This window comes from Salvelinus fontinalis, chromosome 7 (genome assembly GCF_029448725.1).
Source record: "Salvelinus fontinalis isolate EN_2023a chromosome 7, ASM2944872v1, whole genome shotgun sequence".
Classification (NCBI taxonomy): domain Eukaryota; kingdom Metazoa; phylum Chordata; class Actinopteri; order Salmoniformes; family Salmonidae; genus Salvelinus; species Salvelinus fontinalis.
In genome coordinates, this window is record NC_074671.1 from 67,838,478 (window position 1) to 67,965,977 (window position 127,500).

The 127,500-nt window shown below is 46.0% G+C and overlaps 1 protein-coding gene across 3 annotated transcripts; it reads left to right on the forward strand.

Annotated features, from left to right (window-relative positions):
* Positions 1-28,294: 28,294 nt before the first annotated feature.
* LOC129860025 (LIM domain only protein 7-like) lies at positions 28,295-93,506 on the forward strand. 3 transcript variants are annotated; one of them, XM_055930350.1, is made up of 29 exons: positions 28,295-28,492; positions 28,640-28,743; positions 35,033-35,103; positions 35,289-35,358; positions 38,014-38,120; positions 39,401-39,431; positions 41,491-41,604; positions 42,103-42,325; positions 43,697-43,859; positions 61,374-61,403; positions 62,876-63,035; positions 64,364-64,503; positions 64,634-65,444; positions 67,823-68,128; positions 72,580-72,691; positions 73,387-73,548; positions 76,583-76,644; positions 76,786-76,849; positions 78,288-78,347; positions 79,937-79,962; positions 80,081-80,188; positions 80,689-81,062; positions 81,573-81,617; positions 82,241-82,296; positions 82,798-82,981; positions 84,354-84,617; positions 86,477-86,585; positions 92,992-93,094; positions 93,389-93,506. In XM_055930350.1, exons 2-29 carry the CDS (start codon positions 28,675-28,677, stop codon positions 93,409-93,411), a joined length of 4,047 nt encoding a protein of 1,348 aa, XP_055786325.1. In that variant the 5' UTR covers positions 28,295-28,492; positions 28,640-28,674; the 3' UTR covers positions 93,412-93,506. The 3 variants fall into 3 exon arrangements, with proteins under 3 accessions (XP_055786325.1, XP_055786327.1, XP_055786326.1); XM_055930352.1 differs by lacking the exon at positions 81,573-81,617 and having other exon boundaries at positions 76,583-76,650; XM_055930351.1 differs by lacking the exon at positions 61,374-61,403 and having other exon boundaries at positions 76,583-76,650.
* Positions 93,507-127,500: the final 33,994 nt, after the last annotated feature.

Below are 127,500 nucleotides of genomic sequence, written 5' to 3' on the forward strand. Positions count from 1 at the left end.
CCTCTCCTCTGTTCAGTGTTATACTGATCACATGAAGGAAGCTCTTTATCAACAACATAAAGGAAGCTCTTTAAATATCACATAAAGGAAGCTCTTTATATATCACATAAAGGCCGCTCTTTATCAACAACATAAAGGAAGCTCTTTATATATCACATCAAGGAAGCTCTTTATATATCACATCAAGGAAGCTCTTTATAGATCACATGAAGGAAGCTCTTTATAGATCACATGAAGGAAGCTCTTTAAATATCACATAAAGGAAGCTCTTTATATATCACATAAGGTAAGCTCTTTATATACCACATAAAGGAAGCTCTTTATAGATCCACATAAAGGAAGCTCTTTAAATATCACACAAAGGAAGCTCTTTATAGATCACATGAAGGAAGCTCTTTAAATATCACATAAAGGAAGCTCTTTATATACCACATAAAGGAAGCTCTTTATAGATCACATAAAGGAAGCTCTTTATAGATCACATAAAGGAAGCTCTTTATCGATCACATAAAGGAAGCTCTTTATCAACAACATAAAGGAAGCTCTTTATATATCACATAAAGGAAGCTCTTTATAGATCACATAAAGGAAGCTCTTTATCGATCACATAAAGGAAGCTTTTTATCAACAACATAAAGGAAGCTCTTTATCGACAACATAAAGGAAGCTCTTTATCGATCACATAAAGGAAGCTCTTTATCGATCACATAAAGGAAGCTCTTTATCAACAACATAAAGGAAGCTCTTTATAGATCACATAAAGGAAGCTCTTTATATATCACAAAGGAAGCTCTTTATATATCACATAAAGGAAGCTCTTGCTATAAGATTTCCTTTCTTTTTATTTCCTTTATTATGAGGACTGTTCTTCTCCATGGTCTCCACATGCCCATCCTGTCAGGCGCTGTCACCGCCTGGTACGGCAACTGCACCGCCTGCAACCGCAGGGCTCTCCAGAGGGTGGTGCGATCAGCCCAACACCGGGGGCACACTGCCTGCCCTCCGGGACATCTACAGCATCTGGGTGTCAAAGGAAGGCCAAGAAGATCATCAAGGACCTCAGTCATCCGAGCCACGGCCTGTTCACCCCGCTACCATCTAGCAGGTGAAGACAGTACAGGTGCATCAGAGCTGGGACCGACAGACTGTTCAACAGCTTCTATCTCCAGACCATCAGACTGATAAGCAGCTTCTATCTCCAGACCAATCAGACTGATAAACAGCTTCTATCTCCAGACCATCAGACTGATAAACAGCTTCTATCTCCAGACCATCAGACTGATAAACAGCTTCTATCTCCAGACCATCAGACTGATAAACAGCTTCTATCTCCAGACCATCAGACTGATAACAGCTTCTATCTCCAGACCAATCAGACTGGTAAACAGCTTCTATCTCCAGACCATCAGACTGATAAACAGCTTCTATCTCCAGACCAATCAGACTGGTAAACAGCTTCTATCTCCAGACCATCAGACTGATAAACAGCTTCTATCTCCAGACCATCAGACTGATAAACAGCTTCTATCTCCAGACCATCAGACTGATAAACAGCTTCTATCTCCAGACCATCAGACTGATAAACAGCTTCTATCTCCAGACCATCAGACTGATAACAGCTTCTATCTCCAGACCAATCAGACTGGTAAACAGCTTCTATCTCCAGACATTCAGACTGATAAACAGCTTCTATCTCCAGACCATCAGACTGATAAACAGCTTCTATCTCCAGACCATCAGACTGATAAACAGCTTCTATCTCCAGACCATCAGACTGATAAACAGCTTCTATCTCCAGACCAATCAGACTGGTAAACAGCTTCTATCTCCAGACCAATCAGACTGATAAACAGCTTCTATCTCCAGACCATCAGACTGATAAACAGCTTCTATCTCCAGACCAATCAGACTGGTAAACAGCTTCTATCTCCAGACCAATCAGACTGATAAACAGCTTCTATCTCCAGACCAATCAGACTGGTAAACAGCTTCTATCTCCAGGCCATCAGACTGATAAACAGCTTCTATCTCCAGACCAATCAGACTGGTAAACAGCTTCTATCTCCAGACCATCAGACCGATAAACAATCACCACTAGCCAACCTCTACCCTGAACCTTAGTCACTGTTACTAGTCGACTACCACCCGGTACTCTACCCTGAACCTTAGTCACTGTCACTAGTCGACTACCACCCGGTACTCTACCCTGAACCTTAGTCACTGTTACTAGTTGACTACCACCCAGTACTCTACCCTGAACCTTAGTCACTGTTACTAGTCGACTACCACCCGGTACTCTACCCTGAACCTTAGTCACTGTTACTAGTCGACTACCACCCGGTACTCTACCCTGAACCTTAGTCACTGTTACTAGCCGGCTACCACCCGGTACTCTACCCTGAACCTTAGTCACTGTTACTATTCGACTACCACCCGGTACTCTACCCTGAACCTTAGTCAATGTTACTAGTCGACTACCACCCGGTACTCTACCCTGAACCTTAGTCAATGTTACTAGTCGACTACCACCCGGTACTCTACCCTGAACCTTAGTCACTGTTACTAGTCGACTACCACCCGGTAATCTACCCTGAACCTTAGTCACTATCACTAGTCGACTACCACCCGGTACTCTACCCTGAACCTTAGTCACTGTTACTAGTCGACTACCACCCGGTACTCTACCCTGAACCTTAGTCACTGTTACTATTCGACTACCACCCGGTACTCTACCCTGAACCTTAGTCAATGTTACTAGTCGACTACCACCCGGTACTCTACCCTGAACCTTAGTCAATGTTACTAGTCGACTACCACCCGGTACTCTACCCTGAACCTTAGTCACTGTTACTAGTCGACTACCATCCGGTAATCTACCCTGAACCTTAGTCACTATCACTAGTCGACTACCACCCGGTACTCTACCCTGAACCTTAGTCACTGTTACTAGTCGACTACCACCCGGTACTCTACCCTGAACCTTAGTCACTGTTACTAGTCGACTACCACCCGGTACTCTACCCTGAACCTTAGTCACTGTTACTAGTCGACTACCACCCTGTACTCTACCCTGAACCTTAGTCACTATCACTAGTCGACTACCACCCGGTACTCTACCCTGAACCTTAGTCACTGTTACTAGTCGACTACCACCCTGTACTCTACCCTGAACCTTAGTCACTGTCACTAGTCGACTACCACCCGGTACTCTACCCTGAACCTTAGTCACTGTTACTAGTCGACTACCATCCGGTACTCTACCCTGAACCTTAGTCACTGTTACTAGTCGACTACCACCCGGTACTCTACCCTGAACCTTAGTCACTGTTACTAGTCGACTACCACCCGGTACTCTACCCTGAACCTTAGTCACTGTTACTAGCCGGCTACCACCCGGTACTCTACCCTGAACCTTAGTCACTGTCACTAGTCGACAACCACCCGGTACTCTACCCTGAACCTTAGTCACTGTTACTAGTCGACTATCACCCGGTACTCTACCCTGAACCTTAGTCACTGTTACTAGTCGACTACCACCCGGTACTCTACCCTGAACCTTAGTCACTGTTACTAGTCGACTACCACCCGGTACTCTACCCTGCATCTTAGAAACACCAGAGTCTAGCTCTGACAAGCGAGTAATGTGATTTCCCCTTTTGTTTTGCAGATAGCATGGCTCAGTGTTTGATTGGTTGGTTTTAATAAGTCATTGTTGCTCATCTTTATCGAGGCTGTCAGTCATTGCGGACCCCACTGTGTATAGAGACGTTAAACACTGTTAGGAGCTAGTAACATAAACATGTTTCTAGGAGTTAGTAACATAAACATGTTTCTACCCTGTTAGGAGTTAGTAACATAAACATGTTTCTAGGAGTTAGTAACATAAACATGTTTCTACCCTGTTAGGAGTTAGTAACATAAACATGTTTCTAGGAGTTAGTAACATAAACATGTTTCTAGGAGTTAGTAACATAAACATGTTTCTAGGAGCTAGTAACATAAACATGTTTCTACCCTGTTAGGAGTTAGTAACATAAACATGTTTCTAGGAGTTAGTAACATAAACATGTTTCTACCCTGTTAGGAGCTAGTAACATAAACATGTTTCTACCATGTTAGGAGCTAGTAACATAAACATGTTTCTAGGAGTTAGTAACATAAACATGTTTCTAGGAGTTAGTAACATAAACATGTTTCTACCCTGTTAGGAGTTAGTAACATAAACATGTTTCTAGGAGCTAGTAACATAAACATGTTTCTAGGAGTTAGTAACATAAACATGTTTCTACCCTGTTAGGAGTTAGTAACATAAACATGTTTCTAGGAGTTAGTAACATAAACATGTTTCTACCCTGTTAGGAGCTAGTAACATAAACATGTTTCTACCCTGTTAGGAGTTAGTAACATAAACATGTTTCTACCCTGTTAGGAGCTAGTAACATAAACATGTTTCTACCCTGTTAGGAGTTAGTAACATAAACATGTTTCTACCCTGTTAGGAGCTAGTAACATAAACATGTTTCTACCCTGTTAGGAGTTAGTAACATAAACATGTTTCTACCCTGTTAGGAGTTAGTAACATAAACATGTTTCTAGGAGTTAGTAACATAAACATGTTTCTAGGAGCTAGTAACATAAACATGTTTCTACCCTGTTAGGAGTTAGTAACATAAACATGTTTCTACCCTGTTAGGAGTTAGTAACATAAACATGTTTCTAGGAGTCAGTAACATAAACATGTTTCTACCCTGTTAGGAGCTAGTAACATAAACATGTTTCTACCATGTTAGGAGTTAGTAACATAAACATGTTTCTACCCTGTTAGGAGTTAGTAACATAAACATGTTTCTAGGAGTTAGTAACATAAACATGTTTCTAGGAGTTAGTAACATAAACATGTTTCTACTCTGTTAGGAGTTAGTAACATAAACATGTTTCTACCCTGTTAGGAGTTAGTAACATAAACATGTTTCTAGGAGTTAGTAACATAAACATGTTTCTACCCTGTTAGGAGTTAGTAACATAAACATGTTTCTACCCTGTTAGGAGTTAGTAACATAAACATGTTTCTAGGAGTTAGTAACATAAACATGTTTCTACTCTGTTAGGAGTTAGTAACATAAACATGTTTCTACCCTGTTAGGAGCTAGTAACATAAACATGTTTCTACCCTGTTAGGAGTTAGTAACATAAACATGTTTCTACCCTGTTAGGAGCTAGTAACATAAACATGTTTCTAGGAGTTAGTAACATAAACATGTTTCTACCCTGTTAGGAGCTAGTAACATAAACATGTTTCTACCCTGTTAGGAGTTAGTACATAAACATGTTTCTACCCTGTTAGGAGCTAGTAACATAAACATGTTTCTAGGAGTTAGTAACATAAACATGTTTCTACCCTGTTAGGAGTTAGTAACATAAACATGTTTCTACCCTGTTAGGAGTTAGTAACATAAACATGTTTCTAGGAGCTGGTAACATAAACATGTTTCTAGGAGCTAGTAACATAAACATGTTTCTACTCTGTTAGGAGTTAGTAACATAAACATGTTTCTAGGAGTTAGTAACATAAACATGTTTCTAGGAGCTAGTAACATAAACATGTTTCTACTCTGTTAGGAGTTAGTAACATAAACATGTTTCTACCCTGTTAGGAGCTGGTAACATTAAACATGTTTCTAGGAGCTAGTAACATAAACATGTTTCTACCCTGTTAGGAGTTAGTAACATTAACATGTTTCTACCCTGTTAGGAGTTAGTAACATAAACATGTTTCTACTCTGTTAGGAGTTAGTAACATCAACATGTTTCTAGGAGTTAGTAACATAAACATGTTTCTACCCTGTTAGGAGTTAGTAACATAAACATGTTTCTACCATGTTAGGAGTTAGTAACATAAATATGTTTCTACCCTGTTAGGAGTTAGTAACAGAAACATGTTTCTAGGAGTTAGTAACATAAACATGTTTCTAGGAGTTAGTAACATAAACATGTTTCTACCCTGTTAGGAGTTAGTAACATAAACATGTTTCTACCATGTTAGGAGTTAGTAACATTAACATGTTTCTACCCTGTTAGGAGTTAGTAACATAAACATGTTTCTACTCTGTTAGGAGTTAGTAACATAAACATGTTTCTACCCTGTTAGGAGTTAGTAACATAAACATGTTTCTACCATGTTAGGAGTTAGTAACATTAACATGTTTCTACCCTGTTAGGAGTTAGTAACATAAACATGTTTCTACTCTGTTAGGAGTTAGTAACATAAACATGTTTCTACCCTGTTAGGAGTTAGTAACATCAACATGTTTCTAGGAGTTAGTAACATAAACATGTTTCTACCATGTTAGGAGTTAGTAACATAAACATGTTTCTACCCTGTTAGGAGTTAGTAACATAAACATGTTTCTACCATGTTAGGAGTTAGTAACATAAACATGTTTCTACCCTGTTAGGAGTTAGTAACATAAACATGTTTCTAGGAGTTAGTAACATAAACATGTTTCTAGGAGTTAGTAACATAAACATGTTTCTACCCTGTTAGGAGTTAGTAACATAAACATGTTTCTACTCTGTTAGGAGTTAGTAACATAAACATGTTTCTACCCTGTTAGGAGCTAGTAACATAAACATGTTTCTAGGAGTTAGTAACATAAACATGTTTCTACCCTGTTAGGAGTTAGTAACATAAACATGTTTCTAGGAGTTAGTAACATAAACATGTTTCTACCCTGTTAGGAGCTAGTAACATAAACATGTTTCTACCCTGTTAGGAGCTAGTAACATAAACATGTTTCTACCCTGTCAGGAGTTAGTAACATAAACATGTTTCTACCCTGTTAGGAGCTAGTAACATAAACATGTTTCTAGGAGTTAGTAACATAAACATGTTTCTAGGAGCTAGTAACATAAACATGTTTCTAGGAGTTAGTAACATAAACATGTTTCTACCCTGTTAGGAGTTAGTAACATAAACATGTTTCTAGGAGTTAGTAACATAAACATGTTTCTACTCTGTTAGGAGTTAGTAACATAAACATGTTTCTACCCTGTTAGGAGTTAGTAACATCAACATGTTTCTAGGAGTTAGTAACATAAACATGTTTCTACCATGTTAGGAGTTAGTAACATAAACATGTTTCTACCCTGTTAGGAGTTAGTAACATAAACATGTTTCTACCATGTTAGGAGTTAGTAACATAAACATGTTTCTACCCTGTTAGGAGTTAGTAACATAAACATGTTTCTAGGAGTTAGTAACATAAACATGTTTCTAGGAGTTAGTAACATAAACATGTTTCTACCCTGTTAGGAGTTAGTAACATAAACATGTTTCTACTCTGTTAGGAGTTAGTAACATAAACATGTTTCTACCCTGTTAGGAGTTAGTAACATAAACATGTTTCTAGGAGTTAGTAACATAAACATGTTTCTAGGAGTTAGTAACATAAACATGTTTCTACCCTGTTAGGAGCTAGTAACATAAACATGTTTCTAGGAGTTAGTAACATAAACATGTTTCTACCCTGTTAGGAGCTAGTAACATAAACATGTTTCTAGGAGTTAGTAACATAAACATGTTTCTACCCTGTTAGGAGCTAGTAACATAAACATGTTTCTACCCTGTTAGGAGCTAGTAACATAAACATGTTTCTACCCTGTCAGGAGTTAGTAACATAAACATGTTTCTACCCTGTTAGGAGCTAGTAACATAAACATGTTTCTAGGAGTTAGTAACATAAACATGTTTCTAGGAGCTAGTAACATAAACATGTTTCTAGGAGTTAGTAACATAAACATGTTTCTACCCTGTTAGGAGTTAGTAACATAAACATGTTTCTAGGAGTTAGTAACATAAACATGTTTCTACCCTGTTAGGAGTTAGTAACATAAACATGTTTCTACTCTGTTAGGAGTTAGTAACATAAACATGTTTCTACCCTGTTAGGAGCTAGTAACATAAACATGTTTCTAGGAGTTAGTAACATAAACATGTTTCTAGGAGTTAGTAACATAAACATGTTTCTACCCTGTTAGGAGTTAGTAACATAAACATGTTTCTACCCTGTTAGGAGCTAGTAACATAAACATGTTTCTAGGAGTTAGTAACATAAACATGTTTCTAGGAGTTAGTAACATAAACATGTTCCTACCCTGTTAGGAGTTAGTAACATAAACATGTTTCTACCCTGTTAGGAGTTAGTAACATAAACATGTTTCTACCCTGTTAGGAGTTAGTAACATAAACATGGTTCTACCCTGTTAGGAGCTAGTAACATAAACATGTGTCTACCCTGTTAGGAGCTAGTAACATAAACATGTTTCTACCCTGTTAGGAGCTAGTAACATAAACATGTTTCTAGGAGTTAGTAACATAAACATGTTTCTACCCTGTTAGGAGTTAGTAACATAAACATGTTTCTAGGAGTTAGTAACATAAACATGTTTCTACCCTGTTAGGAGTTAGTAACATAAACATGTGTCTACCCTGTTAGGAGCTAGTAACATAAACATGTTTCTAGGAGTTAGTAACATAAACATGTTTCTACCCTGTTAGGAGCTAGTAACATAAACATGTTTCTACCCTGTTAGGAGTTAGTAGCATAAACATGTTTCTACCCTGTCAGGAGTTAGTAACATAAACATGTTTCTACCCTGTTAGGAGCTAGTAACATAAACATGTTTCTAGGAGTTAGTAACATAAACATGTTTCTACCCTGTTAGGAGTTAGTAACATAAACATGTTCCTACCCTGTTAGGAGTTAGTAACATAAACATGTTTCTAGGAGTTAGTAACATAAACATGTTTCTAGGAGTTAGTAACATAAACATGTTTCTACCCTGTTAGGAGTTAGTAACATAAACATGTTTCTACCCTGTTAGGAGTTAGTAACATAAACATGTTTCTACCCTGTTAGGAGCTAGTAACATAAACATGTTTCTACCCTGTTAGGAGTTAGTAACATAAACATGTTTCTACCCTGTTAGGAGCTAGTAACATAAACATGTTTCTACCCTGTTAGGAGTTAGTAACATAAACATGTTTCTACCCTGTTAGGAGTTAGTAACATAAACATGTTTCTACCCTGTTAGGAGTTAGTAACATAAACATGTTTCTACCCTGTTAGGAGCTAGTAACATAAACATGTTTCTACCCTGTTAGGAGTTAGTAACATAAACATGTTTCTACCCTGTTTGGAGTTAGTAACATAAACATGTTTCTACCCTGTTAGGAGCTAGTAACATAAACATGTTTCTAGGAGTTAGTAACATAAACATGTTTCTAGGAGTCAGTAACATAAACATGTTTCTACCCTGTTAGGAGTTAGTAACATAAACATGTTTCTAGGAGTTAGTAACATAAACATGTTTCTAGGAGCTAGTAACATAAACATGTTTCTACCCTGTTAGGAGTTAGTAACATAAACATGTTTCTAGGAGTTAGTAACATAAACATGTTTCTAGGAGTTAGTAACATAAACATGTTTCTAGGAGTTAGTAACATAAACATGTTTCTACCCTGTTAGGAGTTAGTAACATAAACATGTTTCTACTCTGTTAGGAGCTAGTAACATTAACATGTTTCTACCCTGTTAGGAGCTAGTAACATAAACATGTTTCTAGGAGTTAGTAACATAAACATGTTTCTAGGAGTTAGTAACATAAACATGTTTCTAGGAGTTAGTAACATAAACATGTTTCTACCCTGTTAGGAGTTAGTAACATAAACATGTTCTACCCTGTTAGGAGTTAGTAACATAAACATGTTTCTACCCTGTTAGGAGTTAGTAACATAAACATGTTTCTACCCTGTTAGGAGCTAGTAACATAAACATGTTTCTAGGAGTTAGTAACATAAACATGTTTCTACCCTGTTAGGAGTTAGTAACATAAACATGTTTCTAGGAGTTAGTAACATAAACATGTTTCTACCCTGTTAGGAGTTAGTAACATAAACATGTTTCTACCCTGTTAGGAGTTAGTAACATAAACATGTTTCTAGGAGTTAGTAACATAAACATGTTTCTACCCTGTTAGGAGTTAGTAACATAAACATGTTTCTACCCTGTTAGGAGTTAGTAACATTAACATGTTTCTAGGAGTTAGTAACATAAACATGTTTCTAGGAGTTAATAACATAAACATGTTTCTACCCTGTTAGGAGTTAGTAACATAAACATGTTTCTAGGAGTTAGTAACATAAACATGTTTCTAGGAGTTAGTAACATAAACATGTTTCTACCCTGTTAGGAGCTAGTAACATAAACATGTTTCTAGGAGTTAGTAACATAAACATGTTTCTACCCTGTTAGGAGTTAGTAACATAAACATGTTTCTACCCTGTTAGGAGCTAGTAACATAAACATGTTTCTACTCTGTTAGGAGTTAGTAACATAAACATGTTTCTACCTTGTTAGGAGTTAGTAACATAAACATGTTTCTACTCTGTTAGGAGTTAGTAACATAAACATGTTTCTAGGAGTTAGTAACATAAACATGTTTCTACCCTGTTAGGAGTTAGTAACATAAACATGTTTCTACCCTGTTAGGAGTTAGTAACATAAACATGTTTCTACTATGTTAGGAGTTAGTAACATAAACATGTTTCTACCCTGTTAGGAGTTAGTAGCATAAACATGTTTCTACCCTGTTAGGAGTTAGTAACATAAACATGTTTCTAGGAGTTAGTAACATAAACATGTTTCTACCCTGTTAGGACTTAGTAACATAAACATGTTTCTACTCTGTTAGGAGTTAGTAACATAAACATGTTTCTAGGAGTTAGTAACATAAACATGTTTCTACCCTGTTAGGAGTTAGTAACATAAACATGTTTCTAGGAGTTAGTAACATAAAGATGTTTCTAGGAGTTAGTAACATAAACATGTTTCTAGGAGTTAGTAACATAAACATGTTTCTAGGAGCTAGTAACATAAACATGTTTCTAGGAGTTAGTAACATAAACATGTTTCTAGGAGCTAGTAACATAAACATGTTTCTACCCTGTTAGGAGCTAGTAACATAAACATGGTTCTACCCTGTTAGGAGCTAGTAACATAAACATGTTTCTACCCTGTTAGGAGTTAGTAACATAAACATGTTTCTACCCTGTTAGGAGCTAGTAACATAAACATGTTTCTACCCTGTTAGGAGTTAGTAACATAAACATGTTTCTAGGAGCTAGTAACATAAACATGTTTCTACCCTGTTAGGAGTTAGTAACATAAACATGTTTCTACCCTGTTAGGAGTTAGTAACATTAACATGTTTCTAGGAGTTAGTAACATAAACATGTTTCTAGGAGTTAGTAACATAAACATGTTTCTAGGAGCTAGTAACATAAACATGTTTCTACCCTGTTAGGAGCTAGTAACATAAACATGTTTCTACCCTGTTAGGAGTTAGTAACATAAACATGTTTCTAGGAGCTAGTAACATAAACATGTTTCTAGGAGCTAGTAACATAAACATGTTTCTACCCTGTTAGGAGTTAGTAACATAAACATGTTTCTACCATGTTAGGAGCTAGTAACATAAACATGTTTCTAGGAGTTAGTAACATAAACATGTTTCTAGGAGTTAGTAACATAAACATGTTTCTACCCTGTTAGGAGTTAGTAACATAAACATGTTTCTACCCTGTTAGGAGCTAGTAACATAAACATGTTTCTAGGAGTTAGTAACATAAACATGTTTCTACCCTGTTAGGAGTTAGTAACATAAACATGTTTCTACCCTGTTAGGAGCTAGTAACATAAACATGTTTCTACCCTGTTAGGAGTTAGTAACATAAACATGTTTCTAGGAGCTGGTAACATAAACATGTTTCTAGGAGCTAGTAACATAAACATGTTTCTACCCTGTTAGGAGCTAGTAACATAAACATGTTTCTACCCTGTTAGGAGTTAGTAACATAAACATGTTTCTACCCTGTTAGGAGTTAGTAACATAAACATGTTTCTACCCTGTTAGGAGTTAGTAACATAAACATGTTTCTACCCTGTTAGGAGTTAGTAACATAAACATGTTTCTACCCTGTTAGGAGCTAGTAACATAAACATGTTTCTACCCTGTTAGGAGTTAGTAACATAAACATGTTTCTACCCTGTTAGGAGTTAGTAACATAAACATGTTTCTACCCTGTTAGGAGCTAGTAACATAAACATGTTTCTAGGAGTTAGTAACATAAACATGTTTCTAGGAGTCAGTAACATAAACATGTTTCTACCCTGTTAGGAGTTAGTAACATAAACATGTTTCTAGGAGTTAGTAACATAAACATGTTTCTAGGAGCTAGTAACATAAACATGTTTCTACCCTGTTAGGAGTTAGTAACATAAACATGTTTCTAGGAGTTAGTAACATAAACATGTTTCTAGGAGTTAGTAACATAAACATGTTTCTACCCTGTTAGGAGTTAGTAACATAAACATGTTTCTACCCTGTTAGGGGCTAGTACCATAAACATGTTTCTACCCTGTTAGGAGCTAGTAACATAAACATGTTTCTACCCTGTTAGGAGTTAGTAACATAAACATGTTTCTAGGAGTTAGTAACATAAACATGTTTCTACCCTGTTAGGAGTTAGTAACATAAACATGTGTCTACCCTGTCAGGAGTTAGTAACATAAACATGTTTCTACCCTGTTAGGGGCTAGTAACATAAACATGTTTCTACCCTGTTAGGAGTTAGTAACATAAACATGTTTCTACCCTGTTAGGAGTTAGTAACATAAACATGTTTCTACCCTGTTAGGAGTTAGTAACATAAACATGTTTCTACCCTGTTAGGAGTTAGTAACATAAACATGTTTCTACCCTGTTAGGAGTTAGTAACATAAACATGTTTCTACCCTGTTAGGAGCTAGTAACATAAACATGTTTCTACCCTGTTAGGAGTTAGTAACATAAACATGTTTCTACCCTGTTAGGAGTTAGTAACATAAACATGTTTCTACCCTGTTAGGAGCTAGTAACATAAACATGTTTCTAGGAGTTAGTAACATAAACATGTTTCTAGGAGTCAGTAACATAAACATGTTTCTACCCTGTTAGGAGTTAGTAACATAAACATGTTTCTAGGAGTTAGTAACATAAACATGTTTCTAGGAGCTAGTAACATAAACATGTTTCTTCCCTGTTAGGAGTTAGTAACATAAACATGTTTCTAGGAGTTAGTAACATAAACATGTTTCTAGGAGTTAGTAACATAAACATGTTTCTACCCTGTTAGGAGTTAGTAACATAAACATGTTTCTACCCTGTTAGGAGCTAGTAACATAAACATGTTTCTACCCTGTTAGGAGTTAGTAACATAAACATGTTTCTAGGAGTTAGTAACATAAACATGTTTCTAGGAGTTAGTAACATAAACATGTTTCTAGGAGTTAGTAACATAAACATGTTTCTACCCTGTTAGGAGTTAGTAACATAAACATGTTTCTACCCTGTTAGGAGCTAGTAACATTAACATGTTTCTACCCTGTTAGGAGTTAGTAACATAAACATGTTCTACCCTGTTAGGAGTTAGTAACATAAACATGTTTCTACCCTGTTAGGAGTTAGTAACATAAACATGTTTCTACCCTGTTAGGAGCTAGTAACATAAACATGTTTCTAGGAGCTAGTAACATAAACATGTTTCTAGGAGTTAGTAACATAAACATGTTTCTAGGAGTTAGTAACATAAACATGTTTCTAGGAGTTAGTAACATAAACATGTTTCTACCCTGTTAGGAGTTAGTAACATAAACATGTTTCTAGGAGTTAGTAACATAAACATGTTTCTACCCTGTTAGGAGTTAGTAACATAAACATGTTTCTACTCTGTTAGGAGTTAGTAACATTAACATGTTTCTAGGAGTTAGTAACATAAACATGTTTCTAGGAGTTAATAACATAAACATGTTTCTAGGAGTTAATAACATAAACATGTTTCTACCCTGTTAGGAGCTAGTAACATAAACATGTTTCTACCCTGTTAGGAGTTAGTAACATAAACATGTTTCTACTCTGTTAGGAGTTAGTAACATAAACATGTTTCTACCCTGTTAGGAGTTAGTAACATAAACATGTTTCTAGGAGTTAGTAACATAAACATGTTTCTAGGAGTTAGTAACATAAACATGTTTCTACCCTGTTAGGAGCTAGTAACATAAACATGTTTCTAGGAGTTAGTAACATAAACATGTTTCTACCCTGTTAGGAGCTAGTAACATAAACATGTTTCTAGGAGTTAGTAACATAAACATGTTTCTAGGAGTTAGTAACATAAACATGTTTCTAGGAGCTAGTAACATAAACATGTTTCTACCCTGTTAGGAGCTAGTAACATAAACATGTTTCTACCCTGTTAGGAGCTAGTAACATAAACATGTTTCTACCCTGTTAGGAGCTAGTAACATAAACATGTTTCTACCATGTTAGGAGCTAGTAACATAAACATGTTTCTAGGAGTTAGTAACATAAACATGTTTCTAGGAGTTAGTAACATAAACATGTTTCTAGGAGTTAGTAACATAAACATGTTTCTACCCTGTTAGGAGCTAGTAACATAAACATGTTTCTACCCTGTTAGGAGCTAGTAACATAAACATGTTTCTACCCTGTTAGGAGTTAGTAACATAAACATGTTTCTAGGAGCTAGTAACATAAACATGTTTCTAGGAGTTAGTAACATAAACATGTTTCTACCCTGTTAGGAGTTAGTAACATAAACATGTTTCTAGGAGTTAGTAACATAAACATGTTTCTACCCTGTTAGGAGCTAGTAACATAAACATGTTTCTACCCTGTTACTAGCTAGTAACATAAACATGTTTCTACCCTGTTAGGAGTTAGTAACATAAACATGTTTCTACCCTGTTAGGAGCTAGTAACATAAACATGTTTCTACCCTGTTAGGAGTTAGTAACATAAACATGTTTCTACCCTGTTAGGAGCTAGTAACATAAACATGTTTCTAGGAGTTAGTAACATAAACATGTTTCTACCCTGTTAGGAGCTAGTAACATAAACATGTTTCTACCATGTTAGGAGTTAGTAACATAAACATGTTTCTACCCTGTTAGGAGTTAGTAACATAAACATGTTTCTAGGAGTTAGTAACATAAACATGTTTCTAGGAGTTAGTAACATAAACATGTTTCTACTCTGTTAGGAGTTAGTAACATAAACATGTTTCTACCCTGTTAGGAGTTAGTAACATAAACATGTTTCTAGGAGTTAGTAACATAAACATGTTTCTACCCTGTTAGGAGTTAGTAACATAAACATGTTTCTACCCTGTTAGGAGTTAGTAACATAAACATGTTTCTAGGAGTTAGTAACATAAACATGTTTCTACTCTGTTAGGAGTTAGTAACATAAACATGTTTCTACCCTGTTAGGAGCTAGTAACATAAACATGTTTCTACCCTGTTAGGAGTTAGTAACATAAACATGTTTCTACCCTGTTAGGAGCTAGTAACATAAACATGTTTCTAGGAGTTAGTAACATAAACATGTTTCTACCCTGTTAGGAGCTAGTAACATAAACATGTTTCTACCCTGTTAGGAGTTAGTACATAAACATGTTTCTACCCTGTTAGGAGCTAGTAACATTAACATGTTTCTAGGAGTTAGGAGTTAGTAACATAAACATGTTTCTAGGAGTTAGTAACATAAACATGTTTCTACCCTGTTAGGAGTTAGTAACATAAACATGTTTCTACCCTGTTAGGAGTTAGTAACATAAACATGTTTCTACCCTGTTAGGAGTTAGTAACATAAACATGTTTCTAGGAGCTAGTAACATAAACATGTTTCTAGGAGTTAGTAACATAAACATGTTTCTAGCCTGTTAGGAGCTAGTAACATAAACATGTTTCTAGGAGTTAGTAACATAAACATGTTTCTACTCTGTTAGGAGTTAGTAACATAAACATGTTTCTACCCTGTTAGGAGCTGGTAACATAAACATGTTTCTAGGAGCTAGTAACATAAACATGTTTCTACTCTGTTAGGAGTTAGTAACATAAACATGTTTCTACCCTGTTAGGAGCTGGTAACATAAACATGTTTCTAGGAGCTAGTAACATAAACATGTTTCTACCCTGTTAGGAGTTAGTAACATTAACATGTTTCTACCCTGTTAGGAGTTAGTAACATAAACATGTTTCTACTCTGTTAGGAGTTAGTAACATCAACATGTTTCTAGGAGTTAGTAACATAAACATGTTTCTACCATGTTAGGAGTTAGTAACATAAACATGTTTCTACCATGTTAGGAGTTAGTAACATAAACATGTTTCTACCATGTTAGGAGTTAGTAACATAAACATGTTTCTACCCTGTTAGGAGCTAGTAACATAAACATGTTTCTACCCTGTTAGGAGTTAGTAACATAAACATGTTTCTACCCTGTTAGGAGTTAGTAACAGAAACATGTTTCTAGGAGTTAGTAACATAAACATGTTTCTAGGAGTTAGTAACATAAACATGTTTCTACCCTGTTAGGAGTTAGTAACATAAACATGTTTCTACCATGTTAGGAGTTAGTAACATTAACATGTTTCTACCCTGTTAGGAGTTAGTAACATAAACATGTTTCTACTCTGTTAGGAGTTAGTAACATAAACATGTTTCTACCCTGTTAGGAGTTAGTAACATCAACATGTTTCTAGGAGTTAGTAACATAAACATGTTTCTACCATGTTAGGAGTTAGTAACATAAACATGTTTCTACCCTGTTAGGAGTTAGTAACATAAACATGTTTCTACCCTGTTAGGAGTTAGTAACATAAACATGTTTCTACCATGTTAGGAGTTAGTAACATAAACATGTTTCTACCCTGTTAGGAGTTAGTAACATAAACATGTTTCTAGGAGTTAGTAACATAAACATGTTTCTAGGAGTTAGTAACATAAACATGTTTCTACCCTGTTAGGAGTTAGTAACATAAACATGTTTCTACTCTGTTAGGAGTTAGTAACATAAACATGTTTCTACCCTGTTAGGAGTTAGTAACATAAACATGTTTCTAGGAGTTAGTAACATAAACATGTTTCTAGGAGTTAGTAACATAAACATGTTTCTACCCTGTTAGGAGCTAGTAACATAAACATGTTTCTAGGAGTTAGTAACATAAACATGTTTCTACCCTGTTAGGAGCTAGTAACATAAACATGTTTCTAGGAGTTAGTAACATAAACATGTTTCTACCCTGTTAGGAGCTAGTAACATAAACATGTTTCTACCCTGTTAGGAGCTAGTAACATAAACATGTTTCTACCCTGTCAGGAGTTAGTAACATAAACATGTTTCTACCCTGTTAGGAGCTAGTAACATAAACATGTTTCTAGGAGTTAGTAACATAAACATGTTTCTAGGAGCTAGTAACATAAACATGTTTCTAGGAGTTAGTAACATAAACATGTTTCTACCCTGTTAGGAGTTAGTAACATAAACATGTTTCTAGGAGTTAGTAACATAAACATGTTTCTACCCTGTTAGGAGTTAGTAACATAAACATGTTTCTAGGAGTTAGTAACATAAACATGTTTCTACCCTGTTAGGAGTTAGTAACATAAACATGTTTCTACCCTGTTAGGAGTTAGTAACATAAACATGTTTCTACTCTGTTAGGAGTTAGTAACATAAACATGTTTCTACCCTGTTAGGAGCTAGTAACATAAACATGTTTCTAGGAGTTAGTAACATAAACATGTTTCTAGGAGTTAGTAACATAAACATGTTTCTACCCTGTTAGGAGTTAGTAACATAAACATGTTTCTACCCTGTTAGGAGCTAGTAACATAAACATGTTTCTAGGAGTTAGTAACATAAACATGTTTCTAGGAGTTAGTAACATAAACATGTTTCTACCCTGTTAGGAGTTAGTAACATAAACATGTTTCTACCCTGTTAGGAGTTAGTAACATAAACATGTTTCTACCCTGTTAGGAGCTAGTAACATAAACATGTTTCTACCCTGTTAGGAGCTAGTAACATAAACATGTTTCTAGGAGCTAGTAACATAAACATGTTTCTAGGAGCTAGTAACATAAACATGTTTCTAGGAGTTAGTAACATAAACATGTTTCTACCCTGTTAGGAGCTAGTAACATAAACATGTTTCTACCCTGTTAGGAGCTAGTAACATAAACATGTTTCTACCCTGTTAGGAGTTAGTAACATAAACATGTTTCTACCCTGTTAGGAGTTAGTAACATAAACATGGTTCTACCCTGTTAGGAGCTAGTAACATAAACATGTGTCTACCCTGTTAGGAGCTAGTAACATAAACATGTGTCTACCCTTTTAGGAGCTAGTAACATAAACATGTGTCTACCCTGTTAGGAGCTAGTAACATAAACATGTTTCTAGGAGTTAGTAACATAAACATGTTTCTACCCTGTTAGGAGCTAGTAACATAAACATGTTTCTACCCTGTTAGGAGTTAGTAGCATAAACATGTTTCTACCCTGTCAGGAGTTAGTAACATAAACATGTTTCTACCCTGTTAGGAGCTAGTAACATAAACATGTTTCTAGGAGTTAGTAACATAAACATGTTTCTACCCTGTTAGGAGTTAGTAACATAAACATGTTCCTACCCTGTTAGGAGTTAGTAACATAAACATGTTTCTAGGAGTTAGTAACATAAACATGTTTCTAGGAGTTAGTAACATAAACATGTTTCTACCCTGTTAGGAGTTAGTAACATAAACATGTTTCTACCCTGTTAGGAGTTAGTAACATAAACATGTTTCTACCCTGTTAGGAGCTAGTAACATAAACATGTTTCTACCCTGTTAGGAGTTAGTAACATAAACATGTTTCTACCCTGTTAGGAGCTAGTAACATAAACATGTTTCTACCCTGTTAGGAGTTAGTAACATAAACATGTTTCTACCCTGTTAGGAGTTAGTAACATAAACATGTTTCTACCCTGTTAGGAGTTAGTAACATAAACATGTTTCTACCCTGTTAGGAGCTAGTAACATAAACATGTTTCTACCCTGTTAGGAGTTAGTAACATAAACATGTTTCTACCCTGTTTGGAGTTAGTAACATAAACATGTTTCTACCCTGTTAGGAGTTAGTAACATAAACATGTTTCTAGGAGTTAGTAACATAAACATGTTTCTAGGAGCTAGTAACATAAACATGTTTCTACCCTGTTAGGAGTTAGTAACATAAACATGTTTCTAGGAGTTAGTAACATAAACATGTTTCTAGGAGTTAGTAACATAAACATGTTTCTACCCTGTTAGGAGTTAGTAACATAAACATGTTTCTACCCTGTTAGGAGCTAGTAACATAAACATGTTTCTACCCTGTTAGGAGTTAGTAACATAAACATGTTTCTAGGAGTTAGTAACATAAACATGTTTCTAGGAGTTAGTAACATAAACATGTTTCTAGGAGTTAGTAACATAAACATGTTTCTACCCTGTTAGGAGTTAGTAACATAAACATGTTTCTACCCTGTTAGGAGCTAGTAACATTAACATGTTTCTACCCTGTTAGGAGTTAGTAACATAAACATGTTCTACCCTGTTAGGAGTTAGTAACATAAACATGTTTCTACCCTGTTAGGAGTTAGTAACATAAACATGTTTCTACCCTGTTAGGAGCTAGTAACATAAACATGTTTCTAGGAGTTAGTAACATAAACATGTTTCTACCCTGTTAGGAGTTAGTAACATAAACATGTTTCTAGGAGTTAGTAACATAAACATGTTTCTACCCTGTTAGGAGTTAGTAACATAAACATGTTTCTACTCTGTTAGGAGTTAGTAACATTAACATCTTTCTAGGAGTTAGTAACATAAACATGTTTCTAGGAGTTAATAACATAAACATGTTTCTACCCTGTTAGGAGTTAGTAACATAAACATGTTTCTAGGAGTTAGTAACATAAACATGTTTCTAGGAGTTAGTAACATAAACATGTTTCTACCCTGTTAGGAGCTAGTAACATAAACATGTTTCTAGGAGTTAGTAACATAAACATGTTTCTAGGAGTTAGTAACATAAACATGTTTCTAGGAGTTAGTAACATAAACATGTTTCTACCCTGTTAGGAGTTAGTAACATAAACATGTTTCTACCCTGTTAGGAGCTAGGAACATAAACATGTTTCTAGGAGTTAGTAACATAAACATGTTTCTACCCTGTTAGGAGTTAGTAACATAAACATGTTTCTACCCTGTTAGGAGCTAGTAACATAAACATGTTTCTACTCTGTTAGGAGTTAGTAACATAAACATGTTTCTACCTTGTTAGGAGTTAGTAACATAAACATGTTTCTACTCTGTTAGGAGTTAGTAACATAAACATGTTTCTAGGAGTTAGTAACATAAACATGTTTCTACCCTGTTAGGAGTTAGTAACATAAACATGTTTCTACCCTGTTAGGAGTTAGTAACATAAACATGTTTCTACTATGTTAGGAGTTAGTAACATAAACATGTTTCTACCCTGTTAGGAGTTAGTAACATAAACATGTTTCTACCCTGTTAGGAGTTAGTAACATAAACATGTTTCTAGGAGTTAGTAACATAAACATGTTTCTACCCTGTTAGGAGTTAGTAACATAAACATGTTTCTAGGAGTTAGTAACATAAACATGTTTCTAGGAGCTAGTAACATAAACATGTTTCTAGGAGTTAGTAACATAAACATGTTTCTAGGAGCTAGTAACATAAACATGTTTCTACCCTGTTAGGAGCTAGTAACATAAACATGGTTCTACCCTGTTAGGAGCTAGTAACATAAACATGTTTCTACCCTGTTAGGAGTTAGTAACATAAACATGTTTCTACCCTGTTAGGAGCTAGTAACATAAACATGTTTCTACCCTGTTAGGAGTTAGTAACATAAACATGTTTCTAGGAGCTAGTAACATAAACATGTTTCTACCCTGTTAGGAGTTAGTAACATTAACATGTTTCTAGGAGTTAGTAACATAAACATGTTTCTAGCCTGTTAGGAGCTAGTAACATAAACATGTTTCTAGGAGTTAGTAACATAAACATGTTTCTACCCTGTTAGGAGTTAGTAACATAAACATGTTTCTAGGAGCTAGTAACATAAACATGTTTCTAGGAGCTAGTAACATAAACATGTTTCTAGGAGTTAGTAACATAAACATGTTTCTACCCTGTTAGGAGTTAGTAACATAAACATGTTTCTACCCTGTTAGGAGTTAGTAACATAAACATGTTTCTACCCTGTTAGGAGCTAGTAACATAAACATGTTTCTAGGAGTTAGTAACATAAACATGTTTCTACCCTGTTAGGAGTTAGTAACATAAACATGTTTCTACCCTGTTAGGAGCTAGTAACATAAACATGTTTCTACCCTGTTAGGAGTTAGTAACATAAACATGTTTCTAGGAGCTGGTAACATAAACATGTTTCTAGGAGCTAGTAACATAAACATGTTTCTACCCTGTTAGGAGTTAGTAACATAAACATGTTTCTACCCTGTTAGGAGTTAGTAACATAAACATGTTTCTACCCTGTTAGGAGTTAGTAACATAAACATGTTTCTACCCTGTTAGGAGTTAGTAACATAAACATGTTTCTACCCTGTTAGGAGCTAGTAACATAAACATGTTTCTACCCTGTTACTAGCTAGTAACATAAACATGTTTCTACCCTGTTAGGAGTTAGTAACATAAACATGTTTCTACCCTGTTAGGAGTTAGTAACATAAACATGTTTCTACCCTGTTAGGAGCTAGTAACATAAACATGTTTCTAGGAGTTAGTAACATAAACATGTTTCTAGGAGTCAGTAACATAAACATGTTTCTACCCTGTTAGGAGTTAGTAACATAAACATGTTTCTAGGAGTTAGTAACATAAACATGTTTCTAGGAGCTAGTAACATAAACATGTTTCTACCCTGTTAGGAGTTAGTAACATAAACATGTTTCTAGGAGTTAGTAACATAAACATGTTTCTAGGAGTTAGTAACATAAACATGTTTCTACCCTGTTAGGAGTTAGTAACATAAACATGTTTCTACCCTGTTAGGGGCTAGTACCATAAACATGTTTCTACCCTGTTAGGAGCTAGTAACATAAACATGTTTCTACCCTGTTAGGAGTTAGTAACATAAACATGTTTCTAGGAGTTAGTAACATAAACATGTTTCTACCCTGTTAGGAGTTAGTAACATAAACATGTTTCTACCCTGTTAGGGGCTAGTAACATAAACATGTTTCTACCCTGTTAGGAGTTAGTAACATAAACATGTTTCTACCCTGTTAGGAGTTAGTAACATAAACATGTTTCTACCCTGTTAGGAGTTAGTAACATAAACATGTTTCTACCCTGTTAGGAGTTAGTAACATAAACATGTTTCTACCCTGTTAGGAGTTAGTAACATAAACATGTTTCTACCCTGTTAGGAGCTAGTAACATAAACATGTTTCTACCCTGTTAGGAGTTAGTAACATAAACATGTTTCTACCCTGTTAGGAGTTAGTAACATAAACATGTTTCTACCCTGTTAGGAGCTAGTAACATAAACATGTTTCTAGGAGTTAGTAACATAAACATGTTTCTAGGAGTCAGTAACATAAACATGTTTCTACCCTGTTAGGAGTTAGTAACATAAACATGTTTCTAGGAGTTAGTAACATAAACATGTTTCTAGGAGCTAGTAACATAAACATGTTTCTTCCCTGTTAGGAGTTAGTAACATAAACATGTTTCTAGGAGTTAGTAACATAAACATGTTTCTAGGAGTTAGTAACATAAACATGTTTCTACCCTGTTAGGAGTTAGTAACATAAACATGTTTCTACCCTGTTAGGAGCTAGTAACATAAACATGTTTCTACCCTGTTAGGAGTTAGTAACATAAACATGTTTCTAGGAGCTAGTAACATAAACATGTTTCTACCCTGTTAGGAGTTAGTAACATAAACATGTTTCTAGGAGTTAGTAACATAAACATGTTTCTAGGAGTTAGTAACATAAACATGTTTCTAGGAGTTAGTAACATAAACATGTTTCTACCCTGTTAGGAGTTAGTAACATAAACATGTTTCTACCCTGTTAGGAGCTAGTAACATTAACATGTTTCTACCCTGTTAGGAGTTAGTAACATAAACATGTTCTACCCTGTTAGGAGTTAGTAACATAAACATGTTTCTACCCTGTTAGGAGTTAGTAACATAAACATGTTTCTACCCTGTTAGGAGCTAGTAACATAAACATGTTTCTAGGAGTTAGTAACATAAACATGTTTCTACCCTGTTAGGAGTTAGTAACATAAACATGTTTCTAGGAGTTAGTAACATAAACATGTTTCTACCCTGTTAGGAGTTAGTAACATAAACATGTTTCTACTCTGTTAGGAGCTAGTAACATAAACATGTTTCTAGGAGTTAGTAACATTAACATGTTTCTAGGAGTTAGTAACATAAACATGTTTCTAGGAGTTAATAACATAAACATGTTTCTACCCTGTTAGGAGTTAGTAACATAAACATGTTTCTAGGAGTTAATAACATAAACATGTTTCTACTCTGTTAGGAGTTAGTAACATAAACATGTTTCTAGGAGTTAATAACATAAACATGTTTCTACTCTGTTAGGAGTTAGTAACATAAACATGTTTCTAGGAGTTAGTAACATAAACATGTTTCTAGGAGTTAGTAACATAAACATGTTTCTACCCTGTTAGGAGCTAGTAACATAAACATGTTTCTAGGAGTTAGTAACATAAACATGTTTCTACCCTGTTAGGAGCTAGTAACATAAACATGTTTCTAGGAGTTAGTAACATAAACATGTTTCTACCCTGTTAGGAGTTAGTAACATAAACATGTTTCTACCCTGTTAGGAGCTAGTAACATAAACATGTTTCTACTCTGTTAGGAGTTAGTAACATAAACATGTTTCTACCTTGTTAGGAGTTAGTAACATAAACATGTTTCTACTCTGTTAGGAGTTAGTAACATAAACATGTTTCTAGGAGTTAGTAACATAAACATGTTTCTACCCTGTTAGGAGTTAGTAACATAAACATGTTTCTACCCTGTTAGGAGTTAGTAACATAAACATGTTTCTACTATGTTATGAGTTAGTAACATAAACATGTTTCTACCCTGTTAGGAGTTAGTAACATAAACATGTTTCTACCCTGTTAGGAGTTAGTAACATAAACATGTTTCTAGGAGTTAGTAACATAAACATGTTTCTACCCTGTTAGGAGTTAGTAACATAAACATGTTTCTAGGAGTTAGTAACATAAACATGTTTCTAGGAGCTAGTAACATAAACATGTTTCTAGGAGTTAGTAACATAAACATGTTTCTAGGAGCTAGTAACATAAACATGTTTCTACCCTGTTAGGAGCTAGTAACATAAACATGGTTCTACCCTGTTAGGAGCTAGTAACATAAACATGTTTCTACCCTGTTAGGAGTTAGTAACATAAACATGTTTCTACCCTGTTAGGAGTTAGTAACATAAACATGTTTCTACCCTGTTAGGAGTTAGTAACATAAACATGTTTCTAGGAGTTAGTAACATAAACATGTTTCTACCCTGTTAGGAGTTAGTAACATAAACATGTTTCTAGGAGCTAGTAACATAAACATGTTTCTACCATGTTAGGAGTTAGTAACATAAACATGTTTCTAGGAGTTAGTAACATAAACATGTTTCTAGGAGTTAGTAACATAAACATGTTTCTAGCCTGTTAGGAGCTAGTAACATAAACATGTTTCTACCCTGTTAGGAGTTAGTAACATAAACATGTTTCTAGGAGCTAGTAACATAAACATGTTTCTAGGAGCTAGTAACATAAACATGTTTCTAGGAGTTAGTAACATAAACATGTTTCTAGGAGTTAGTAACATAAACATGTTTCTACCCTGTTAGGAGTTAGTAACATAAACATGTTTCTAGGAGCTAGTAACATAAACATGTTTCTAGGAGTTAGTAACATAAACATGTTTCTAGGAGTTAGTAACATAAACATGTTTCTAGCCTGTTAGGAGCTAGTAACATAAACATGTTTCTAGGAGTTAGTAACATAAACATGTTTCTAGGAGTTAGTAACATAAACATGTTTCTAGGAGTTAGTAACATAAACATGTTTCTAGCCTGTTAGGAGCTAGTAACATAAACATGTTTCTACCCTGTTAGGAGTTAGTAACATAAACATGTTTCTAGGAGCTAGTAACATAAACATGTTTCTAGGAGTTAGTAACATAAACATGTTTCTAGCCTGTTAGGAGTTAGTAACATAAACATGTTTCTACCCTGTTAGGAGTTAGTAACATAAACATGTTTCTACCCTGTTAGGAGTTAGTAACATTAACATGTTTCTAGGAGTTAGTAACATAAACATGTTTCTAGCCTGTTAGGAGCTAGTAACATAAACATGTTTCTACCCTGTTAGGAGTTAGTAACATAAACATGTTTCTAGGAGCTAGTAACATAAACATGTTTCTAGGAGCTAGTAACATAAACATGTTTCTAGCCTGTTAGGAGCTAGTAACATAAACATGTTTCTACCCTGTTAGGAGCTAGTAACATAAACATGTTTCTACCCTGTTAGGAGCTAGTAACATAAACATGTTTCTAGGAGTTAGTAACATAAACATGTTTCTAGGAGTTAGTAACATAAACATGTTTCTACCCTGTTAGGAGTTAGTAACATAAACATGTTTCTAGGAGTTAGTAACATAAACATGTTTCTACCCTGTTAGGAGTTAGTAACATAAACATGTTTCTACCCTGTTAGGAGCTAGTAACATAAACATGTTTCTAGGAGCTAGTAACATAAACATGTTTCTAGGAGCTAGTAACATAAACATGTTTCTACCCTGTTAGGAGCTAGTAACATAAACATGTTTCTAGGAGTTAGTAACATAAACATGCTTCTACCCTGTTAGGAGTTAGTAACATAAACATGTTTCTACCCTGTTAGGAGTTAGTAACATAAACATGTTTCTAGCCTGTTAGGAGCTAGTAACATAAACATGTTTCTACCCTGTTAGGAGTTAGTAACATAAACATGTTTCTAGGAGCTAGTAACATAAACATGTTTCTAGGAGCTAGTAACATAAACATGTTTCTAGCCTGTTAGGAGCTAGTAACATAAACATGTTTCTACCCTGTTAGGAGCTAGTAACATAAACATGTTTCTACCCTGTTAGGAGCTAGTAACATAAACATGTTTCTAGGAGTTAGTAACATAAACATGTTTCTAGGAGTTAGTAACATAAACATGTTTCTACCCTGTTAGGAGTTAGTAACATAAACATGTTTCTAGGAGTTAGTAACATAAACATGTTTCTACCCTGTTAGGAGTTAGTAACATAAACATGTTTCTACCCTGTTAGGAGCTAGTAACATAAACATGTTTCTAGGAGCTAGTAACATAAACATGTTTCTAGGAGCTAGTAACATAAACATGTTTCTACCCTGTTAGGAGCTAGTAACATAAACATGTTTCTAGGAGCTAGTAACATAAACATGTTTCTAGCCTGTTAGGAGCTAGTAACATAAACATGTTTCTACCCTGTTAGGAGCTAGTAACATAAACATGTTTCTACCCTGTTAGGAGCTAGTAACATAAACATGTTTCTACCCTGTTAGGAGTTAGTAACATAAACATGTTTCTAGGAGTTAGTAACATAAACATGTTTCTACCCTGTTAGGAGTTAGTAACATAAACATGTTTCTACCCTGTTAGGAGTTAGTAACATAAACATGTTTCTAGGAGTTAGTAACATAAACATGTTTCTAGGAGTTAGTAACATAAACATGTTTCTAGGAGTTAGTAACATAAACATGTTTCTACCCTGTTAGGAGTTAGTAACAGAAACATGTTTCTACCCTGTTAGGAGCTAGTTAAATAAACATGTTTCTACCCTGTTAGGAGCTAGTAACATAAACATGTTTCTACCCTGTTAGGAGCTAGTAACATAAACATGTTTCTAGGAGTTAGTAACATAAACATGTTTCTACCCTGTTAGGAGTTAGTAACATAAACATGTTTCTACCCTGTTAGGAGTTAGTAACATAAACATGTTTCTACCCTGTTAGGAGCTAGTAACATAAACATGTTTCTACTCTGTTAGGAGTTAGTAACATAAACATGTTTCTACCCTGTTAGGAGTTAGTAACATAAACATGTTTCTAGGAGTTAGTAACATAAACATGTTTCTACCCTGTTAGGAGTTAGTAACATAAACATGTTTCTACCCTGTTAGGAGCTAGTAACATAAACATGTTTCTAGGAGTTAGTAACATAAACATGTTTCTAGGAGTTAGTAACATAAACATGTTTCTACCCTGTTAGGAGTTAGTAACATAAACATGTGTCTAGGAGTTAGTAACATAAACATGTGTCTAGGAGTTAGTAACATAAACATGTTTCTACCCTGTTAGGAGCTAGTAACACAAGCATTCAGCTCCACCGTTATAACATCTGCTATACTGTTTACGCGACTAGTAAACATGGACATCCTGCAGTAACCCTAAATGCTGTTGTTGATTTTGAATATATTACTAATAAAGCCAAACAGAGAGACCATGATGAAGAAGTAGCTTCCAGACCTGGACTGAGATTGAAGTTGTAGCGTAGACTGGAGTGGTGAAACAGTTGACAGTTATTTTAACCCCCCCCCCCCTCTCTCTGTCTCTCTCTCTGTCTCCCTCTTCCTCTCTCTGTCTGTCTCTCTCTCTGTCTCTCTGTCTCTCTCTCTCCCTCTCTCTCTCTCTCTGACTCTCCCTCTTCCTCTCTCTCTGACTGTCCCTCTTCCTCTCTCTCTCTGACTGTCCCTCTCCCTCTCTCTCTCTCTCTCTCTCTCTGACTGTCCCGCTCCCTCTCTCTCTCTCTCTCTCTCTCTCTCTCTCTGTCTCTCCCTCTCTCTCTGTCTGTCTGTCTGTCTGTCTGTCTGTCTGTCTGTCTGTCTGTCTGTCTGTCTGTCTGTCTGTCTGTCTGTCTGTCTGTCTGTCTGTCTGTGTCTCTCTCTCTTTCTCTCTCTCTTTCTCTCTTTCTCTCTCTCTTTCTCTCTCTCTTTCTCTCTCTCTTTCTGACATTTTCTCTTCTTTAAAGCAGATTTTAAACCTACCCCTAACCTAACCACACTGCTTACTTTATGACAAACCCAAAGCTCAGATGAAGTAAAAAAAGCACATTTTTGTAGCCATATTTTGACTTTGTGGCTGTGGAATCTGACTTTGTGGCTTTGTTATTTAGTGGATCTCCTGCTCCTTCACCGAAGACAGGGACGTGACCAGCGAATGCCGCGTTATGACTCAGTGGCGCCCCCTGGTGTTCAGTAAAGAGAAACACCACCAGCTGCAGGACAGGATGCCGTATCAAACAACAGGAAACGCCCACTTTAGTTATTGCACGTGTCAATAATGTTTGGTAACAAGTGTCCCCTTGGGAGGCAATTAACGGGAATCGTTCACCGGTGAGCAGAGTTTAGACTTTTCAAGTTTGGCAGCTGAAGTTTGACGCAGGTAACACATTTTCTACAATACCGTTATCGCTGGATAATTGTGTTTCTGTCGACAGGGAAATGCTTTGAGTGAAGCTGTTTGTTTGTGTATAGGGGAGTCATAACGATATCAATAAGGACCGACTTTGCCTTGTTCTCTTTCAACTAGAACGTTCCTTGTCTGTTTGAGGCCTGTGTGGGAAGATGGAGTGGCGAGAACAGACCAGTGTGACCTGTGAAGATGCCTTCACCGAGGCTCAACGGTGGATGGAGGTAGGTTTGGAGCTAATTAATGTATAACCACGTCTAAAACATCTCGTTTGATCCGTGATCGGGTTGATATAACGAACTAAATATAACCAGGGTCATGCTTTGATGGACTACAACAGCCTACAGACTTCAAAGGTGTCCTAAACTTTTAAGAGGAAAGTTAATTGTTCCCGCTAGTACAAACTTAGACCTGTCTTATTCAATATTTAATTTACGTTTGGGCAATTGTTCCACATGGTACATTTTACAGACTTGAGGCTCACTTATTAAATCTACTGGTTTATGATGACTGTAACACCTAATGACACGAAAAAAAAAAGGTGATATAATCCTGTCATGCAAATAATTGGTGACGATGTTGACAGTGGAAGCCACTGTCTAACTGAGTGTGAATGTGTTCCGTTTTTAAAGTGTGGTCATATGGTTTATAGCACACAGATAAATACACATATAAAAACACAGAGATTACTTCTCTGCAAATAGGCTCTTGAACGTTGTCTGTGCTGTTGGAGTGGATGACGTCTCTCGGTTTAATGCTTGTCTTTGTGCTTTTTGAGATGTGTTGTTTTGCATATGAATCATCATCATATATATATATATATATATATCTCTTTACACTGCTCATATGATGCCCTCATAAAGTTTTCCTCATCGGACAGGGGCAGTGGTGACCTCCAGAGAGGTGGCAGGCTGCATTCTGTTCCCCCTCAGAGGTAGAGGAGAGGGGCATGAGATGATGGGGGTGAAGGGTAGGGGACTGGGAGGGGGTTAGGGGACAGGGGAGGGGTGAAGGACAGGGGACAGGGGAGGTTGTTAGGGGACAGGGAGGGGGTAGGCTGCATTCCAGTCTGTTCCCTCTCAGAAGTAGAGGAGAGGGACACGAGATGAAGGGTAGGGGACTGGGAGAGATGAAGGGGGTGAGGGGAACAGTGAATGAATGAACAAAGGACTCCCTCCAGTGTGATGGGCAACAGTGCCCCATAGGCTTGAGCCCAGCTAGCCACATGTGACCCAGCACCATTCATATGGGGAACAGTGCCCAGCTAGCCACATGGTGTGACCCAGCACCATTCATATGGGGTACAGTGCCCAGCTAGCCACATGGTGTGACCCAGCACCATTCATATGGGGAACAGTGCCCAGCTAGCCACATGGTGTGACCCAGCACCATTCATATGGGGTACAGTGCCCAGCTAGCCACATGGTGTGACCCAGCACCATTCATATGGGGAACAGTGCCCAGCTAGCCACATGGTGTGACCCAGCACCATTTATATGGGGTACAGTGCCCAGCTAGCCACATGATGTGACCCAGCACTATTCATATGGGGAACAGTGCCCAGCTGTCCACATGGTGTGACCCAGCACCATTCATATGGGGAACAGTGCCCAGCTAGCCACATGATGTGACCCAGCACCATTCATATGGGGAACAGTGCCCAGCTGTCCACATGGTGTGACCCAGCACCATTCATATGGGGAACAGTGCCCAACTGTCCACATGGTGTGACCCAGCACCATTCATATGGGGAACAGTGCCCAGCTGTCCACATGTCACCCAGCACCATTCATATGGGGAACAGTGCCCAGATGTCCACATGGTGTGACCCAGCACCATTCATATGGGGAACAGTGCCCAGCTAGCCACATGGTGTGATCCAGCACCATTCATATGGGGAACAGTGCAACGGAGGGAGGAGGAAGTAGAAACGCAACATGTCAGAATTTACTGAGTTCATATAAGGACAACGGTCAACTAAAATAAGTAAATTAGGCCCTAATCTATGGATTTCACATGACTGGGAAGGGGGTACAGCCACGGGTGGGCCTGAGGGCATAGGGCAGGATGACTCATCAGAATGAGTCTTTACCCACAAAAAGGCTTTATTACAGACATACTTTTCAGCCCCCCCCCCGCATGTCACCTGCGGTTGTGAGGCTGGTTGGATTTACTGCAATATTCTCTAAAACGACATTGGAAGCGGCTTATGGTAGAGAAATTAACATTCAAATCTCTACCAGCAGCTCCGGTGTACATTCCTGCGTTCAGCATGCCAATGTGCACGCCCCCTCAACTTCTGACATCTGTGGTGTTGTGTGACGAAACTGCACATTTTAGTGGTCTTTTATTGTCCCCCAGCACAAGGTGCACCTGTGTAATGATCATGCTGTTTAATCATATTCATTATATGCCACACTTGTCAGGTGGATGGATTATCTTGACAGGTTTAAAATACTCCCTAACAGGGATGTACACAATTTTAGAGGTTTTTAATTTCAGCTCGAGAGACGTGGGACCAACACATTACATGTTGTGTTTTTCTATAGTATAGTTGAAGTCTACATGAAACTATATTACGTAGAAACAGTGTCTGTGGACATCTCATTACCCTAACATTTTTCAAGTTCCTGTAAAAACTCCCATCAGTTTTTAAATACAACTTTTATTACCCATGATGCATCATCTAGAGGAGTAGTAGGAGATGAAACTTAACTGACTTGGCTCGTTAAATTAAGAACGCATTCTAATTTACAATGAAGGTCTGAGGGAAACAGATAAGTAGATGTTTTCAGAATGGGCATTTTGTTTACCAACACCCCCATTACCCCGCTTGGCTTTCTCATGACCCCCAAAACACCCCCTTTACCCCGCTTGGCTTTCTCATTACCCCCAAAACACCCCCTTTACCCCGCTTGGCTTTCTCATTACCCCCAAAACACCCCCTTTACCCCGCTTGGCTTTCTCATTACCCCCAAAACACCCCCTTTACCCCGCTTGGCTTTCTCATTACCCCAAAAACACCCCCTTTACCCCGCTTGGCTTTCTCATTACCCCCCCTTTACCCCGCTTGGCTTTCTCATTACCCCCAAAACACCCCCATTACCCCGCTTGGCCTTCTCATTACCCCCAAAACACCCCCATTACCCCGCTTGGCCTTCTCATTACCCCCAAAACACCCCCATTACCCCGCTTGGCCTTCTCATTACCCCCAAAACACCCCCATTACCCCGCTTGGCCTTCTCATTACCCCCAAAACACCCCCATTACCCCGCTTGGCCTTCTCATTACCCCCAAAACACCCCCATTACCCCGCTTGGCCTTCTCATTACCCCCAAAACACCCCCATTACCCCGCTTGGCCTTCTCATTACCCCCAAAACACCCCCATTACCCCGCTTGGCCTTCTCATTACCCCCAAAACACCCCCATTACCCCGCTTGGCCTTCTCATTACCCCCAAAACACCCCCATTACCCCGCTTGGCTTTCTCATTACCCCCAAAACACCCCCATTACCCCGCTTGGCCTTCTCATTACCCCCATTACCCCGCTTGGCCTTCTCATTACCCCCATTACCCCGCTTGGCCTTCTCATTACCCCCATTACCCCGCTTGGCCTTCTCATTACCCCCATTACCCCGCTTGGCCTTCTCATTACCCCCATTACCCCGCTTGGCCTTCTCAATACCCCCATTACCCCGCTTGGCCTTCTCAATACCCCCATTACCCCGCTTGGCCTTCTCATTACCCCCATTACCCCGCTTGGCCTTCTCATTACCCCCATTACCCCGCTTGGCCTTCTCATTACCCCCATTACCCCGCTTGGCCTTCTCATTACCCCCATTACCCCGCTTGGCCTTCTCATTACCCCCATTACCCCGCTTGGCCTTCTCATTACCCCCATTACCCCGCTTGGCCTTCTCATTACCCCCATTACCCCGCTTGGCCTTCTCATTACCCCCATTACCCCGCTTGGCCTTCTCATTACCCCCATTACCCCGCTTGGCCTTCTCATTACCCCCATTACCCCGCGTGGCCTTCTCATTACCCCCATTACCCCGCGTGGCCTTCTCATTACCCCCATTACCCCGCGTGGCCTTCTCATTACCCCCATTACCCCGCGTGGCCTTCTCATTACCCCCATTACCCCGCGTGGCCTTCTCATTACCCCCATTACCCCGCGTGGCCTTCTCATTACCCCCATTACCCCGCGTGGCCTTCTCATTACCCCCATTACCCCGCGTGGCCTTCTCATTACCCCCATTACCCCGCGTGGCCTTCTCATTACCCCCATTACCCCGCGTGGCCTTCCCATTACCCCGCGTGGCCTTCCCATTACCCCGCGTGGCCTTCTCATTACCCCGCGTGGCCTTCTCATTACCCCGCGTGGCCTTCTCATTACCCCGCGTGGCCTTCTCATTACCCCGCGTGGCCTTCTCATTACCCCGCGTGGCCTTCTCATTACCCCGCGTGGCCTTCTCATTACCCCGCGTGGCCTTCTCATTACCCCGCGTGGCCTTCTCATTACCCCGCGTGGCCTTCTCATTACCCCGCGTGGCCTTCTCATTACCCCGCGTGGCCTTCTCATTACCCCGCGTGGCCTTCTCATTACCCCGCGTGGCCTTCTCATTACCCCGCGTGGCCTTCTCATTACCCCGCGTGGCCTTCTCATTACCCCGCGTGGCCTTCTCATTACCCCGCGTGGCCTTCTCATTACCCCGCGTGGCCTTCTCATTACCCCGCGTGGCCTTCTCATTACCCCGCGTGGCCTTCTCATTACCCCGCGTGGCCTTCTCATTACCCCGCGTGGCCTTCTCATTACCCCGCGTGGCCTTCTCATTACCCCGCGTGGCCTTCTCATTACCCCGCGTGGCCTTCTCATTACCCCGCGTGGCCTTCTCATTACCCCGCGTGGCCTTCTCATTACCCCGCGTGGCCTTCTCATTACCCCGCGTGGCCTTCTCATTACCCCGCGTGGCCTTCTCATTACCCCGCGTGGCCTTCTCATTACCCCGCGTGGCCTTCTCATTACCCCGCGTGGCCTTCTCATTACCCCGCGTGGCCTTCTCATTACCCCGCGTGGCCTTCTCATTACCCCGCGTGGCCTTCTCATTACCCCGCGTGGCCTTCTCATTACCCCGCGTGGCCTTCTCATTACCCCGCGTGGCCTTCTCATTACCCCGCGTGGCCTTCTCATTACCCCGCGTGGCCTTCTCATTACCCCGCGTGGCCTTCTCATTACCCCGCGTGGCCTTCTCATTACCCCGCGTGGCCTTCTCATTACCCCGCGTGGCCTTCTCATTACCCCGCGTGGCCTTCTCATTACCCCGCGTGGCCTTCTCATTACCCCGCGTGGCCTTCTCATTACCCCGCGTGGCCTTCTCATTACCCCGCGTGGCCTTCTCATTACCCCGCGTGGCCTTCTCATTACCCCGCGTGGCCTTCTCATTACCCCGCGTGGCCTTCTCATTACCCCGCGTGGCCTTCTCATTACCCCGCGTGGCCTTCTCATTACCCCGCGTGGCCTTCTCATTACCCCGCGTGGCCTTCTCATTACCCCGCGTGGCCTTCTCATTACCCCGCGTGGCCTTCTCATTACCCCGCGTGGCCTTCTCATTACCCCGCGTGGCCTTCTCATTACCCCGCGTGGCCTTCTCATTACCCCGCGTGGCCTTCTCATTACCCCGCGTGGCCTTCTCATTACCCCGCGTGGCCTTCTCATTACCCCGCGTGGCCTTCTCATTACCCCGCGTGGCCTTCTCATTACCCCGCGTGGCCTTCTCATTACCCCGCGTGGCCTTCTCATTACCCCGCGTGGCCTTCTCATTACCCCGCGTGGCCTTCTCATTACCCCGCGTGGCCTTCTCATTACCCCGCGTGGCCTTCTCATTACCCCGCGTGGCCTTCTCATTACCCCGCGTGGCCTTCTCATTACCCCGCGTGGCCTTCTCATTACCCCGCGTGGCCTTCTCATTACCCCGCGTGGCCTTCTCATTACCCCGCGTGGCCTTCTCATTACCCCGCGTGGCCTTCTCATTACCCCGCGTGGCCTTCTCATTACCCCGCGTGGCCTTCTCATTACCCCGCGTGGCCTTCTCATTACCCCGCGTGGCCTTCCCATTACCCCGCGTGGCCTTCCCATTACCCCGCGTGGCCTTCTCATTACCCCCATTACCCCGCTTGGCCTTCTCATTACCCCCATTACCCCGCTTGGCCTTCTCATGACCCGTTGTTGTTTATTGACTCGGACCTTTTCATAAGGAGATCAATGTTTTAAAAAAGATTCAACATTGATTTGTTTATTACTTTTTGGAGTGTAACAGTAATGAGTTTTGTAAAAAATAAAGTTAAATGTAAAATATCTGATAAAAAAACAAACATAATTATGCACTAGGTAAATACAGATCATAATCTGTGATCCAAGAGGACATTTAGTGAAAAGTTACACTTGAATGTTTGCTTGTTAGTTTATTTAAATTGTGACGCTGGTGTTCTTTCCTCTTCCTGTATATAGGAAGTGACAAACAAATCATTCGGGAGCAACAACTTCCGCTCTGCTCTGGAGAACGGAGTCCTGCTCTGCCAGTGAGTATTATGGGAACTGTAGTGTATATATCTGGAGAATGGAGTCCTGCTCTGCCAGTAGTGATGACTGAATCCCATAGGATGGGGTCCAAAGAACACCTTAGTGGTTTATGTACCAGGTCCTGGTGTGGTCGATGGTCACGTTGTCTAACTCATCTGTTCATCCCTCTGTCTCCTTTTCTCAGTCTAATCAACCAGTTGAAACCAGGCCTTGTTAAGAGAATGAACACACTGCCTACTCCAATGGCTGGACTGGTGAGTTCACCGTGTAGACATTCTACATGGCATATGATAATGCAGTGTGCGATGTCTTGTCTGCCAGTGTGACACTAGTTCGACTACCTGGGTCTTTCAGGAAGTCAGTCTCTGTGGTTTCCTGCTTGTCACTCGGAGGTTCCTGCTTGGTGTGACAGATCTGAAACTGTTTAAGGATCTAGTGGTGAACATGACAAACTGAGGTAGTTGAACACATTGGTTCAGTGGCTAGTCAAACTGAGGTAGTTGATCACGTTGGTTCAGTGGCTAGTCAAACTGAGGTAGTGGAACACATTGGTTCAGTGGCTAGTCAAACTGAGGTAGTTGAACACATTGGTTCAGTGGCTAGTCAAACTGAGGTAGTTGGACACATTGGGTCAGTGGCTAGTCAAACTGAGGGGTAGTTGATCACGTTGGTTCAGTGGCTAGTCAAACTGAGTGGTAGTTGAACACATTGGTTCAGTGGCTAGTCAAACTGAGGTAGTTGGACACATTGGTTCAGTGGCTAGTCAAACTGAGGTAGTTGGACACATTGGTTCAGTGGCTAGTCAAACTGAGGTAGTTGAACATATTGGTTCAGTGGCTAGTCAAACTGAGGGGTAGTTGAACACATTGGTTCAGTGGCTAGTCAAACTGAGTGGTAGTTGAACACATTGGGTCAGTGGCTAGTCAAACTGAGGGGTAGTTGAACACATTGGTTCAGTGGCTAGTCAAACTTAGGTAGTGTAACACATTGGTTCAGTGGCTAGTCAAACTGAGGTAGTGTAACACATTGGTTCAGTGGCTAGTCAAACTGAGGTAGTTGAACACATTGGTTCAGTGGCTAGTCAAACTGAGGTAGTTGAACACATTGGTTCAGTGGCTAGTCAAACTGAGGTAGTTGAACACATTGGTTTAGTGGCTAGTCAAACACATTGGTTCAGTGGCTAGTCAAACTGAGGTAGTTGGACACATTGGTTCAGTGGCTAGTCAAACTGAGGTAGTGTAACACATTGGTTCAGTGGCTAGTCAAACTGAGGTAGTGGAACACATTGGTTCAGTGGCTAGTCAAACTGAGGTAGTGGAACACATTGGTTCAGTGGCTAGTCAAACTGAGGTAGTGTAACACATTGGTTCAGTGGCTAGTCAAACTGAGGTAGTGTAACACATTGGTTCAGTGGCTAGTCAAACTGAGGTAGTGGAACACATTGGTTCAGTGGCTAGTCAAACTGAGGTAGTGGAACACATTGGTTCAGTGGCTAGTCAAACTGAGGTAGTTGAACACATTGGTTCAGTGGCTAGTCAAACTGAGGTAGTTGGACACATTGGTTTAGTGGCTAGTCAAACACGTTGGTTCAGAGGCTAGTCAAACACATTGGTTCAGTGGCTAGTCAAACTGAGGTAGTTGAACACATTGGTTCAGTGGCTAGTCAAACTGAGGTAGTTGAACACATTGGTTCAGTGGCTAGTGGAACACATTGGTTCAGTGGCTAGTCAAACTGAGGTAGTGTAACACATTGGTTCAGTGGCTAGTCAAACTGAGGTAGTTGAACACATTGGTTCAGTGGCTAGTTGAACACATTGGTTCAGTGGCTAGTCAAACTGAGGTAGTGGAACACATTGGTTCAGTGGCTAGTCAAACTGAGGTAGTTGGACACATTGGTTTAGTGGCTAGTCAAACACGTTGGTTCAGAGGCTAGTCAAACACATTGGTTCAGTGGCTAGTCAAACTGAGGTAGTTGAACACATTGGTTCAGTGGCTAGTCAAACTGAGGTAGTTGAACACATTGGTTCAGTGGCTAGTCAAACTGAGGTAGTGTAACACATTGGTTCAGTGGCTAGTCAAACTGAGGTAGTTGAACACATTGGTTCAGTGGCTAGTCAAACTGAGGTAGTGGAACACATTGGTTCAGTGGCTAGTCAAACTGAGGTAGTTGAACACATTGGTTCAGTGGCTAGTCAAACTGAGGTAGTTGGACACATTGGTTCAGTGGCTAGTCAAACTGAATGGTAGTTGGACACATTGGTTTAGTGGCTAGTCAAACTGAATGGTAGTTGGACACATTGGTTCAGTGGCTAGTCAAACTGAATGGTAGTTGGACACATTGGTTCAGTGGCTAGTCAAACTGAATGGTAGTTGGACACATTGGTTCAGTGGCTAGTCAAACTGAATGGTAGTTGGACACATTGGTTCAGTGGCTAGTCAAACTGAATGGTAGTTGGACACATTGGTTCAGTGGCTAGTCAAACTGAATGGTAGTTGGACACATTGGTTCAGTGGCTAGTCAAACTGAATGGTAGTTGGACACATTGGTTCAGTGGCTAGTCAAACTGAATGGTAGTTGGACACATTGGTTCAGTGGCTAGTCAAACTGAGGGGTAGTGTAACACATTGGTTCAGTGGCTAGTCAAACTGTCAAGGATCCGCTTGTTTGGAAAGGATCCTGGAAAGCTATTAAGAGACTCCTCCCACATCTCATATGATCGTCCTCAGGCCACGCCGTCTCTGTTCTTTATGTTAACTCCCAGTACCGCTCCTCCCCTCCGCTCCTCTCCTCCCCTCTCTACCTCTCCGCGCCTCCCCTCTGCTCCTCCCCCTCTACCTCTCCGCGCCTCCCCTCTGCTCCTCCCTCTCTACCTCTCCTCCCCTCCCTCTCTACCTCTCCTCTCCTCCAGGACAACGTGAATGTGTTCCTGAGAGCGTGTGGTACACTGGGTTTACACGAGGCTCAGCTGTTTCACCCTGGAGACCTGCAAGACCTTTCCACACGCGCTACACTCAGGTAAAATGGATTTGATTTGGTCTAGATAGATATAAATAGATTATTTGTAGAGCAAATCAAATGTAAGTGAATGATTGTTTTTCATCCCTAGTGATGCTGGTCTTATAGTGATTTTAGACGGTGCCTGTGAGCTCATTAGACGGTGCCTGTTAATTAGACTGGTGCCTGTTGGAGGGGTTGATAATTAGACTGGTGCCTGTTGGAGGGGTTGATAATTAGACTGGTGCCTGTTGGAGGGGTTGATAATTAGACTGGTGCCTGTTGGAGGGGTTGATAATTAGACTGGTGCCTGTTGGAGGGGTTGTTAATTAGACTGGTGCCTGTTAATTAGACTGGTGCCTGTTAATTAGACTGGTGCCTGTTAATTAGACTGGTGCCTGTTGGAGGGGTTGATAATTAGACTGGTGCCTGTTGGAGGGGTTGTTAATTAGACTGGTGCCTGTTGGAGGGGTTGTTAATTAGATGGTGCCTGTTGGAGGGGTTGTTAATTAGACTGGTGCCTGTTGGAGGGGTTGTTAATTAGACTGGTGCCTGTTAATTAGACTGGTGCCTGTTAATTAGACTGGTGCCTGTTAATTAGACTGGTGCCTGTTAATTAGACTGGTGCCTGTTAATTAGACTGGTGCCTGTTAATTAGACTGGTGCCTGTTAATTAGACTGGTGCCTGTTAATTAGACTGGTGCCTGTTAATTAGACTGGTGCCTGTTAATTTCACCATGTATTTCTTGTCCAGTGTCTCACCGGTTGGAATGCTAGTGTGCGCTGGCTGTACTCACTAATGACAAGCGCACACTGGCGTGTGTGTGGTTGTGTATATATAGGGTTATGAAACTAGTTCTGTGTTATCACTGATTGCATGGTGTTGATAGTGGGGGTGTCTGATGGCACCATGTGAAGGAGCTGGTTTGACTAGGCAGCTAAATCACATGGCTGGATGAATAGTCAACAGTATGGTGTTTCACATGAGTCATATCAGAGTGACTATTTAAATAGTAGTCAACAGTATGGTGTTTCACATGAGTCATATCAGAGTGGCTATTTAAACAGTCAACATTATGGTGTTTCACATGAGTCATATCAGAGTGACTATTTAAACAGAATAATATTTTATATTATCAGTGACTATTTAAACAGAATAATATTTTATATTATCAGTGACTATTTAAACAGAATAATATTTTATAGACTGTCCGTAGTAGAGCCTGTGTTAGTGAGAAGCCTTGGGTAAACGTTAGTCTGTGTGTATTTGCTCGGACTAAGAAATCTCATTTTCTTCTCAGGTGTGTAGAGAGCAAAAGGAGGCTGAAAAACGTAAGTGGAAATGTAGTTTAATTGTTAGAAAGGGGAGTGGGGGGGCCCCAACTAGAAAGGGGAGTGGGGGGGCCCCCAACTAGAAAGGGGAGTGGGGGGCCCCCAACTAGAAAGGGGAGTGGGGGGCCCCCAACTAGAAAGGGGAGTGGGGGGCCCCCAACTAGAAAGGGGAGTGGGGGGCCCCCAACTAGAAAGGGGAGTGGGGGGCCCCCAACTAGAAAGGGGAGTGGGGGGCCCCCAACTAGAAAGGGGAGTGGGGGGCCCCCAACTAGAAAGGGGAGTGGGGGGCCCCCAACTAGAAAGGGGAGTGGGGGGGGCCCAACTAGAAAGGGGAGTGGGGGGGGCCCAACTAGAAAGGGGAGTGGGGGGGGGCCCAACTAGAAAGGGGAGTGGGGGGGGGCCCAACTAGAAAGGGGAGTGGGGGGGGGGCCCAACTAGAAAGGGGAGTGGGGGGGGCCCAACTAGAAAGGGGAGTGGGGGGGGGCCCAACTAGAAAGGGGAGTGGGGGGGGGCCCAACTAGAAAGGGGAGTGGGGGGGGGCCCAACTAGAAAGGGGAGTGGGGGGGGCCCAACTAGAAAGGGGAGTGGGGGGGGGGGCCCAACTAGAAAGGGGAGTGGGGGGGGGGCCCAACTAGAAAGGGGAGTGGGGGGGGGGGCCAACTAGAAAGGGGAGTGGGGGGGGGGGCCAACTAGAAAGGGGAGTGGGGGGGGCCCAACTAGAAAGGGGAGTGGGGGGGGGCCCAACTAGAAAGTGGAGTGGGGGGGGGCCCAACAAGAAAGGGGAGTGGGGGGGGGGCCCAACTAGAAAGGGGAGTGGGGGGGGGCCCCAACTAGAAAGGGGAGTGGGGGGGGGCCCCAACTAGAAAGGGGAGTGGGGGGGGGCCCCAACTAGAAAGGGGAGTGGGGGGGGGCCCCAACTAGAAAGGGGAGTGGGGGGGGGCCCCAACTAGAAAGGGGAGTGGGGGGGGGCCCCAACTAGAAAGGGGAGTGGGGGGGGGCCCCAACTAGAAAGGGGAGTGGGGGGGGGCCCCAACTAGAAAGGGGAGTGGGGGGGGGCCCCAACTAGAAAGGGGAGTGGGGGGGGGCCCCAACTAGAAAGGGGAGTGGGGGGGGGCCCCAACTAGAAAGGGGAGTGGGGGGGGGCCCCAACTAGAAAGGGGAGTGGGGGGGGGCCCCAACTAGAAAGGGGAGTGGGGGGGGGCCCCAACTAGAAAGGGGAGTGGGGGGGGGCCCCAACTAGAAAGGGGAGTGGGGGGGGGCCCCAACTAGAAAGGGGAGTGGGGGGGGGCCCCAACTAGAAAGGGGAGTGGGGGGGGGGCCCCAACTAGAAAGGGGAGTGGGGGGGGCCCCAACTAGAAAGGGGAGTGGGGGGGGCCCCAACTAGAAAGGGGAGTGGGGGGGGGCCCCAACTAGAAAGGGGAGTGGGGGGGGGCCCCAACTAGAAAGGGGAGTGGGGGGGGGCCCCAACTAGAACGGGGAGTGGGGGGGGGCCCCAACTAGAAAGGGGAGTGGGGGGGGGCCCCCAACTAGAAAGGGGAGTGGGGGGGGGCCCCCAACTAGAAAGGGGAGTGGGGGGGGGCCCCCAACTAGAAAGGGGAGTGGGGGGGGGCCCCCAACTAGAAAGGGGAGTGGGGGGGGGCCCCCAACTAGAAAGGGGAGTGGGGGGGGGCCCCCAACTAGAAAGGGGAGGGCCCCAACTAGAAAGGGGAGGGCCCCAACTAGAAAGGGGAGGGCCCCAACTAGAAAGGGGAGGGCCCCAACTAGAAAGGGGAGTGGGGGGGGGCCCCAACTAGAAAGGGGAGTGGGGGGGGCCCCAACTAGAAAGGGGAGTGGGGGGGGCCCCAACTAGAAAGGGGAGTGGGGGGGGCCCCAACTAGAAAGGTTTTGAGCTATAACTTGTAGCTGTCATAATTCCCATTGCAAATACTCTTACTGTGTAACAGCCCTGCCGCGACTGTCCTCTAGTCTACGTCGCGACGGGGGGCAGCCCTGCTGCGACTTTCCTCTATATAATAATGAAGGATAAAGTTCCCGCCCAATGCAGTGATCTCTCCTCCAGGTTCTAATCACCATCTACTGGCTGGGTCGGAAGGCTCAGGTGGACCCCTTCTACTCTGGCCCTCAACTCAACCTCAAAGCATTCGAGGGACTACTGGGCATCGCGCTGTCCAAGGTAACACCTTAACCCTCAGCTCAACATCGAGGCCTTCTATGGACCACTAGGCTTAGCTCTGTCCAAGGTAACACCTTAACCCTCACCTCAACATCGAGGCCTTCTATGGGCCACTAGGCTTAGCTCTGTCCAAGGTAACACGCTCCCTCAGCTTAACCTCGAGGTCTTCTAGGGACCACTAGGCTTAGCTCTGTCCAAGGTAACACGTTCCCTCACCTTAACCCTCACCTTAACCTCGAGGTCTTCTAGGGACCACTAGGCTTAGCTCTGTCCAAGGTAACACACTCAACCCACTGGTGTTATGTCTGTCTATGGTACTGCTACCACTGTCTGTACCCCAGACCCGATGCTAATACATGTACTTTGCTTGATGTACTTTACCCTGTACAATTGAACCAATGGATATTTATAAACGTGCAAACTCAAAGCTAAATAAACTGCATCTCAAATCCCCACTTCTTTTCTTCTAAAGTATTCTATCTCCCCTGTGTGTCCCAGGCTCTAGAGGAAACCCCCAGAGGCAGTGTGAAGGACTGTGACTACAGTGACGTGAGCTACCCGGAGAGGGACGATGAGCTGCTACCTCTAACCCAGTCCCAGCCACCCGGCTACAGCAGACAGGACTCCGTAGAGAGCTTTAACTCGGTCCTGAGCTTTGACTCGGCGGAGTCACGTACCCGCAGCTGTATCTCTGACTCCATCCTGAGGGCCGGCAGCGAGGGTAACGACTGGGAATATTCTGTTATAGCCAACCGCGTTGGCTAGTTTCTAGTCAGAATTACGGTAGACACAGGATGTGGAGAGTTTCCCCCGGTGGATACGTAAATACGTTACTAGCAGTATCCAAAGTTAATGGTCACGATATTAGTTTTCATTATCAGGAATGTCTCTCTTCCTAGAGAAGTACGTGCTTACGGCCATGGCCTTTCCCTGCTCCCGTCCTGCCAGCTCTCTCCTCTCAGTGAGACATTCCATCTGGTTCCACACGGGTCTGATAATGGACATGTCTCATGCCTGGAGCGGGCCAGAGGTGGGGCGCAGGACGCTAGAGGTGGGGCGCAGGACGCTAGAGGCGGGGCGCAGGACGCTGGAGGCTAGTCTCAGTATGCGTCCCAAATGGCACCCTATTCCCTACGTAGTGCCCTACTATAGACCAGAGCCCTATTCCCTATGTAGTGCCCTACTATAGACCAGAGCCCTATTCCCTATGTAGTGCCCTACTATAGACCAGGGCCCTATTCCCTACGTAGTGCCCTACTATAGACCAGAACCCTATTCCCTATGTAGTGCACTACTATAGACCAGAGCCCTATTCCCTATGTAGTGCACTACTATAGACCAGCGCCCTATTCCCTACGTAGTGCCCTACTAAAGACCAGAGCCCTATTCCCTACGTATTGCACTACTATAGACCAGAGCCCTATTCTCTATGTAGTGCCCTACTATAGACCAGGGCCCTATTCCCTATGTAGTGCCCTACTATAGACCAGAGCCCTATTCCCTATGTAGTGCCCTACTATAGACCAGGGCCCTATTCCCTATGTAGTGCCCTACTATAGACCAGAGCCCTATTCCCTACGTAGTGCCCTACTATAGACCAGAGCCCTATTCCCTACGTAGTGCCCTACTATAGACCAGAGCCCTATTCCCTATGTAGTGCCCTACTATAGACCAGCACCCTATTCCCTATGTAGTGCCCTACTATAGACCAGAGCCCTATTCCCTATGTAGTGCCCTACTATAGACCAGAGCCCTATTCCCTATGTAGTGCCCTACTATAGACCAGAGCCCTATTCCCTATGTAGTGCCCTACTATAGACCAGAGCCCTATTCCCTATGTAGTGCCCTACTGTAGACCAGAGCCCTATTCCCTACGTAGTGCCCTACTATAGACCAGAGCCCTATTCCCTATGTAGTGCACCATGTAGGGAATAGGGGCTCCATTTGGGACTCTGTTAGGGATGCTCCCTAATGCCGCTCCACCGTTGACTGTCTAGGTTCATTATCTTCTCTCTGTTGACTTCTCCTGCGCCTGTCTGTTGTTGGACTCCTCTACTGGTCTGTGAGCTGCTGTCCCTCCTCCCCTCCCCAGACTCCAGCAGTGACGTGGAGGCAGAGAACTGTTTTAGGATGAGGGCAGCGGCGGAGGGCAGAGACTCGGGACAGAGGAACTGGGGCAACGTACCTGCACCCCTCCAGAGGAAGAAACGGGAGGAAAACCGAATTAAGGGCTCCATGCCCAGCCCCCTCACCAGGTACTGTGATGTCATACCTACCGAATTACTGTTTTTAAAGAAATAATTGTTAATCTTCGTTTAGTGGTTGCTTTACTTGAGTACCACGTTAAGTTTACTGCTAGTTGAATTTGAGTGGGGTGGCGGTTTCTATTCAGCTCCATTGTGTAGGTGTCACCGTGCTGATGTAATACACATCGTTGTGTAGGTGTGCTGATGTAATACACATCGTTGTGTAGGTGTGCTGATGTAATACACATCGTTGTGTAGGTGTGCTGATGTAATACACATCGTTGTGTAGGCGTGCTGATGTAATACACGTCGTTGTGTAGGTGTGCTGATGTAATACACGTCGTTGTGTAGGTGTGCTGATGTAATACACATCGTTGTGTAGGTGTGCTGATGTAATACACATCGTTGTGTAGGTGTGCTGATGTAATACACATCGTTGTGTAGGTGTGCTGATGTAATACACATCGTTGTGTAGGCGTGCTGATGTAATACACATCGTTGTGTAGGTGTGCTGATGTAATACACGTCGTTGTGTAGGTGTGCTGATGTAATACACGTCGTTGTGTAGCTGTGCTGATGTAATACACGTCGTTGTGTAGGCGTGCTGATGTAATACACATCGTTGTCTAGGTGTGCTGATGTAATACACGTCGTTGTGTCACCGTGCTGATGTAATACACGTCGTTGTGTAGGTGTGCTGATGTAATACACGTCGTTGTGTAGGTGTGCTGATGTAATACACGTCGTTGTGTAGGTGTGCTGATGTAATACACGTCGTTGTGTAGCTGTGCTGATGTAATACACGTCGTTGTGTAGCTGTGCTGATGTAATACACGTCGTTGTGTAGCTGTGCTGATGTAATACACGTCGTTGTGTAGGTGTGCTGATGTAATACACATCGTTGTGTAGGTGTGCTGATGTAATACACATCGTTGTGTAGGCGTGCTGATGTAATACACGTCGTTGTGTAGGTGTGCTGATGTAATACACGTCGTTGTCTAGGTGTGCTGATGTAATACACGTCGTTGTGTCACCGTGCTGATGTAATACACATCGTTGTCTAGGCGTGCTGATGTAATACACATCGTTGTCTAGGTGTGCTGATGTAATACACGTCGTTGTGTCACCGTGCTGATGTAATACACGTCGTTGTGTCACCGTGCTGATGTAATACACGTCGTTGTCTAGGTGTGCTGATGTAATACACATCGTTGTGTAGGTGTGCTGATGTAATACACGTCGTTGTGTAGGTGTGCTGATGTAATACACATCGTTGTGTAGGTGTGCTGATGTAATACACGTCGTTGTGTAGGTGTGCTGATGTAATACACGTCGTTGTGTAGGTGTGCTGATGTAATACACATCGTTGTGTAGGTGTGCTGATGTAATACACGTCGTTGTGTAGGTGTGCTGATGTAATACACGTCGTTGTGTAGGTGTGCTGATGTAATACACATCGTTGTGTAGGTGTGCTGATGTAATACACGTCGTTGTGTAGGTGTGCTGATGTAATACACGTCGTTGTGTAGGTGTGCTGATGTAATACACGTCGTTGTGTAGGTGTGCTGATGTAATACACGTCGTTGTCTAGGTGTGCTGATGTAATACACATCGTTGTCTAGGTGTGCTGATGTAATACACGTCGTTGTGTCACCGTGCTGATGTAATACACGTCGTTGTCTAGGTGTGCTGATGTAATACACGTCGTTGTCTAGGTGTGCTGATGTAATACACGTCGTTGTGTAGGTGTGCTGATGTAATACACATCGTTGTCTAGGTGTGCTGATGTAATACACATCGTTGTCTAGGTGTGCTGATGTAATACACGTCGTTGTGTCACCGTGCTGATGTAATACACGTCGTTGTCTAGGTGTGCTGATGTAATACACATCGTTGTCTAGGTGTGCTGATGTAATACACGTCGTTGTGTCACCGTGCTGATGTAATACACGTCGTTGTCTAGGTGTGCTGATGTAATACACGTCGTTGTCTAGGTGTGCTGATGTAATACACGTCGTTGTGTAGGTGTGCTGATGTAATACACATCGTTGTCTAGGTGTGCTGATGTAATACACGTCGTTGTCTAGGTGTGCTGATGTAATACACGTCGTTGTCTAGGTGTGCTGATGTAATACACATTGTTGTGTAGGTGTGCTGATGTAATACACATCGTTGTGTAGGTGTGCTGATGTAATACACATCGTTGTGTAGGTGTGCTGATGTAATACACGTCGTTGTCTAGGTGTGCTGATGTAATACACGTCGTTGTGTAGGTGTGCTGATGTAATACACGTCGTTGTCTAGGTGTGCTGATGTAATACACGTCGTTGTCTAGGTGTGCTGATGTAATACACATCGTTGTGTAGGTGTGCTGATGTAATACACATCGTTGTGTAGGTGTGCTGATGTAATACACGTCGTTGTGTAGGTGTGCTGATGTAATACACGTCGTTGTGTCACCGTGCTGATGTAATACACATCGTTGTCTAGGTGTGCTGATGTAATACACATCGTTGTGTAGGTGTGCTGATGTAATACACGTCGTTGTGTAGGTGTGCTGATGTAATACACATCGTTGTCTAGGTGTGCTGATGTAATACACATCGTTGTGTCACCGTGCTGATGTAATACACATCGTTGTGTAGGTGTGCTGATGTAATACACGTCGTTGTGTAGGCGTGCTGATGTAATACACGTCGTTGTGTAGGTGTGCTGATGTAATACACGTCGTTGTCTAGGTGTGCTGATGTAATACACGTCGTTGTGTAGGTGTGCTGATGTAATACACGTCGTTGTGTAGGTGTGCTGATGTAATACACGTCGTTGTGTAGGTGTGCTGATGTAATACACGTCGTTGTGTCACCGTGCTGATGTAATACACGTCGTTGTGTAGGCGTGCTGATGTAATACACGTCGTTGTGTAGGCGTGCTGATGTAATACACATCGTTGTCTAGGTGTGCTGATGTAATACACATCGTTGTGTAGGTGTCACCGTGCTGATGTAATACACGTCGTTGTGTAGGTGTGCTGATGTAATACACATCGTTGTGTAGGTGTCACCGTGCTGATGTAATACACGTCGTTGTGTAGGTGTGCTGATGTAATACACGTCGTTGTGTAGGTGTGCTGATGTAATACACGTCGTTGTCTAGGTGTGCTGATGTAATACACGTCGTTGTCTAGGTGTGCTGATGTAATACACGTCGTTGTCTAGGTGTGCTGATGTAATACACGTCGTTGTCTAGGTGTGCTGATGTAATACACGTCGTTGTGTAGGTGTGCTGATGTAATACACATCGTTGTGTAGGTGTGCTGATGTAATACACATCGTTGTGTCACCGTGCTGATGTAATACACATCGTTGTGTAGGTGTGCTGATGTAATACACGTCGTTGTCTAGGTGTGCTGATGTAATACACGTCGTTGTCTAGGTGTGCTGATGTAATACACGTCGTTGTGTAGGTGTGCTGATGTAATACACGTCGTTGTGTAGGTGTGCTGATGTAATACACGTCGTTGTGTAGGTGTGCTGATGTAATACACGTCGTTGTGTCACCGTGCTGATGTAATACACGTCGTTGTGTAGGTGTGCTGATGTAATACACGTCGTTGTGTAGGCGTGCTGATGTAATACACGTCGTTGTGTAGGTGTGCTGATGTAATACACATCGTTGTGTAGGCGTGCTGATGTAATACACGTCGTTGTGTAGGTGTGCTGATGTAATACACGTCGTTGTCTAGGTGTGCTGATGTAATACACGTCGTTGTGTAGGTGTGCTGATGTAATACACATCGTTGTGTCACCGTGCTGATGTAATACACATCGTTGTGTAGGTGTGCTGATGTAATACACATCGTTGTGTAGGTGTGCTGATGTAATACACATCGTTGTGTAGGTGTGCTGATGTAATACACATCGTTGTGTAGGTGTGCTGATGTAATACACATCGTTGTGTAGGTGTGCTGATGTAATACACATCGTTGTGTAGGTGTGCTGATGTAATACACATCGTTGTCTAGGTGTGCTGATGTAATACACATCGTTGTGTAGGCGTGCTGATGTAATACACGTCGTTGTCTAGGTGTGCTGATGTAATACACGTCGTTGTCTAGGTGTGCTGATGTAATACACGTCGTTGTGTAGGTGTGCTGATGTAATACACGTCGTTGTGTAGCTGTGCTGATGTAATACACGTCGTTGTGTAGGTGTGCTGATGTAATACACGTCGTTGTGTAGGTGTGCTGATGTAATACACGTCGTTGTGTAGGCGTGCTGATGTAATACACATCGTTGTGTAGGCGTGCTGATGTAATACACGTCGTTGTGTAGGCGTGCTGATGTAATACACGTCGTTGTCTAGGAGTGCTGATGTAATACACATCGTTGTGTAGGTGTGCTGATGTAATACACGTCGTTGTCTAGGAGTGCTGATGTAATACACGTCGTTGTGTAGGTGTGCTGATGTAATACACGTCGTTGTGTAGGTGTGCTGATGTAATACACATCGTTGTGTAGGTGTGCTGATGTAATACACGTCGTTGTCTAGGTGTGCTGATGTAATACACGTCGTTGTCTAGGTGTGCTGATGTAATACACATCGTTGTGTAGGTGTGCTGATGTAATACACATCGTTGTGTAGGTGTGCTGATGTAATACACATCGTTGTGTAGGTGTGCTGATGTAATACACGTCGTTGTGTAGGTGTGCTGATGTAATACACGTCGTTGTGTCACCGTGCTGATGTAATACACGTCGTTGTGTAGGTGTGCTGATGTAATACACGTCGTTGTGTAGGCGTGCTGATGTAATACACGTCGTTGTGTAGGCGTGCTGATGTAATACACGTCGTTGTGTCACCGTGCTGATGTAATACACATCGTTGTCTAGGTGTGCTGATGTAATACACATCGTTGTGTAGGTGTGCTGATGTAATACACATCGTTGTGTAGGCGTGCTGATGTAATACACGTCGTTGTGTAGGCGTGCTGATGTAATACACGTCGTTGTGTAGGTGTGCTGATGTAATACACGTCGTTGTGTAGGTGTGCTGATGTAATACACGTCGTTGTGTAGGTGTGCTAATGTAATACACGTCGTTGTGTAGGTGTGCTGATGTAATACACATCGTTGTGTAGGTGTGCTGATGTAATACACGTCGTTGTGTAGGTGTGCTGATGTAATACACGTCGTTGTGTAGGTGTGCTGATGTAATACACGTCGTTGTGTAGGTGTGCTGATGTAATACACATCGTTGTGTAGGTGTGCTGATGTAATACACGTCGTTGTCTAGGTGTGCTGATGTAATACACGTCGTTGTCTAGGTGTGCTGATGTAATACACGTCGTTGTGTAGGTGTGCTGATGTAATACACGTCGTTGTGTAGGTGTGCTGATGTAATACACATCGTTGTGTAGGTGTGCTGATGTAATACACGTCGTTGTGTAGGTGTGCTGATGTAATACACGTCGTTGTGTAGGCGTGCTGATGTAATACACGTCGTTGTCTAGGTGTGCTGATGTAATACACATCGTTGTGTAGGTGTGCTGATGTAATACACGTCGTTGTGTAGGTGTGCTGATGTAATACACGTCGTTGTGTAGGTGTGCTAATGTAATACACGTCGTTGTGTAGGTGTGCTGATGTAATACACATCGTTGTGTAGCTGTGCTGATGTAATACACGTCGTTGTGTCACCGTGCTGATGTAATACACGTCGTTGTGTAGGTGTGCTGATGTAATACACGTCGTTGTGTCGGTGTGCTGATGTAATACACGTCGTTGTGTAGGTGTGCTGATGTAATACACGTCGTTGTGTAGGTGTGCTGATGTAATACACGTCGTTGTGTAGGCGTGCTGATGTAATACACGTCGTTGTCTAGGTGTGCTGATGTAATACACGTCGTTGTCTAGGTGTGCTGATGTAATACACGTCGTTGTGTAGGTGTGCTGATGTAATACACGTCGTTGTGTAGGTGTGCTGATGTAATACACGTCGTTGTGTAGGTGTGCTGATGTAATACACATCGTTGTCTAGGTGTGCTGATGTAATACACATCGTTGTGTAGGTGTCACCGTGCTGATGTAATACACGTCGTTGTGTAGGTGTGCTGATGTAATACACATCGTTGTGTAGGCGTGCTGATGTAATACACATCGTTGTGTAGGTGTGCTGATGTAATACACATCGTTGTGTAGGTGTGCTGATGTAATACACGTCGTTGTGTAGGTGTGCTGATGTAATACACATCGTTGTGTAGGCGTGCTGATGTAATACACATCGTTGTGTAGGTGTGCTGATGTAATACACGTCGTTGTCTAGGTGTGCTGATGTAATACACGTCGTTGTCTAGGTGTGCTGATGTAATACACGTCGTTGTGTCACCGTGCTGATGTAATACACGTCGTTGTCTAGGTGTGCTGATGTAATACACGTCGTTGTGTCACCGTGCTGATGTAATACACATCGTTGTGTAGGTGTGCTGATGTAATACACATTGTGTAGGTGTCACCGTGCTGATGTAATACACATCGTTGTGTAGGTGTGCTGATGTAATACACGTCGTTGTGTCACCGTGCTGATGTAATACACATCGTTGTCTAGGTGTGCTGATGTAATACACGTCGTTGTGTAGGCGTGCTGATGTAATACACGTCGTTGTGTCGGCGTGCTGATGTAATACACATCGTTGTGTAGGCGTGCTGATGTAATACACGTCGTTGTCTAGGTGTGCTGATGTAATACACGTCGTTGTGTAGGTGTGCTGATGTAATACACGTCGTTGTGTAGGTGTGCTGATGTAATACACGTCGTTGTCTAGGTGTGCTGATGTAATACACGTCGTTGTGTCACCGTGCTGATGTAATACACATCGTTGTGTAGGCGTGCTGATGTAATACACGTCGTTGTGTAGGTGTGCTGATGTAATACACGTCGTTGTCTAGGTGTGCTGATGTAATACACATCGTTGTGTAGGTGTGCTGATGTAATACACGTCGTTGTGTAGGTGTGCTGATGTAATACACGTCGTTGTGTAGGTGTGCTGATGTAATACACATCGTTGTGTAGGTGTGCTGATGTAATACACATCGTTGTGTAGGTGTGCTGATGTAATACACGTCGTTGTCTAGGTGTGCTGATGTAATACACATCGTTGTGTAGGTGTGCTGATGTAATACACGTCGTTGTGTAGGTGTGCTGATGTAATACACATCGTTGTGTAGGTGTGCTGATGTAATACACATCGTTGTGTAGGTGTGCTGATGTAATACACGTCGTTGTCTAGGTGTGCTGATGTAATACACGTCGTTGTGTAGGTGTGCTGATGTAATACACGTCGTTGTGTAGGTGTGCTGATGTAATACACATCGTTGTGTCACCGTGCTGATGTAATACACATCGTTGTGTCGCCGTGCTGATGTAATACACATCGTTGTGTCGCCGTGCTGATGTAATACACATCGTTGTGTCGCCGTGCTGATGTAATACACATGATGTTTTCTACATTCCATACAGTTGGAATTGACTGTTTAAAATAAACACAAAAAAACACATTGTCACATAGGAACCGACCCTCATGTTGTTGACTTAACTCTGATTGCTGATTTGGTCTCTGATCAGTGTGGCCCCTCCTCCTCCTCTGAGCCCGCCCCTCCCCCAACTGCCTGATGTGAAGGCCTTCCTCCAGTGGGCTTACCACAGCGACTCGGACGCCGACCGGCCCCAGCCGGACGTTGTTGCAGACGACCTGGCCAGCCGACGGTTCCGCTCCCTTTCACCAGCCACGCCCACAAATTTTGCGGTACCCATGAGCCCGCAGGGCACGTTGAGGCTGTGGACAGGAAGCCCTCGCCTGTTTAGGATTGACACCCACCCCAGACACACTGCAGTGTTCTCTCCCAGGTCAGACAGAGAGGCGTTCGTGTTTAATAGCTTAATGACAATCACAACCCTGATATAAAGCTAACAGCTACTGAAACTACTAGCGCGAGGCCGGTCCTGTCGTCAAGCTAACAGCTACTGAAACTACTAGCGCGAGGCCGGTCCTGTCGTCAAGCTAACAGCTACTGAAACTACTAGCGCGAGGCCGGTCCTGTCGTCAAGCTAACAGCTACTGAAACTACTAGCGTGAGGCCGGTCCTGTCGTCAAGCTAACAGCTACTAGCGTGAGGCTGATCGTTTGTCTGGATTACTGACATTTCTTTTTCTTCAAATGCCGCATGTGGTTTGTGTTGACTCGGAGTGTCTATCTACCCTCTAGGCTCCAACAAACAAGTTTGGTGAAATAAGATGAAGTAGTTTGCCTGTTGCCATGACATTCCTGGAACAGAGCTGTTTTCCACTAACCCTGGTTGTGCTCAACATGGAGATGTAGTGTTGAACTGTGAAAGGTGTGGCTGCTCCTAACTCTACCCAAAGCCCCGGGTGCTTGTGACCGTGTTTTAGTTGGCGTTTTTTGTCCCACTTCAGAGTGACGTTGACGACTACTATACCGCAGACGGCTCTGGGTTAGCAGCAGTTCCACAGCAGTGTGTGACCAGTGCTCCTAACTCTTTACTCAACGCGTCGCTGTAAGGGTCTCACTATGTGTTAGGAATGTCCGCTGTTAACACGGACGGCTGTCCCGGTCTGTCCTCTGGTTAAACAGCAGCAGTACTTCAACGTCTCCGTTCCCTCCCAACCCGTTCCACGACCCTCCGTCTTCAATCACCCTCCTCTCCGAGGTGGAGCGCTCCCTCGACGAGGAACTCCTCCTGATGGCGCTGCGTGAGGAAGACTCTGAGGAAGGGCGAGAGAATCCTGACCCTGTCAAAGATGATCTGTACGCTCGGCGGGTGGAACTGGCCCTCCACCAGACGACCTCCAACCCTGGCTACAACCGCTTCCTGCCCCGCTATTGGACTCCCGAGGAGGAGGTTCACGTCAGGACCATCAGGCTGGGCTCTCAGAGGAGACCCTGGTACCACAAGATGTACAGATTCAGGTCTGGATCTGTCCTGTTACTGTAGGATGAGGCTGGGTTTGAATAATCCTAACTCTATCCCTAACCCTGGTACAGGTAGATGTGGGTCTTGGGCCATGGCTGGGTTCGACTTAAGCTGGGTTTGGATAATGCTTGACGTTGACGTTTGGTGTTTAACTCTTGCGTGAGAGAACCAGAATACCTCCATGCTAAACATTTAAAAGCCTCAACGTCCCCTAACTTTTACATCAACGCTTTGCTCTGCTTTTCACCATCTTAGTTCATTCTCTCTACATTTAGGGATTTCCATTTTTGTTTGGGCGCAACTTCCCATTTCCTTTCTGTTGATCTTGCCCTGAGCATCTCCTCTCTTCCTCGGTTTCATCCCTTCTCTCTCCTTCCCCTCTTCTCTCCTGTTTGTAGCCGAAAGACTTCCGGTTCCTCAGGATGATTCGGGCTGTGACTTCACTCCCTGGCTCGTTGTTCCCGTCTCGTCTGCACCCCCTCCCTCCAGCCACCCCCCCCACCCCGACTGTACCTTCACCCTGTACCTCAGTCCAGTGCTTTGTTCAACTGAAAAATGAACTATTTCCGAAGGAGTAGATTTAAAAATAGGCTTGTGTGGTATCCAGATTGTCATGTCTTCATACCGACCTTGTTCCATCCTGAGATATTCAGTAATACCGGCACTGAACACAAGGGGCCGCTGTTTTCAAACTCCACCGAACCTCTGTAATCCGAATGGTTAGCAATGCTAACGACTACATGTAAAATCCCATAGAGAATGCTAACTCAATTCTAACGAACGCATTGCGAACATTTTTATAGTCTCAGACTTCATCTATTTGCTGGACAGACATCCCAACTATTGTAGTTATACAAGTACAAAATGCTACACGCAGAAAGCAAATATTAGACCGCAAGGATCTTGATCCAGGAGGGGATTATCTGTTATGGCGCAAAGCATGATTTTGGAAGAAGCTAACCATTTAGCTACTAAATTAGCTAACCACTTAGCTAGGTAGCTAACTAGCTACTAAATTAGCTAACCACTTAGCTAGGTAGCTAACTTGCTACTAAATTAGCTAACCACTTAGCTAAGTAGCTAACTTGCTACTAAATTAGCTAAACACTTAGCTAGGTAGCTAACTAGCTACTAAATTAGCTAACCACTTAGCTAGGTAGCTAACTAGCTACTAAATTAGCTAACCACTTAGCTAGGTAGATAACTAGATACTAAATTAGCTAACCAGAGCATTTAGACTTAACTTAAATTTATTTTTTTTACTTTAAAAAAAGAATAATTGGTGCAAAAATAAAACTAGTTTTTACAGCTTTCTCTTGTGTACTTTCTACACATTTTATTTAGCACTTTTTTAACTTTTTTTTTTTTTTTTACAGTAGTTACACAGCAAGAATAAAGTAATTAGATATGTTGATATACAGTACCAGTCAAGTTTGGACACCTACTCATTCAAGGGTTTTTCTTAAATTTTGACTATTTTCTTGATTGTAGAATAATAGTTAAGACAAACTATGAAAACACGGAATCATGTAGTAAGCAAAGGGTCAAATCAAAATATATTTGAGATTCTTCAAAGTAGCCACCCTTTGCCTTGATAACAGCTTTGCACACTCTTGGAATTCTCTCAACCAGCTTCATGAGGTAGTCACCTGGAATGCGTTTAGATTAAAAGCTGTGCCTTAAGATAATTAGTGGAATTTCTTTCCTTAATGCATTTGAGCCAATCAGTTGTGTTGTGACAAGGTAGGGGTGGTATGCAAGAGATAGCCCTATTTGGTAAAAGACCAAGTCCATATTATGACAGGAACATCTCAAATAAGCAAAGAGAAACGACAGTCCATTTCTTTAAGACATGAAGGTCAGTCAATACGGAACATTTCAAGAACTTTGAACGTTTCTTCAAGTGCAGTCGCAAAAACCATCAAGCACTATGATGAAACTGGCTCTCATGAGGACCACCACAGGAAAGGAAGACCCAGAGTTACCTCTGCTGCAGAGGATACGTTCATTAGAGTTACCAGCCTCAGAAATTGCCGCCCAAATAAATGCTTCAGAGTTCAAGTAACAGACACATCTCAACATCAACTGTTCAGAGGGAGACTGCGTGAATCAGGCCTTCATGGTCGATTTGCTGCAAAGAAACCACTACTAAAGGACACCAATAAGAAGAGACTTGCTTGGGCCAAAAGAACACAACCGGTGAAAATCTGTCCCTTGGTCTGATGAGTCCAAATTTGACATTTTTTGTTCCAACCGCCATGTCTTTGTGAGACACAGAGCAGGTAAACGGATGATCTCTGCTTGTGTGGTTCACACCGTGAAGCATGGAGGAGGTGGTGTGATGGTGTTGGGGTGCTTTGCTGGTGACAGTCTGGGATTTATTTAGAATTCAAGGCACACATAACCAGCATGGCTACCACAGCATTCTGCAGCGATACACCATCCCATCTGGTTTGTGCTTAGTGGGACTATCATTTGTTTTTCAACAGGACAATGATCCAACACACCTTCAGGCTGTGTAAGGGCTATTTTACCAAGAAGGAGAGTGATGGAGTGCTGCATCAGATGACCTGGCCTCCACAATCACCCGACCTCAACCCAATTGAGATGGTTTGGGATGAGTTGGACCGCATAGTGAATGAAAAGTCGCCAACAAGTGCTCAGTATATGTGGGAACTCCTTCAAGACTGTTGGTAAAAGCATTCCTCATGAAGCTGGTTGAGAGAATGCCAGGAGCGTGCAAAGCTGTTATCAAGGCAAAGGGTGGCTACTTTGAAGAATCTAAAATAGATTTGGTTAACCCTTTTATTTTTTTGGACACTACATGATTCCATATGTATGTTTTGATGTCTTCACTATTATTCTTAATGTAGAAAATAGTAAAAATAAAGAAAAACCCTGGAATGAGTAAGTCAAATAGTCCTTGGTCTGCAGGTGGTAGCCTAGTGTTTAGTGTCGAGGCGGCAGGTAGAGCATTGGACAAGTAACCGAAAGTTTGCAAGATCGAATCCCCGAGCTGACAAGGTAAAAATCTGTCATTCTGCCCCTGAACAAGGCAGTTAACCCACTGTTCCCCTGTAGGCCGTCATTGAAAATAAGAATTTGTTCTTCACTGACTTGCCTAGTTAAATAACTTTTTTTTTTTTTAAAACCCTTTATTTTTCACATCTAGATATTACTGAAACACAAATACAATGTTTAAGTACTAACTGTCATAGATCGTGAGCTTTTAGACCCACAACTCGTACAGTTATAAGTTAAATCTCTCTGGCGAAGATTTAGTTGTGAATTCCATCCTGTAATTAGATCACCTGGTGCGTTCTGCACAACAGACTCAACGCTCCGGCCTCAACATCACATGACTGGGGACTACCTCAACATCACATGACTGGGGACTACCTCAACATCACATGACTGGGGACTACCGGTAAAAGCTTCATAATGGGTGGGAAAATTGTGACCGGTAAAACGAACGCCATCTTTATCTCCTAACATATTGTACAAGGTATTTACTTAATACATTTGAATATTAGACTTAAACTTCAAATGAATAGTTTATTAGCGGTATTTGAGAGAAATCATTCCCGTGGCTTTTTCCAAATAGCCCCAGTATACCACCCCAAAGCCTACATTTAAACAACGTCATAGTGACCATTATAGCTTTTTAACAACCTGCCACAAGCTTATGACCTTTGTCATATAGGCAGGGACAGAGCCTTCCGTTAAAATCTACTGCAAAGGGCAGTACTGGAGTCCTTTTGTGTTTTTGTGTAAGCTACATGCTTGCCCATAATCATCATGCAAATAATATTGGCCTGTAGGTGTGCTTCCAAGGAATATTGGCCTGTAGGTGTGCATCCAAGGAATATTGGCCTGTAGGTGTGCTACCAAAGTGATGAGGCTGTAAACATTTTATATGAACCTTTATTGAGAAGTATTTTTAATGCCAAAGGTTTATTGTAGACATTGAAGGGATGACAATCTGTCTCTCTCGCTGTCTCCCACACACACGGCATCCTATTCGTATATAGACTACTGGTCAAAAGAAGTGCCCAAGAAAATGAAATGGGGGGTTTTAGATTTCAGAGTTGAACTGTGATGTACCAAACTAACAATGTAACAGTGGGTCAATAAAGTATTTGGCGTTAGAGTGATGAATGTTCAGCTTCGGTCGCGGCCCGGTGTGAATAGGGATGGTTTGGACGTTGTCCCTGCTGATCTGCGTCGGTCGCGGCCCGGTGTGAATAGGGATGGTTTGGACGTCGTCCTTGCTGATCTGCGTCGGTCGCGGCCCGGTGTGAATAGGGATGGTTTGGACGTTGTCCCTGCTGATCTGCGTCGGTCGCGGCCCGGTGTGAATAGGGATGGTTTGGACGTCGTCCTTGCTGATCTGCGTCGGTCGCGGCCCGGTGTGAATAGGGATGGTTTGGACGTTGTCCTTGCTGATCTGCGTCGGTCGCGGCCCGGTGTGAATAGGGATGGTTTGGACGTTGTCCTTGCTGATCAGCGTCGGTCGCGGCCCGGTGTGAATAGGGATGGTTTGGACGTTGTCCTTGCTGATCTGCGTCGGTCGCGGCCCGGTGTGAATAGGGATGGTTTGGACGTCGTCCTTGTTGCCACTCGAGTTTTCACTAGTGTTGTACGCTATACTGAAACTTCAGTATATATTTTTAATACTAGAACATAAAAAAACGGGTTCATTACTAGAATTTGTTACTTTCGGTATTTCTATCAAATGTGTCTGACGTCTAATGATTGAGAGGATCTGTCTATCAGCGCAGCCGATGTCCCCTTATAGCGTGAGGTCCCGGTACTGCTCCACTTCCTCATTGTCGAGTCTGAGGAACCGCTGGGAGTCTGTCCTGAGGGACCGCTGGGAGTCTGTCCTGAGGGACCGCTGGGAGTCTGTCCTGAGGGACCGCTGGGAGTCTGTCCTGAGGGACCGCTGGGAGTCTGTCCTGAGGGACCGCTGGGAGTCTGTCCTGAGGGACCGCTGGGAGTCTGTCCTGAGGGACCGCTGGGAGTCTGTCCTGAGGGACCGCTGGGAGTCTGTCCTGAGGGACCGCTGGGAGTCTGTCCTGAGGGACCGCTGGGAGTCTGTCCTGAGGGACCGCTGGGAGTCTGTCCTGAGGGACCGCTGGGAGTCTGTCCTGAGGGACCGCTGGGAGTCTGTCCTGAGGGACCGCTGGGAGTCTGTCCTGAGGGACCGCTGGGAGTCTGTCCTGAGGGACCGCTGGGAGTCTGTCCTGAGGGACCGCTGGGAGTCTGTCCTGAGGGACCGCTGGGAGTCTGTCCTGAGGGACCGCTGGGAGTCTGTCCTGAGGGACCGCTGGGAGTCTGTCCTGAGGGACCGCTGGGAGTCTGTCCTGAGGGACCGCTGGGAGTCTGTCCTGAGGGACCGCTGGGAGTCTGTCCTGAGGGACCGCTGGGAGTCTGTCCTGAGGGACCGCTGGGAGTCTGTCCTGAGGGACCGCTGGGAGTCTGTCCTGAGGGACCGCTGGGAGTCTGTCCTGAGGGACCGCTGGGAGTCTGTCCTGAGGGACCGCTGGGAGTCTGTCCTGAGGGACCGCTGGGAGTCTGTCCTGAGGGACCGCTGGGAGTCTGTCCTGAGGGACCGCTGGGAGTCTGTCCTGAGGGACCGCTGGGAGTCTGTCCTGAGGGACCGCTGGGAGTCTGTCCTGAGGGACCGCTGGGAGTCTGTCCTGAGGGACCGCTGGGAGTCTGTCCTGAGGGACCGCTGGGAGTCTGTCCTGAGGGACCGCTGGGAGTCTGTCCTGAGGGACCGCTGGGAGTCTGTCCTGAGGGACCGCTGGGAGTCTGTCCTGAGGGACCGCTGGGAGTCTGTCCTGAGGGACCGCTGGGAGTCTGTCCTGAGGGACCGCTGGGAGTCTGTCCTGAGGGACCGCTGGGAGTCTGTCCTGAGGGACCGCTGGGAGTCTGTCCTGAGGGACCGCTGGGAGTCTGTCCTGAGGGACCGCTGGGAGTCTGTCCTGAGGGACCGCTGGGAGTCTGTCCTGAGGGACCGCTGGGAGTCTGTCCTGAGGGACCGCTGGGAGTCTGTCCTGAGGGACCGCTGGGAGTCTGTCCTGAGGGACCGCTGGGAGTCTGTCCTGAGGGACCGCTGGGAGTCTGTCCTGAGGGACCGCTGGGAGTCTGTCCTGAGGGACCGCTGGGAGTCTGTCCTGAGGGACCGCTGGGAGTCTGTCCTGAGGGACCGCTGGGAGTCTGTCCTGAGGGACCGCTGGGAGTCTGTCCTGAGGGACCGCTGGGAGTCTGTCCTGAGGGACCGCTGGGAGTCTGTCCTGAGGGACCGCTGGGAGTCTGTCCTGAGGGACCGCTGGGAGTCTGTCCTGAGGGACCGCTGGGAGTCTGTCCTGAGGGACCGCTGGGAGTCTGTCCTGAGGGACCGCTGGGAGTCTGTCCTGAGGGACCGCTGGGAGTCTGTCCTGAGGGACCGCTGGGAGTCTGTCCTGAGGGACCGCTGGGAGTCTGTCCTGAGGGACCGCTGGGAGTCTGTCCTGAGGGACCGCTGGGAGTCTGTCCTGAGGGACCGCTGGGAGTCTGTCCTGAGGGACCGCTGGGAGTCTGTCCTGAGGGACCGCTGGGAGTCTGTCCTGAGGGACCGCTGGGAGTCTGTCCTGAGGGACCGCTGGGAGTCTGTCCTGAGGGACCGCTGGGAGTCTGTCCTGAGGGACCGCTGGGAGTCTGTCCTGAGGGACCGCTGGGAGTCTGTCCTGAGGGACCGCTGGGAGTCTGTCCTGAGGGACCGCTGGGAGTCTGTCCTGAGGGACCGCTGGGAGTCTGTCCTGAGGGACCGCTGGGAGTCTGTCCTGAGGGACCGCTGGGAGTCTGTCCTGAGGGACCGCTGGGAGTCTGTCCTGAGGGACCGCTGGGAGTCTGTCCTGAGGGACCGCTGGGAGTCTGTCCTGAGGGACCGCTGGGAGTCTGTCCTGAGGGACCGCTGGGAGTCTGTCCTGAGGGACCGCTGGGAGTCTGTCCTGAGGGACCGCTGGGAGTCTGTCCTGAGGGACCGCTGGGAGTCTGTCCTGAGGGACCGCTGGGAGTCTGTCCTGAGGGACCGCTGGGAGTCTGTCCTGAGGGACCGCTGGGAGTCTGTCCTGAGGGACCGCTGGGAGTCTGTCCTGAGGGACCGCTGGGAGTCTGTCCTGAGGGACCGCTGGGAGTCCTGTACAGAAGTTAACACACGTGAATAATGCGACACGGCCGTGTAGAGACGTTGCAACTGTTTCATGTTCTCAAAACAATGTCTAGAACACTTTCCAATGCAGTAAGGTATCGATAGCTTTTGTAGGCTAACTTTCCTTGCTAGCTTACAGCTGAAACCAACATCAATTCACTACCGTACCTTGTCTGTTTTATAATATGCAAACCATGATTCAAATTATTGCTGATTTTTAACAAAGCTGATTGTCACTAAACGTTTCATTGACTTGGTCTCTCACGTCTCCCAGTCAAGATAATCTTTAATGAAGGCTGACTGTGAATGAGGTCATAGGTCTTAGAGAGCACTTTCATAAAATATATTGCTGCTTATATGCAAATGTGGATCAGTAGAATAAAATAAGTCCTAAAATGGAAGGGAAACGTGTTGTTTTTTCCATCTAGTCTCGTGAAATCAGCCTGAACAAGCTCAGTAACTCCATACACACACACTCCTGTTGAATTTCTATTCCCCGGTATTGTGACTAGAACTAGGTGACATCCTGATTTACCCAGTTTATAAAGGGAGATTAACTTTTAAAATAAATTACCTTATTTATATACCAAAGTGAAATTGCTTGATTTAATGATTAATGCATACATTACAAAGTTTAATTTTAATGATATTGAACTCAAGAGCTGTCTGGATCAAGTGACTTCCTGTGACTTGGGCAGATTTTGTCATGGTATCTACTATCGGGATACTGAACCTGGTATTGTGCGAACACACTAGTGTTCACTGCTACGGTCTTCTACAGTGGGGTTCTAGAGAGCGGGTATATTACCTGGTTGTGTGTGTGGCTCAGTTGGTAGACCATGGCACTTGGCAATACCAGGGCTGTGGGTGCAATTACCGCTGGTGTCACCAGCACTTCAATACCAGGGCTGTGGGTGCAATTACCGCTGGTGTCACCAGCACTTCAATACCAGGGCTGTGGGTTCAATTACCGCTGGTGTCACCAGCACTTCAATACCAGGGCTGTGGGTGCAATTACCGCTGGTGTCACCAGCACTTCAATACCAGGGCTGTGGGTTCAATTACCTCTAGTGTCACCAGCACTGGGGAGAAGGAAAAAAAAAAATGTAAGCATCAATTATTATAGATTTTTCTACTGTGTTATTGACTATGTTTTGTTTATGCCATGTGTAATTCTGTGTCGAACTGCTTTGCTTTATCTTGGTCAGGTTGCAGTTGTAAATGAGAACTTGTTCTCAACTAGCCTACCTGGTTAAAAAAACAGTATTTGAATAAATGGATCTGCTAAATGGCATGTATCTGAGTGTGCAGTGGTCTGGTCTTTCTCTGGTCCTGTAGAAACTCGGAGGTAAACCCAGGATGGATATGGTGAGTTAACGACGCCACCTGCTGGGCTTTAGCGCCCCCTGCTGGCTCGCTTGGCTTTAGCGCCCCCCTGCTGGGCTCGCTTGGCTTTAGAGCCCCCTGCTGGCTCGCTTGGCTTTAGCGGCCCCTGCTGGCTCGCTTGGCTTTAGCGGCCCCTGCTGGCTCGCTTGGCTTTAGCGGCCCCTGCTGGCTCGCTTGGCTTTAGCGGCCCCTGCTGGCTCGCTTGGCTTTAGCGGCCCCTGCTGGCTCGCTTGGCTTTAGCGGCCCCTGCTGGCTCGCTTGGCTTTAGCGGCCCCTGCTGGCTCGCTTGGCTTTAGCGGCCCCTGCTGGCTCGCTTGGCTTTAGCGGCCCCTGCTGGCTCGCTTGGCTTTGGGGCCAAACCTGCTGGCTTTAATAGAAAATGACTAAAATGAACATATGCCAGTAAGATACTACTTGAGTAAAAGTATTTGGTTTTAAATATACATTGGTATCAAAAGTAAGTGTACATTTTTCCAAATTCCTTACATTAAGCAAACCAGAAGGCATTATTATTTATTTACGGGTAGCCAGTGGCGCAGTCCAACACATTTACAAATGAAGCGTTTGTGTTTAGTGAGTCCTCCAGATCAGAGGCAGTAGGGATGACCAGGGATGTTCTCTGTTTAGTGAGTCCTCCAGATCAGAGGCAGTAGGGATGACCAGGGATGTTCTCTGTTTAGTGATTCCTCCAGATCAGAGGCAGTAGGGATGACCAGGGATGTTCTCTTTTGGGCTCCCGAGTGCCGCAGCGGTTTTAAGGCACTGCATCTCAGTGCTTGAGGCGTCACTACAGACACACTGGTTCGAATCCAGGCTGCATCACAACCGGCTGTGATTGGGAGTCCCATAGGGCGGCGCGTATTTGGCCCAGCGTCATCCGGTGAAGGCCGTCATTGTAAATAACTATTTGTTCTTAAGGGACTTGCCTAGTGAAATTAAAATAAAACGTGTTTGAGTTGGACCATTGTCTTATCCTGATAAGCATTCAGAATGTAACGTGTACTTTTTAATGTCGGGGGAAAATGTATAGAATAAGTACATTCTGTTAAAGAATGTTGTAAAAAATACCAACAGTAAAGTATAGATACTACTGAAGTAGTACTTTAGTATTTTTACTTAAGTACTTGGTTTAGCGCCGTCTGCTGGCTGGCTTGGTTTAGCGCCGGCTGGCTTGGTTTAGCGCCGGCTGGCTTGGTTTAGCGCCGGCTGGCTTGGTTTAGCGCCGGCTGGCTTGGTTTAGCGCCGGCTGGCTTGGTTTAGCGCCGGCTGGCTTGGTTTAGCGCCGGCTGGCTTGGTTTAGCGCCGGCTGCTGCTGCATGTGGTGGAATGTTGGACAACGTAATATACTATGACATCCTGATCATCAATCTGCAGTGTTCTTGCTCTGTCTTTTTCCGCTCTCGCTCGTCGTTCACGTCTCTTGTTTCTCTTGCTCTCTCTCTTCACTACAACAGGAGCAAGTCGTTGAATGACATCAGGTGGTTCCCGTCGGCCACGCAAGTGGTGCGCCAGGTTTCTGAGGGTGGCATGGAGCTAAGCCCCAGCGCCGTGAGCCAGGACCAGCTGCAGATGGTCAGAGTCCGGGTCCACGAGAGTGAGGCCAAGTGGCACAACGTGAGTACACACACACACACACACGGGAGTCCATAACCTGTACCATCCTGCCCTGTATAACTACTCACCTGTCTCATTTCTCATCACCATCTGACTGACATTCTATAATCGGTGATCTCTCTCTTTGTGCCCTGACCTTTGACCCTGTCAAATCACCATCTGACTGACATTCTATAATCAGGGATCTCTTTGTGCCCTGACCTTTGACCCTGTCAAATCACCATCTTAACTTCTTGTGGGACGGTAGCGTCCCACCATGCCAACATCCGGTGAGATTGCGAAATTCAAACTACAGAATTATAAATATTTAACTTTTCATAAAATCACAAGTGTAATACATCAAAATAAAGCTTAACTTGTTAATCCAGCCGCTGTGTCAGATTTTCAAAAAGGCTTCACGGCGAAAGCACACCATGCGATTATTTGAGGACAGTGCCCCGCATACAAAAACATATTTCAACCAGGCAGGTGCGCCATGAAAGTCAGAAATAGCGATATAATAAATGCCTTACCTTTGATCATCTTCTGTTGGCACTGCAAAAGGTCCCAGATGAATCACAAATGGTCCTTTTGTTCGATAATGTCCTTTATATCCATAAACTCAGTTTAGCTGGCGCGCTTCAGTCAATAATCCACTCGGTTTCCCTCCATCAAAATGCATACAAAATGAATCCCAAACGTTACTAACAAACTTTTCCAAACAAGTCCAACAACGTTTATAATCAAACCTTAGGTACCCTAATATGTAAATAAATGATAAAATTTAAGACGGAGAATCGTTGTCTTTACCTGAGGAAAAATACCCAAGAACGCTCTCTCTTCCACGCGCTCGGAAACTCTACCAAAATGGGAGCCACCTAGATAAACTACAATTTTGGGCTCATTTTTCCAAAAACCAGCATGAAACACGACTGTCGACATCTAGTGGAAGCCCTAGGAACTGACATCTGAGGAATTTGCATTATAATAAAAGTTGAAAACAGTGTTAGGCTGAATTTCTTTTTGGGGGGGGGGGGGGGTTGGCCTCGGTTTTGCCTGACATATCAGTTCTGTTATACTCAGACATAATTTTAACAGTTTTAGGAGCTTTAGAGTTTTCTGTATGCATATCCTAGCTTCTGGCAGTTTACTTTGGGCACGCTTTTCATCCGGACGTGAAAATACTACCCCCTACCCAAGAGAGGTTAAGTGCTGTTTAAAACCACACTCCCTGGCGCTCTTCACTGGGCTAATTGTTGCTGCTACAAATGAATTCAACAGCAGTTCTTGTCTCTGTCGTGATTCATTGTTTTAAGTGTTCCCCCCCCCCCATTGATGCCTCCTGTCAGGACCTGACCAAGTGGAAGCTCCGGCGTCACAGGTCTAACTGTGACCTGCGGAGGAAGATGCAGGAGAGAGACAACATCGTCCTGATGACCAACGCAGGGGTCGTTACAGGCGGGACATGCAGGAGCCTACAAGAGGACAGGTAGGGGACGGACACAGACAGACTTTATAGTAGTACCTATTTGTGTGTGTGGACCCCTTGGGTGGATGTCTGCCTGGCCGTTGATATGTAGCATGATCATTACCACTCCTCCTTTCATCTGGTACCACAGGGAAGAGGATGAGGAGTCCCTATGCAGCAGTAGCCACAACAAGGTCTCTCCCTCCACCTTGGCCAAGGAGGGTTCCCTGGAGCTCCGACCCCACACCAGAGCCCCGCTGGCCCTCAGCTCCTCCGTGGAGTCTCCCTACAGCTCCGGAGCCTCGGAACCCTTCACCACCCCCAGCCTGACCCTCCAGGCCCAGGGACCCTCAGCCGGAGCCGTGCCCCAATCAGAGCCCCTCGTCCTGGGGGAGAGGCGTCACACACCGGTGGAGCCAGACGGAGCTGGAGGTTTAGCCACTTTACCCAACTCTGCCTCTCCCTTCTCCTCCCAGACCCATGCCCAGACCATCTCTAGCCCAGCTCTCGTGATCTCCACTGGACGAGACCAGAACATCTCCTTGCTCTCAAACGGGATCCCCACGACCCTCACTGGATCTGGCTCATGTCTTACTACCAGTTCTTCTCTAACTACCTCTGACCTGGTGAACGGTACCGGCTCAAACCTAACCAGCGTTACCAGCTCCCACAGCCCCTCTGCCTCCATGGACATCCCAGACCAAGCCCTCCTCTCTACTGTAGAGTCCCTGACCTCAGGGGTAGCCCCAGCCCCGGGTCATGTCTCAGCTCCCCAGCAGCAGGTGCTCCCCCTCTACAGGTACAGCTCCAGGGCTCCAGGAGGAAGAGGAGGGGTTTCTGCTTCTCTCCCCAGGGGATACCGCCGGTCTGAGGGCTCTTCGTCCTGCCTCTCTGCCGGCTTCACCCCCCGGCCGTTTGGAGCCAAGTCCTCCAGAGTGTCCTCGCTACCCAGGCTCTACAACGTGAGGAATCCCTGTCTCTCGCTCTGTCTCTCGCTCTGTCTCTCGCTCTGTCTCTCGCTCTGTCTCTCGCTCTGTCTCTCGCTCTGTCTCTCGCTCTGTCTCTCGCTCTGTCTCTCGCTCTGTCTCTCGCTCTGTCTCTCGCTCTGTCTCTCGCTCTGTCTCTCGCTCTGTCTCTCGCTCTGTCTCTCGCTCTGTCTCTCGCTCTGTCTCTCGCTCTGTCTCTCGCTCTGTCTCTCGCTCTGTCTCTCGCTCTGTCTCTCGCTCTGTCTCTCGCTCTGTCTCTCGCTCTGTCTCTCGCTCTGTCTCTCGCTCTGTCTCTCGCTCTGTCTCTCGCTCTGTCTCTCGCTCTGTCTCTCGCTCTGTCTCTCGCTCTGTCTCTCGCTCTGTCTCTCGCTCTGTCTCTCGCTCTGTCTCTCGCTCTGTCTCTCGCTCTGTCTCTCGCTCTGTCTCTCGCTCTGTCTCTCGCTCTGTCTCTCGCTCTGTCTCTCGCTCTGTCTCTCGCTCTGTCCTGTCTGTACTGTGTTCACCCCTCTGTGACTAATGCCCCCTTCATTTGTACAGTGTGTTTCTGTATTCAGTTCTTCTGTAGGATGTGCAACAGTTGTACACTACATCTCTTGTGATTGGATGCTCACATGTTCACTAAATACTACTGCCTTCAAGGTGTGCTTGGTACTTGTAGTTCCCCTTGGTAGTATGTGGAGGGAGAATTGTGTGTGTGTGCTTGGTACTGGTAGTTCTCCTTGGTACTTGTAGTTCTCCTTGGTACTTGTAGTTCTCCTTGGTAGTATGTGGAGGGAGAATTGTGTGTGTGCTTGGTACTTGTAGTTCTCCCTGGTAGTATGTGGAGGGAGAATTGTGTGTGTGGTCTTGTTACCTTGTGCTTCCTGATCCTCTTCCATCTCCTATGAATAATGCAGTAGTATAACAGGATACTGCTGGCTGGCTCCCTGTGCCCAGCCTGAGGCCCAATGGCACCCTATTCCCTATATAGGGCGGCAGGTAGCCTAGTGGTGAGAGCGTTGGGCCAGCACCCTATTCCCTATATAGGGCGGCAGGTAGCCTAGTGGTTAGAGCGTTGGGCCAGCACCCTATTCCCTATATAGGGCGGCAGGTAGCCTAGTGGTTAGAGCGTTGGGCCAGCACCCTATTCCCTATATAGGGCGGCAGGTAGCCTAGTGGTTAGAGCGTTGGGCCAGCACCCTATTCCCTATATAGGGCGGCAGGTAGCCTAGTGGTTAGAGCGTTGGGCCAGCACCCTATTCCCTATATAGGGCGGCAGGTAGCCTAGTGGTTAGAGCGTTGGGCCAGCACCCTATTCCCTATATAGGGCGGCAGGTAGCCTAGTGGTTAGAGCGTTGGGCCAGCACCCTATTCCCTATATAGGGCGGCAGGTAGCCTAGTGGTTAGAGCGTTGGGCCAGCACCCTATTCCCTATATAGGGCGGCAGGTAGCCTAGTGGTTAGAGCATTGGGCCAGTAACCGAAAGTAATACCCGAGCAGACAAGGTGAAAAATGTCTGTGCCCTTCAGAAAAGTACTTAATCCTAATTTGCTCCAGGGGGCGCAGTACGGCTGACTGACCCTGTAAAACAACACCTATCATACTACAATGACTGACCCTGTAAAACAACACCTATCATACTACTATGACTGACCCTGTACAACAACACCTATCATACTACTATGACTGACCCTGTACAACAACACCTATCATACTACTATGACTGACCCTGTAAAACAACACCTATCATACTACTGTGACTGACCCTGTAAAACAACACCTATCATACTACTATGACTGACCCTGTACAACAACACCTATCATACTACTATGACTGACCCTGTACAACAACACCTATCATACTACTATGACTGACCCTGTAAAACAACACCTATCATACTACAATGACTGACCCTGTAAAACAACACCTATCATACTACTATGACTGACCCTGTACAACAACACCTATCATACTACTATGACTGACCCTGTACAACAACACCTATCATACTACTATGACTGACCCTGTAAAACAACACCTATCATACTACTGTGACTGACCCTGTACAACAACACCTATCATACTACTATGACTGACCCTGTACAACAACACCTGTCATACTACTATGACTGACCCTGTAAAACAACACCTATCGTACTACTATGGCTGACCCTGTAAAACCCTGTCCTCTACCTACAGTTGGAGACTGTAAACTCTGCCCTGTCTTCTATTACCTGGTTATTCCAGAAGACACAGTCTCTTTGTGATGTCATATATGTTGGTTATTCCAGAAGACAGTCTCTTTGTGATGTCATATATGTTGGTTATTCTAGAAGACAGTCTCTTTGTGATGTCATTACTGTTCTACCTACAGTTGGAGAACTCTCTACTGAACAGAAACGGTTCCCTGCTCCCCAGCGAGACTGCTCCCTCACGCCCCCAGAAAATGGTCACTATCTCCGAGGTCGCTGTCAGGGCTCAGCCCTGGGCCACAGCCAATCAGAGCAGTGTGAACCAGGAAGTAAATGAGGAGGGAGGGAGTCAGACCCAGCCCTCCATCCTGAAGGCCAGAGGTGGTCCCGGACCTACCACCCACCCCAAACCCAGCCGGAAGGGACCCTTACCCCCTTCTCTCCTGCCCAGCCTCCCTGTCTCAGTCAGACAGAATGGCTCTGCACAGGTGAGCCCCACAGTCGTTACCTTGAGAAACACATCAGCCGTAACTGGGCTGTCATAATTGGGGCCAGAGTTTTACCATATTTAAAATAAAAAAAAATCGGGGCCAGAGTTTTACCCAATTTTTTTTTTTTTTTTTTTCACCTTTATTTAACCAGGTAGGCTAGTTGAGAACAAGTTCTCATTTGCAACTGCGACCTGGTCAAGATAAAGCATAGCAGTGTGAACAGACAACAACACAGAGTTACACATGGAATAAACAAACAAACAAGTCAGTAACACAATAGAAAAGTCTGTATACAGTGTGTGCAAATGAAGTAAGATTAGGGAGGTAAGGCAATAAATAGGCCATAGTGGTGAAATAAATACAATTTAGCAATTAAACACTGGAGTGATGTGCAGAAGGTAAACGTGCAAGTAGAGATACTGGGGTGCAAAGGAGCAAAATAAATATTAACAGTATGGGGATGAGGTAGTTGGATGGGGAGTTTACAGATGGGCTATGTGCAGTGATCTGTGAGCTGCTCTGACAGCTGGTGCTTAAAGCTAGTGAGGGAGATATGAGTCTCCAGCTTCAGATGATTTTTGCAGTTCGTTCCAGTCATTGGCAGCAGAGAACTGGAAGGAAAGGTCGGCAAATTGAGGAATTGGCTTTGGGGATGACCAGCTGGCGCGCGTGCTACGGGTGGGTGTTGCTATGGTGACCAGTGAGATATACCTGCTGGAGTGCGTGCTACGGGTGGGTGTTGCTATGGTCACCAGTGAGCTGAGATAAGGCGGTGATTTACCTAGCAGAGACTTATAGATGACCTGGAGCCAGTGGGTTTGGTGACGAATATGAAGTGAGGGCCAGCCAACGAGAGCATACAGGTCGCAGTGGTGGGTAGTATATGGGGCTTTGGTGACAAAATGGATGGCACTGTGATGGACTGCATCCAATTTGCTGAGTAGTGTGGTGGAGACTATTTTTTTTAAATGACATCACCGAAGTCAAGGATCGGTAGGATGGTCAGTTTTACGAGGGTATGTTTAGCAGCATGAGTGAAGGAGGCTTTGTTGTGAAATAGGAAGCCGATTCTAGATTTAATTTAGGATTGGAGATGCTTAATGTGGGTCTGGAAGGAGAGTTTACAGTCTAACCAGACACCTCGGTATTTGTAGTTGTCCACATATTCTAAGTCAGAACCGTCCAGAGTAGTGGTGCTGGACGGGCGGGCAGGTGCAGGCAGCGATCGGTTGAAGAGCATGCATTTAGTTTAGCTTGCATTTAAGAGCAGTTTGAGGCCACGGAAGGAGAGTTGTATGGCATTGAAGCTCATCTGGAGGTTAGTTAACAATGTCTAAAGAAGGGCCAGAAGTATACAGAATGGTGTCGTCTGCGTAGAGGTGGATCAGAGAATCACCAGCAGCAAGAGCGACATCATTGATGTATACAGAGAAGAGAGTCGGCCCGAGAATTGAACCCTGTGGCACCCCCATAGACTGCCAGAGGTCTGGACAACAGGGAAGGGGAAATGGGGGAGGCTTGGTCAAGTTGCTGTGGGGGGTGCAGAGCTGTTGACTGGGGTAGCCAGGTGGAAAGCATGGCCAGCCGTAGAAAAATGCTTATTGAAATTCTCAATTATAGTGGATTTATCGGTGGTGACAGTGTTTCCTAGCCTCAGTGCAGTGGGCAGCTGGGAGGAGGTGCTCTTATTCTCCATGGGCTTTAGTGTCCCAATTTTTTTTTAGTTAGTACTACAGGATGCAAATTTCTGTTTAAAAAAGCTAGCCTTTGCTTTCCTAACTGCCTGTGTATAATGGTTCCTAACTTCCCTTGAAAGTTGCATATCGCGGGGGCTATATGATGCTAATGCTGAACGCCACAGGATGTTTGTGCTGATCGAGGGCTTTCAGGTCTGGAGTGAACCAAGGGATATATCTGTTCCTAGTTCTAGATTATTTTGAATGGAGCATGCTTATTTAAGATGGTGAGGAAAGCATTTTTAAAGAATAACCAGGCATCCTCTACTGATGGATTGAGGTCAATATCCTTAAAGGATACCCGGGCCAGGTAGATTTAGAAAGGCCTGCTCGCTGAAGTGTTTTAAGTAGCGTTTGACAGTGATGAGGGGTGGTCGCTGAGATGTTGGTTGAAGACAGCAGAGGTGTATTTAGAGGGCAGGTTGGTCAGGATATCTATGAGGGCGCCCGTGTTTACGGATTTGGGGTTGTACCTGGTAGGTTCATTGATCATTTGTGAGACTGAGGGCATCTAGGTTAGATTGTAGGACGGCTGGGGTGTTAAGCATGTCCCAGTTTAGGTCACCTAACAGCACGAGCTCTGAAGATAGATGAGGGGCAATCAATTCACATATGGTGTCCAGGGCACAGCTGGGGGCAGAGGGTGGTCTATAGCAAGCGGCAACGGTGAGAGACTTGTTTCTGGAAAGGTGGATTTTTAGAAGTAGAAGCTCAATTGTTTTGGTACAGACCTGGATATTAAGACAGAACTCTGCAGACTGTCTCTGCAGTAGATTGCAACCCCGCCCCCTTTGGCAGTTCTATCTTGCCGGAAAATGTAATAGTTAGGGATGGAAATTTCAGGGTTTTTGGTGGTCTTCCTAAGCCAGCATTCAGACATGGCTAAGACATCTGGGTTGGCAGAGTGTGCTAAAGCAAACTTAGGGAGGAGGCTTCTAATGTTAACATGCATGAAACCAAGGCTTTTAAGGTTACAGAAGTCAACAAATGAGTGCGCCTGGGGAATGGGAGTGGAGCTAGGCGCTGCAGGGCCTGGATTAACCTCTACATCACCAAAGGAGGAGTAGGATAAGGGTACGGCTAAAGGCAATAAGAACTGGTCGTCTAGTGTGTTCGGAACAGAGTAAAGGGAGCAGGTTTCTGGGTGCGGAGGAATAGATACAAGGCATAATGTACAGACAGGTATGGTAGGATGTGAATACAGTGGAGGTAAACCTAGGCATTGAGTGACGATGAGAGGTTTGTCTCTAGAGACACCATTTAAACAAGGTGAGGTCACCGCATGTGTGGGAGGTGGAACAAAAGGACTAGCTAAGGCATATTGAGCAGGGCTGGAGGCTCTACAGTGAAATACGACAATCACTAACCAAAACGGCATATTGACATTCGGGAGAGGCACGCGTAGGCGAGTGATCATAGGGTCCAGTGAGTAGCTAGGCGAGCTGTTGACACGGCGATTCAGACAGCTAGCGGGCCGAGGCTAGCAGAGGGGGACGTCGCGACGGAAGAGTCTGTTGTAGCCCTCTCGGACGGTTGTCGGCAGGCCAGTCGTGATGGATTGGCAGGGCTCCGTGTAGGCAGTAAAAGGGTCCAGGCCAATTGGCAGAAAAGGTATTGGAGCCCAAGAAATTGGCTGATGGACCTCTTCAGCTAGCCGGGGAGATGGGCCAAGTACGAGGCTAACTGGTGCTTGCTTCCGGACAGAGACGTTAGCCAGGAGTAGCCATTCGGATAGCAGTTAGCTAGCTGCGATGATCTAGGTGAAAAGGTTCAGAGCTTGCGGTAGGAATCTGGAGAAGTGGAGATGAGGAAGCAGTCCCCGATATGCTCTGGGTTGAATCGCGCTGCGCAGATTGGCATGAGTTGACAGGGCTAAAGATTAGCTGATGACCGCTAGCAGTGGCTAACTGACTACTAGCTAGTTAGCTGGCTAGCTTCTGTTGTGGATTTTGGTTCTGAAGTAAAGAAAATAGCAGATCCGTACCATATTGGTTGAGGTGGGTTGCAGGAGAGTATGTTGAAAATATAAAAAAAAAAATATATATATATATATATATATATATATATATATACGAAGAAAAATACACACACACACATGACAAGACAAGACTAGACGTCTGACTGCTACGCCATCTTGGATTACTACAACGATGTGTATAAACCCTAGCAGGCTGACTGGGGTGCTGTATTGAAGCCGTTGAGCAGCCATCTTGGATTACTACAACGATGTGTATAAACCCTAGCTGGCTGACTGGGGTGCTGTATTGAAGCCGTTGAGCAGCCATCTTGGATTACTACAACGATGTGTATAAACCCTGACTGGCTGACTGGGGTGTTGTATTGAAGCCATTGAGCAGCCATCTTGGATTACTACAACGATGTGTATAAACCCTAGCTGGCTGACTGGGGTGCTGTATTGAAGCCGTTGAGCAGCCATCTTGGATTACTACAACGATGTGTATAAACCCTAGCTGGCTGACTGGGGTGCTGTATTGAAGCCGTTGAGCAGCCATCTTGGCACTCCTCAATTGTGGGAGGCGCAGGGTTGAACCTGCGTGTGTCAGAGGGGGGGTCTGGTTTCGTGGGACATCGAATCGCCAGGTGTCACCTTCACCTTGTGTGTGTCTCCTCCTCAGGTACGTCACAGTGACGGTGTGTGTGTCTCCTCCTCAGGTACGGCCCAGTGACGGTGTGTGTGTGTCTCCTCCTCAGGTACGGCCCAGTGACAGAGTGTGTCTCACCTTGAAGCTTAACAGTCGACCACACTTTGGTTTCAACACTCACTGGGACTCAACAGGAGCACGAGTTGGAGGCATCCAACCAGGTGAGAGTCGACTCCGCTCCTTCGGGGATGGATGGGGACACGGATGTCCTGTGTACTGTTAGCATCGGCTGTAATCAAATAAGAGCTTCCCAAAGTAGGTAAGATGCCAAAAGACATGTAGCATCAACCAGTAAGTAATTGGATGACTAGAAGTTTGAACAAACAGCTGAATATTTGTGTTTTTTTTGGGGTGGGGGGGGGGGTATGTTTTAGTCTAAAGGTGTCTTGGTGCTAGAAAGGTTTGAATTGACCTGGCTGGGTCATCAGTAATGACATACTGGTTGTTCCACCATGTCCTGTAGCTACAGTACAGGGAGATATTCATGAATGTTTAAACAGAGCTGTGAGAGAGAGAGGTGTGACTTACCCTGCAACAGAGACCTAGTCAGAATCACTCTGGAGACCTGTAGTCAGGAGATCTATAACAGTATACTTTTCCTCTGTGTCGGTCAGTATTTCCAGTCACACCTCTCTCCTGTCCTGTCGCTCCTCTCTCTCTCTCTCCTACTGTCCTGTAGCTCCTCTCTCTCTCTCCTACTGTCCTGTAGCTCCTCTCTCTCTCTTTCTCCTACTGTCCTGTAGCTCCTCTGTTGCTCTGTCGCTCTCTCGCTCTCTCGCTTATATATATATATATATAGTATCTATCGTCCTACGTGAAAGTCTCAACATAGTGAAAGTCTCTCGTCTCCCTCCAGGTAGTCCTGCAGAGTTGTGCCAGCTGCGTGCAGGTGATGAGATAGTGTCTGTTGGTGGGCACAGGGTGGCAGAGATGACCCACAGCCAGTGGAAGGGCACCATGACCTATGCCCTGCAGACGGGCAGTCTCACCATGGACGTACAGCGCCATGGTGACAACAGTGAGCGAAAGACACTCTACCTGACCTGCTGGGAGCTCTGTTTGTCCCTCACCACTTCCCTTACCACTCACCGCTCTGTGGTGTCCCCCTCTGTTTGTCACTCACCGCTCTGTGGTGTCCCCCTCTGTTTGTCCCTCACCACTTGCCTTCCTGTGGTGTCCCTCTCTGTTTGTCCCTCACCACTTGCCTTCCTGTGGTGTCCCTCTCTGTTTGTCCCTCACCACTTGCCTTCCTGTGGTGTCCCTCTCTGTTTGTCCCTCACCACTTGCCCCCCAGTAGTGTCCTTGTCTGTTCTTTGTCCCTCACCACTTGTCTAAATTGATGGGTCATGTGAAAGAGCGGCTATAACCACATCTAGCTAAGTGAATAGCTCCCTGAGGAGAAGGAAGGGAAGTACTGGTTGTATAAATGGACTTCCATGTTTCTCTTGTGTTTGTTTCCAACTGTTAAGAAACGTTGTTTATCAAAGCAGTTAGTTGGTTGGGTTCTACGGCTACGTGACTGGGAAAGTTGTCTGTCCTGCACACGTTTATAAACCTTAGTATTGACTGTCTATCATAGGGCTCCGTAGAGAACCCTGACTGGCTGTTTGTCCATCATAGGGCTCCGTAGAGAACCCTGACTGGCTGTTTGTCCATCATAGGGCTCCGTAGAGGACCCTGACTGGCTGTTTGTCCATCATAGGGCTCCGTAGAGGACCCTGACTGGCTGTTTGTCCATCATAGGGCTCCGTAGAGAACCCTGACTGGCTGTTTGTCCATCATAGGGCTCCGTAGAGAACCCTGGTTGGCTGTTTGTCCATCATAGGGCTCCGTAGGGAACCCTGACTGGCTGTTTGTCCATCATAGGGCTCCGTAGAGAACCCTGACTGGCTGTTTGTCCATCATAGGGCTCCGTAGAGAACCCTGACTGGCTGTTTGTCATCATAGGGCTCCGTAGAGGACCCTGACTGACTGTTTGTCCATCATAGGGCTCCGTAGAGAACCCTGACTGGCTGTTTGTCCATCATAGGGCTCCGTAGAGAACCCTGACTGGCTGTTTGTCCATCATAGGGCTCCGTAGAGAACCCTGACTGGCTGTTTGTCCATCATAGGGCTCCGTAGAGAACCCTGACTGGCTGTTTGTCCATCATAGGGCTCCGTAGAGAACCCTGACTGGCTGTTTGTCCATCATAGGGCTCCGTAGAGAACCCTGGCTGGCTGTTTGTCCATCATAGGGCTCCGTAGGGAACCCTGACTGGCTGTTTGTCCATCATAGGGCTCCGTAGAGAACCCTGACTGGCTGTTTGTCCATCATAGGGCTCCGTAGAGGACCCTGACTGGCTGTTTGTCCATCATAGGGCTCCGTAGAGAACCCTGACTGGCTGTTTGTCCATCATAGGGCTCCGTAGAGGACCCTGACTGACTGTTTGTCCATCATAGGGCTCCGTAGAGAACCCTGACTGGCTGTTTGTCCATCATAGGGCTCCGTAGAGAACCCTGACTGGCTGTTTGTCCATCATAGGGCTCCGTAGAGGACCCTGACTGGCTGTTTGTCCATCATAGGGCTCCGTAGAGGACCCTGACTGGCTGTTTGTCCATCATAGGGCTCCGTAGAGAACCCTGACTGGCTGTTTGTCCATCATAGGGCTCCGTAGAGGACCCTGACTGGCTGTTTGTCCATCATAGGGCTCCGTAGAGGACCCTGACTGGCTGTTTGTCCATCATAGGGCTCCGTAGATGACCCTGACTGGCTGTTTGTCCATCATAGGGCTCCGTAGAGGACCCTGACTGGCTGTTTGTCCATCATAGGGCTCCGTAGAGGACCCTGGCTGGCTGTTTGTCCATCATAGGGCTCCGTAGAGGACCCTGGCTGGCTGTTTGTCCATCATAGGGCTCCGTAGAGAACCCTGGCTGGCTGTTTGTCCATCATAGGGCTCCGTAGGGAACCCTGACTGGCTGTTTGTCCATCATAGGGCTCCGTAGAGAACCCTGACTGGCTGTTTGTCCATCATAGGGCTCCGTAGAGGACCCTGACTGGCTGTTTGTCCATCATAGGGCTCCGTAGAGAACCCTGACTGGCTGTTTGTCCATCATAGGGCTCCGTAGAGGACCCTGACTGGCTGTTTGTCCATCATAGGGCTCCGTAGAGAACCCTGACTGACTGTTTGTCCATCATAGGGCTCCGTAGAGAACCCTGCGGACTGTTTGTCCATCATAGGGCTCCGTAGAGAACCCTGACTGACTGTTTGTCCATCATAGGGCTCCGTAGAGAACCCTGCGGACTGTTTGTCCATCATAGGGCTCCGTAGAGAACCCTGACTGACTGTTTGTCCATCATAGGGCTCCGTAGAGAACCCTGCGGACTGTTTGTCCATCATAGGGCTCCGTAGAGAACCCTAACTCTGTCAATGTATTTGTTTTGTATGTTTCTACATGTTGATCTTGGTAGAGTTTTATTACGTGTCGAAGCAAGTGATGTTGGTTGGGTTCTAGTGGTACATGACTGGGAAGATGACTGGGAGCTTATCTCTCACTGTTTGGTCCTCCCTGTTCCACACTACATTTAGTTTTTAATGTTTGTTCACAGTAAAAATATTGCCTTTCTATTTATCAGTTATTAAGCTACTGATTGCTAATCGAACTCCCGGCCTACTGATCGAGGATCAATAATTAGAGTACTGATTTTGTGAATCAACGTTTGTGGACCGGGCCTGTGTTGTGACCGGACTGGGTCAGAGGCCTTGTGGACCGGGCCTGTGTTGTGACCGGACTGGGTCAGAGGCCTTGTGGACCGGGCCTGTGTTGTGACCGGACTGGGTCAGAGGCCTTGTGGACCGGGCCTGTGTTGTGACCGGACTGGGTCAGAGGCCTTGTGGACCGGGCCTGTGTTGTGACCGGACTGGGTCAGAGGCCTTGTGGACCGGGCCTGTGTTGTGACCGGACTGGGTCAGAGGCCTTGTGGACCGGGCCTGTGTTGTGACCGGACTGGGTCAGAGGCCTTGTGGACTGGGCCTCGGTCATCCATCTGACCAGTGATGCTCTGACACTTACAGGTCCAACTGATACCAGCAGAGACGCAGCGATGGTGAATCTGGCCCAGCTCAACGGACAAGAGGTCAATGTGTGTCACTATTTTCATACGATCAGTATTGACATCTCTCTAAGGCATTACTGACATGATTTGAGTGATGAAGGAAACGCGTTACAAACTAATCTGAAAAATGTAAATCTCTTGATGTCTTTTCCCCTCTCCTAGGGGGTGACCTCTATAAGCATGAAGGGGGCTTTTCGGGACGATCCTCTGGCTACCAGAAGTAAAGGTAACGAATTAAGTTATCACACCCCATGACTTTTTCCACATTTTGTTAGTCTGAATTTAGAATTGATAAAATGTAGGTTTTATGTCTCTGGCCTACACAATACCCCATAATGTCAGTGTGTTTATGTTTTGAGAATTTTTTTTGGGGGGGGGGGTTTAATATGGTAAATAACTATTCAATCCCATTGTTTTATGGCAAGTCTAAATAAGTTCAGGAGCAGAAATGAGCTCACATGGTGTGATATAAGTGTTTTGAACACTATTTGTTTACTGACTACCTCATCTCTGTACCCTGCTCATACAATTATCTGTATGGTCCCTCAGTCGAGCAGTGAATTTCAAACCACAGATTCAACCACAAAGACCAGGGAGGTTTTCCAATGCCTTGCAAAGAAGGGCACCTATTGGTAGATGGGTAAAAAATAAACAGACATTGAATATCCCTTTGAGCATGGTGAAGTTATTAATTACACTTTAGATGGTGTATCAATACACCCAGTCACTACAAAGAGACAGGCGTTCTTCCTAACTTAGTTGCCGGAGAGGAAGGAAACCGCTCAGGGATTTCACCATCAGGTCAATGGTGACTTTAAAACAGTTACAGAGTTTAATGGATGTGATGGGAGGAAACTGAGGATGGATCAACAACATTGTAGTTACTCCACAATACTAACCTAAATGACAGAGAGAGAAAAAGAAGGAAGCCTGTACAGAATTAAAAACATTCCAAAAATAATGAACTTTTTGTCCTGAATACAAAGTGTTTATGTTTGGGACAAACCCATCCCTGACTACCACTCTCCATATGTCCAAGCATAGTGGTGGCTGGTTCAGTCTGCTTCCACCAGACACTGGGAGAGGAGTTCACCTTTCATCAGGACAATAAACCTAAAACAGAAGGCCAAATATACACTGATGTTGCTTACCAAGAAGACGGTGAATGTTCCTGAGTGACCTAGTAACACGTTTGACTTAAATCGGCTTGAAAATCTATGGCAAGACTTGAAAATTGATTGTCTAGCAATGATCAACAACCAACTTGACAGAGTTTGAAGATGTATTTTTTTAATGTGCAAATATTGTACAATCCAGGTGTGTAAAGCTCTTAGAGACTTACCCAGAGACTCACAGCTGTAATCGCTGCCAAAGGTGCTCCTACATGTATTGCACCAGAGGTGTGAGTACTTACGTATATGAGATCTCTGCATTTTATTTTCAATACATTTGCAAACATATCAAAAAAATACTTTACGGGGTATTGTGTGTGAGATCTATGTAATCCATTTTAAATTCAGGCTATAACACAACAATGTGAAATAATGTCAAGGGGTGTGAATACGATGTTGAAATGACTGAAGGTTTTAGTTTCCTGGTAGTTCCCGGATGTTACTCTTAGGAAACTCTGTTACTCTCTCACTTCCTGTTTCCCCTCCGTGTAGAACATGATCTGATTGTTTTGAAAACCCAGAAAAGGAGAGCAGAGTTTTTTCATCAGAAAGGTAACAGTCGATGTCTGTCGCCAGGCTTTGTAGGTGTTGGCTGGGGCTTGTGTTGGTTTATATTAAATTAGTCATTAAGCCGTCTTTGCGTTTTGCTTTGTGGCTGAAATAGCTCAACACTGGCGCCGCTTGTTTGGCCTCGATTCTGCTGCTCATATATATTGAACACAAATATTAAGGCAACGATTTTACTAATTTTAGTTCATATATAAGGAAATCAAATGTATTAGTTTCTAATCGATGGATTTCACATGACTGGGAATACAGAGAAGCTTTAGTTGGTCACATATACCTCTCCCGGTTACCGTGGGAGACGGACCTCTCCCGGTTACCGTGGGAGACGGACCTCTCCCGGTTACCGTGGGAGACGGACCTCTCCCGGTTACCGTGGGAGACGGACCTCTCCCGGTTACCGTGGGAGACGGACCTCTCCCGGTTACCATGGGAGACGGACCTCTCCCGGTTACCGTGGGAGACGGACCTCTCCCGGTTACCGTGGGAGACGGACCTCTCCCGGTTACCGTGGGAGACGGACCTCTCCCGGTTACCGTGGGAGACGGACCTCTCCCGGTTACCGTGGGAGACGGACCTCTCCCGGTTACCCGCTCTGTTACCGGAGCGGGCCACTGGTAGTGTCATAACGCAGCTCTTTCCCCTCAGCTTCACCAGGAGTCAGCTCTATGGTCTACCTATGTGGTGAGTGTGTGTGTGCTCAGCTTCACCAGGAGTCAGCTCTATGGTCTACCTATGTGGTGAGTGTGTGTGTGTTCAGCTTCACCAGGAGTCAGCTCTATGGTCTACCTATGTGGTGAGTGTGTGTGTGTTCAGCTTCACCAGGAGTCAGCTCTATGGTCTACCTATGTGGTGAGTGTGTGTGTGTTCAGCTTCACCAGGAGTCAGCTCTATGGTCTACCTATGTGGTGAGTGTGTGTGTGCTCAGCTTCACCAGGAGTCAGCTCTATGGTCTACCTATGTGGTGAGTGTGTGTGTTCAGCTTCACCAGGAGTCAGCTCTATGGTCTACCTATGTGGTGAGTGTGTGTGCTCAGTATCTGGACCATATCTCCCAGGCAGCTCTGTGATTCGTTGATTACTACCTAGTCAGTGTGTGTGAATGTCAGCTGATTGGAGCTGTGGTTTGAGATCATCCAGAAGGCTCTGTTGGGTCCTTGGTTTGCAGTGCTCTCTGATTCATCCAGAAGGCTCTATTGGGTCCTTGGTTTGCAGTGCTCTCTGATTCATCCAGAAGGCTCTGTTGGGTCCTTGGTTTGCAGTGCTCTGATTCATCCAGAAGGTTCTGTTGGGGTCCTTGGTTTGCAGTGCTCTGATTCATCCAGAAGGTTCTGTTGGGGTCCTTGGTTTGCAGTGCTCTCTGATTCATCCAGAAGGTTCTGTTGGGTCCTTGGTTTGCAGTGCTCTCTGATTCATCCAGAAGGTTCTGTTGGGGTCCTTGGTTTGCAGTGCTCTGATTCATAAATAGAATGATGATAAATGGGGTGATATAAGTGAGCCCGATTTGGGGAAACATTTATTCTCACATTGGCTGACTGTTAACACACTCTTTCTTCCCCCTCTCTCTCTCTCTGTTAGGAGGATCGGCGTCTGCAATATCTGATGTAAGTCACAGGAACAAGATGGGGGAACAGTGTCTCTTAAGGTTGTGTGTGTTGTGACTGAGTATTGTGGGCGGGTGGGGTGTGTGTGTGTGTGGTCATATTCTGGGTTGTCCTCCAGCTCCAGGTGCCGTCCCTCAGCACCTCCCCCTCCAGTTGGTCCTGGGACCCCGAGGAAGAGAGGAGGAGGCAGGAGAAGTGGCAGGAGGAGCAGGAGTGTATCCTACAGGTCAGGATGACATACAGCCCACTTAGCCTGGAACCCACACTGAGTAAATACCACTGCAGGTCAGGAAGACCATACAGCCCTCTTAGCCTGGATCCCACACTGAGTAAATACCACTGCAGGTCAGGAAGACATACAGCCCTCTTAGCCTGGAACCCACACTGAGTAAATACCACTGCAGGTCAGGAAGACATACAGCCCTCTTAGCCTGGAACCCACACTGAGTAAATACCACTGCAGGTCAGGAAGACATACAGCCCACTTAGCCTGGAACCCACACTGAGTAAATACCACTGCAGGTCAGGAAGACATACAGTCCTCTTAGCCTGGAACCCACACTGAGTAAATACCACTGCTCTTTCTCTTCAGTGGAACTGCTTCCATTGGAACCGTTCGTGCCCGTGTCTGTTATGATAAAACGTGCCAATTCTGGGCTAAACTTACCTGTAGTCTGAGAGAATGCTGATTGGACAGTTTACTTGTCTTGTTGCGATGTTGTACAGGAGAAGTACCGGCAGGACCAGAAGAGGCTGGATGCTGAGTGGCAGCAGGCCCAGGAGGAGGCAGGGGTGGAGGGATACAGGCAGGCTGAGGTGACCCCTGATCCTCTACCGTCCAGAGGCATCGTGGGAAATGTAGTCCCTTGTGTCAAATCCTCCACACCGAACATGGAGAGCTCAGGAGAGATGACCGACGGGATCGCTAGCCTTGCCAGTCCTCAGCCAGTCTTGAGCCAGCCCATGCCCCCTGTTGCCCGTGTGGCATCCAATCAAAAGAAGGAAGACGTTTTCGACGGGGGAAGAAGGGAGGAGCCTCATCCTCAAGAAGGGAGGAGCCTGGAAGAAGAGACGGATGGCCTGGCAGAAGGAGATAACTGGTAAGACCACATCTTTGTTGTTATTTAGTTCTAGTGGTGATGTTTAAAGGCATCCCTCTGCCCAGTGGCACTACGGCCCTGTTCAAGAGAACCAAATCCTTGATGCATTGTGGGTCAATTGTGACTGACTTATCTACAAATAATGACTAGTTTATGAATTCAAGGTGATTTGTGGACCAGTCAGTCACAACTTGCTGGCTGCTGTCAAACAATCAAAGTCTGCAAATTGACTCTGCTGTGATGTCCTGTCTTCTCGCCCTGCCCTCTGTCTTCTCGCCCTGCCCTCTGTCTTCTCGCCCTGCCCTCTGTCTTCTCGCCCTGCCCTCTGTCTTCTCGCCCTGCCCTCTGTCTTCTCGCCCTCCCCTCTGTCTTCTCGCCCTCTCCTCTGTCTTCTCGCCCTCTCCTCTGTCTTCTCGCCCTCTCCTCTGTCTTCTCGCCCTGCCCTCTGTCTTCTCGCCCTGCCCTCTGTCTTCTTGCCCTGGCTGCCTCCTCTGCTGCCTCTGCGTCCAGGTCTGGGGACTGCTATGGTTTCACCCAGCTATCTATAGCTGACAGGTCAGTCAGTACTAGAGACTGCTATGTTTTCACCCAGCTAGGGGGCTTGGGAGTGCACCTTTGCGATGGTAAACTGTCAATGAATCATGTGGTGATATTTGTATGTCAATCACCTTGATGCTTGTATGACTAGTTGTGCTCAGTGTTTGTATGTGTGGGTACTGCAGGGTGATGTGTTTGTATGTGTGAGTACTGCAGGGTGATGTGTGAGTACTGCAGGGTGATGTGTGAGTACTGCAGGGTGATGTGTGAGTACTGCAGGGTGATGTGTGAGTACTGCAGGGTGATGTGTGAGTACTGCAGGGTGATGTGTGAGTACTGCAGGGTGATGTGTGAGTACTGCAGGGTGATGTGTGAGTACTGCAGGGTGATGTGTGAGTACTGCAGGGTGATGTGTGAGTACTGCAGGGTGATGTGTGAGTACTGCAGGGTGATGTGTGAGTACTGCAGGGTGATGTGTGAGTACTGCAGGGTGATGTGTGAGTACTGCAGGGTGATGTGTGAGTACTGCAGGGTGATGTGTGAGTACTGCAGGGTGATGTGTGAGTACTGCAGGGTGATGTGTGAGTACTGCAGGGTGATGTCTTGTATAACCTGACTGACTTATGTGTTTGTTGGATCAGGATGAAATCCAAGTCCTTCCCGTCGTTGGAGGGTTTCCACAGACAGGAGGTGAAAGGTCAGCCTCTACTGTTGACTATCCCTCTGTTTAATGAGTGGACTCCCCATTCCAAACCCAGCCTTGATGCACTTTACACCATGTTGGTCAAATCTAACCGGTCCTCTCATTTAGCCGAGGCCCATGGAGACGGGGGAGGGGCGGGTAATGACTCTAACCGGTCATCTCATTTATCCTAGGCCCATGGGGGAGGGGCGGGTAATGACTCTAACCGGTCCTCTCATTTAGCCGAGGCCCATGGAGACGGGGGAGGGGCGGGTAATGACTCTAACCAGTCCTCTCATTTAGCCGAGGCCCAGGGAGACGGGGGAGGGTAATGACTGTCCTCACCTTTCTATATTGTGATAGAGGGGTTTGTTTTCACCTATTGGTCCTGTTGGAATAATATTCTTCACTCATTGGACAATGCTCAAATGACTGTCCTTCTTTATTGGTCTTGCTGTAGTAACTATGGTCTGATTGGTTATACTGTCGTGACTCTGCTCTCTGGTTGGTTATTAGGCGGTACCGGGGAGGTCGCTAGGAGGAAGCCTGGTCAGAGCATGTCGGTAGTAGAGGCTGAGAGGCAACAGATCCTGGAGGAGATGAGGAAGAGGACGGCTCTGCTGACCGACAACAGCTGGATACGACAACGCTCCACCTCTGACAACAAACAACCAACTAACCGGCGAGGGCCAATGAGGAGGTATGAGGAAACCCGTTAACCGGCGAGGGCCAATGAGGAGGTATGAGGGGGGGGTGGGTGTCAACCCCTTAACCGGCGAGGGCCAATGAGGAGGTAGGAGGCAACCCCTTAACCGGCGAGGGCCAATGAGGAGGTATGAGGAAACCCGTTAACCGGCGAGGGCCAATGAGGAGGTATGAGGGGGGGGTGGGTGTCAACCCCTTAACCGGCGAGGGCCAATGAGGAGGTAGGAGGCAACCCCTTAACCGGCGAGGGCCAATGAGGAGGTATGAGGAAACCCGTTAACCGGCGAGGGCCAATGAGGAGGTATGAGGGGGGGGTGGGTGTCAACCCCTTAACCGGCGAGGGCCAATGAGGAGGTAGGAGGCAACCCCTTAACCGGCGAGGGCCAATGAGGAGGTAGGAGGGGGGGGTGGGTGTCAACCCCTTAACCGGCGAGGGCCAATGAGGAGGTAGGAGGCAACCCCTTAACCGGCGAGGGCCAATGAGGAGGTATGAGGGGGGGGTGGGTGTCAACCCCTTAACCGGTGAGGGCCAATGAGGAGGTATGAGGGGGGGGTGGGTGTCAACCCCTTAACCGGCGAGGGCCAATGAGGAGGTAGGAGGAAACCCGTTAACCGGCGAGGGCCAATGAGGAGGTATGAGGGGGGGGTGGGTGTCAACCCCTTAACCGGTGAGGGCCAATGAGGAGGTATGAGGGGGGGGTGGGTGTCAACCCCTTAACCGGTGAGGGCCAATGAGGAGGTATGAGGGGGGGGTGGGTGTCAACCCCTTAACCGGTGAGGGCCAATGAGGAGGTAGGAGGGGGGGTGGGAGGCAACCAGTTAACCGGCGAGGGCCAATGAGGTAGGAGGGGTGTGTCAACCCATTAACCGGCGAAGACCAATGAGGTAGGAGGGGTGTGTCAACCCATTAACCGGCGAAGGCCAATGAGGTAGGAGGGGTGTGTCAACCCATTAACCGGCGAAGGCCAATGAGGTAGGAGGGGTGTGTCAACCCATTAACCGGCGAAGGCCAATGAGGTAGGAGGGGTGTGTCAACCCATTAACCGGCGAAGGCCAATGAGGTAGGAGGGGTGTGTCAACCCATTAACCGGCGAAGGCCAATGAGGTAGGAGGGGTGTGTCAACCCATTAACCGGCGAAGGCCAATGAGGTAGGAGGGGTGTGTCAACCCATTAACCGGCGAAGGCCAATGAGGTAGGAGGGGTGTGTCAACCCATTAACCGGCGAGGGCCAATGAGTTAGGAGGGGTGTGTCAACCCATTAACCGGCGAGGGCCAATGAGGTAGGAGGGGGTGTGCCATTTGTAACGTACCCCTCTCTCTCTCTACGTGACCTGTTATCTGACCTCTCCATCTGACCTCTCGGCAGGTACGACTCTCTGGACAACCTTCCCTCCTCTTCCTCCCTGCTCTCTAACCCCCAACGCCCCCACTCCTCCCTGGGTTTCTCCGCCCCGTACCACCCCCCCTCCTCCCGGCACAGCATGGGTGGGGCCCTGGGGGGTTACTCCAACGGGACCCAGAAACACAGCCCTACCTGGCCCCGCCCCTTCAGCACGTCTTCCACCCCACCCAACACCGGAGAGGAACCCGCCACCGGCCAATCACGACCCGTCTCACAGCAGCACGACCGGTAATGGACCAATTAGGACTTGCGCTGTGTGTTGTATGTTTTAAAATGTACAGTTAATTCTGAAAGTATTCAGATCCCATGACTTTGTTACATTACAGACTTGTTCAAAAATGTATTAATTTTTTCCCCTCATTAATCTACACACAATACCCCAAAATGACAGACATTTTTTGCACGTTTATTAAGAAAATATATATATTTACATAAGTTTTCAGACCCTTTACTCAGTACTTTGTTGAAGCATCGTTGGCAGCGATTACAGCCTCGAGTCTTCTTGGGTATGACAAGAGAGCTGTCCCGAAGCCACTGCTGCGTTGTCTTGGCGGTGTGAACTTTCACCCCATTTTGGAGCAGATTTTCAAGAAGGATCTCTCTGTACTTTGCTTCGTTCATCTTTGCCTCGATCCTGACTAGTCTCCAAGTCCCTGCCGCTGATAAACATCCCCACCACCATGCTTCACCATAGGGATGGTGCCAGGTTTCCTTCAGACGTGACGCTTGGCATTCAGGCCAAAGAGTTCAATCTTGGTTCCATCAGATCAGAGAATCTTGTTTCTAATGGTCTGAGAGTCCTTTAGGTGCCTTTTGGCAAACTCTAATCGGACTGTCAGGTGACTTTTACTGAGGAGTGGCTTCTGTCTGGCCACTCTACCATAAAGGCCTGATTGGTTGAGTGCTGCAGAGATGGTTGTCCTTCTGGAAGGTTCTCCCATCTCCACAGAGGAACTCTAGAGCTCTGTCAGAGTGACCATCGGGTTCTTGGTCACCTCCCTGACCAAGGCCCTTCTCACCTGATGGCTCAGTTTGGCCGGGCTGCCAGCTCTAGGAAACGTCTTGGTGGTTCCAAACTTCTTCCATTTAAGAATGATTGAGGCCACTGTGTTCTTGGGGACCTTCAATGCTGCAGAAATGTTTTGGTACTCTCCCCCAGTTCTGTGCCTTGACACAATCCTGTCTCGGCGCTCTACGGACATTTTTTTCAACCTCATGGCTTGGTTTTTGCTCCGACATGCACTGTGGGACCTTATATAGACAGGTGTGTGCCTTTTCAAATCATGTCCAATCAATTGAATTTACCACAGGTGGACTCCAATCAATTTCTTGAAACATCTCAATGATGATCAATGGAAACAGGATGCACCTGAGCTCAATGTAGAGTCTCATAGTAAAGGGTCTGAATACTTATGTAATGTGCCTAAAAACTTGTGTTCACTTTGTCATGATGGGGTCTTGTGATGTCATTATGGGGTCTTGTGATGTCATTATGGGGTCTTGTGATGTCATTATGGGGTCTTGTGATGTCATTATGGGGTCTTGTGTTTAGATTGAGGAAGAAATAATTTAATCTATTTTAGAATAAGGCTGTAACGTAACAAAATGTTAAGTTCCAGTGCTGTAGTCTCCTCATACAGTCTGATCCCAGAGAGGAGAATGAGGGGTGACTTAGCATTAGTAATGAGGATGGATGCATGATGAACAGAGTCCATTCTCTGGAACAGAACAGGCTTCATGCTTGAACAATAAGTCCTCATAACACATTAGACAGAAGGGACTTTATGCAAAAATAAAAACCCAATTTCAGTTGTTATCTTCCTGGTGAACTTGTAGCTCATCGTCCAGCTACATACCAATGCATTTGTAGGAAGACACCTTTTCAATGGACGTTCCCCCAAACCTTGTGGATCAGTCTGGTCCCTCTGCGATCCCTCCCTCTCATCTTACCCCCAGACCTTGTGGATCAGTCTCTCTGTGATCTCTCTCATCTTACCCCCAGACCTTGTGGATCAGTCTCTCTGTGATCTCTCTCTCTCATCCTGTTTGTTTCTTACTGTGTGTTCCTGATCCCTCTCTCTCTGCAGAGTGCTGACTTCTCGTCAGGTGTGTTCAGTGTGTGTGTGTCCTATGGGCAGAGGGGCTGCCATGGTCATTGAGACCCTGAACCTCTGCTTCCACCTGGCCTGTTTCCAGGTGAGAGTCTGGACCTCATTCACCTGGTTGGAGGAGAGGTCCTCTACAAACCTGTCAGCACACTCAATGACCCTTCACAGCATGAGCTAATGGGCCCTGTAGCAGACTGACTGACTGGCTTCACCTGGGCACTGTAGCAGACTGACTGACTGGCTTCACCTGGGCACTGTAGCAGACTGACTGACTGACTGACTGGCTTCACCTGGGCACTGTAGCAGACTGACTGACTGACTGACTGACTGGCTTCACCTGGGCACTGTAGCAGACTGACTGACTGACTGGCTTCACCTGGGCACTGTAGCAGACTGACTGACTGACTGGCTTCACCTGGGCACTGTAGCAGACTGACTGACTGACTGGCTTCACCTGGGCACTGTAGCAGACTGACTGACTGACTGGCTTCACCTGGGCACTGTAGCAGACTGACTGACTGACTGACTGGCTTCACCTGGGCACTGTAGCAGACTGACTGACTGACTGGCTTCACCTGGGCACTGTAGCAGACTGACTGACTGACTGGCTTCACCTGGGCACTGTAGCAGACTGACTGACTGACTGGCTTCACCTGGGCACTGTAGCTGACTGACTGACTGACTTTTCTTCACCTGGGCACTGTAGCTGACTGACTGACTGACTGGCTTCACCTGGGCACTGTAGCTGACTGACTGACTGACTGGCTTCACCTGGGCACTGTAGCAGACTGACTGACTGACTGGCTTCACCTGGGCCCTGTAGCAGACTGACTGACTGACTGGCTTCACCTGGGCCCTGTAGCAGACTGACTGACTGACTGGGCCCTGTAGCAGACTGACTGACTGGCTTCACCTGGGCACTGTAGCAGACTGACTGACTGGCTTCACCTGGGCACTGTAGCAGACTGACTGACTGACTGGCTTTACCTGGGCACTGTAGCTGACTGACTGACTGGCTTTACCTGGGCACTGTAGCAGACTGACTGACTGACTGGCTTTACCTGGGCACTGTAGCAGACTGACTGACTGACTGGCTTCACCTGGGCACTGTAGCAGACTGACTGACTGACTGGCTTCACCTGGGCCCTGTAGCAGACTGACTGACTGGCTTCACCTGGGCCCTGTAGCAGACTGACTGACTGGCTTCACCTGGGCCCTGTAGCAGACTGACTGACTGGCTTCACCTGGGCCCTGTAGCAGACTGACTGACTGGCTTCACCTGGGCCCTGTAGCAGACTGACTGACTGGCTTCACCTGGGCACTGTAGCAGACAGACTGACTGACTGGCTTCACCTGGGCACTGTAGCAGACTGACTGACTGACTGGCTTCACCTGGGCACTGTAGCAGACTGACTGACTGACTGGCTTCACCTGGGCACTGTAGCAGACTGACTGACTGGCTTCACCTGGGCACTGTAGCAGACTGACTGACTGGCTTCACCTGGGCACTGTAGCAGTCTGACTGACTGACTGGCTTCACCTGGGCACTGTAGCAGACTGACTGACTGACTGGCTTCACCTGGGCACTGTAGCAGACTGACTGACTGACTGGCTTCACCTGGGCACTGTAGCAGACTGACTGACTGACTGGCTTCACCTGGGCACTGTAGCAGACTGACTGACTGACTGGCTTCACCTGGGCACTGTAGCAGACTGACTGACTGACTGGCTTCACCTGGGCACTGTAGCAGACTGACTGACTGACTGGCTTCACCTGGGCACTGTAGCAGACTGACTGACTGACTGGCTTCACCTGGGCACTGTAGCAGACTGAATGACTGACTGGCTTCACCTGGGCACTGTAGCAGACTGACTGACTGGCTTCACCTGGGCCCTGTAGCAGACTGACTGACTGGCTTCACCTGGGCCCTGTAGCAGACTGACTGACTGGCTTCACCTGGGCACTGTAGCAGACTGACTGACTGACTGGCTTCACCTGGGCACTGTAGCAGACTGACTGGCTTCACCTGGGCACTGTAGCAGACTGACTGACTGACTGGCTTTACCTGGGCACTGTAGCAGACTGACTGACTGACTGGCTTTACCTGGGCACTGTAGCAGACTGACTGACTGACTGGCTTCACCTGGGCACTGTAGCAGACTGACTGACTGACTGGCTTCACCTGGGCACTGTAGCAGACTGACTGACTGACTGGCTTCACCTGGGCACTGTAGCAGACTGACTGACTGACTGGCTTCACCTGGGCACTGTAGCAGACTGACTGACTGACTGGCTTCACCTGGGCACTGTAGCAGACTGACTGACTGACTGGCTTCACCTGGGCACTGTAGCAGACTGACTGACTGACTGGCTTCACCTGGGCACTGTAGCAGACTGACTGACTGACTGGCTTCACCTGGGCACTGTAGCAGACTGACTGACTGACTGACTGGCTTCACCTGGGCACTGTAGCAGACTGACTGACTGACTGGCTTCACCTGGGCACTGTAGCAGACTGACTGACTGACTGGCTTCACCTGGGCACTGTAGCAGACTGACTGACTGACTGACTGGCTTCACCTGGGCACTGTAGCAGACTGACTGACTGACTGACTGGCTTCACCTGGGCACTGTAGCAGACTGACTGACTGACTGGCTTCACCTGGGCACTGTAGCAGACTGACTGACTGACTGGCTTCACCTGGGCACTGTAGCAGACTGACTGACTGACTGGCTTCACCTGGGCACTGTAGCAGACTGACTGACTGACTGACTGGCTTCACCTGGGCACTGTAGCAGACTGACTGACTGACTGACTGGCTTCACCTGGGCACTGTAGCAGACTGACTGACTGACTGGCTTCACCTGGGCACTGTAGCAGACTGACTGACTGACTGACTGACTGGCTTCACCTGGGCACTGTAGCAGACTGACTGACTGACTGACTGACTGGCTTCACCTGGGCACTGTAGCAGACTGACTGACTGACTGACTGACTGGCTTCACCTGGGCACTGTAGCAGACTGACTGACTGACTGACTAGCTTCACCTGGGCACTGTAGCAGACTGACTGACTGACTGACTAGCTTCACCTGGGCACTGTAGCAGACTGACTGACTGACTGACTAGCTTCACCTGGGCACTGTAGCAGACTGACTGACTGACTGACTGGCTTCACCTGGGCACTGTAGCAGACTGACTGACTGACTGACTGGCTTCACCTGGGCACTGTAGCAGACTGACTGACTGACTGACTGACTGGCTTCACCTGGGCACTGTAGCAGACTGACTGACTGACTGACTGGCTTCACCTGGGCACTGTAGCAGACTGACTGACTGACTGGCTTCACCTGGGCACTGTAGCAGACTGACTGACTGACTGACTGGCTTCACCTGGGCACTGTAGCAGACTGACTGACTGACTGACTGGCTTCACCTGGGCACTGTAGCAGACTGACTGACTGACTGACTGGCTTCACCTGGGCACTGTAGCAGACTGACTGACTGACTGACTGGCTTCACCTGGGCACTGTAGCAGACTGACTGACTGACTGACTGGCTTCACCTGGGCACTGTAGCAGACTGACTGACTGACTGACTGGCTTCACCTGGGCACTGTAGCAGACTGACTGACTGACTGACTGGCTTCACCTGGGCACTGTAGCAGACTGACTGACTGACTGACTGGCTTCACCTGGGCACTGTAGCAGACTGACTGACTGACTGACTGGCTTCACCTGGGCACTGTAGCAGACTGACTGACTGACTGACTGGCTTCACCTGGGCACTGTAGCAGACTGACTGACTGACTGACTGGCTTCACCTGGGCACTGTAGCAGACTGACTGACTGACTGACTGGCTTCACCTGGGCACTGTAGCAGACTGACTGACTGACTGACTGGCTTCACCTGGGCACTGTAGCAGACTGACTGACTGACTGGCTTCACCTGGGCACTGTAGCAGACTGACTGACTGACTGGCTTCACCTGGGCACTGTAGCAGACTGACTGACTGACTGGCTTCACCTGGGCACTGTAGCAGACTGACTGACTGACTGACTGGCTTCACCTGGGCACTGTAGCAGACTGACTGACTGACTGACTGGCTTCACCTGGGCACTGTAGCAGACTGACTGACTGACTGACTGGCTTCACCTGGGCACTGTAGCAGACTGACTGACTGACTGACTGGCTTCACCTGGGCACTGTAGCAGACTGACTGACTGACTGACTGGCTTCACCTGGGCACTGTAGCAGACTGACTGACTGACTGACTGGCTTCACCTGGGCACTGTAGCAGACTGACTGACTGACTGACTGGCTTCACCTGGGCACTGTAGCAGACTGACTGACTGACTGACTGACTGGCTTCACCTGGGCACTGTAGCAGACTGACTGACTGACTGGCTTCACCTGGGCACTGTAGCAGACTGACTGACTGGCTGGCTTCACCTGGGCAATGTAGCAGACTGACTGACTGACTGGCTTCACCTGGGCACTGTAGCAGACTGACTGACTGACTGGCTTCACCTGGGCACTGTAGCAGACTGACTGACTGACTGACTGGCTTCACCTGGGCACTGTAGCAGACTGACTGACTGACTGACTGGCTTCACCTGGGCACTGTAGCAGACTGACTGACTGACTGACTGGCTTCACCTGGGCACTGTAGCAGACTGACTGACTGACTGACTGGCTTCACCTGGGCACTGTAGCAGACTGACTGACTGGCTTCACCTGGGCACTGTAGCAGACTGACTGACTGGCTGGCTTCACCTGGGCACTGTAGCAGACTGACTGACTGGCTGGCTTCACCTGGGCACTGTAGCAGACTGACTGACTGGCTGGCTTCACCTGGGCACTGTAGCAGACTGACTGACTGGCTGGCTTCACCTGGGCACTGTAGCAGACTGACTGACTGGCTGGCTTCACCTGGGCACTGTAGCAGACTGACTGGCTGGCTGGCTTCACCTGGGCACTGTAGCTGACTGACTGGCTTCACCTACTTATCTTCTTCCATGACAGAATTCATGTCCTGCTTCTGCTCACTGTCTGTTCTAACTGTATGGAGGGTTGTTGACGTCTGACAGGAATCCATGAGGTCACTGCTCACTGTCTGTTCTAACTGTATGGAGGGTTGTTGACGTCTGACAGGAATCCATGAGGTCACTGCTCACTGTCTGTTCTAACTGTATGGAGGGTTGTTGACGTCTGACAGGAATCCATGAGGTGTCACCTTTCTTTGCTTTTCCTTGTTTTCTCCCTGCCTCACCCTCTTAACACTCTCCACGGTGGTAGGGCTGGTAATGCTAACTCTCTCTCCATGGTGGTAGGGCTGGTAATGCTAACTCTCTCTCCATGGTGGTAGGGCTGGTAATGCTAACTCTCTCTCCATGGTGGTAGGGCTGGTAATGCTAACTCTCTCTCCACGGTGGTAGGGCTGGTAATGCTAACTCTCTCTCCACGGTGGTAGGGCTGGTAATGCTAACTCTCTCTCCATGGTGGTAGGGCTGGTAATGCTAACAACTCTCTCCACGGTGGTAGGGCTGGTAATGCTAACTCTCCATGGTGGTAGGGCTGGTAATGCTAACTCTCTCTCCACGGTGGTAGGGCTGGTAATGCTAACTCTCTCTCCATGGTGGTAGGGCTGGTAATGCTAACTCTCTCTCCATGGTGGTAGGGCTGGTAATGCTAACTCTCCATGGTGGTAGGGCTGGTAATGCTAACTCTCTCTCCACGGTGGTAGGGCTGGTAATGCTAACTCTCTCTCCACGGTGGTAGGGCTGGTAATGCTAACTCTCTCTCCATGGTGGTAGGGCTGGTAATGCTAACTCCACGGTGGTAGGGCTGGTAATGCTAACTCTGACTCCACGGTGGTAGGGCTGGTAATGCTAACTCTCTCTCCACGGTGGTAGGGCTGGTAATGCTAACTCTGACTCCACGGTGGTAGGGCTGGTAATGCTAACTCTCTCTCCACGGTGGTAGGGCTGGTAATGCTAACTCTCTCTCCACGGTGGGAGGGCTGGTAATGCTAACTCTCTCTCCACGGTGGGAGGGCTGGTAATGCTAACTCTCTCTCTACGGTGGGAGGGCTGGTAATGCTAACTCTCTCTCCACGGTGGGAGGGCTGGTAATGCTAACTCTCTCTCTACGGTGGGAGGGCTGGTAATGCTAACTCTCTCTCTACGGTGGGAGGGCTGGTAATGCTAACTCTCTCTCCACGGTGGGAGGGCTGGTAATGCTAACTCTCTCTCCACGGTGGGAGGGCTGGTAATGCTAACTCTCTCTCCACGGTGGGAGGGCTGGTAATGCTAACTCTCTCTCCACGGTGGGAGGGCTGGTGACGCTAACTCTCTCTCCACGGTGGTAGGGCTAACATGCACTGCTTTGTTTACAGCGGGTTGCTGGATAATCACTGGTGGAATGAAGCTAATCACAGTCAGTGTTTTCGTTGATTCTCCTGATTCACAGTCCATCTTCTCCTCTCCCCCAGTGTGTGGACTGCAGGTGCCGACTTGGAGGGTCAGAGGTCAGAGCCCAGATCAGAATCAGTAACGGGAAGCCTTACTGTGACACCTGCTATATCCGACTCAAGTGTAAGTCATTTATACAGGACATACAGTAGTCCAATAAGAATCTCCCTCCACCCCTCCATGTATCCAAGTCCATTTTACTCTGTTAGTCGTTCTACTGATCCCCCTGCTCTGTCACTGCACCTTTTTAATGAGAACATACCTGACGTGAATATGATGAATGTCTATTTAGAGAAGGGCGGGACTGTCATTTTGGAAGTCCTAATACTCTGTAATTAGATGACGGGTCATTACTACATTTTAAGATTTACTTATTAGATCAGACATAGTCAGATGTTCTCTTTTTTGACTTTTCAGCCCACCTCGCCACCTCCCTGTGACCAGAATGCATTGCAGCAGATTGAGGAAGAGACGACGACAACACCCTCGAACACGACGGTGGACATCTTGACTATGACCTCGTGTTGACCGTATTTAGAGCTGGTTGACCTTTTTAGGGAACAATGCACCGATTTATACTATTGGCTGTGACTCAAATGGCTTCCTATTGGCTGTGACTCAAATGGCTTTCTATTCCCTACATAGTGCACTACGACCCATAGGCCTCTGGTCTAAAGTAGTGCACTATATAGGGAATAGGGTTCTATAGGCCTCTGGTCTAAAGTAGTGCACTATATAGGGAATAGGGTTCTAAAGGGCCCTGGTCTAAAGTAGTGCACTATATAGGGAATAGGGTTCTATAGGGTTCTATAGGGCCCTGGTCTAAAGTAGTGCACTATATAGGGAATAGGGTGCCGTTTGGGACACACCCTGTGTCTCTAAGATTCAGTTTTGGTGTTCTTCCTCGTTAATTAACTACTGTACTTGTCCACACGCCCTGTGTCTCTAAGATTCAGTTTTGGTGTAATCCTCGTTAATTAACTACTGTACTTGTCCACACGCCCTGTGTCTCTAAGATTCAGTTTTGGTGTTCTTCCTCGTTAATTAACTACTGTACTTGTCCCGTAGCTTTTAATATGCAATCGCTGGCTATCCACAAGAATAACTGGAGACGTGTAGTTAAGAGCTATAGGGAGTTTTAAATCACAATTGTACTTTTGGGATTTGTTTTTCTTGTTGACGAAGTAAATTGATAAATGAGCCTCTATTAAATGAATCTAATAAATGTGAGTATTGTATTTGACATACTTCTCTTTTGTGTTTTTCTTTGTAGACTATCTCTTATCTTAAAAAAAAAAAAGTTAGATCGTATTCTTTGTTTTGTTGAAATATGTTATTGAGATTTATTTTGTATTTTCTGGGGGGAGATGTCTGGTAGAGGGAGGTAGAGGGAGGTAGAGGGAGGTAGAGGGAGGTAGAGGGAGGTAGAGGGAGGTAGAGGGAGGTAGAGGGAGGTAGAGGGAGGTAGAGGGAGGTAGAGGGAGGTAGAGGGAGGTAGAGGGAGGTAGAGGGAGGTAGAGGGAGGTAGAGGGAGGTAGAGGGAGGTAGAGGGAGGTAGAGGGAGGTAGAGGGAGGTAGAGGGAGGTAGAGGGAGGTAGAGGGAGACAAATAAATATTTGAGATGTGTGAAATATTAGTAGCTCATACAAGTGTTAGAAAAAGCACTTCTCACATGTTGATCATCCCAGCACGTCATTAAAACTCGGCGGTTGGTTGACTTTGGAAGCAGGGATGCTAATTGTATTACTCACTAATGTATAAAGGGGCCTCGTATGAAAGGAAATTACCCTCTAAACTGTTTAATGTTTGTAAATAAAAAAGGACCAGGTGTTGAGCGTTTAATCTCTGTATTCTAAATACGGACAGTGAACATCGGGGCGGCAGGTCGCCTAGCGGTTAGAGCGTTGGACTAGTAACCGAAAGGTTGCAAGATCGAATCCCCGAGCTGACAAGGTACAAATCTGTCGTTCTGCCCCTATAACCCACTGTTCCTAGACCAGTTAACCCACTGTTCCTAGACCAGTTAACCCACTGTTCCTAGACCAGTTAACCCACTGTTCCTAGTCCAGTTAACCCACTGTTCCAAGGCTGTCATTGAAAATAAGGATTTATTCTTAACTGACTTGCTTAGTTAAATAAAGGGAAACTAAAAAATTGCATAGGGATGTCCCTGTAGATTGTCATGTCCGTGTTTCACCACTAGACGGCAGTTTGCGTCAAGTTGTCCAACTTGATGTTTTTGTATGTTGAAAGAGGATTTGTACCAAATAGCACCTTTATATCAATCAATCAATCAATCAATTTTATTTTATATAGCCCTTCGTACATCAGATAATATCTCGAAGTGCTGTACAGAAACCCAGCCTAAAACCCCAAACAGCTAGAATGCAGGTGTAGAAGCACCTTTATAGTGGACTACTACCCTGTGGTGTCTGGTCTATAGTAGTGGACCACTACCCAATGGTGTCTGGTCTATAGTAGTGGACCACTACCCTGTCTGGTCTATAGTAGTGGACCACTACCCTGTCTGGTCTATAGTAGTGGACCACTACCCTGTCTGGTCTATAGTAGTGGACCACTACCCTGTGGTGTCTGGTCTATAGTAGTGGACCACTACCCTGTGGTGTCTGGTCTATAGTAGTGGACCACTACCCTGTGGTGTCTGGTCTATAGTAGTGGACCACTACCCTGTCTGGTCTATAGTAGTGGACCACTACCCTGTCTGGTCTATAGTAGTGGACCACTACCCTGTCTGGTCTATATTAGTGGACCACTACCCTGTGGTGTCTGGTCTATAGTAGTGGACCACTACCCTGTGGTGTCTGGTCTATAGTAGTGGACCACTACCCTGTGGTGTCTGGTCTATAGTAGTGGACCACTACCCTGTGGTGTCTGGTCTATAGTAGTGGACCACTACCCTGTGGTGTCTGGTCTATAGTAGTGGACCACTACCCTGTGGTGTCTGGTCTATAGTAGTGGACCACTACCCTGTGCTGTCTGGTCTATAGTAGTGGACCACTACCCTGTGCTGTCTGGTCTATAGTAGTGGACCACTACCCTGTCTGGTCTATAGTAGTGGACCACTACCCTGTCTGGTCTATAGTAGTGGACCACTACCCTGTCTGGTCTATAGTAGTGGACCACTACCCTGTCTGGTCTATAGTAGTGGACCACTACCCTGTCTGGTCTATAGTAGTGGACCACTACCCTGTCTGGTCTATAGTAGTGGACCACTACCCTGTCTGGTCTATAGTAGTGGACCACTACCCTGTCTGGTCTATAGTAGTGGACCACTACCCTGTCTGGTCTATAGTAGTGGACCACTACCCTGTCTGGTCTATAGTAGTGGACCACTACCCTGTCTGGTCTATAGTAGTGGACCACTACCCTGTCTGGTCTATAGTAGTGGACCACTACCCTGTCTGGTCTATAGTAGTGGACCACTACCCTGTCTGGTCTATAGTAGTGGACCACTACCCTGTCTGGTCTATAGTAGTGGACCACTACCCTGTCTGGTCTATAGTAGTGGACCACTACCCTGTCTGGTCTATAGTAGTGGACCACTACCCTGTCTGGTCTATAGTAGTGGACCACTACCCTGTCTGGTCTATAGTAGTGGACCACTACCCTGTCTGGTCTATAGTAGTGGACCACTACCCTGTCTGGTCTATAGTAGTGGACCACTACCCTGTCTGGTCTATAGTAGTGGACCACTACCCTGTCTGGTCTATAGTAGTGGACCACTACCCTGTCTGGTCTATAGTAGTGGACCACTACCCTGTCTGGTCTATAGTAGTGGACCACTACCCTGTCTGGTCTATAGTAGTGGACCACTACCCTGTCTGGTCTATAGTAGTGGACCACTACCCTGTCTGGTCTATAGTAGTGGACCACTACCCTGTCTGGTCTATAGTAGTGGACCACTACCCTGTCTGGTCTATAGTAGTGGACCACTACCCTGTCTGGTCTATAGTAGTGGACCACTACCCTGTCTGGTCTATAGTAGTGGACCACTATCCTGTCTGGTCTATAGTAGTGGACCACTACCCTGTCTGGTCTATAGTAGTGGACCACTACCCTGTCTGGTCTATAGTAGTGGACCACTACCCTGTCTGGTCTATAGTAGTGGACCACTACCCTGTCTGGTCTATAGTAGTGGACCACTACCCTGTCTGGTCTATAGTAGTGGACCACTACCCTGTCTGGTCTATAGTAGTGGACCACTACCCTGTCTGGTCTATAGTAGTGGACCACTACCCTGTCTGGTCTATAGTAGTGGACCACTACCCTGTCTGGTCTATAGTAGTGGACCACTACCCTGTCTGGTCTATAGTAGTGGACCACTACCCTGTCTGGTCTATAGTAGTGGACCACTACCCTGTCTGGTCTATAGTAGTGGACCACTACCCTGTCTGGTCTATAGTAGTGGACCACTACCCTGTCTGGTCTATAGTAGTGGACCACTACCCTGTCTGGTCTATAGTAGTGGACCACTACCCTGTCTGGTCTATAGTAGTGGACCACAGCCTGTCTGGTCTATAGTAGTGGACCACTACCCTGTCTGGTCTATAGTAGTGGACCACTACCCTGTCTGGTCTATAGTAGTGGACCACTACCCTGTCTGGTCTATAGTAGTGGACCACTACCCTGTCTGGTCTATAGTAGTGGACCACTACCCTGTCTGGTCTATAGTAGTGGACCACTACCCTGTCTGGTCTATAGTAGTGGACCACTACCCTGTCTGGTCTATAGTAGTGGACCACTACCCTGTCTGGTCTATAGTAGTGGACCACTACCCTGTCTGGTCTATAGTAGTGGACCACTACCCTGTCTGGTCTATAGTAGTGGACCACTACCCTGTCTGGTCTATAGTAGTGGACCACTACCCTGTCTGGTCTATAGTAGTGGACCACTACCCTGTCTGGTCTATAGTAGTGGACCACTACCCTGTCTGGTCTATAGTAGTGGACCACTACCCTGTCTGGTCTATAGTAGTGGACCACTACCCTGTCTGGTCTATAGTAGTGGACCACTACCCTGTCTGGTCTATAGTAGTGGACCACTACCCTGTCTGGTCTATAGTAGTGGACCACTACCCTGTCTGGTCTATAGTAGTGGACCACTACCCTGTGGTGTCTGGTCTATAGTAGTGGACCACTACCCTGTGGTGTCTGGTCTATAGTAGGGGACCACTACCCTGTGCTGTCTGGTCTATAGTAGTGGACCACTACCCTGTCTGGTCTATAGTAGTGGACCACTACCCTGTCTGGTCTATAGTAGTGGACCACTACCCTGTCTGGTCTATAGTAGTGGACCACTACCCTGTCTGGTCTATAGTAGTGGACCACTACCCTGTCTGGTCTATAGTAGTGGACCACTACCCTGTCTGGTCTATAGTAGTGGACCACTACCCTGTCTGGTCTATAGTAGTGGACCACTACCCTGTCTGGTCTATAGTAGTGGACCACTACCCTGTCTGGTCTATAGTAGTGGACCACTACCCTGTCTGGTCTATAGTAGTGGACCACTACCCTGTCTGGTCTATAGTAGTGGACCACTACCCTGTCTGGTCTATAGTAGTGGACCACTACCCTGTCTGGTCTATAGTAGTGGACCACTACCCTGTCTGGTCTATAGTAGTGGACCACTACCCTGTCTGGTCTATAGTAGTGGACCACTACCCTGTCTGGTCTATAGTAGTGGACCACTACCCTGTCTGGTCTATAGTAGTGGACCACTACCCTGTCTGGTCTATAGTAGTGGACCACTACCCTGTCTGGTCTATAGTAGTGGACCACTACCCTGTCTGGTCTATAGTAGTGGACCACTACCCTGTCTGGTCTATAGTAGTGGACCACTACCCTGTCTGGTCTATAGTAGTGGACCACTACCCTGTCTGGTCTATAGTAGTGGACCACTACCCTGTCTGGTCTATAGTAGTGGACCACTACCCTGTCTGGTCTATAGTAGTGGACCACTACCCTGTCTGGTCTATAGTAGTGGACCACTACCCTGTCTGGTCTATAGTAGTGGACCACTACCCTGTCTGGTCTATAGTAGTGGACCACTACCCTGTCTGGTCTATAGTAGTGGACCACTACCCTGTCTGGTCTATAGTAGTGGACCACTACCCTGTCTGGTCTATAGTAGTGGACCACTACCCTGTCTGGTCTATAGTAGTGGACCACTACCCTGTCTGGTCTATAGTAGTGGACCACTACCCTGTCTGGTCTATAGTAGTGGACCACTACCCTGTGGTGTCTGGTCTATAGTAGTGGACCACTACCCTGTGGTGTCTGGTCTATAGTAGTGGACCACTACCCTGTGGTGTCTGGTCTATAGTAGTGGACTACTACCCTGTGGTGTCTGGTCTTTAGTAGTGGACCACTACCCTGTGGTGTCTGGTCTATAGTAGTGGACCACTACCCTGTCTGGTCTATAGTAGTGGACCACTACCCTGTCTGGTCTTTAGTAGTGGACCACTACCATGTCTGGTCTATAGTAGTGGACCACTACCATGTCTGGTCTATAGTAGTGGACCACTACCCTGTCTGGTCTATAGTAGTGGACCACTACCATGTCTGGTCTATAGTAGTGGACCACTACCCTGTCTGGTCTATAGTAGTGGACCACTACCATGTCTGGTCTATAGTAGTGGACCACTACCCTGTCTGGTCTATAGTAGTGGACCACTACCCTGTCTGGTCTATAGTAGTGGACCACTACCCTGTCTGGTCTATAGTAGTGGACCACTACCCTGTCTGGTCTATAGTAGTGGACCACTACCCTGTGGTGTCTGGTCTATAGTAGTGGACCACTACCCTGTCTGGTCTATAGTAGTGGACCACTACCATGTCTGGTCTATAGTAGTGGACCACTACCATGTCTGGTCTATAGTAGTGGACCACTACCCTGTGGTGTCTGGTCTATAGTAGTGGACCACTACCCTGTGGTGTCTGGTCTATAGTAGTGGACCACTACCCTGTGGTGTCTGGTCTATAGTAGTGGACCACTACCCTGTGGTGTCTGGTCTATAGTAGTGGACCACTACCCTGTCTGGTCTATAGTAGTGGACCACTACCCTGTCTGGTCTATAGTAGTGGACCACTACCCTGTCTGGTCTATAGTAGTGGACCACTACCCTGTCTGGTCTATAGTAGTGGACCACTACCCTGTCTGGTCTATAGTAGTGGACCACTACCCTGTCTGGTCTATAGTAGTGGACCACTACCCTGTCTGGTCTATAGTAGTGGACCACTACCCTGTCTGGTCTATAGTAGTGGACCACTACCCTGTCTGGTCTATAGTAGTGGACCACTACCCTGTCTGGTCTATAGTAGTGGACCACTACCCTGTCTGGTCTATAGTAGTGGATCACTACCCTGTCTGGTCTATAGTAGTGGACCACTACCCTGTGGTGTCTGGTCTATAGTAGTGGACCACTACCCTGTCTGGTCTATAGTAGTGGACCACTACCCTGTCTGGTCTATAGTAGTGGACCACTACCATGTCTGGTCTATAGTAGTGGACCACTACCCTGTGGTGTCTGGTCTATAGTAGTGGACCACTACCCTGTGGTGTCTGGTCTATAGTAGTGGACCACTACCCTGTCTGGTCTATAGTAGTGGACCACTGCCCTGTCTGGTCTATAGTAGTGGACCACTACCATGTCTGGTCTATAGTAGTGGACCACTACCCTGTGGTGTCTGGTCTATAGTAGTGGACCACTACCCTGTCTGGTCTATAGTAGTGGACCACTACCCTGTCTGGTCTATAGTAGTGGACCACTACCCTGTCTGGTCTATAGTAGTGGACCACTACCCTGTCTGGTCTATAGTAGTGGACCACTACCCTGTGGTGTCTGGTCTATAGTAGTGGACCACTACCCTGTGGTGTCTGGTCTATAGTAGTGGACCACTACCCTGTGGTGTCTGGTCTATAGTAGTGGACCACTACCCTGTGGTGTCTGGTCTATAGTAGTGGACCACTACCCTGTCTGGTCTATAGTAGTGGACCACTACCCTGTCTGGTCTATAGTAGTGGACCACTACCCTGTCTGGTCTATAGTAGTGGACCACTACCCTGTCTGGTCTATAGTAGTGGACCACTACCCTGTCTGGTCTATAGTAGTGGACCACTACCCTGTCTGGTCTATAGTAGTGGACCACTACCCTGTCTGGTCTATAGTAGTGGACCACTACCCTGTCTGGTCTATAGTAGTGGATCACTACCCTGTCTGGTCTATAGTAGTGGATCACTACCCTGTCTGGTCTATAGTAGTGGACCACTACCCTGTGGTGTCTGGTCTATAGTAGTGGACCACTACCCTGTCTGGTCTATAGTAGTGGACCACTACCCTGTCTGGTCTATAGTAGTGGACCACTACCATGTCTGGTCTATAGTAGTGGACCACTACCCTGTGGTGTCTGGTCTATAGTAGTGGACCACTACCCTGTGGTGTCTGGTCTATAGTAGTGGACCACTACCCTGTCTGGTCTATAGTAGTGGACCACTGCCCTGTCTGGTCTATAGTAGTGGACCACTACCATGTCTGGTCTATAGTAGTGGACCACTACCCTGTGGTGTCTGGTCTATAGTAGTGGACCACTACCCTGTTTGGTCTATAGTAGTGGACCACTACCCTGTCTGGTCTATAGTAGTGGACCACTACCCTGTCTGGTCTATAGTAGTGGACCACTACCATGTGGTGTCTGGTCTATAGTAGTGGACCACTACCCTGTGGTGTCTGGTCTATAGTAGTGGACCACTACCCTGTGGTGTCTGGTCTATAGTAGTGGACCACTACCCTGTGGTGTCTGGTCTATAGTAGTGGACCACTACCCTGTCTGGTCTATAGTAGTGGACCACTACCCTGTCTGGTCTATAGTAGTGGACCACTACCCTGTCTGGTCTATAGTAGTGGACCACTACCCTGTCTGGTCTATAGTAGTGGACCGCTACCCTGTCTGGTCTATAGTAGTGGACCACTACCCTGTCTGGTCTATAGTAGTGGACCGCTACCCTGTCTGGTCTATAGTAGTGGACCGCTACCCTGTCTGGTCTATAGTAGTGGACCGCTACCCTGTCTGGTCTATAGTAGTGGACCACTACCCTGTGGTGTCTGGTCTATAGTAGTGGACCACTACCCTGTGGTGTCTGGTCTATAGTAGTGGACCACTACCCTGTGGTGTCTGGTCTATAGTAGTGGACCACTACCCTGTGGTGTCTGGTCTATAGTAGTGAACCACTACCCTGTCTGGTCTATAGTAGTGGACCACTACCCTGTCTGGTCTATAGTAGTGGACCACTACCATGTCTGGTCTATAGTAGTGGACCACTACCCTGTCTGGTCTATAGTAGTGGACCACTACCCTGTGGTGTCTGGTCTATAGTAGTGGACCACTACCCTGTGGTGTCTGGTCTATAGTAGTGGACCACTACCCTGTGGTGTCTGGTCTATAGTAGTGGACCACTGCCCTGTCTGGTCTATAGTAGTGGACCACTACCATGTCTGGTCTATAGTAGTGGACCACTACCCTGTGGTGTCTGGTCTATAGTAGTGGACCACTACCCTGTCTGGTCTATAGTAGTGGACCACTACCTTGTCTGGTCTATAGTAGTGGACCACTACCCTGTGGTGTCTGGTCTATAGTAGTGGACCACTACCCTGTGGTGTCTGGTCTATAGTAGTGGACCACTACCCTGTCTGGTCTATAGTAGTTGATCACTACCCTGTCTGGTTTATAGTAGTGGATCACTACCCTGTGGTGTCTGGTCTATAGTAGTGGACTACTACCCTGTGGTGTCTGGTCTATAGTAGTGGACCACTACCCTGTCTGGTCTATAGTAGTGGACTACTACGCTGTGGTGTCTGGTCTATAGTAGTAGACCACTACCCTGTGGTGTCTGGTCTATAGTAGTGGACCACTACCCTGTGGTGTCTGGTCTATAGTAGTGGACCACTACCCTGTGGTGTCTGGTCTATAGTAGTGGACTACTACCCTGTCTGGTCTATAGTAGTGGACCACTACCCTGTGGTGTCTGGTCTATAGTAGTGGACCACTACCCTGTGGTGTCTGGTCTATAGTAGTGGACCACTACCCTGTCTGGTCTATAGTAGTGGACCACTACCCTGTCTGGTCTATAGTAGTGGACCACTACCCTGTCTGGTCTATAGTAGTGGACCACTACCCTGTCTGGTCTATAGTAGTGGACCACTACCCTGTCTGGTCTATAGTAGTGGACCACTACCCTGTCTGGTCTATAGTAGTGGACCACTACCCTGTCTGGTCTATAGTAGTGGACCACTACCCTGTCTGGTCTATAGTAGTGGACCACTACCCTGTCTGGTCTATAGTAGTGGACCACTACCCTGTCTGGTCTATAGTAGTGGACCACTACCCTGTCTGGTCTATAGTAGTGGACCACTACCCTGTCTGGTCTATAGTAGTGGACCACTACCCTGTGGTGTCTGGTCTATAGTAGTGGACCACTACCCTGTGGTGTCTGGTCTATAGTAGTGGACCACTACCCTGTGGTGTCTGGTCTATAGTAGTGGACCACTACCCTGTGGTGTCTGGTCTATAGTAGTGGACCACTACCCTGTGGTGTCTGGTCTATAGTAGTGGACCACTACCCTGTGGTGTCTGGTCTATAGTAGTGGACCACTACCCTGTGGTGTCTGGTCTATAGTAGTGGACTACTACCCTGTCTGGTCTATAGTAGTGGACCACTACCCTGTGGTGTCTGGTCTATAGTAGTGGACCACTACCCTGTGGTGTCTGGTCTATAGTAGTGGACCACTACCCTGTCTGGTCTATAGTAGTGGACCACTACCCTGTCTGGTCTATAGTAGTGGACCACTACCCTGTCTGGTCTATAGTAGTGGACCACTACCATGTCTGGTCTATAGTAGTGGACCACTACCATGTCTGGTCTATAGTAGTGGACCACTACCCTGTCTGGTCTATAGTAGTGGACCACTACCATGTCTGGTCTATAGTAGTGGACCACTACCCTGTCTGGTCTATAGTAGTGGACCACTACCATGTCTGGTCTATAGTAGTGGACCACTACCCTGTCTGGTCTATAGTAGTGGACCACTACCCTGTCTGGTCTATAGTAGTGGACTACTACCCTGTGGTGTCTGGTCTATAGTAGTGGACCACTACCCTGTCTGGTCTGTAGTAGTGGACCACTACCATGTCTGGTCTATAGTAGTGGACCACTACCATGTCTGGTCTATAGTAGTGGACCACTACCATGTCTGGTCTATAGTAGTGGACCACTACCCTGTGGTGTCTGGTCTATAGTAGTGGACCACTACCCTGTGGTGTCTGGTCTATAGTAGTGGACCACTACCCTGTGGTGTCTGGTCTATAGTAGTGGACCACTACCCTGTCTGGTCTATAGTAGTGGACCACTACCCTGTCTGGTCTATAGTAGTGGACCACTACCCTGTCTGGTCTATAGTAGTGGACCACTACCCTGTCTGGTCTATAGTAGTGGACCACTACCCTGTCTGGTCTATAGTAGTGGACCACTACCCTGTCTGGTCTATAGTAGTGGACCACTACCCTGTCTGGTCTATAGTAGTGGACCACTACCCTGTCTGGTCTATAGTAGTGGACCACTACCCTGTCTGGTCTATAGTAGTGGACCACTACCCTGTCTGGTCTATAGTAGTGGACCACTACCCTGTCTGGTCTATAGTAGTGGATCACTACCCTGTCTGGTCTATAGTAGTGGACCACTACCCTGTGGTGTCTGGTCTATAGTAGTGGACCACTACCCTGTCTGGTCTATAGTAGTGGACCACTACCATGTCTGGTCTATAGTAGTGGACCACTACCCTGTGGTGTCTGGTCTATAGTAGTGGACCACTACCCTGTGGTGTCTGGTCTATAGTAGTGGACCACTACCCTGTCTGGTCTATAGTAGTGGACCACTGCCCTGTCTGGTCTATAGTAGTGGACCACTACCATGTCTGGTCTATAGTAGTGGACCACTACCCTGTGGTGTCTGGTCTATAGTAGTGGACCACTACCCTGTCTGGTCTATAGTAGTGGACCACTACCCTGTCTGGTCTATAGTAGTGGACCACTACCCTGTGGTGTCTGGTCTATAGTAGTGGACCACTACCCTGTGGTGTCTGGTCTATAGTAGTGGACCACTACCCTGTGGTGTCTGGTCTATAGTAGTGGACCACTACCCTGTCTGGTCTATAGTAGTGGACCACTACCCTGTCTGGTCTATAGTAGTGGACCACTACCCTGTCTGGTCTATAGTAGTGGACCGCTACCCTGTCTGGTCTATAGTAGTGGACCGCTACCCTGTCTGGTCTATAGTAGTGGACCGCTAACCTGTCTGGTCTATAGTAGTGGACCGCTACCCTGTCTGGTCTATAGTAGTGGACCGCTACCCTGTCTGGTCTATAGTAGTGGACCGCTACCCTGTCTGGTCTATAGTAGTGGACCACTACCCTGTGGTGTCTGGTCTATAGTAGTGGACCACTACCCTGTGGTGTCTGGTCTATAGTAGTGGACCACTACCCTGTGGTGTCTGGTCTATAGTAGTGGACCACTACCCTGTGGTGTCTGGTCTATAGTAGTGAACCACTACCCTGTCTGGTCTATAGTAGTGGACCACTACCCTGTCTGGTCTATAGTAGTGGACCACTACCATGTCTGGTCTATAGTAGTGGACCACTACCCTGTCTGGTCTATAGTAGTGGACCACTACCCTGTGGTGTCTGGTCTATAGTAGTGGACCACTACCCTGTGGTGTCTGGTCTATAGTAGTGGACCACTACCCTGTGGTGTCTGGTCTATAGTAGTGGACCACTGCCCTGTCTGGTCTATAGTAGTGGACCACTACCATGTCTGGTCTATAGTAGTGGACCACTACCCTGTGGTGTCTGGTCTATAGTAGTGGACCACTACCCTGTCTGGTCTATAGTAGTGGACCACTACCTTGTCTGGTCTATAGTAGTGGACCACTACCCTGTGGTGTCTGGTCTATAGTAGTGGACCACTACCCTGTGGTGTCTGGTCTATAGTAGTGGACCACTACCCTGTCTGGTCTATAGTAGTTGATCACTACCCTGTCTGGTTTATAGTAGAGGATCACTACCCTGTGGTGTCTGGTCTATAGTAGTGGACTACTACCCTGTGGTGTCTGGTCTATAGTAGTGGACCACTACCCTGTCTGGTCTATAGTAGTGGACTACTACGCTGTGGTGTCTGGTCTATAGTAGTGGACCACTACCCTGTGGTGTCTGGTCTATAGTAGTGGACCACTACCCTGTGGTGTCTGGTCTATAGTAGTGGACCACTACCCTGTGGTGTCTGGTCTATAGTAGTGGACTACTACCCTGTCTGGTCTATAGTAGTGGACCACTACCCTGTGGTGTCTGGTCTATAGTAGTGGACCACTACCCTGTGGTGTCTGGTCTATAGTAGTGGACCACTACCCTGTGGTGTCTGGTCTATAGTAGTGGACCACTACCCTGTGGTGTCTGGTCTATAGTAGTGGACCACTACCCTGTGGTGTCTGGTCTATAGTAGTGGACCACTACCCTGTCTGGTCTATAGTAGTGGACCACTACCCTGTCTGGTCTATAGTAGTGGACCGCTACCCTGTCTGGTCTATAGTAGTGGACCGCTACCCTGTCTGGTCTATAGTAGTGGACCGCTACCCTGTCTGGTCTATAGTAGTGGACCGCTACCCTGTCTGGTCTATAGTAGTGGACCGCTACCCTGTCTGGTCTATAGTAGTGGACCGCTACCCTGTCTGGTCTATAGTAGTGGACCGCTACCCTGTCTGGTCTATAGTAGTGGACCGCTACCCTGTCTGGTCTATAGTAGTGGACCGCTACCCTGTCTGGTCTATAGTAGTGGACCGCTACCCTGTCTGGTCTATAGTAGTGGACCACTACCCTGTGGTGTCTGGTCTATAGTAGTGGACCACTACCCTGTCTGGTCTATAGTAGTGGACCACTACCCTGTGGTGTCTGGTCTATAGTAGTGGACCACTACCCTGTGGTGTCTGGTCTATAGTAGTGGACCACTACCCTGTGGTGTCTGGTCTATAGTAGTGGACCACTACCCTGTGGTGTCTGGTCTATAGTAGTGGACCACTACCCTGTCTGGTCTATAGTAGTGGACCACTACCCTGTCTGGTCTATAGTAGTGGACCACTACCCTGTGGTGTCTGGTCTATAGTAGTGGACCACTACCCTGTCTGGTCTATAGTAGTGGACCACTACCCTGTCTGGTCTATAGTAGTGGACCACTACCCTGTCTGGTCTATAGTAGTGGACCACTACCCTGTCTGGTCTATAGTAGTGGACCACTACCCTGTCTGGTCTATAGTAGTGGACCACTACCCTGTCTGGTCTATAGTAGTGGACCACTACCCTGTCTGGTCTATAGTAGTGGACCACTACCCTGTCTGGTCTATAGTAGTGGACCACTACCCTGTCTGGTCTATAGTAGTGGACCACTACCCTGTCTGGTCTATAGTAGTGGACCACTACCCTGTCTGGTCTATAGTAGTGGACCACTACCCTGTCTGGTCTATAGTAGTGGACCACTACCCTGTCTGGTCTATAGTAGTGGACCACTACCCTGTCTGGTCTATAGTAGTGGACCGCTACCCTGTCTGGTCTATAGTAGTGGATCGCTACCCTGTCTGGTCTATAGTAGTGGATCGCTACCCTTTCTGGTCTATAGTAGTGGAATTCTACCCTGTCTGGTCTATAGTAGTGGACCGCTACCCTGTCTGGTCTGTAGTAGTGGACCGCTACCCTGTCTGGTCTATAGTAGTGGACCGCTACCCTGTCTGGTCTATAGTAGTGGACCGCTACCCTGTCTGGTCTATAGTAGTGGACCGCTACCCTGTCTGGTCTATAGTAGTGGACCACTACCCTGTCTGGTCTATAGTAGTGGACCACTACCCTGTCTGGTCTATAGTAGTGGACCACTACCCTGTGGTGTCTGGTCTATAGTAGTGGACCACTACCCTGTCTGGTCTATAGTAGTGGACCACTACCATGTCTGGTCTATAGTAGTGGACCACTACCATGTCTGGTCTATAGTAGTGGACCACTACCCTGTGGTGTCTGGTCTATAGTAGTGGACCACTACCCTGTGGTGTCTGGTCTATAGTAGTGGACCACTACCCTGTGGTGTCTGGTCTATAGTAGTGGACCACTACCCTGTGGTGTCTGGTCTATAGTAGTGGACCACTACCCTGTGGTGTCTGGTCTATAGTAGTGGACCACTACCCTGTGGTGTCTGGTCTATAGTTGTGGACCGCTACCCTGTCTGGTCTATAGTAGTGGACCGCTACCCTGTCTGGTCTATAGTAGTGGACCGCTACCCTGTCTGGTCTATAGTAGTGGACCGCTACCCTGTCTGGTCTATAGTAGTGGACCGCTACCCTGTCTGGTCTATAGTAGTGGACCGCTACCCTGTCTGGTCTATAGTAGTGGACCGCTACCCTGTCTGGTCTATAGTAGTGGACCGCTACCCTGTCTGGTCTATAGTAGTGGACCGCTACCCTGTCTGGTCTATAGTAGTGGACCGCTACCCTGTCTGGTCTATAGTAGTGGACCGCTACCCTGTCTGGTCTATAGTAGTGGACCGCTACCCTGTCTGGTCTATAGTAGTGGACCGCTACCCTGTCTGGTCTATAGTAGTGGACCGCTACCCTGTCTGGTCTATAGTAGTGGACCACTACCCTGTCTGGTCTATAGTAGTGGACCACTACCCTGTCTGGTCTATAGTAGTGGACCACTACCCTGTGGTGTCTGGTCTATAGTAGTGGACCACTACCCTGTCTGGTCTATAGTAGTGGACCACTACCCTGTGGTGTCTGGTCTATAGTAGTGGACCACTACCCTGTCTGGTCTATAGTAGTGGACCACTACCCTGTCTGGTCTATAGTAGTGGACCACTACCCTGTCTGGTCTATAGTAGTGGACCACTACCCTGTCTGGTCTATAGTAGTGGACCACTACCCTGTGGTGTCTGGTCTATAGTAGTGGACCACTACCCTGTCTGGTCTATAGTAGTGGACCACTACCCTGTCTGGTCTATAGTAGTGGACCACTACCCTGTCTGGTCTATAGTAGTGGACCACTACCCTGTCTGGTCTATAGTAGTGGACCACTACCCTGTCTGGTCTATAGTAGTGGACCACTACCCTGTCTGGTCTATAGTAGTGGACCACTACCCTGTCTGGTCTATAGTAGTGGACCACTACCCTGTCTGGTCTATAGTAGTGGACCGCTACCCTGTCTGGTCTATAGTAGTGGACCGCTACCCTGTCTGGTCTATAGTAGTGGACCGCTACCCTGTCTGGTCTATAGTAGTGGACCGCTACCCTGTCTGGTCTATAGTAGTGGACCGCTACCCTGTCTGGTCTATAGTAGTGGACCGCTACCCTGTCTGGTCTATAGTAGTGGACCGCTACCCTGTCTGGTCTATAGTAGTGGACCGCTACCCTGTCTGGTCTATAGTAGTGGACCGCTACCCTGTCTGGTCTATAGTAGTGGACCGCTACCCTGTCTGGTCTATAGTAGTGGACCGCTACCCTGTCTGGTCTATAGTAGTGGACCACTACCCTGTCTGGTCTATAGTAGTGGACCACTACCCTGTGGTGTCTGGTCTATAGTAGTGGACCACTACCCTGTCTGGTCTATAGTAGTGGACCACTACCCTGTGGTGTCTGGTCTATAGTAGTGGACCACTACCCTGTCTGGTCTATAGTAGTGGACCACTACCCTGTCTGGTCTATAGTAGTGGACCACTACCCTGTCTGGTCTATAGTAGTGGACCACTACCCTGTCTGGTCTATAGTAGTGGACCACTACCCTGTCTGGTCTATAGTAGTGGACCACTACCCTGTCTGGTCTATAGTAGTGGACCACTACCCTGTCTGGTCTATAGTAGTGGACCACTACCCTGTCTGGTCTATAGTAGTGGACCACTACCCTGTCTGGTCTATAGTAGTGGACCACTACCCTGTCTGGTCTATAGTAGTGGACCACTACCCTGTCTGGTCTATAGTAGTGGACCACTACCCTGTCTGGTCTATAGTAGTGGACCACTACCCTGTCTGGTCTATAGTAGTGGACCACTACCCTGTCTGGTCTATAGTAGTGGACCACTACCCTGTCTGGTCTATAGTAGTGGACCACTACCCTGTCTGGTCTATAGTAGTGGACCACTACCCTGTCTGGTCTATAGTAGTGGACCACTACCCTGTCTGGTCTATAGTAGTGGACCACTACCCTGTCTGGTCTATAGTAGTGGACCACTACCCTGTCTGGTCTATAGTAGTGGACCACTACCCTGTCTGGTCTATAGTAGTGGACCACTACCCTGTCTGGTCTATAGTAGTGGACCACTACCCTGTCTGGTCTATAGTAGTGGACCACTACCCTGTCTGGTCTATAGTAGTGGACCACTACCCTGTCTGGTCTATAGTAGTGGACCACTACCCTGTCTGGTCTATAGTAGTGGACCACTACCCTGTCTGGTCTATAGTAGTGGACCACTACCCTGTCTGGTCTATAGTAGTGGACCACTACCCTGTCTGGTCTATAGTAGTGGACCACTACCCTGTCTGGTCTATAGTAGTGGACCACTACCCTGTCTGGTCTATAGTAGTGGACCACTACCCTGTCTGGTCTATAGTAGTGGACCACTACCCTGTCTGGTCTATAGTAGTGGACCACTACCCTGTCTGGTCTATAGTAGTGGACCACTACCCTGTCTGGTCTATAGTAGTGGACCACTACCCTGTCTGGTCTATAGTAGTGGACCACTACCCTGTCTGGTCTATAGTAGTGGACCACTACCCTGTCTGGTCTATAGTAGTGGACCACTACCCTGTGGGGTCTAAAGTAGTGGACCACTACCCTGTCTGGTCTAAAGTAGTGGACCACTACCCTGTCTGGTCTAAAGTAGTGGACCACTACCCTGTGGGGTCTAAAGTAGTGGACCACTACCCTGTCGGGTCTAAAGTAGTGGACCACTACCCTGTCTGGTCTATCTATAGCAGTGGACCTGTCTGGGCTATCTATAGCAGTGGACCTGTCTGGGCTATCTATAGCAGTGGACCTGTCTGGGCTATCTATAGCAGTGGACCTGTCTGGGCTATCTATAGCAGTGGACCTGTCTGGTCTATCTATAGTAGTGGACCGCTACCCTGGTCTATCTATAGTAGTGGACTATTTAAGGATCCCCATTTTGTTCCTGCCAAGGTAGCAGCACCTCTTCTTGTAGTCCAGTCAAAATGAAGGCAGTAATATACATAAAAATGTAAACATTTAAAATAAATGTGAGAACAGATTTCACCTTGTGTACCCCTGAGACCACTACTCTATAACACACAATCTAGGTGTGTTTTCAAATCCCCCAGAACATTGTAGAAAAGGTGCTTAGTGCTGCTATCCTCGCAAGGTGACGTTTTGAAAACGGGTATCAATTATTTTTACTCATATTTTTGGTAAAAGCAATTTTATTATACTGAAGAAATATATAAATGCAAATATTTTACTGAGTTACAGTTTATAAGGAAACCAGTCAATTGAAATAAATTCCACAGGGCCTAATCTATGGATTTCACATGACTGGGCAGGGGCTCAGTCATGGGTGGGCCTGTGAGGGCATAGGCCCACTCACTGGGGAGCCAGGCCCAGCCAATCAGAATGAATTTTTTCCCCACTAAAGGGCTTTATTACAGACAGAAATACGCCTCTGCACCCCCTCAGACAAAGAAGCCGGATGTGGAGGTCCTGGACTGGTGTGGTTACGCGTGCTCTGCGGTTGTGAGGCCGGATGGACGTACTGCCTAATTCTCTAAAACAACGGAGACGGCCTATAGTAGAGAAATTAACATTACATTATCTGGAAACAGCTCTGGTGGACATTTCTGCAGTCAGCATGCCAATTGCACACTTTGAGACACCTGTGGCATTGTGTTGTGTGAAAGAACTGCACATTTGAGTGGCCTTTTAGTGTCCCCAGCACAAGGTGCACCTTTGTAACGACCACGCTTTCAATCGGCTGTCAGGTGGATGGATTATCTTGGTAAAGGAGACATGCTCACTAACAGGGTTGTAAAAACATTTCAGCTGATGAAACATGGGACCAACACTTTACAACCTGTAGAGACATCTGCTGTGTGTTATAACCTGTAGAGACATCTGCTGTGTGTTATAACCTGTAGAGACATCTGCTGTGTGTTATAACCTGTAGAGACATCTGCTGTATGTGTTATAACCTGTAGAGACATCAGCTGTATGTGTTATAACCTGTATATACATCTGCTGTACATCCCAGTATGGATTCATGACAAAACTGGCCAATGGGGTTACAGAGTTCAAGATCCCCTTCTTCTCTTGTTCTCCCACTTCCTCAAAAACAAAACGAGCCTGTTCTTCTTCCCTTGTTCTCCCACTTCCTCAAAAACAAAACGAGCCTGTTCTTCTTCCCTTGTTCTCCCACTTCCTCAAAAACAAAACGAGCCTGTTCTTCTTCCCTTGTTCTCCCACTTCCTCAAAAACAAAACGAGCCTGTTCTTCTTCTCTTGTTCTCCCACTTCCTCAAAAACAAAACGAGCCTGTTCTTCTTCTCTTGTTCTCCCACTTCCTCAAAAACAAAACGAGCCTGTTCTTCTTCCCTTGTTCTCCCACTTCCTCAAAAACAAAACGAGCCTGTTCTTCTTCCCTTGTTCTCCCACTTCCTCAAAAACAAAACGAGCCTGTTCTTCTTCCCTTGTTCTCCCACTTCCTCAAAAACAAAACGAGCCTGTTCTTCTTCTCTTGTTCTCCCACTTCCTCAAAAACAAAACGAGCCTGTTCTTCTTCTCTTGTTCTCCCACTTCCTCAAAAACAAAACGAGCCTGTTCTTCTTCCCTTGTTCTCCCACTTCCTCAAAAACAAAACGAGCCTGTTCTTCTTCTCTTGTTCTCCCACTTCCTCAAAAACAAAACGAGCCTGTTCTTCTTCCCTTGTTCTCCCACTTCCTCAAAAACAAAACGAGCCTGTTCTTCTTCTCTTGTTCTCCCACTTCCTCAAAAACAAAACGAGCCTGTTCTTCTTCCCTTGTTCTCCCACTTCCTCACCTTGATAGTGGTGCTTGAATTAATTAAGGCCTCGACAGAAGGAAACGAAATGGAAACAGTAAAATGTGCAACAGATTGGGGACTGAGGGTTGAACCAGACACTCAAATGTGTGACTGATTGAGGACTGAGAGTTGAACCAGACAGTCAAATGTGTGACTGAGGGTTGAACCAGACAGTCAAATGTGCAACAGATTGGGGACTGAGGGTTGAACCAGACAGTCAAATGTGTGACTGATTGAGGACTGAGAGTTGAACCAGACAGTCAAATGTGTGACTGAGGGTTGAACCAGACAGTCAAATGTGTGACTGATGGTTGAACCAGACAGTCAAATGTGTGACAGATCGGGGACTGATGGTTGAACCAGACAGTCAAATGTGTAACAGATTAGGGACTGAGGGTTGAACCAGACAGTCAAATGTGTGACAGATCGGGGACTGAGGGTTGAACCAGACAGTCAAATGTGTGACTGATTGGGGACTGAGGGTTGAACCAGACAGTCAAATGTGTGACTGATTGTTGACTCAGGGTTGAACCAGACAGTCAAATGTGTGACTGATTGGGGACTGATGGTTGAACCAGAAAGTCAAATGTGTAACAGATTGGGGACTGATGGTTGAACCAGACAGTCAAATGTGTAACAGATTGCGGACTGAGGGTTGAACCAGACAGTCAAATGTGTGACTGATTGGGGACTGAGGGTTTAACCAGACAGTCAAATGTGTGACAGATCGGGGACTGAGGGTTGAACCAGACAGTCAAATGTGTAACAGATTGGGGACTGAGGGTTGAACCAGACAGTCAAATGTGTAACAGATTGGGGACTGAGGGTTGAACCAGACAGTCAAATGTGTGACAGATTGGGGACTGAGGGTTGAACCAGAGAGTCAAATGTGTGACAGATCGGGGACTGAGGGTTGAACCAGACAGTCAAATGTGTAACAGATTGGGGACTGAGTGTTGAACCAGACAGTCAAATGTGTGACTGATTGGGGACTGATGGTTGAACCAGACAGTCAAATGTGTAACAGATTGGGGACTGATGGTTGAACCAGACAGTCAAATGTGTGACTGATTGGGGACTGATGATTGAACCAGATAGTCAAATGTGTGACTGATTGGGGACTGATGGTTGAACCAGACAGTCAAATGTGTGACTGATTGGGGACTGAGGTTTGAACCAGACAGTCAAATGTGTAACAGATTGGGGACTAATGCTTGAACCAGACAGTCAAATGTGTGACAGATAGGGGACTGAGGGTTGAACCAGACAGTCAAATGTGTAACAGATTAGGGACTGATGGTTGAACCAGACAGTCAAATGTGTGACAGATTGGGGACTGAGGTTTGAACCAGACAGTCAAATGTGTAACAGATTGGGGACTGAGGTTTGAACCAGACAGTCAAAGGTTTAACAGATTGGGGACTGAGGTTTGAACCAGACAGTCAAATGTGTGACTGATTGGGGACTGATGGTTGAGCCAGACAGTCAAATGTGTAACAGATTGGGGACTGATGCTTGAACCAGACAGTCAAATGTGTAACAGATTGGGGACTGATGGTTGAACCAGACAGTCAAATGTGTAACAGATTGCGGACTGAGGGTTGAACCAGACAGTCAAATGTGTGACTGATTGGGGACTGAGGGTTGAACCAGACAGTCAAATGTGTGACAGATCGGGGACTGAGGGTTGAACCAGACAGTCAAATGTGTAAGAGATTGGGGACTGAGGGTTGAACCAGACAGTCAAATGTGTGACAGATTGGGGACTGAGGGTTGAACCAGACAGTCAAATGTGTGACAGATCGGGGACTGAGGGTTGAACCAGACAGTCAAATGTGTAACAGATTGGGGACTGAGGGTTGAACCAGACAGTCAAATGTGTGACAGATTGGGGACTGAGGGTTGAACCAGACAGTCAAATGTGTGACAGATTGGGGACTGATGGTTGAACCAGACAGTCAAATGTGTAACAGATTGGGGACTGAGGGTTGAACCAGACAGTCAAATGTGTAACAGATTGGGGACTGAGGTTTGAACCAGACAGTCAAATGTGTGACAGATTGGGGACTGAGGTTTGAACCAGACAGTCAAATGTGTGACAGATTGGGGACTGATGGTTGAACCAGACAGTCAAATGTGTGACTGATTGGGGACTGATGGTTGAACCAGACAGTAAAATGTGTGACTGATTGGGGACTGAGGATTGAACCAGACAGTCAAATGTGTAACGGATTAGGGACTGAGGGTTGAACCAGACAGTCAAATGTGTGACAGATTAGGGACTGAGTGTTGAACCAGACAGTCAAATGTGTGACTGAGGGTTGAACCAGACAGTCAAATGTGTGACAGATTGGGGACTGAGGGTTGAACCAGACAGTCAAATGTGTGACTGATTGGGGACTGATGGTTGAACCAGACAGTCAAATGTGTGACAGATTGGGGACTGAGGGTTGAACCAGACAGTCAAATATGTAACAGATTGCGGGCTGATGCTTGAACCAGACAGTGAAATGTGTGACATATTGGGGACTGAGTGTTGAACCAGACAGTCAAATGTGTGACTGATTGGGGACTGAGTGTTGAACCAGACAGTCAAATGTGTGACTGAGTGTTGAACCAGACAGTCAAATGTGTGACAGATTGGGGACTGAGTGTTGAACCAGACAGTCAAGTGTGTAACAGATTGGGGACTGAGTGTTGAACCAGACAGTCAAATGTGTGACTGATTGGGGACTGAGTGTTGAACCAGACAGTCAAATGTGTGACAGATTAGGGACTGAGTGTTGAACCAGACAGTCAAATGTGTGACTGAGGGTTGAACCAGACAGTCAAATGTGTGACAGATTGGGGACTGAGGGTTGAACCAGACAGTCAAATGTGTGACTGATTGGGGACTGAGTGTTGAACCAGACAGTCAAATGTGTGACTGAGTGTTGAACCAGACAGTCAAATGTGTGACAGATTGGGGACTGAGTGTTGAACCAGACAGTCAAGTGTGTAACAGATTGGGGACTGAGTGTTGAACCAGACAGTCAAATGTGTGACTGATTGGGGACTGAGTGTTGAACCAGACAGTCAAATGTGTGACTGAGTGTTGAACCAGACAGTCAAATGTGTGACAGAGTGTTGAACCAGACAGTCAAATGTGTGACAGAGTGTTGAACCAGACAGTAAAATGTGTGACAGATTGGGGACTGAGGGTTGAACCAGACAGTCAAGTGTGTAACAGATTGGGGACTGAGGGTTGAACCAGACAGTCAAATGTGTGACAGATTGGGGACTGAGGGTTGAACCAGACAGTCAAGTGTGTAACAGATTGGGGACTGAGGGTTGAACCAGACAGTCAAATGTGTAACAGATTGGGGACTGATGGTTGAACCAGACAGTCAAATGTGTGACTGATTGGGGACTGAGGGTTGAACCAGACAGTCAAATGTGTGACTGAGTGTTGAACCAGAGGCTCCAGCTCTACAGCACGGTGGTTCCGTCCAAAATGGCCCACTGTACCCTATACAGTGTACTTCCTTTGAACCAAGGCCCATATGGTGCCATTTGGAATGCACCCTGCGTTAGCCAGGGGGGAGAGACTTGCATTAACCATGATGGTAGACAGACCAATATACTTTGTGGCTGGCTACGCCTGGGCTCCAAGGAAATCCCAAATATGTGAAGAAGAACTGGGAAATTACAGGGACAGGAGGAAGTGGTCACTAAGGGTACGTACCAAATGGCTCCCTATCTAGTGTGCACTACTTTTGACCCGGACGTGTAGGGCTCTGGTCAATAGGAATGCACTATATATATATATACAGGGTGCCGTTTGGGAAGCAGGCCTACTATAGTATGCTGGAAAGTTCCCAGAATTCCCCCTAGGAGTCAGATGAATGATGAGAGGAATATTTCAAAGGAGACTTGTTTTTAGAAATCCAGTCATATGATATGCCTCTGGTTAATGTTTGACGTGTGCCGTTGAAGGGAAGGAACGACCCCTTTTATTGGGCTGTGAGAGAACCAGAACCATCTAGTATATCGATATAACGGGGTTTTGGCTGCTTCTCAGCAGCTAGATGGTCAACCAAACAGACAAAGACAGTCTGTTCAACGGTTCATCTTGATTAGGGTTGTTTATAGGTGATGGTCATTTGGTAACAAAAATAACTGTTGAAAAAATGTTAAGGTCTTGAAGTACAGGAAGTACAGAAATTACATGACGTACAGGAAGTACAGGAAGTACAGGAAGTAAATGAAGTAAATGAAGTAAATGAAGTACAGGAAGTAAATGAAGTACAGGAAGTACAGGAAGTACAGGAAGTACAGGAAGTACAGGAAGTACAGGAAGTACAGGAAGTAAATGAAGTAAATGAAGTACAGGAAGTACAGAAAGTACATGTCGTTCTGTTCCCATTGGAAACATGTTACATCTTTGACTTCCTCGTTATATAATCCCCTTGTGTCTCCAGAAGAGAGACGTGAGGACAGTTGGACAGGGACACATTAATCTTTTAACTAGTCTGGTGTCTTACTCTCCTGAATAGATATGCTGCAGTAGACTGAGTTAATCTGTTAACTAGTCTGGTCTCTGAGTTAATATGTTAACAAGTCTGGTCTCTGAGTTAATCAGTTAACTAGTCTGGTCTCTTAGTTAATCAGTTAACTAGTCTGGTCTCTTAGTTAATCAGTTAACTAGTCTGGTCTCTGAGTTAATCTGTTAACTAGTCTGGTCTCTTAGTTAATCTGTTAACTAGTCTGGTCTCTGAGTTAATCTGTTAACTAGTCTGGTCTCTTAGTTAATCAGTTAACTAGTCTGGTCTCTTAGTCTCCTGAATAGAAACTGGGTTTGTTGATTATGATAATGATGTTCGTTTTGTACACAACATTCCTCCATTATTCCCACAGTATCTCCATGACCCCCAAAAACATGACCATGAAAAGTATTGACTGGGGGAAACTAACATTCCCGTTTTTAATAAACAAACAAGTTTGGGAGTGTTTTTACAGGAAGCCAAAGGACGAGGCCCAGTCAAACGCTTTTCTCTGTCCTGGCAACCACCATAGAATGGAACCATGTAATTAGGAATTAGAATAGGGATTTAAAAGGTTCTGTCTTGGTGGAACAAGCTGACGTTAGGACAGCAGAGTCCCTGTCCATCTTCTGAAAACGGCCAAAAAGACACATTTTCAACAAAGTATTCTGAAGGTATTCATCTTCACTGACCAACACCCCTTCCTTTATTGAGGAAAATGTACTGGCTATGACTGAGATATGTGGTTGTCTCACCTAGCTATCTGAAGATGAATGTACTGACTATGACTGTGATATGTGGTTGTCTCACCTAGCTATCTGAAGATGAATGTACTGACTATGACTGTGATATGTGGTTGTCTCACCTAGCTATCTGAAGATGAATGTACTGACTGTGATATGTGGTTGTCTCACCTAGCTATCTGAAGATGAATGTACTGACTATGACTGTGATATGAGGTTGTCTCACCTAGCTATCTGAAGATGAATGTACTGACTATAACTGTGATATGAGGTTGTCTCACCTAGCTGTCTGAAGATGAATGTACTGACTGTGATATGTGGTTGTCCCACCTAGCTATCTGAAGATGAATGTACTGACTGTGATATGTGGTTGTCCCTCCTAGCTATCTGAAGATGAATGTACTGACTGTGACTGTGATATGAGGTTGTCTCACCTAGCTATCTGAAGATGAATGTACTGACTGTGATATGTGGTTGTCCCACCTAGCTATCTGTAGATGAATGTACTGACTGTGATATGTGGTTGTCCCACCTAGCTATCTGAAGATGAATGTACTGAATATGACTGTGATATGTGGTTGTCCCACCTAGCTATCTGTAGATGAATGTACTGACTATGACTGTGATATGTGGTTGTCCCACCTAGCTATCTGTAGATGAATGTACTGACTGTGATATGTGGTTGTCCCACCTAGCTATCTGGAGATGAATGTACTGACTATGACTGTGATATGTGGTTGTCTCACCTAGCTATCTGTAGATGAATGTACTGACTATGACTGTGATATGTGGTTGTCTCACCTAGCTATCTGGAGATGAATGTACTGACTATGACTGTGATATGTGGTTGTCCCTCCTAGCTATCTGTAGATGAATGTACTGACTATGACTGTGATATGTGGTTGTCCCTCCTAGCTATCTGTAGATGAATGTACTGACTATGACTGTGATATGTGGTTGTCCCTCCTAGCTATCTGTAGATGAATGTACTGACTATGACTGTGATATGTGGTTGTCTCACCTAGCTATCTGAAGATGAATGTACTGACTGTGATATGTGGTTGTCCCACCTAGCTATCTGTAGATGAATGTACTGACTATGACTGTGATATGTGGTTGTCCCTCCTAGCTATCTGAAGATGAATGTACTGACTATGACTGTGATATGTGGTTGTCCCTCCTAGCTATCTGAAGATGAATGTACTGACTATGACTGTGATATGTGGTTGTCCCACCTAGCTATCTGTAGATGAATGTACTGACTGTGATATGTGGTTGTCCCACCTAGCTATCTGTAGATGAATGTACTGACTGTGATATGTGGTTGTCCCACCTAGCTATCTGTAGATGAATGTACTGACTATGACTGTGATATGTGGTTGTCCCACCTAGCTATCTGAAGATGAATGTACTGACTGTGATATGTGGTTGTCCCACCTAGCTATCTGTAGATGAATGTACTGACTATGACTGTGATATGTGGTTGTCCCACCTAGCTATCTGTAGATGAATGTACTGACTATGACTGTGATATGTGGTTGTCCCACCTAGCTATCTGTAGATGAATGTACTGACTATGACTGAGATATGTGGTTGTCCCACCTAGCTATCTGAAGATGAATGTACTGACTATGACTGTGATATGTGGTTGTCCCTCCTAGCTATCTGTAGATGAATGTACTGACTATGACTGTGATATGTGGTTGTCTCACCTAGCTATCTGTAGATGAATGTACTGACTATGACTGTGATATGTGGTTGTCCCACCTAGCTATCTGAAGATGAATGTACTGACTATAACTGTGATATGAGGTTGTCTCACCTAGCTATCTGAAGATGAATGTACTGACTGTGATATGTGGTTGTCCCACCTAGCTATCTGTAGATGAATGTACTGACTATGACTGTGATATGTGGTTGTCCCACCTAGCTACCTCCCTTCATCCTACCAACACTGACATCCTGTAAATACCTTCCTTCATCCTACCAACACTGACCTTCCTTCATCCTACCAACACTGACATCCTGTAAATACCTTCCTTCATCCTACCAACACTGACATCCTGTAAATACCTTCCTTCATCCTACCAACACTGACCTTCCTTCATCCTACCAACACTGACCTTCCTTCATCCTACCAACACTGACCTTCCTTCATCCTACCAACACTGACATCCTGTAAATACCTTCCTTCATCCTACCAACACTGACACCCTGTAAATACCTTCCTTCATCCTACCAACACTGACACCCTGTAAATACCTTCCTTCATCCTACCAACACTGACATCCTGTAAATACCTTCCTTCATCCTACCAACGCTGACATCCTGTAAATACCTTCCTTCATCCTACCAACACTGACCTTCCTTCATCCTACCAACACTGACCTTCCTTCATCCTACCAACACTGACATCCTGTAAATACCTTCCTTCATCCTACCAACACTGACATCCTGTAAATACCTTCCTTCATCCTACCAACACTGACCTTCCTTCATCCTACCAACACTGACATCCTGTAAATACCTTCCTTCATCCTACCAACACTGACATCCTGTAAATACCTTCCTTCATCCTACCAACGCTGACATCCTGTAAATACCTTCCTTCATCCTACCAACACTGACCTTCCTTCATCCTACCAACACTGACATCCTGTAAATACCTTCCTTCATCCTACCAACACTGACATCCTGTAAATACCTTCCTTCATCCTACCAACACCGACCTCCCTTCATCCTACCAACACTGACATCCTGTAAATACCTTCCTTCATCCTACCAACACTGACCTTCCTTCATCCTACCAACACTGACATCCTGTAAATACCTTCCTTCATCCTACCAACACTGACATCCTGTAAATACCTTCCTTCATCCTACCAACACTGACATCCTGTAAATACCTTCCTTCATCCTACCACCACTGACATCCTGTAAATACCTTCCTTCATCCTACCAACACTGACCTTCCTTCATCCTACCAACACTGACCAACCTGTAAATACCTTCCTTCCTCTCTAGTGACTCATCTTCTCTACCTGTCCTCCCTCGCCCCCATCCCCAAGGGGGTCTCCATGACAACAGACCTGTTCTGACACCGACCCAGAGATCACCTGTGCGTTGTGTCATCACCATCAGAACCTCTTGATGCGTCAGAGTTCCTGAGTCCTAACGAGGAACCAGGGAATATATATAACTTCCATTATGAGCAGTGACACTCTCTCTAATGACACCTGTGTGGTTCTCAAAGCAGACACGTTAGTTTCTGGCCAAGGGCTGGCTGTGAAAGCAATGCCTCTGGGGAAATATTAATGGACTCCCTATTCTGCTGTGATGATACCAATATGATACAATACTACTATTGTATGTAGTCTAGTGTACTGGTGTAATGATACCAATATGATACCATGCTACTGTACTGGTGTAATGATACCAATATGATACCATACTACTGTACTGGTGTAATGATACCAATATGATACCATACTACTGTACTGGTGTAATGATACCCTAATGATACCATACTACTGTACTGGTGTAATGATACCAATATGATACCATACTACTGTACTGGTGTAATGATACCAATATGATACCATACTACTGTACTGGTGTAATGGTACCAATATGATACCATACTACTGTACTGGTGTAATGATACCAATATGATACCATACTACTGTACTGGTGTAATGATACCAATATGATACCATACTACTGTACTGGTGTAATGATACCAATATGATACCATACAACTGTACTGGTGTAATGATACCAATATGATACCATACTACTGTACTGGTGTAATGATACCAATATGATACCATACTACTGAACTGGTGTAATGATACCAATATGATACCATACTACTGTACTGGTGTAATGATACCAATATGATACCATACTACTGTACTGGTGTAATGATACCCTAATGATACCATACTACTGTACTGGTGTAATGATACCCTAATGATACCATACTACTGTACTGGTGTAATGATACCAATATGATACCATACTACTGTACTGGTGTAATGGTACCAATATGATACCATACTACTGTACTGGTGTAATGATACCCTAATGATACCATACTACTGTACTGGTGTAATGATACCAATATGATACCATACTACTGTACTGGTGTAATGGTACCAATATGATACCATACAACTATTGTATGTAGTCTAGTGTACTGGTGTAATTGTACCAATATGATACCATACTACTGTACTGGTGTAATGATACCAATATGATACCATACTACTGTACTGGTGTAATGATACCATACTACTGTACTGGTGTAATGGTACCAATATGATACCATACTACTGTACTGGTGTAATGATACCAATATGATACCATACTACTGTACTGGTGTAATGGTACCAATATGATACCATACTACTGTACTGGTGTAATGATACCAATATGATACCATATTACTGAACTGGTGTAATGATACCAATATGATACCATACTACTGTACTGGTGTAATGGTACCAATATGATACCATACTACTGTACTGGTGTAATGATACCATACTACTGTACTGGTGTAATGATACCAATATGATACCATACTACTGTACTGGTGTAATGATACCATACTACTGTACTGGTGTAATGATACCAATATGATACCATACTACTGTACTGGTGTAATGATACCAATATGATACCATACTACTGAACTGGTGTAATGATACCAATATGATACCATATTACTGAACTGGTGTAATGATACCAATATGATACCATACTACTGTACTGGTGTAATGATACCAATATGATACCATACTACTGAACTGGTGTAATGATACCAATATGATACCATACTACTGTACTGGTGTAATGATACCAATATGATACCATACTACTGAACTGGTGTAATGATACCAATATGATACCATATTACTGAACTGGTGTAATGATACCAATATGATACCATACTACTGTACTGGTGTAATGATACCAATATGATACCATACTACTGTACTGGTGTAATGATACCATACTACTGTACTGGTGTAATGATACCAATATGATACCATACTACTGTACTGGGAATAGGGGGCTAATTGGGACACAGACCTTATGTTACCAGTACTAACGACTTCTCTGTAAAGCCAGATGTATTTCAACAGCAGCCAGGTGATTGAATAGGATGTGTATTCATTCCCCTTTAAACATGTCACTGTGCACTAGCCTGTGATATATTTACAGCTTTCACTTCCTGTGTAGAAAGTATCATTATGTATCTCTCTACAGGAAGGAGTCAGACTGGTCCACTATCTGGCCATGGAGAACACAGGTCTCAAATGGCACCCCATGATGCATCTCTCTACAGGAAGAAGCCAGACTGGTCCACTATCTGGCCATGGAGAACACAGGTCTCAAATGGCACCCCATGATGCATCTCTCTACAGGAAGGAGTCAGACTGGTCCACTATCTGGCCATGGAGAACACAGGTCTCAAATGGCACCCCATGATGCATCTCTCTACAGGAAGGAGTCAGACTGGTCCACTATCTGGCCATGGAGAACACAGGTCTCAAATGTCACCCCATGATGCATCTCTCTACAGGAAGGATCAGACCCTATGTATCCTGGTTATTCCTTATGGATCCTGGTTATTCCCTATGGATCCTGGATATTCCCTATAGACCCTGGTTATTCCCTATGGACCCTGGTTATTCCCTATGGACCCTGGTTATTCCCTATGGTTCCTGGTTATTCCCTATGGACCCTGGTCGAAAGTCATGCACTATAAATGGAATAGGGTGCCATCTCTCTCTGTCTCTCTGTCTCTCTGTCTCTCTGTCTCTCTGTCTCTCTGTCTCTCTCTCTCTCTCTCTCTGTCTCTCTCTCTGTCTCTCTTTGTCTCTTTGTCTCTCTCTCTGTCTCTCTCTCTCTGTCTCTCTCTCTCTGTCTCTCTCTCTGTCTCTGTCTCTGTCTCTGTCTCTCTCTGTCTTTCTCTCTGTCTCTCTCTCTGTCTCTCTCTGTCTCTCTCTCTGTCTCTCTCTCTGTCTCTCTCTCTGTCTCTCTCTCTGTCTCTCTCTCTGTCTCTCTCTCTGTCTCTCTCTTTGTCTCTCTCTCTGTCTCTCTCTCTGTCTCTCTCTCTGTCTCTCTCTGTCTCTCTCTCTGTCTCTCTCTTTGTCTCTCTCTCTGTCTCTCTCTCTGTCTCTCTGTCTCTCTCTCCTCTCTCTCTCTCTCTCTCTCTCTGTCTCTCTGTCTCTCTCTCCTCTCTCTCTCTCTCTCTCTCTGTCTCTCTCTCTCTCCTCTCTCTCTCTGTTTATTTCTCTCTGTGTCTCTCCTCTGTCTCTTTCTCAATTCATTTCAATTTCAGGGCTTTATTAGCATGGGAAACATATGTTTACATTGCCAAAGCACGTAAAGTAGGTAATAAACGAAAGTGAAATAAGCAATAAAAAATGTTACAGTAAACAGTACACTCACAAAAGTTCTCTCTCAACACCCCCCCCCCCCCCCCCCCCCATTTCTCTTGCTGAAGTCTGGTTTCTAGTTCCACATCCTTGCCAGAAACTTCATCCTGGCAGGATGCCAGAAACCGAGAGAGACAGAGGATAGAAAGAGGAGGCGGTGGTGAACTGCCAACAGTCAAACTTCAGTATGAACGATTTTCTTCCTCAGTTTTCATAAACATTAAGCCGACCGTGTCAGTAATATATACCATGTCATCTCATCTGAGGAGTGTGATTGAAAAGATTTAGGCTGCGTGCAAAATGGTACCCTGTCCCCTTTACAGAGCTGTGGTCTAAATAAATGGTACCCTGTCCCCTTTACAGAGCTGTGGTCTATATAAATGGTACCCTATCCCCTTTACAGAGCTGTGGTCTAAATAAATGGTACCCTATCCCCTTTACAGAGCTGTGGTCTATATAAATGGTACCCTATCCCCTTTACAGAGTCCATAGAGCTGTGGTCTATATAAATGGTACCCTGTCCCCTTTACAGAGCCCATAGAGCTGTGGTCTATATAAATGGTACCCTGTCCCCTTTACAGAGCTGTGGTCTATATAAATGGTACCCTATCCCCTTTACAGAGCTGTGGTCTAAATAAATGGTACCCTATCCCCTTTACAGAGCCCATAGAGCTGTGGTCTATATAAATGGTACCCTATCCCCTTTACAGAGCCCATAGAGCTGTGGTCTATATAAATGGTACCCTATCCCCTTTACAGAGCTGTGGTCTAAATAAATGGTACCCTATCCCCTTTACAGAGCTGTGGTCTAAATATATGGTACCCTATCCCCTTTACAGAGCTGTGGTCTAAATATATGGTACCCTATCCCCTTTACAGAGCTGTGGTCTAAATAAATGGTACCCTATCCCCTTTACAGAGCCCGTAGAGCTGTGGTCTATATAAATGGTACCCTATCCCCTTTACAGAGCTGTGGTCTAAATGAATGGTACCCTATCCCCTTTACAGAGCCCATAGAGCTGTGGTCTAAATAAATGGTACCCTGTCCCCTTTACAGAGCTGTGGTCTATATAAATGGTACCCTATCCCCTTTACAGAGCTGTGGTCTAAATAAATGGTACCCTATCCCCTTTACAGAGCTGTGGTCTAAATAAATGGTACCCTATCCCCTTTACAGAGCTGTGGTCTAGATAAATGGTACCCTATCCCCTTTACAGAGCTGTGGTCTAGATAAATGGTACCCTATCCCCTTTACAGAGCCCATAGAGCTGTGGTCTAAATAAATGGTACCCTATCCCCTTTACAGAGCTGTGGTCTGAATAAATGGTACCCTATCCCCTTTACAGAGTCCATAGAGCTGTGGTCTAAATATATGGTAACCTATCCCCTTTACAGAGCTGTGGTCTATATAAATGGTACCCTATCCCCTTTACAGAGTCCATAGAGCTGTGGTCTAAATATATGGTAACCTATCCCCTTTACAGAGCTGTGGTCTATATAAATGGTACCCTATCCCCTTTACAGAGTCCATAGAGCTGTGGTCTAAATATATGGTAACCTAATCCCTTTACAGAGCTGTGGTCTAAATAAATGGTACCCTATCCCCTTTACAGAGTCCATAGAGCTGTGGTCTAAATAAATGGTACCCTATCCCCTTTACAGAGCTGTGGTCTAGATAAATGGTAACCTATCCCCTTTACAGAGCTGTGGTCTAAATAAATGGTACCCTATCCCCTTTACAGAGCTGTGGTCTAAATAAATGGTACCCTATCCCCTTTACAGAGTCCATAGAGCTGTGGTCTAAATAAATGGTACCCTATCCCCTTTACAGAGCTGTGGTCTAAATAAATGGTACCCTATCCCCTTTACAGAGCTGTGGTCTAAATATATGGTACCCTATCCCCTTTACAGTGTGGTAGAACTCCACGACAGTGTGGTAGAACTCCACGACAGCGTGGTAGAACTCCATGACAGTGTGATAGAACTCCACGACAGTGTGGTAGAACTCCACGACAGTGTGGTAGAACTCCACGACAGTGTGGTAGAACTCCACGACAGCGTGGTAGAACTCCATGACAGTGTGGTAGAACTCCACGACAGTGTGGTAAAACTCCACGACAGTGAGGTAGAACTCCATGACAGTGAGGTAGAACTCCACGACAGTGTGGTAAAACTCCACGACAGTGAGGTAGAACTCCATGACAGTGAGGTAGAACTCCATGACAGTGTGGTAGAACTCCACGACAGTGAGGTAGAACTCCATGACAGTGAGGTAGAACTCCATGACAGTGTGGTAGAACTCCATGACAGTGTGGTAAAACTCCATGACAGTGTGGTAAAACTCCACGACTGTGTGGTAGAACTCCACGACGGTGTGGTAGAACTCCATGACGGTGTGGTAGAACTCCATGACAATGAGGTAGAACTCCACGACAGTTTGGTAGAACTCCATGACAGTGTGGTAGAACTCCATGACAGTGAGGTAGAACTCCGTGACAGTGTGGTAGAACTCCGTGACAGTGTGGTAGAACTCCGTGACAGTGTGGTAAAACTCCATGACAGTGAGGTAGAACTCCATGACAGTGTGGTAAAACTCCATGACAGTGAGGTAGAACTCCATGACAGTGAGGTAGAACTCCATGACAGTGTGGTAAAACTCCATGACAGTGAGGTAG

What these genes read in the sequence shown, in the direction of transcription:
- LOC129860025 (XM_055930350.1), top strand. Translation starts at nt 28,675, where the DNA reads ATGGAGTGGCGAGAACAGACCAGTGTGACCTGTGAAGATGCCTTCACC. An exon ending in AGGAGCCTACAAGAGGACAG is followed by an intron (nt 64,504 to 64,633) that starts GTAGGGGACGGA and finishes CTGGTACCACAG; the next exon opens with GGAAGAGGATGAGGAGTCCC. An exon ending in GTCTCACAGCAGCACGACCG is followed by an intron (nt 84,618 to 86,476) that starts GTAATGGACCAA and finishes CTCTCTCTGCAG; the next exon opens with AGTGCTGACTTCTCGTCAGG.